The sequence below is a fragment of the Struthio camelus genome, chromosome 3, assembly GCF_040807025.1.
Source record: "Struthio camelus isolate bStrCam1 chromosome 3, bStrCam1.hap1, whole genome shotgun sequence".
In the NCBI taxonomy this organism is placed as follows: domain Eukaryota; kingdom Metazoa; phylum Chordata; class Aves; order Struthioniformes; family Struthionidae; genus Struthio; species Struthio camelus.
In genome coordinates, this window is record NC_090944.1 from 124667431 (window position 1) to 124789326 (window position 121896).

The 121896-nt window shown below is 50.9% G+C and overlaps 1 protein-coding gene across 5 annotated transcripts; it reads right to left on the reverse strand.

Annotated features, from left to right (window-relative positions):
- Positions 1-55867: 55867 nt before the first annotated feature.
- On the reverse strand, positions 55868-121262 carry CAPN13 (calpain 13). 5 transcript variants are annotated; one of them, XM_009686140.2, is made up of 22 exons: positions 119970-121262; positions 110270-110518; positions 99779-99848; positions 98770-98888; positions 94877-95010; positions 92874-93048; positions 91940-92008; positions 89941-90026; positions 88405-88479; positions 87361-87527; positions 85701-85846; positions 82432-82592; positions 80536-80572; positions 79002-79064; positions 77894-77951; positions 76689-76756; positions 74928-74996; positions 73566-73644; positions 70335-70451; positions 68086-68141; positions 66946-66998; positions 55868-64084 (listed from the first exon to the last, which is right to left on the reverse strand). In XM_009686140.2, the coding sequence occupies exons 1-21, from the start codon at positions 119994-119996 to the stop codon at positions 66972-66974; spliced, it is 2052 nt and encodes a 683-aa protein (XP_009684435.2). In that variant the 5' UTR covers positions 119997-121262; the 3' UTR covers positions 55868-64084; positions 66946-66971. The 5 variants fall into 5 exon arrangements, with proteins under 5 accessions (XP_009684435.2, XP_068796210.1, XP_009684451.2 ...); XM_068940109.1 differs by having other exon boundaries at positions 85701-85849; positions 119970-121261; XM_009686156.2 differs by lacking the exon at positions 119970-121262 and adding an exon at positions 115124-115164 and having other exon boundaries at positions 85701-85849.
- Positions 121263-121896: the final 634 nt, after the last annotated feature.

Consider the following 121896-nt stretch of genomic DNA (forward strand, 5'->3'; position numbering starts at 1 on the left):
CAGTCTGCGGTGCATAGCAAGGGCACAAGCGGTGGAAGAAGGAGAACTGTAGGTGCCCGTGGCCGGCGAGAATTAAGGGGGCCTAAGAGTGGGGATTGTTGTGGATGCTTAGCCATGACGGTGGCTACATGCATGCCCTGCAACAGGTAAGGCGATGGAGGGCACAGGATGGCTGTCCAGCTGGAGAGGAAAGGGTGGGTATTGTTGGGGATGGAGGGCTCTGGAGGTTGTTGCGTAGCCAGCGGTGTGGCAATGGAGACTGCTCGAGGCGCGGCGTAACGGAGCGGGGTCAGTGGTGAGAGTGGGTGGTGCCTGGCCAAAGTGCTGCGAGAGCGCAAGCTAGGGAGGCCAGGCGAGATCCAGCGGAATCGGTGCCTATCGATAGGCATCGATATCGATAGGTATCGATATCGATGCCAATCGATAGGTGTGGGATTGGAGAGGCATCGATGGCGCGCCATATGGAGAGCTGTGCGTGTGGGTGGGGGCCGATGCCTCGCCCACAGGCAAGGCTGGCTGAGAGGAAAAGGTGTGGATGCCAGCGGAGACGGAGACGAGCGGAGAGGTATGGAGAGGCATCGATGGCTCTAGATGTCCTTCCCTGGTGCTATGCGTGCCTCTGGATGCTGAGGGAAGGCTGCCGATTTGGAGAACGGTCAATGTCGACAGTGTGCGGTGCATAGCAAGGGCACAAGCGGTGGAAGAAGGAGAACTGTAGGTGCCCGTGGCCGGCGAGAATTAAGGGGGCCTAAGAGTGGGGATTGTTGTGGATGCTTAGCCGTGACGGTGGCTACATGCATGCCCTGCAACAGGTAAGGCAATGGAGGGCACAGGATGGCTGTCCAGCTGGAGAGGAAAGGGTGGGTATTGTTGGGGATGGATGGCTCTGGAGGTTGTTGCGTAGCCAACGGTGTGGCAATGGAGACTGCTCGAGGCGTGGCGTAACGGAGCGGGGTCAGTGGTGAGAGTGGGTGGTGCCTGGCCAAAGTGCTGCGAGAGCGCAAGCTAGGGAGGCCAGGCGAGATCCAGCGGAATCGGTGCCTATCGATAGGCATCAATATCGATAGGTATCGATATCGATGCCAATCGATAGGTGTGGGATTGGAGAGGCATCGATGGCGCGCCATATGGAGAGCTGTGCGTGTCGGTGGGGGCCGATGCGTCGCCCACAGGCAAGGCTGGCCGAGAGGAAAAGGTGTGGATGCCAGCGGAGACGGAGACGAGCGGAGAGGTATGGAGAGGCATCGATGGCTCTAGATGTCCTTCCCTGGTGCTATGCGTGCCTCTGGATGCTGAGGGAAGGCTGCCGATTTGGAGAACGGTCAATGTCGACAGTGTGCGGTGCATAGCAAGGGCACAAGCGGTGGAAGAAGGAGAACTGTAGGTGCCCGTGGCCGGCGAGAATTAAGGGGGCCTAAGAGTGGGGATTGTTGTGGATGCTTAGCCGTGACGGTGGCTACATGCATGCCCTGCAACAGGTAAGGCGATGGAGGGCACAGGATGGCTGTCCAGCTGGAGAGGAAAGGGTGGGTATTGTTGGGGATGGAGGGCTCTGGAGGTTGTTGCGTAGCCAGCGGTGTGGCAATGGAGACTGCTCGAGGCGCGGCGTAACGGAGCGGGGTCAGTGGTGAGAGTGGGTGGTGCCTGGCCAAAGTGCTGCGAGAGCGCAAGCTAGGGAGGCCAGGCGAGATCCAGCGGAATCGGTGCCTATCGATAGGCATCGATATCGATAGGTATCGATATCGATGCCAATCGATAGGTGTGGGATTGGAGAGGCATCGATGGCGCGCCATATGGAGAGCTGTGCGTGTGGGTGGGGGCCGATGCGTCGCCCACCGGCAAGGCTGGCCGAGAGGAAAAGGTGTGGATGCCAGCGGAGACGGAGACGAGCGGAGAGGTATGGAGAGGCGTCGATGGCTCTAGATGTCCTTCCCTGGTGCTATGTGTGCCTCTGGATGCTGAGGGAAGGCTGCCGATTTGGAGAACGGTCAATGTCGACAGTGTGCGGTGCATAGCAAGGGCACAAGCGGTGGAAGAAGGAGAACTGTAGGTGCCCGTGGCCGGCGAGAATTAAGGGGGCCTAAGAGTGGGGATTGCTGTGGATGCTTAGCCGTGACGGTGGCTCCATGCATGCCCTGCGATAGGTAAGGCGATGGAGGGCACAGGATGGCTGTCCAGCTGGAGAGGAAAGGGTGGGTATTGTTGGGGATGGAGGGCTCTGGAGGTTGTTGCGTAGCCAGCGGTCTGGAAATCGAGACTGCTCGAGGCGCGGCGTAACGGAGCGGGGTCAGTGGTGAGAGTGGGTGGTGCCTGGCCAAAGTGCTGCGAGAGCGCAAGCTAGGGAGGCCAGGCGAGATCCAGCGGAATCGGTGCCTATCGATAGGCATCGATATCGATAGGTATCGATATCGATGCCAATCGATAGGTGTGGGATTGGAGAGGCATCGATGGCGCGCCATATGGAGAGCTGTGCGTGTGGGTGGGGGCCGATGCGTCGCCCACAGGCAAGGCTGGCTGAGAGGAAAAGGTGTGGATGCCAGCGGAGACGGAGACGAGCGGAGAGGTATGGAGAGGCATCGATGGCTCTAGATGTCCTTCCCTGGTGCTATGCGTGCCTCTGGATGCTGAGGGAAGGCTGCCGATTTGGAGAACGGTCAATGTCGACAGTCTGCGGTGCATAGCAAGGGTACAAGCGGTGGAAGAAGGAGAACTGTAGGTGCCCGTGGCCGGCGAGAATTAAGGGGGCCTAAGAGTGGGGATTGTTGTGGATGCTTAGCCGTGACGGTGGCTACATGCATGCCCTGCAACAGGTAAGGCGATGGAGGGCACAGGATGGCTGTCCAGCTGGAGAGGAAAGGGTGGGTATTGTTGGGGATGGAGGGCTCTGGAGGTTGTTGCATAGCCAGCGGTGTGGCAATGGAGACTGCTCGAGGCGCGGCGTAACGGAGCGGGGTCAGTGGTGAGAGTGGGTGGTGCCTGGCCAAAGTGCTGCGAGAGCGCAAGCTAGGGAGGCCAGGCGAGATCCAGCGGAATCGGTGCCTATCGATAGGCATCGATATCGATAGGTATCGATATCGATGCCAATCGATAGGTGTGGGATTGGAGAGGCATCGATGGCGCGCCATATGGAGAGCTGTGCGTGTGGGTGGGGGCCGATGCGTCGCCCACCGGCAAGGCTGGCTGAGAGGAAAAGGTGTGGATGCCAGCGGAGACGGAGACGAGCGGAGAGGTATGGAGAGGCATCGATGGCTCTAGATGTCCTTCCCTGGTGCTATGCGTGCCTCTGGATGCTGAGGGAAGGCTGCCGATTTGGAGAACGGTCAATGTCGACAGTGTGCGGTGCATAGCAAGGGCACAAGCGGTGGAAGAAGGAGAACTGTAGGTGCCCGTGGCCGGCGAGAATTAAGGGGGCCTAAGAGTGGGGATTGTTGTGGATGCTTGGCCGTGACGGTGGCTGCATGCATGCCCTGCGATAGGTAAGGCGATGGAGGGCACAGGATGGCTGTCCAGCTGGAGAGGAAAGGGTGGGTATTGTTGGGGATGGAGGGCTCTGGAGGTTGTTGCGTAGCCAGCGGTGTGGCAATCGTGTCTGCTCGAGGCGTGGCGTAACGGAGCGGGGTCAGTGGTGAGAGTGGGTGGTGCCTGGCCAAAGTGCTGCGAGAGCGCAAGCTAGGGAGGCCAGGCGAGATCCAGCGGAATCGGTGCCTATCGATAGGCATCGATATCGATAGGTATCGATATCGATGCCAATCGATAGGTGTGGGATTGGAGAGGCATCGATGGCGCGCCATATGGAGAGCTGTGCGTGTGGGTGGGGGCCGATGCGTCGCCCACAGGCAAGGCTGGCCGAGAGGAAAAGGTGTGGATGCCAGCGGAGACGGAGACGAGCGGAGAGGTATGGAGAGGCATCGATGGCTCTAGATGTCCTTCCCTGGTGCTATGCGTGCCTCTGGATGCTGAGGGAAGGCTGCCGATTTGGAGAACGGTCAATGTCGACAGTGTGCGGTGCATAGCAAGGGCACAAGCGGTGGAAGAAGGAGAACTGTAGGTGCCCGTGGCCGGCGAGAATTAAGGGGGCCTAAGAGTGGGGATTGTTGTGGATGCTTAGCCGTGACGGTGGCTCCATGCATGCCCTGCAACAGGTAAGGCGATGGAGGGCACAGGATGGCTGTCCAGCTGGAGAGGAAAGGGTGGGTATTGTTGGGGATGGAGGGCTCTGGAGGTTGTTGCGTAGCCAGCGGTGTGGCAATGGAGACTGCTCGAGGCGCGGCGTAACGGAGCGGGGTCAGTGGTGAGAGTGGGTGGTGCCTGGCCAAAGTGCTGCGAGAGCGCAAGCTAGGGAGGCCAGGCGAGATCCAGCGGAATCGGTGCCTATCGATAGGCATCGATATCGATAGGTATCGATATCGATGCCAATCGATAGGTGTGGGATTGGAGAGGCATCGATGGCGCGCCATATGGAGAGCTGTGCGTGTCAGTGGGGGCCGATGCGTCGCCCACAGGCAAGGCTGGCCGAGAGGAAAAGGTGTGGATGCCAGCGGAGACGGAGACGAGTGGAGAGGTATGGAGAGGCGTCGATGGCTCTAGATGTCCTTCCCTGGTGCTATGTGTGCCTCTGGATGCTGAGGGAAGGCTGCCGATTTGGAGAACGGTCAATGTCGACAGTGTGCGGTGCATAGCAAGGGCACAAGCGGTGGAAGAAGGAGAACTGTAGGTGCCCGTGGCCGGCGAGAATTAAGGGGGCCTAAGAGTGGGGATTGTTGTGGATGCTTAGCCGTGACGGTGGCTCCATGCATGCCCTGCGATAGGTAAGGCGATGGAGGGCACAGGATGGCTGTCCAGCTGGAGAGGAAAGGGTGGGTATTGTTGGGGATGGAGGGCTCTGGAGGTTGTTGCGTAGCCAGCGGTGTGGCAATGGAGACTGCTCGAGGCGCGGCGTAAAGGAGCGGGGTCAGTGGTGAGAGTGGGTGGTGCCTGGCCAAAGTGCTGCGAGAGCGCAAGCTAGGGAGGCCAGGCGAGATCCAGCGGAATCGGTGCCTATCGATAGGCATCGATATCGATAGGTATCGATATCGATGCCAATCGATAGGTGTGGGATTGGAGAGGCATCGATGGCGCGCCATATGGAGAGCTGTGCGTGTCGGTGGGGGCCGATGCGTCGCCCACAGGCAAGGCTGGCTGAGAGGAAAAGGTGTGGATGCCAGCGGAGACGGAGACGAGCGGAGAGGTATGGAGAGGCATCGATGGCTCTAGATGTCCTTCCCTGGTGCTATGCGTGCCTCTGGATGCTGAGGGAAGGCTGCCGATTTGGAGAACGGTCAATGTCGACAGTGTGCGGTGCATAGCAAGGGCACAAGCGGTGGAAGAAGGAGAACTGTAGGTGCCCGTGGCCGGCGAGAATTAAGGGGGCCTAAGAGTGGGGATTGCTGTGGATGCTTAGCCGTGACGGTGGCTACATGCATGCCCTGCAACAGGTAAGGCGATGGAGGGCACAGGATGGCTGTCCAGCTGGAGAGGAAAGGGTGGGTATTGTTGGGGATGGAGGGCTCTGGAGGTTGTTGCGTAGCCAGCGGTGTGGCAATGGAGACTGCTCGAGGCGCGGCGTAACGGAGCGGGGTCAGTGGTGAGAGTGGGTGGTGCCTGGCCAAAGTGCTGCGAGAGCGCAAGCTAGGGAGGCCAGGCGAGATCCAGCGGAATCGGTGCCTATCGATAGGCATCGATATCGATAGGTATCGATATCGATGCCAATCGATAGGTGTGGGATTGGAGAGGCATCGATGGCGCGCCATATGGAGAGCTGTGCGTGTGGGTGGGGGCCGATGCGTCGCCCACAGGCAAGGCTGGCCGAGAGGAAAAGGTGTGGATGCCAGCGGAGACGGAGACGAGCGGAGAGGTATGGAGAGGCATCGATGGCTCTAGATGTCCTTCCCTGGTGCTATGCGTGCCTCTGGATGCTGAGGGAAGGCTGCCGATTTGGAGAACGGTCAATGTCGACAGTGTGCGGTGCATAGCAAGGGCACAAGCGGTGGAAGAAGGAGAACTGTAGGTGCCCGTGGCCGGCGAGAATTAAGGGGGCCTAAGAGTGGGGATTGTTGTGGATGCTTAGCCATGACGGTGGCTCCATGCATGCCCTGCGATAGGTAAGGCGATGGAGGGCACAGGATGGCTCTCTGGCTCGAGCGGAAAGGGTGGGTATTGTTGGGGATGGAGGGCTCTGGAGGTTGTTGCGTAGCCAGCGGTGTGGCAATGGAGACTGTTCGAGGCGTGGCGTAACGGAGCGGGGTCAGTGGTGAGAGTGGGTGGTGCCTGGCCAAAGTGCTGCGAGAGCGCAAGCTAGGGAGGCCAGGCGAGATCCAGCGGAATCGGTGCCTATCGATAGGCATCGATATCGATAGGTATCGATATCGATGCCAATCGATAGGTGTGGGATTGGAGAGGCATCGATGGTGCGCCATATGGAGAGCTGTGCGTGTGGGTGGGGGCCGATGCGTCGCCCACAGGCAAGGCTGGCCGAGAGGAAAAGCTGTGGATGCCAGCGGAGACGGAGACGAGCGGAGAGGTATGGAGAGGCATCGATGGCTCTAGATGTCCTTCCCTGGTGCTATGCGTGCCTCTGGATGCTGAGGGAAGGCTGCCGATTTGGAGAACGGTCAATGTCGACAGTGTGCGGTGCATAGCAAGGGCACAAGCGGTGGAAGAAGGAGAACTGTAGGTGCCCGTGGCCGGCGAGAATTAAGGGGGCCTAAGAGTGGGGATTGTTGTGGATGCTTAGCCGTGACGGTGGCTACATGCATGCCCTGCGATAGGTAAGGCGATGGAGGGCACAGGATGGCTCTCTGGCTCGAGCGGAAAGGGTGGGTATTGTTGGGGATGGAGGGCTCTGGAGGTTGTTGCGTAGCCAGCGGTGTGGCAATGGAGACTGTTCGAGGCGTGGCGTAACGGAGTGGGGTCAGTGGTGAGAGTGGGTGGTGCCTGGCCAAAGTGCTGCGAGAGCGCAAGCTAGGGAGGCCAGGCGAGATCCAGCGGAATCGGTGCCTATCGATAGGCATCGATATCGATAGGTATCGATATCGATGCCAATCGATAGGTGTGGGATTGGAGAGGCATCGATGGTGCGCCATATGGAGAGCTGTGCGTGTGGGTGGGGGCCGATGCGTCGCCCACAGGCAAGGCTGGCCGAGAGGAAAAGGTGTGGATGCCAGCGGAGACGGAGACGAGCGGAGAGGTATGGAGAGGCATCGATGGCTCTAGATGTCCTTCCCTGGTGCTATGCGTGCCTCTGGATGCTGAGGGAAGGCTGCCGATTTGGAGAACGGTCAATGTCGACAGTGTGCGGTGCATAGCAAGGGCACAAGCGGTGGAAGAAGGAGAACTGTAGGTGCCCGTGGCCGGCGAGAATTAAGGGGGCCTAAGAGTGGGGATTGCTGTGGATGCTTAGCCGTGACGGTGGCTCCATGCATGCCCTGCAACAGGTAAGGCGATGGAGGGCACAGGATGGCTGTCCAGCTGGAGAGGAAAGGGTGGGTATTGTTGGGGATGGAGGGCTCTGGAGGTTGTTGCGTAGCCAGCGGTGTGGCAATGGAGACTGCTCGAGGCGCGGCGTAACGGAGCGGGGTCAGTGGTGAGAGTGGGTGGTGCCTGGCCAAAGTGCTGCGAGAGCGCAAGCTAGGGAGGCCAGGCGAGATCCAGCGGAATCGGTGCCTATCGATAGGCATCGATATCGATAGGTATCGATATCGATGCCAATCGATAGGTGTGGGATTGGAGAGGCATCGATGGCGCGCCATATGGAGAGCTGTGCGTGTGGGTGGGGGCCGATGCGTCGCCCACAGGCAAGGCTGGCTGAGAGGAAAAGGTGTGGATGCCAGCGGAGACGGAGACGAGCGGAGAGGTATGGAGAGGCATCGATGGCTCTAGATGTCCTTCCCTGGTGCTATGCGTGCCTCTGGATGCTGAGGGAAGGCTGCCGATTTGGAGAACGGTCAATGTCGACAGTGTGCGGTGCATAGCAAGGGCACAAGCGGTGGAAGAAGGAGAACTGTAGGTGCCCGTGGCCGGCGAGAATTAAGGGGGCCTAAGAGTGGGGATTGCTGTGGATGCTTAGCCGTGACGGTGGCTACATGCATGCCCTGCGATAGGTAAGGCGATGGAGGGCACAGGATGGCTGTCCAGCTGGAGAGGAAAGGGTGGGTATTGTTGGGGATGGAGGGCTCTGGAGGTTGTTGCGTAGCCAGCGGTGTGGCAATGGAGTCTGCTCGAGGCGCGGCGTAACGGAGCGCGGTCAGTGGTGAGAGTGGGTGGTGCCTGGCCAAAGTGCTGCGAGAGCGCAAGCTAGGGAGGCCAGGCGAGATCCAGCGGAATCGGTGCCTATCGATAGGCATCGATATCGATAGGTATCGATATCGATGCCAATCGATAGGTGTGGGATTGGAGAGGCATCGATGGTGCGCCATATGGAGAGCTGTGCGTGTCGGTGGGGGCCGATGCCTCGCCCACAGGCAAGGCTGGCCGAGAGGAAAAGGTGTGGATGCCAGCGGAGACGGAGACGAGTGGAGAGGTATGGAGAGGCATCGATGGCTCTAGATGTCCTTCCCTGGTGCTATGCGTGCCTCTGGATGCTGAGGGAAGGCTGCCGATTTGGAGAACGGTCAATGTCGACAGTGTGCGGTGCATAGCAAGGGCACAAGCGGTGGAAGAAGGAGAACTGTAGGTGCCCGTGGCCGGCGAGAATTAAGGGGGCCTAAGAGTGGGGATTGCTGTGGATGCTTAGCCGTGACGGTGGCTCCATGCATGCCCTGCAACAGGTAAGGCGATGGAGGGCACAGGATGGCTGTCCAGCTGGAGAGGAAAGGGTGGGTATTGTTGGGGATGGAGGGCTCTGGAGGTTGTTGCGTAGCCAGCGGTGTGGCAATGGAGTCTGCTCGAGGCGCGGCGTAACGGAGCGCGGTCAGTGGTGAGAGTGGGTGGTGCCTGGCCAAAGTGCTGCGAGAGCGCAAGCTAGGGAGGCCAGGCGAGATCCAGCGGAATCGGTGCCTATCGATAGGCATCGATATCGATAGGTATCGATATCGATGCCAATCGATAGGTGTGGGATTGGAGAGGCATCGATGGTGCGCCATATGGAGAGCTGTGCGTGTGGGTGGGGGCCGATGCCTCGCCCACAGGCAAGGCTGGCCGAGAGGAAAAGGTGTGGATGCCAGCGGAGACGGAGACGAGCGGAGAGGTATGGAGAGGCATCGATGGCTCTAGATGTCCTTCCCTGGTGCTATGCGTGCCTCTGGATGCTGAGGGAAGGCTGCCGATTTGGAGAACGGTCAATGTCGACAGTGTGCGGTGCATAGCAAGGGCACAAGCGGTGGAAGAAGGAGAACTGTAGGTGCCCGTGGCCGGCGAGAATTAAGGGGGCCTAAGAGTGGGGATTGCTGTGGATGCTTAGCCGTGACGGTGGCTACATGCATGCCCTGCAACAGGTAAGGCGATGGAGGGCACAGGATGGCTGTCCAGCTGGAGAGGAAAGGGTGGGTATTGTTGGGGATGGAGGGCTCTGGAGGTTGTTGCGTAGCCAGCGGTGTGGCAATGGAGACTGCTCGAGGCGCGGCGTAACGGAGCGGGGTCAGTGGTGAGAGTGGGTGGTGCCTGGCCAAAGTGCTGCGAGAGCGCAAGCTAGGGAGGCCAGGCGAGATCCAGCGGAATCGGTGCCTATCGATAGGCATCGATATCGATAGGTATCGATATCGATGCCAATCGATAGGTGTGGGATTGGAGAGGCATCGATGGTGCGCCATATGGAGAGCTGTGCGTGTGGGTGGGGGCCGATGCGTCGCCCACAGGCAAGGCTGGCCGAGAGGAAAAGCTGTGGATGCCAGCGGAGACGGAGACGAGCGGAGAGGTATGGAGAGGCATCGATGGCTCTAGATGTCCTTCCCTGGTGCTATGCGTGCCTCTGGATGCTGAGGGAAGGCTGCCGATTTGGAGAACGGTCAATGTCGACAGTGTGCGGTGCATAGCAAGGGCACAAGCGGTGGAAGAAGGAGAACTGTAGGTGCCCGTGGCCGGCGAGAATTAAGGGGGCCTAAGAGTGGGGATTGTTGTGGATGCTTAGCCGTGACGGTGGCTCCATGCATGCCCTGCAACAGGTAAGGCGATGGAGGGCACAGGATGGCTGTCCAGCTGGAGAGGAAAGGGTGGGTATTGTTGGGGATGGAGGGCTCTGGAGGTTGTTGCGTAGCCAGCGGTGTGGCAATGGAGACTGCTCGAGGCGCGGCGTAACGGAGCGGGGTCAGTGGTGAGAGTGGGTGGTGCCTGGCCAAAGTGCTGCGAGAGCGCAAGCTAGGGAGGCCAGGCGAGATCCAGCGGAATCGGTGCCTATCGATAGGCATCGATATCGATAGGTATCGATATCGATGCCAATCGATAGGTGTGGGATTGGAGAGGCATCGATGGCGCGCCATATGGAGAGCTGTGCGTGTCGGTGGGGGCCGATGCATCGCCCACAGGCAAGGCTGGCCGAGAGGAAAAGGTGTGGATGCCAGCGGAGACGGAGACGAGCGGAGAGGTATGGAGAGGCATCGATGGCTCTAGATGTCCTTCCCTGGTGCTATGCGTGCCTCTGGATGCTGAGGGAAGGCTGCCGATTTGGAGAACGGTCAATGTCGACAGTGTGCGGTGCATAGCAAGGGCACAAGCGGTGGAAGAAGGAGAACTGTAGGTGCCCGTGGCCGGCGAGAATTAAGGGGGCCTAAGAGTGGGGATTGTTGTGGATACTTAGCCATGACGGTGGCTACATGCATGCCCTGCGATAGGTAAGGCGATGGAGGGCACAGGATGGCTGTCCAGCTGGAGAGGAAAGGGTGGGTATTGTTGGGGATGGAGGGCTCTGGAGGTTGTTGCGTAGCCAGCGGTGTGGCAATGGAGACTGCTCGAGGCGCGGCGTAACGGAGCGGGGTCAGTGGTGTGAGTGGGTGGTGCCTGGCCAAAGTGCTGCGAGAGCGCAAGCTAGGGAGGCCAGGCGAGATCCAGCGGAATCGGTGCCTATCGATAGGCATCGATATCGATAGGTATCGATATCGATGCCAATCGATAGGTGTGGGATTGGAGAGGCATCGATGGTGCGCCATATGGAGAGCTGTGCGTGTGGGTGGGGGCCGATGCGTCGCCCACAGGCAAGGCTGGCCGAGAGGAAAAGGTGTGGATGCCAGCGGAGACGGAGACGAGCGGAGAGGTATGGAGAGGCATCGATGGCTCTAGATGTCCTTCCCTGGTGCTATGCGTGCCTCTGGATGCTGAGGGAAGGCTGCCGATTTGGAGAACGGTCAATGTCGACAGTGTGCGGTGCATAGCAAGGGCACAAGCGGTGGAAGAAGGAGAACTGTAGGTGCCCGTGGCCGGCGAGAATTAAGGGGGCCTAAGAGTGGGGATTGCTGTGGATGCTTAGCCGTGACGGTGGCTACATGCATGCCCTGCAACAGGTAAGGCGATGGAGGGCACAGGATGGCTGTCCAGCTGGAGAGGAAAGGGTGGGTATTGTTGGGGATGGAGGGCTCCGGAGGTTGTTGCGTAGCCAGCGGTGTGGCAATGGAGACTGCTCGAGGCGCGGCGTAACGGAGCGCGGTCAGTGGTGAGAGTGGGTGGTGCCTGGCCAAAGTGCTGCGAGAGCGCAAGCTAGGGAGGCCAGGCGAGATCCAGCGGAATCGGTGCCTATCGATAGGCATCGATATCGATAGGTATCGATATCGATGCCAATCGATAGGTGTGGGATTGGAGAGGCATCGATGGCGCGCCATATGGAGAGCTGTGCGTGTGGGTGGGGGCCGATGCGTCGCCCACAGGCAAGGCTGGCTGAGAGGAAAAGGTGTGGATGCCAGCGGAGACGGAGACGAGCGGAGAGGTATGGAGAGGCATCGATGGCTCTAGATGTCCTTCCCTGGTGCTATGCGTGCCTCTGGATGCTGAGGGAAGGCTGCCGATTTGGAGAACGGTCAATGTCGACAGTGTGCGGTGCATAGCAAGGGCACAAGCGGTGGAAGAAGGAGAACTGTAGGTGCCCGTGGCCGGCGAGAATTAAGGGGGCCTAAGAGTGGGGATTGTTGTGGATGCTTAGCCGTGACGGTGGCTCCATGCATGCCCTGCAACAGGTAAGGCGATGGAGGGCACAGGATGGCTGTCCAGCTGGAGAGGAAAGGGTGGGTATTGTTGGGGATGGAGGGCTCTGGAGGTTGTTGCGTAGCCAGCGGTGTGGCAATGGAGACTGCTCGAGGCGCGGCGTAACGGAGCGCGGTCAGTGGTGAGAGTGGGTGGTGCCTGGCCAAAGTGCTGCGAGAGCGCAAGCTAGGGAGGCCAGGCGAGATCCAGCGGAATCGGTGCCTATCGATAGGCATCGATATCGATAGGTATCGATATCGATGCCAATCGATAGGTGTGGGATTGGAGAGGCATCGATGGTGCGCCATATGGAGAGCTGTGCGAGTCGGTGGGGGCCGATGCGTCACCCACAGGCAAGGCTGGCCGAGAGGAAAAGGTGTGGATGCCAGCGGAGACGGAGACGAGCGGAGAGGTATGGAGAGGCATCGATGGCTCTAGATGTCCTTCCCTGGTGCTATGCGTGCCTCTGGATGCTGAGGGAAGGCTGCCGATTTGGAGAACGGTCAATGTCGACAGTGTGCGGTGCATAGCAAGGGCACAAGCGGTGGAAGAAGGAGAACTGTAGGTGCCCGTGGCCGGCGAGAATTAAGGGGGCCTAAGAGTGGGGATTGTTGTGGATGCTTAGCCGTGACGGTGGCTCCATGCATGCCCTGCAACAGGTAAGGCGATGGAGGGCACAGGATGGCTGTCCAGCTGGAGAGGAAAGGGTGGGTATTGTTGGGGATGGAGGGCTCTGGAGGTTGTTGCGTAGCCAGCGGTGTGGCAATGGAGACTGCTCGAGGCGCGGCGTAACGAAGCAGGGTCAGTGGTGAGAGTGGGTGGTGCCTGGCCAAAGTGCTGCGAGAGCGCAAGCTAGGGAGGCCAGGCGAGATCCAGCGGAATCGGTGCCTATCGATAGGCATCGATATCGATAGGTATCGATATCGATGCCAATCGATAGGTGTGGGATTGGAGAGGCATCGATGGTGCGCCATATGGAGAGCTGTGCGTGTGGGTGGGGGCCGATGCGTCGCCCACAGGCAAGGCTGGCTGAGAGGAAAAGGTGTGGCTGCCAGCGGAGACGGAGACGAGCGGAGAGGTATGGAGAGGCGTCGATGGCTCTAGATGTCCTTCCCTGGTGCTATGCGTGCCTCTGGATGCTGAGGGAAGGCTGCCGATTTGGAGAACGGTCAATGTCGACAGTGTGTGGTGCATAGCAAGGGCACAAGTGGTGGAAGAAGGAGAACTGTAGGTGCCCGTGGCCGGCGAGAATTAAGGGGGCCTAAGAGTGGGGATTGTTGTGGATGCTTAGCCGTGACGGTGGCTCCATGCATGCCCTGCGATAGGTAAGGCGATGGAGGGCACAGGATGGCTGTCCAGCTGGAGAGGAAAGGGTGGGTATTGTTGGGGATGGAGGGCTCTGGAGGTTGTTGCGTAGCCAGCGGTGTGGCAATGGAGACTGCTCGAGGCGTGGCGTAACGGAGCGCGGTCAGTGGTGAGAGTGGGTGGTGCCTGGCCAAAGTGCTGCGAGAGCGCAAGCTAGGGAGGCCAGGCGAGATCCAGCGGAATCGGTGCCTATCGATAGGCATCGATATCGATAGGTATCGATATCGATGCCAATCGATAGGTGTGGGATTGGAGAGGCATCGATGGTGCGCCATATGGAGAGCTGTGCGTGTGGGTGGGGGCCGATGCGTCGCCCACAGGCAAGGCTGGCCGAGAGGAAAAGGTGTGGATGCCAGCGGAGACGGAGACGAGCGGAGAGGTATGGAGAGGCATCGATGGCTCTAGATGTCCTTCCCTGGTGCTATGCGTGCCTCTGGATGCTGAGGGAAGGCTGCCGATTTGGAGAACGGTCAATGTCGACAGTGTGCGGTGCATAGCAAGGGCACAAGCGGTGGAAGAAGGAGAACTGTAGGTGCCCGTGGCCGGCGAGAATTAAGGGGGCCTAAGAGTGGGGATTGCTGTGGATGCTTAGCCGTGACGGTGGCTACATGCATGCCCTGCAACAGGTAAGGCGATGGAGGGCACAGGATGGCTGTCCAGCTGGAGAGGAAAGGGTGGGTATTGTTGGGGATGGAGGGCTCTGGAGGTTGTTGCGTAGCCAGCGGTGTGGCAATGGAGACTGCTCGAGGCGCGGCGTAACGGAGCGGGGTCAGTGGTGAGAGTGGGTGGTGCCTGGCCAAAGTGCTGCGAGAGCGCAAGCTAGGGAGGCCAGGCGAGATCCAGCGGAATCGGTGCCTATCGATAGGCATCGATATCGATAGGTATCGATATCGATGCCAATCGATAGGTGTGGGATTGGAGAGGCATCGATGGCGCGCCATATGGAGAGCTGTGCGTGTGGGTGGGGGCCGATGCGTCGCCCACCGGCAAGGCTGGCCGAGAGGAAAAGGTGTGGATGCCAGCGGAGACGGAGACGAGCGGAGAGGTATGGAGAGGCATCGATGGCTCTAGATGTCCTTCCCTGGTGCTATGCGTGCCTCTGGATGCTGAGGGAAGGCTGCCGATTTGGAGAACGGTCAATGTCGACAGTGTGCGGTGCATAGCAAGGGCACAAGCGGTGGAAGAAGGAGAACTGTAGGTGCCCGTGGCCGGCGAGAATTAAGGGGGCCTAAGAGTGGGGATTGTTGTGGATGCTTAGCCGTGACGGTGGCTACATGCATGCCCTGCAACAGGTAAGGCGATGGAGGGCACAGGATGGCTGTCCAGCTGGAGAGGAAAGGGTGGGTATTGTTGGGGATGGAGGGCTCTGGAGGTTGTTGCGTAGCCAGCGGTGTGGCAATGGAGACTGCTCGAGGCGCGGCGTAACGGAGCGGGGTCAGTGGTGAGAGTGGGTGGTGCCTGGCCAAAGTGCTGCGAGAGCGCAAGCTAGGGAGGCCAGGCGAGATCCAGCGGAATCGGTGCCTATCGATAGGCATCGATATCGATAGGTATCGATATCGATGCCAATCGATAGGTGTGGGATTGGAGAGGCATCGATGGTGCGCCATATGGAGAGCTGTGCGTGTGGGTGGGGGCCGATGCGTCGCCCACAGGCAAGGCTGGCCGAGAGGAAAAGCTGTGGATGCCAGCGGAGACGGAGACGAGCGGAGAGGTATGGAGAGGCATCGATGGCTCTAGATGTCCTTCCCTGGTGCTATGCGTGCCTCTGGATGCTGAGGGAAGGCTGCCGATTTGGAGAACGGTCAATGTCGACAGTGTGCGGTGCATAGCAAGGGCACAAGCGGTGGAAGAAGGAGAACTGTAGGTGCCCGTGGCCGGCGAGAATTAAGGGGGCCTAAGAGTGGGGATTGTTGTGGATGCTTAGCCATGACGGTGGCTACATGCATGCCCTGCGATAGGTAAGGCGATGGAGGGCACAGGATGGCTGTCCAGCTGGAGAGGAAAGGGTGGGTATTGTTGGGGATGGAGGGCTCTGGAGGTTGTTGCGTAGCCAGCGGTGTGGAAATGGAGACTGCTCGAGGCGCGGCGTAACGGAGCGGGGTCAGTGGTGAGAGTGGGTGGTGCCTGGCCAAAGTGCTGCGAGAGCGCAAGCTAGGGAGGCCAGGCGAGATCCAGCGGAATCGGTGCCTATCGATAGGCATCGATATCGATAGGTATCGATATCGATGCCAATCGATAGGTGTGGGATTGGAGAGGCATCGATGGCACGCCATATGGAGAGCTGTGCGTGTGGGTGGGGGCCGATGCGTCGCCCACAGGCAAGGCTGGCTGAGAGGAAAAGGTGTGGCTGCCAGCGGAGACGGAGACGAGCGGAGAGGTATGGAGAGGCGTCGATGGCTCTAGATGTCCTTCCCTGGTGCTATGCGTGCCTCTGGATGCTGAGGGAAGGCTGCCGATTTGGAGAACGGTCAATGTCGACAGTGTGCGGTGCATAGCAAGGGCACAAGCGGTGGAAGAAGGAGAACTGTAGGTGCCCGTGGCCGGCGAGAATTAAGGGGGCCTAAGAGTGGGGATTGTTGTGGATGCTTAGCCATGACGGTGGCTACATGCATGCCCTGCGATAGGTAAGGCGATGGAGGGCACAGGATGGCTCTCTGGCTCGAGCGGAAAGGGTGGGTATTGTTGGGGATGGAGGGCTCTGGAGGTTGTTGCGTAGCCAGCGGTGTGGCAATGGAGACTGCTCGAGGCGTGGCGTAACGGAGCGGGGTCAGTGGTGAGAGTGGGTGGTGCCTGGCCAAAGTGCTGCGAGAGCGCAAGCTAGGGAGGCCAGGCGAGATCCAGCGGAATCGGTGCCTATCGATAGGCATCGATATCGATAGGTATCGATATCGATGCCAATCGATAGGTGTGGGATTGGAGAGGCATCGATGGCGCGCCATATGGAGAGCTGTGCGTGTGGGTGGGGGCCGATGCGTCGCCCACAGGCAAGGCTGGCCGAGAGGAAAAGGTGTGGATGCCAGCGGAGACGGAGACGAGCGGAGAGGTATGGAGAGGCATCGATGGCTCTAGATGTCCTTCCCTGGTGCTATGCGTGCCTCTGGATGCTGAGGGAAGGCTGCCGATTTGGAGAACGGTCAATGTCGACAGTGTGCGGTGCATAGCAAGGGCACAAGCGGTGGAAGAAGGAGAACTGTAGGTGCCCGTGGCCGGCGAGAATTAAGGGGGCCTAAGAGTGGGGATTGTTGTGGATGCTTAGCCGTGACGGTGGCTCCATGCATGCCCTGCAACAGGTAAGGCGATGGAGGGCACAGGATGGCTGTCCAGCTGGAGAGGAAAGGGTGGGTATTGTTGGGGATGGAGGGCTCTGGAGGTTGTTGCGTAGCCAGCGGTGTGGCAATGGAGACTGCTCGAGGCGCGGCGTAACGGAGCGGGGTCAGTGGTGAGAGTGGGTGGTGCCTGGCCAAAGTGCTGCGAGAGCGCAAGCTAGGGAGGCCAGGCGAGATCCAGCGGAATCGGTGCCTATCGATAGGCATCGATATCGATAGGTATCGATATCGATGCCAATCGATAGGTGTGGGATTGGAGAGGCATCGATGGTGCGCCATATGGAGAGCTGTGCATGTCGGTGGGGGCCGATGCATCGCCCACAGGCAAGGCTGGCCGAGAGGAAAAGGTGTGGATGCCAGCGGAGACGGAGACGAGTGGAGAGGTATGGAGAGGCGTCGATGGCTCTAGATGTCCTTCCCTGGTGCTATGCGTGCCTCTGGATGCTGAGGGAAGGCTGCCGATTTGGAGAACGGTCAATGTCGACAGTGTGCGGTGCATAGCAAGGGCACAAGCGGTGGAAGAAGGAGAACTGTAGGTGCCCGTGGCCGGCGAGAATTAAGGGGGCCTAAGAGTGGGGATTGTTGTGGATGCTTAGCCATGACGGTGGCTACATGCATGCCCTGCGATAGGTAAGGCGATGGAGGGCACAGGATGGCTGTCCAGCTGGAGAGGAAAGGGTGGGTATTGTTGGGGATGGAGGGCTCTGGAGGTTGTTGCGTAGCCAGCGGTGTGGCAATGGAGACTGCTCGAGGCGCGGCGTAAAGGAGCGGGGTCAGTGGTGAGAGTGGGTGGTGCCTGGCCAAAGTGCTGCGAGAGCGCAAGCTAGGGAGGCCAGGCGAGATCCAGCGGAATCGGTGCCTATCGATAGGCATCGATATCGATAGGTATCGATATCGATGCCAATCGATAGGTGTGGGATTGGAGAGGCATCGATGGTGCGCCATATGGAGAGCTGTGCGTGTGGGTGGGGGCCGATGCATCGCCCACAGGCAAGGCTGGCCGAGAGGAAAAGGTGTGGATGCCAGCGGAGACGGAGACGAGCGGAGAGGTATGGAGAGGCATCGATGGCTCTAGATGTCCTTCCCTGGTGCTATGCGTGCCTCTGGATGCTGAGGGAAGGCTGCCGATTTGGAGAACGGTCAATGTCGACAGTGTGCGGTGCATAGCAAGGGCACAAGCGGTGGAAGAAGGAGAACTGTAGGTGCCCGTGGCCGGCGAGAATTAAGGGGGCCTAAGAGTGGGGATTGCTGTGGATGCTTAGCCGTGACGGTGGCTACATGCATGCCCTGCAACAGGTAAGGCGATGGAGGGCACAGGATGGCTGTCCAGCTGGAGAGGAAAGGGTGGGTATTGTTGGGGATGGAGGGCTCCGGAGGTTGTTGCGTAGCCAGCGGTGTGGCAATGGAGACTGCTCGAGGCGCGGCGTAACGAAGCAGGGTCAGTGGTGAGAGTGGGTGGTGCCTGGCCAAAGTGCTGCGAGAGCGCAAGCTAGGGAGGCCAGGCGAGATCCAGCGGAATCGGTGCCTATCGATAGGCATCGATATCGATAGGTATCGATATCGATGCCAATCGATAGGTGTGGGATTGGAGAGGCATCGATGGTGCGCCATATGGAGAGCTGTGCGTGTGGGTGGGGGCCGATGCGTCGCCCACAGGCAAGGCTGGCTGAGAGGAAAAGGTGTGGCTGCCAGCGGAGACGGAGACGAGCGGAGAGGTATGGAGAGGCGTCGATGGCTCTAGATGTCCTTCCCTGGTGCTATGCGTGCCTCTGGATTCTGAGGGAAGGCTGCCGATTTGGAGAACGGTCAATGTCGACAGTGTGCGGTGCATAGCAAGGGCACAAGCGGTGGAAGAAGGAGAACTGTAGGTGCCCGTGGCCGGCGAGAATTAAGGGGGCCTAAGAGTGGGGATTGTTGTGGATGCTTAGCCGTGACGGTGGCTCCATGCATGCCCTGCGATAGGTAAGGCGATGGAGGGCACAGGATGGCTGTCCAGCTGGAGAGGAAAGGGTGGGTATTGTTGGGGATGGAGGGCTCTGGAGGTTGTTGCGTAGCCAGCGGTGTGGCAATGGAGACTGCTCGAGGCGCGGCGTAACGGAGCGGGGTCAGTGGTGAGAGTGGGTGGTGCCTGGCCAAAGTGCTGCGAGAGCGCAAGCTAGGGAGGCCAGGCGAGATCCAGCGGAATCGGTGCCTATCGATAGGCATCGATATCGATAGGTATCGATATCGATGCCAATCGATAGGTGTGGGATTGGAGAGGCATCGATGGTGCGCCATATGGAGAGCTGTGCGTGTGGGTGGGGGCCGATGCGTCGCCCACAGGCAAGGCTGGCCGAGAGGAAAAGGTGTGGATGCCAGCGGAGACGGAGACGAGCGGAGAGGTATGGAGAGGCATCGATGGCTCTAGATGTCCTTCCCTGGTGCTATGCGTGCCTCTGGATGCTGAGGGAAGGCTGCCGATTTGGAGAACGGTCAATGTCGACAGTGTGCGGTGCATAGCAAGGGCACAAGCGGTGGAAGAAGGAGAACTGTAGGTGCCCGTGGCCGGCGAGAATTAAGGGGGCCTAAGAGTGGGGATTGCTGTGGATGCTTAGCCATGACGGTGGCTACATGCATGCCCTGCAACAGGTAAGGCGATGGAGGGCACAGGATGGCTGTCCAGCTGGAGAGGAAAGGGTGGGTATTGTTGGGGATGGAGGGCTCTGGAGGTTGTTGCGTAGCCAGCGGTGTGGCAATGGAGACTGCTCGAGGCGCGGCGTAACGGAGCGGGGTCAGTGGTGAGAGTGGGTGGTGCCTGGCCAAAGTGCTGCGAGAGCGCAAGCTAGGGAGGCCAGGCGAGATCCAGCGGAATCGGTGCCTATCGATAGGCATCGATATCGATAGGTATCGATATCGATGCCAATCGATAGGTGTGGGATTGGAGAGGCATCGATGGTGCGCCATATGGAGAGCTGTGCGTGTGGGTGGGGGCCGATGCGTCGCCCACAGGCAAGGCTGGCCGAGAGGAAAAGGTGTGGATGCCAGCGGAGACGGAGACGAGCGGAGAGGTATGGAGAGGCATCGATGGCTCTAGATGTCCTTCCCTGGTGCTATGCGTGCCTCTGGATGCTGAGGGAAGGCTGCCGATTTGGAGAACGGTCAATGTCGACAGTGTGCGGTGCATAGCAAGGGCACAAGCGGTGGAAGAAGGAGAACTGTAGGTGCCCGTGGCCGGCGAGAATTAAGGGGGCCTAAGAGTGGGGATTGTTGTGGATGCTTAGCCATGACGGTGGCTCCATGCATGCCCTGCAACAGGTAAGGCGATGGAGGGCACAGGATGGCTGTCCAGCTGGAGAGGAAAGGGTGGGTATTGTTGGGGATGGAGGGCTCTGGAGGTTGTTGCGTAGCCAGCGGTGTGGCAATGGAGACTGCTCGAGGCGCGGCGTAACGGAGCGGGGTCAGTGGTGAGAGTGGGTGGTGCCTGGCCAAAGTGCTGCGAGAGCGCAAGCTAGGGAGGCCAGGCGAGATCCAGCGGAATCGGTGCCTATCGATAGGCATCGATATCGATAGGTATCGATATCGATGCCAATCGATAGGTGTGGGATTGGAGAGGCATCGATGGCGCGCCATATGGAGAGCTGTGCGTGTCAGTGGGGGCCGATGCGTCGCCCACAGGCAAGGCTGGCCGAGAGGAAAAGGTGTGGATGCCAGCGGAGACGGAGACGAGCGGAGAGGTATGGAGAGGCATCGATGGCTCTAGATGTCCTTCCCTGGTGCTATGCGTGCCTCTGGATGCTGAGGGAAGGCTGCCGATTTGGAGAACGGTCAATGTCGACAGTGTGCGGTGCATAGCAAGGGCACAAGCGGTGGAAGAAGGAGAACTGTAGGTGCCCGTGGCCGGCGAGAATTAAGGGGGCCTAAGAGTGGGGATTGTTGTGGATGCTTAGCCATGACGGTGGCTACATGCATGCCCTGCGATAGGTAAGGCGATGGAGGGCACAGGATGGCTCTCTGGCTCGAGCGGAAAGGGTGGGTATTGTTGGGGATGGAGGGCTCTGGAGGTTGTTGCGTAGCCAGCGGTGTGGCAATCGTGTCTGCTCGAGGCGTGGCGTAACGGAGCGGGGTCAGTGGTGAGAGTGGGTGGTGCCTGGCCAAAGTGCTGCGAGAGCGCAAGCTAGGGAGGCCAGGCGAGATCCAGCGGAATCGGTGCCTATCGATAGGCATCGATATCGATAGGTATCGATATCGATGCCAATCGATAGGTGTGGGATTGGAGAGGCATCGATGGCGCGCCATATGGAGAGCTGTGCGTGTCGGTGGGGGCCGATGCGTCGCCCACAGGCAAGGCTGGCCGAGAGGAAAAGGTGTGGATGCCAGCGGAGACGGAGACGAGCGGAGAGGTATGGAGAGGCATCGATGGCTCTAGATGTCCTTCCCTGGTGCTATGCGTGCCTCTGGATGCTGAGGGAAGGCTGCCGATTTGGAGAACGGTCAATGTCGACAGTGTGCGGTGCATAGCAAGGGCACAAGCGGTGGAAGAAGGAGAACTGTAGGTGCCCGTGGCCGGCGAGAATTAAGGGGGCCTAAGAGTGGGGATTGCTGTGGATGCTTAGCCGTGACGGTGGCTACATGCATGCCCTGCAACAGGTAAGGCGATGGAGGGCACAGGATGGCTGTCCAGCTGGAGAGGAAAGGGTGGGTATTGTTGGGGATGGAGGGCTCCGGAGGTTGTTGCGTAGCCAGCGGTGTGGCAATGGAGACTGCTCGAGGCGCGGCGTAACGGAGCGGGGTCAGTGGTGAGAGTGGGTGGTGCCTGGCCAAAGTGCTGCGAGAGCGCAAGCTAGGGAGGCCAGGCGAGATCCAGCGGAATCGGTGCCTATCGATAGGCATCGATATCGATAGGTATCGATATCGATGCCAATCGATAGGTGTGGGATTGGAGAGGCATCGATGGCGCGCCATATGGAGAGCTGTGCGTGTGGGTGGGGGCCGATGCGTCGCCCACAGGCAAGGCTGGCTGAGAGGAAAAGGTGTGGATGCCAGCGGAGACGGAGACGAGCGGAGAGGTATGGAGAGGCATCGATGGCTCTAGATGTCCTTCCCTGGTGCTATGCGTGCCTCTGGATGCTGAGGGAAGGCTGCCGATTTGGAGAACGGTCAATGTCGACAGTGTGCGGTGCATAGCAAGGGCACAAGCGGTGGAAGAAGGAGAACTGTAGGTGCCCGTGGCCGGCGAGAATTAAGGGGGCCTAAGAGTGGGGATTGTTGTGGATGCTTAGCCGTGACGGTGGCTCCATGCATGCCCTGCAACAGGTAAGGCGATGGAGGGCACAGGATGGCTGTCCAGCTGGAGAGGAAAGGGTGGGTATTGTTGGGGATGGAGGGCTCTGGAGGTTGTTGCGTAGCCAGCGGTGTGGCAATGGAGACTGCTCGAGGCGCGGCGTAACGGAGCGGGGTCAGTGGTGAGAGTGGGTGGTGCCTGGCCAAAGTGCTGCGAGAGCGCAAGCTAGGGAGGCCAGGCGAGATCCAGCGGAATCGGTGCCTATCGATAGGCATCGATATCGATAGGTATCGATATCGATGCCAATCGATAGGTGTGGGATTGGAGAGGCATCGATGGTGCGCCATATGGAGAGCTGTGCGAGTCGGTGGGGGCCGATGCGTCACCCACAGGCAAGGCTGGCCGAGAGGAAAAGGTGTGGATGCCAGCGGAGACGGAGACGAGCGGAGAGGTATGGAGAGGCATCGATGGCTCTAGATGTCCTTCCCTGGTGCTATGCGTGCCTCTGGATGCTGAGGGAAGGCTGCCGATTTGGAGAACGGTCAATGTCGACAGTGTGCGGTGCATAGCAAGGGCACAAGCGGTGGAAGAAGGAGAACTGTAGGTGCCCGTGGCCGGCGAGAATTAAGGGGGCCTAAGAGTGGGGATTGTTGTGGATGCTTAGCCGTGACGGTGGCTCCATGCATGCCCTGCAACAGGTAAGGCGATGGAGGGCACAGGATGGCTGTCCAGCTGGAGAGGAAAGGGTGGGTATTGTTGGGGATGGAGGGCTCTGGAGGTTGTTGCGTAGCCAGCGGTGTGGCAATGGAGACTGCTCGAGGCGCGGCGTAACGAAGCAGGGTCAGTGGTGAGAGTGGGTGGTGCCTGGCCAAAGTGCTGCGAGAGCGCAAGCTAGGGAGGCCAGGCGAGATCCAGCGGAATCGGTGCCTATCGATAGGCATCGATATCGATAGGTATCGATATCGATGCCAATCGATAGGTGTGGGATTGGAGAGGCATCGATGGTGCGCCATATGGAGAGCTGTGCGTGTGGGTGGGGGCCGATGCGTCGCCCACAGGCAAGGCTGGCTGAGAGGAAAAGGTGTGGATGCCAGCGGAGACGGAGACGAGCGGAGAGGTATGGAGAGGCGTCGATGGCTCTAGATGTCCTTCCCTGGTGCTATGCGTGCCTCTGGATGCTGAGGGAAGGCTGCCGATTTGGAGAACGGTCAATGTCGACAGTGTGCGGTGCATAGCAAGGGCACAAGCGGTGGAAGAAGGAGAACTGTAGGTGCCCGTGGCCGGCGAGAATTAAGGGGGCCTAAGAGTGGGGATTGTTGTGGATGCTTAGCCATGACGGTGGCTCCATGCATGCCCTGCAACAGGTAAGGCGATGGAGGGCACAGGATGGCTGTCCAGCTGGAGAGGAAAGGGTGGGTATTGTTGGGGATGGAGGGCTCTGGAGGTTGTTGCGTAGCCAGCGGTGTGGCAATGGAGACTGCTCGAGGCGCGGCGTAACGGAGCGGGGTCAGTGGTGAGAGTGGGTGGTGCCTGGCCAAAGTGCTGCGAGAGCGCAAGCTAGGGAGGCCAGGCGAGATCCAGCGGAATCGGTGCCTATCGATAGGCATCGATATCGATAGGTATCGATATCGATGCCAATCGATAGGTGTGGGATTGGAGAGGCATCGATGGCGCGCCATATGGAGAGCTGTGCGTGTCGGTGGGGGCCGATGCGTCGCCCACCGGCAAGGCTGGCCGAGAGGAAAAGGTGTGGATGCCAGCGGAGACGGAGACGAGCGGAGAGGTATGGAGAGGCATCGATGGCTCTAGATGTCCTTCCCTGGTGCTATGCGTGCCTCTGGATGCTGAGGGAAGGCTGCCGATTTGGAGAACGGTCAATGTCGACAGTGTGCGGTGCATAGCAAGGGCACAAGCGGTGGAAGAAGGAGAACTGTAGGTGCCCGTGGCCGGCGAGAATTAAGGGGGCCTAAGAGTGGGGATTGTTGTGGATGCTTAGCCATGACGGTGGCTACATGCATGCCCTGCAACAGGTAAGGCGATGGAGGGCACAGGATGGCTCTCTGGCTCGAGCGGAAAGGGTGGGTATTGTTGGGGATGGAGGGCTCTGGAGGTTGTTGCGTAGCCAGCGGTGTGGCAATGGAGACTGCTCGAGGCGTGGCGTAACGGAGCGGGGTCAGTGGTGAGAGTGGGTGGTGCCTGGCCAAAGTGCTGCGAGAGCGCAAGCTAGGGAGGCCAGGCGAGGTCCAGCGGAATCGGTGCCTATCGATAGGCATCGATATCGATAGGTATCGATATCGATGCCAATCGATAGGTGTGGGATTGGAGAGGCATCGATGGTGCGCCATATGGAGAGCTGTGCGTGTCGGTGGGGGCCGATGCGTCGCCCACAGGCAAGGCTGGCCGAGAGGAAAAGGTGTGGATGCCAGCGGAGACGGAGACGAGCGGAGAGGTATGGAGAGGCATCGATGGCTCTAGATGTCCTTCCCTGGTGCTATGCGTGCCTCTGGATGCTGAGGGAAGGCTGCCGATTTGGAGAACGGTCAATGTCGACAGTGTGCGGTGCATAGCAAGGGCACAAGCGGTGGAAGAAGGAGAACTGTAGGTGCCCGTGGCCGGCGAGAATTAAGGGGGCCTAAGAGTGGGGATTGTTGTGGATGCTTAGCCGTGACGGTGGCTCCATGCATGCCCTGCGATAGGTAAGGCGATGGAGGGCACAGGATGGCTGTCCAGCTGGAGAGGAAAGGGTGGGTATTGTTGGGGATGGAGGGCTCCGGAGGTTGTTGCGTAGCCAGCGGTGTGGCAATGGAGACTGCTCGAGGCGCGGCGTAACGGAGCGGGGTCAGTGGTGAGAGTGGGTGGTGCCTGGCCAAAGTGCTGCGAGAGCGCAAGCTAGGGAGGCCAGGCGAGATCCAGCGGAATCGGTGCCTATCGATAGGCATCGATATCGATAGGTATCGATATCGATGCCAATCGATAGGTGTGGGATTGGAGAGGCATCGATGGCGCGCCATATGGAGAGCTGTGCCTGTGGGTGGGGGCCGATGCGTCGCCCACAGGCAAGGCTGGCCGAGAGGAAAAGGTGTGGATGCCAGCGGAGACGGAGACGAGCGGAGAGGTATGGAGAGGCATCGATGGCTCTAGATGTCCTTCCCTGGTGCTATGCGTGCGTCTGGATGCTGAGGGAAGGCTGCCGATTTGGAGAACGGTCAATGTCGACAGTGTGCGGTGCATAGCAAGGGCACAAGCGGTGGAAGAAGGAGAACTGTAGGTGCCCGTGGCCGGCGAGAATTAAGGGGGCCTAAGAGTGGGGATTGTTGTGGATGCTTAGCCATGACGGTGGCTACATGCATGCCCTGCGATAGGTAAGGCGATGGAGGGCACAGGATGGCTGTCCAGCTGGAGAGGAAAGGGTGGGTATTGTTGGGGATGGAGGGCTCTGGAGGTTGTTGCGTAGCCAGCGGTGTGGCAATCGTGTCTGCTCGAGGCGTGGCGTAACGGAGCGGGGTCAGTGGTGAGAGTGGGTGGTGCCTGGCCAAAGTGCTGCGAGAGCGCAAGCTAGGGAGGCCAGGCGAGATCCAGCGGAATCGGTGCCTATCGATAGGCATCGATATCGATAGGTATCGATATCGATGCCAATCGATAGGTGTGGGATTGGAGAGGCATCGATGGCGCGCCATATGGAGAGCTGTGCGTGTGGGTGGGGGCCGATGCCTCGCCCACAGGCAAGGCTGGCTGAGAGGAAAAGGTGTGGATGCCAGCGGAGACGGAGACGAGCGGAGAGGTATGGAGAGGCATCGATGGCTCTAGATGTCCTTCCCTGGTGCTATGCGTGCCTCTGGATGCTGAGGGAAGGCTGCCGATTTGGAGAACGGTCAATGTCGACAGTGTGCGGTGCATAGCAAGGGCACAAGCGGTGGAAGAAGGAGAACTGTAGGTGCCCGTGGCCGGCGAGAATTAAGGGGGCCTAAGAGTGGGGATTGTTGTGGATGCTTAGCCGTGACGGTGGCTCCATGCATGCCCTGCAACAGGTAAGGCGATGGAGGGCACAGGATGGCTGTCCAGCTGGAGAGGAAAGGGTGGGTATTGTTGGGGATGGAGGGCTCTGGAGGTTGTTGCGTAGCCAGCGGTGTGGCAATGGAGACTGCTCGAGGCGCGGCGTAACGGAGCGGGGTCAGTGGTGAGAGTGGGTGGTGCCTGGCCAAAGTGCTGCGAGAGCGCAAGCTAGGGAGGCCAGGCGAGATCCAGCGGAATCGGTGCCTATCGATAGGCATCGATATCGATAGGTATCGATATCGATGCCAATCGATAGGTGTGGGATTGGAGAGGCATCGATGGCGCGCCATATGGAGAGCTGTGCGTGTCAGTGGGGGCCGATGCGTCGCCCACAGGCAAGGCTGGCTGAGAGGAAAAGGTGTGGATGCCAGCGGAGACGGAGACGAGTGGAGAGGTATGGAGAGGCGTCGATGGCTCTAGATGTCCTTCCCTGGTGCTATGCGTGCCTCTGGATGCTGAGGGAAGGCTGCCGATTTGGAGAACGGTCAATGTCGACAGTGTGCGGTGCATAGCAAGGGCACAAGCGGTGGAAGAAGGAGAACTGTAGGTGCCCGTGGCCGGCGAGAATTAAGGGGGCCTAAGAGTGGGGATTGTTGTGGATGCTTAGCCGTGACGGTGGCTCCATGCATACCCTGCGATAGGTAAGGCGATGGAGGGCACAGGATGGCTGTCCAGCTGGAGAGGAAAGGGTGGGTATTGTTGGGGATGGAGGGCTCCGGAGGTTGTTGCGTAGCCAGCGGTGTGGCAATGGAGACTGCTCGAGGCGCGGCGTAACGGAGCGCGGTCAGTGGTGAGAGTGGGTGGTGCCTGGCCAAAGTGCTGCGAGAGCGCAAGCTAGGGAGGCCAGGCGAGATCCAGCGGAATCGGTGCCTATCGATAGGCATCGATATCGATAGGTATCGATATCGATGCCAATCGATAGGTGTGGGATTGGAGAGGCATCGATGGCGCGCCATATGGAGAGCTGTGCGTGTCGGTGGGGGCCGATGCCTCGCCCACAGGCAAGGCTGGCCGAGAGGAAAAGGTGTGGATGCCAGCGGAGACGGAGACGAGCGGAGAGGTATGGAGAGGCATCGATGGCTCTAGATGTCCTTCCCTGGTGCTATGCGTGCCTCTGGATGCTGAGGGAAGGCTGCCGATTTGGAGAACGGTCAATGTCGACAGTGTGCGGTGCATAGCAAGGGCACAAGCGGTGGAAGAAGGAGAACTGTAGGTGCCCGTGGCCGGCGAGAATTAAGGGGGCCTAAGAGTGGGGATTGCTGTGGATGCTTAGCCATGACGGTGGCTACATGCATGCCCTGCAACAGGTAAGGCGATGGAGGGCACAGGATGGCTGTCCAGCTGGAGAGGAAAGGGTGGGTATTGTTGGGGATGGAGGGCTCTGGAGGTTGTTGCGTAGCCAGCGGTGTGGCAATGGAGACTGCTCGAGGCGCGGCGTAACGGAGCGGGGTCAGTGGTGAGAGTGGGTGGTGCCTGGCCAAAGTGCTGCGAGAGCGCAAGCTAGGGAGGCCAGGCGAGATCCAGCGGAATCGGTGCCTATCGATAGGCATCGATATCGATAGGTATCGATATCGATGCCAATCGATAGGTGTGGGATTGGAGAGGCATCGATGGCGCGCCATATGGAGAGCTGTGCGTGTGGGTGGGGGCCGATGCGTCGCCCACAGGCAAGGCTGGCCGAGAGGAAAAGGTGTGGATGCCAGCGGAGACGGAGACGAGCGGAGAGGTATGGAGAGGCATCGATGGCTCTAGATGTCCTTCCCTGGTGCTATGCGTGCCTCTGGATGCTGAGGGAAGGCTGCCGATTTGGAGAACGGTCAATGTCGACAGTGTGCGGTGCATAGCAAGGGCACAAGCGGTGGAAGAAGGAGAACTGTAGGTGCCCGTGGCCGGCGAGAATTAAGGGGGCCTAAGAGTGGGGATTGTTGTGGATGCTTAGCCATGACGGTGGCTACATGCATGCCCTGCGATAGGTAAGGCGATGGAGGGCACAGGATGGCTCTCTGGCTCGAGCGGAAAGGGTGGGTATTGTTGGGGATGGAGGGCTCTGGAGGTTGTTGCGTAGCCAGCGGTGTGGCAATGGAGACTGCTCGAGGCGTGGCGTAACGGAGCGGGGTCAGTGGTGAGAGTGGGTGGTGCCTGGCCAAAGTGCTGCGAGAGCGCAAGCTAGGGAGGCCAGGCGAGGTCCAGCGGAATCGGTGCCTATCGATAGGCATCGATATCGATAGGTATCGATATCGATGCCAATCGATAGGTGTGGGATTGGAGAGGCATCGATGGTGCGCCATATGGAGAGCTGTGCGTGTCGGTGGGGGCCGATGCGTCGCCCACAGGCAAGGCTGGCCGAGAGGAAAAGCTGTGGATGCCAGCGGAGACGGAGACGAGCGGAGAGGTATGGAGAGGCATCGATGGCTCTAGATGTCCTTCCCTGGTGCTATGCGTGCCTCTGGATGCTGAGGGAAGGCTGCCGATTTGGAGAACGGTCAATGTCGACAGTGTGCGGTGCATAGCAAGGGCACAAGCGGTGGAAGAAGGAGAACTGTAGGTGCCCGTGGCCGGCGAGAATTAAGGGGGCCTAAGAGTGGGGATTGTTGTGGATGCTTAGCCATGACGGTGGCTACATGCATGCCCTGCGATAGGTAAGGCGATGGAGGGCACAGGATGGCTCTCTGGCTCGAGCGGAAAGGGTGGGTATTGTTGGGGATGGAGGGCTCTGGAGGTTGTTGCGTAGCCAGCGGTGTGGCAATGGAGACTGCTCGAGGCGTGGCGTAACGGAGCGGGGTCAGTGGTGAGAGTGGGTGGTGCCTGGCCAAAGTGCTGCGAGAGCGCAAGCTAGGGAGGCCAGGCGAGGTCCAGCGGAATCGGTGCCTATCGATAGGCATCGATATCGATAGGTATCGATATCGATGCCAATCGATAGGTGTGGGATTGGAGAGGCATCGATGGTGCGCCATATGGAGAGCTGTGCGTGTCGGTGGGGGCCGATGCGTCGCCCACAGGCAAGGCTGGCCGAGAGGAAAAGGTGTGGATGCCAGCGGAGACGGAGACGAGCGGAGAGGTATGGAGAGGCATCGATGGCTCTAGATGTCCTTCCCTGGTGCTATGTGTGCCTCTGGATGCTGAGGGAAGGCTGCCGATTTGGAGAACGGTCAATGTCGACAGTGTGCGGTGCATAGCAAGGGCACAAGCGGTGGAAGAAGGAGAACTGTAGGTGCCCGTGGCCGGCGAGAATTAAGGGGGCCTAAGAGTGGGGATTGTTGTGGATGCTTAGCCATGACGGTGGCTACATGCATGCCCTGCAACAGGTAAGGCGATGGAGGGCACAGGATGGCTGTCCAGCTGGAGAGGAAAGGGTGGGTATTGTTGGGGATGGAGGGCTCTGGAGGTTGTTGCGTAGCCAGCGGTGTGGCAATGGAGACTGCTCGAGGCGCGGCGTAACGGAGCGGGGTCAGTGGTGAGAGTGGGTGGTGCCTGGCCAAAGTGCTGCGAGAGCGCAAGCTAGGGAGGCCAGGCGAGATCCAGCGGAATCGGTGCCTATCGATAGGCATCGATATCGATAGGTATCGATATCGATGCCAATCGATAGGTGTGGGATTGGAGAGGCATCGATGGCGCGCCATATGGAGAGCTGTGCGTGTGGGTGGGGGCCGATGCGTCGCCCACAGGCAAGGCTGGCTGAGAGGAAAAGGTGTGGATGCCAGCGGAGACGGAGACGAGCGGAGAGGTATGGAGAGGCGTCGATGGCTCTAGATGTCCTTCCCTGGTGCTATGCGTGCCTCTGGATGCTGAGGGAAGGCTGCCGATTTGGAGAACGGTCAATGTCGACAGTGTGCGGTGCATAGCAAGGGCACAAGCGGTGGAAGAAGGAGAACTGTAGGTGCCCGTGGCCGGCGAGAATTAAGGGGGCCTAAGAGTGGGGATTGTTGTGGATGCTTAGCCGTGACGGTGGCTCCATGCATGCCCTGCAACAGGTAAGGCGATGGAGGGCACAGGATGGCTGTCCAGCTGGAGAGGAAAGGGTGGGTATTGTTGGGGATGGAGGGCTCTGGAGGTTGTTGCGTAGCCAGCGGTGTGGCAATGGAGACTGCTCGAGGCGCGGCGTAACGGAGCGGGGTCAGTGGTGAGAGTGGGTGGTGCCTGGCCAAAGTGCTGCGAGAGCGCAAGCTAGGGAGGCCAGGCGAGATCCAGCGGAATCGGTGCCTATCGATAGGCATCGATATCGATAGGTATCGATATCGATGCCAATCGATAGGTGTGGGATTGGAGAGGCATCGATGGCGCGCCATATGGAGAGCTGTGCGTGTCAGTGGGGGCCGATGCGTCGCCCACAGGCAAGGCTGGCTGAGAGGAAAAGGTGTGGATGCCAGCGGAGACGGAGACGAGTGGAGAGGTATGGAGAGGCGTCGATGGCTCTAGATGTCCTTCCCTGGTGCTATGCGTGCCTCTGGATGCTGAGGGAAGGCTGCCGATTTGGAGAACGGTCAATGTCGACAGTGTGCGGTGCATAGCAAGGGCACAAGCGGTGGAAGAAGGAGAACTGTAGGTGCCCGTGGCCGGCGAGAATTAAGGGGGCCTAAGAGTGGGGATTGTTGTGGATGCTTAGCCGTGACGGTGGCTCCATGCATACCCTGCGATAGGTAAGGCGATGGAGGGCACAGGATGGCTGTCCAGCTGGAGAGGAAAGGGTGGGTATTGTTGGGGATGGAGGGCTCCGGAGGTTGTTGCGTAGCCAGCGGTGTGGCAATGGAGACTGCTCGAGGCGCGGCGTAACGGAGCGCGGTCAGTGGTGAGAGTGGGTGGTGCCTGGCCAAAGTGCTGCGAGAGCGCAAGCTAGGGAGGCCAGGCGAGATCCAGCGGAATCGGTGCCTATCGATAGGCATCGATATCGATAGGTATCGATATCGATGCCAATCGATAGGTGTGGGATTGGAGAGGCATCGATGGCGCGCCATATGGAGAGCTGTGCGTGTCGGTGGGGGCCGATGCCTCGCCCACAGGCAAGGCTGGCCGAGAGGAAAAGGTGTGGATGCCAGCGGAGACGGAGACGAGCGGAGAGGTATGGAGAGGCATCGATGGCTCTAGATGTCCTTCCCTGGTGCTATGCGTGCCTCTGGATGCTGAGGGAAGGCTGCCGATTTGGAGAACGGTCAATGTCGACAGTGTGCGGTGCATAGCAAGGGCACAAGCGGTGGAAGAAGGAGAACTGTAGGTGCCCGTGGCCGGCGAGAATTAAGGGGGCCTAAGAGTGGGGATTGCTGTGGATGCTTAGCCATGACGGTGGCTACATGCATGCCCTGCAACAGGTAAGGCGATGGAGGGCACAGGATGGCTGTCCAGCTGGAGAGGAAAGGGTGGGTATTGTTGGGGATGGAGGGCTCTGGAGGTTGTTGCGTAGCCAGCGGTGTGGCAATGGAGACTGCTCGAGGCGCGGCGTAACGGAGCGGGGTCAGTGGTGAGAGTGGGTGGTGCCTGGCCAAAGTGCTGCGAGAGCGCAAGCTAGGGAGGCCAGGCGAGATCCAGCGGAATCGGTGCCTATCGATAGGCATCGATATCGATAGGTATCGATATCGATGCCAATCGATAGGTGTGGGATTGGAGAGGCATCGATGGCGCGCCATATGGAGAGCTGTGCGTGTGGGTGGGGGCCGATGCGTCGCCCACAGGCAAGGCTGGCCGAGAGGAAAAGGTGTGGATGCCAGCGGAGACGGAGACGAGCGGAGAGGTATGGAGAGGCATCGATGGCTCTAGATGTCCTTCCCTGGTGCTATGCGTGCCTCTGGATGCTGAGGGAAGGCTGCCGATTTGGAGAACGGTCAATGTCGACAGTGTGCGGTGCATAGCAAGGGCACAAGCGGTGGAAGAAGGAGAACTGTAGGTGCCCGTGGCCGGCGAGAATTAAGGGGGCCTAAGAGTGGGGATTGTTGTGGATGCTTAGCCATGACGGTGGCTACATGCATGCCCTGCGATAGGTAAGGCGATGGAGGGCACAGGATGGCTCTCTGGCTCGAGCGGAAAGGGTGGGTATTGTTGGGGATGGAGGGCTCTGGAGGTTGTTGCGTAGCCAGCGGTGTGGCAATGGAGACTGCTCGAGGCGTGGCGTAACGGAGCGGGGTCAGTGGTGAGAGTGGGTGGTGCCTGGCCAAAGTGCTGCGAGAGCGCAAGCTAGGGAGGCCAGGCGAGGTCCAGCGGAATCGGTGCCTATCGATAGGCATCGATATCGATAGGTATCGATATCGATGCCAATCGATAGGTGTGGGATTGGAGAGGCATCGATGGTGCGCCATATGGAGAGCTGTGCGTGTCGGTGGGGGCCGATGCGTCGCCCACAGGCAAGGCTGGCCGAGAGGAAAAGCTGTGGATGCCAGCGGAGACGGAGACGAGCGGAGAGGTATGGAGAGGCATCGATGGCTCTAGATGTCCTTCCCTGGTGCTATGCGTGCCTCTGGATGCTGAGGGAAGGCTGCCGATTTGGAGAACGGTCAATGTCGACAGTGTGCGGTGCATAGCAAGGGCACAAGCGGTGGAAGAAGGAGAACTGTAGGTGCCCGTGGCCGGCGAGAATTAAGGGGGCCTAAGAGTGGGGATTGTTGTGGATGCTTAGCCATGACGGTGGCTACATGCATGCCCTGCGATAGGTAAGGCGATGGAGGGCACAGGATGGCTCTCTGGCTCGAGCGGAAAGGGTGGGTATTGTTGGGGATGGAGGGCTCTGGAGGTTGTTGCGTAGCCAGCGGTGTGGCAATGGAGACTGCTCGAGGCGTGGCGTAACGGAGCGGGGTCAGTGGTGAGAGTGGGTGGTGCCTGGCCAAAGTGCTGCGAGAGCGCAAGCTAGGGAGGCCAGGCGAGGTCCAGCGGAATCGGTGCCTATCGATAGGCATCGATATCGATAGGTATCGATATCGATGCCAATCGATAGGTGTGGGATTGGAGAGGCATCGATGGTGCGCCATATGGAGAGCTGTGCGTGTCGGTGGGGGCCGATGCGTCGCCCACAGGCAAGGCTGGCCGAGAGGAAAAGGTGTGGATGCCAGCGGAGACGGAGACGAGCGGAGAGGTATGGAGAGGCATCGATGGCTCTAGATGTCCTTCCCTGGTGCTATGTGTGCCTCTGGATGCTGAGGGAAGGCTGCCGATTTGGAGAACGGTCAATGTCGACAGTGTGCGGTGCATAGCAAGGGCACAAGCGGTGGAAGAAGGAGAACTGTAGGTGCCCGTGGCCGGCGAGAATTAAGGGGGCCTAAGAGTGGGGATTGTTGTGGATGCTTAGCCATGACGGTGGCTACATGCATGCCCTGCAACAGGTAAGGCGATGGAGGGCACAGGATGGCTGTCCAGCTGGAGAGGAAAGGGTGGGTATTGTTGGGGATGGAGGGCTCTGGAGGTTGTTGCGTAGCCAGCGGTGTGGCAATGGAGACTGCTCGAGGCGCGGCGTAACGGAGCGGGGTCAGTGGTGAGAGTGGGTGGTGCCTGGCCAAAGTGCTGCGAGAGCGCAAGCTAGGGAGGCCAGGCGAGATCCAGCGGAATCGGTGCCTATCGATAGGCATCGATATCGATAGGTATCGATATCGATGCCAATCGATAGGTGTGGGATTGGAGAGGCATCGATGGCGCGCCATATGGAGAGCTGTGCGTGTGGGTGGGGGCCGATGCGTCGCCCACAGGCAAGGCTGGCTGAGAGGAAAAGGTGTGGATGCCAGCGGAGACGGAGACGAGCGGAGAGGTATGGAGAGGCGTCGATGGCTCTAGATGTCCTTCCCTGGTGCTATGCGTGCCTCTGGATGCTGAGGGAAGGCTGCCGATTTGGAGAACGGTCAATGTCGACAGTGTGCGGTGCATAGCAAGGGCACAAGCGGTGGAAGAAGGAGAACTGTAGGTGCCCGTGGCCGGCGAGAATTAAGGGGGCCTAAGAGTGGGGATTGCTGTGGATGCTTAGCCATGACGGTGGCTCCATGCATGCCCTGCGATAGGTAAGGCGATGGAGGGCACAGGATGGCTGTCCAGCTGGAGAGGAAAGGGTGGGTATTGTTGGGGATGGAGGGCTCTGGAGGTTGTTGCGTAGCCAGCGGTGTGGCAATGGAGACTGCTCGAGGCGCGGCGTAACGGAGCGCGGTCAGTGGTGAGAGTGGGTGGTGCCTGGCCAAAGTGCTGCGAGAGCGCAAGCTAGGGAGGCCAGGCGAGATCCAGCGGAATCGGTGCCTATCGATAGGCATCGATATCGATAGGTATCGATATCGATGCCAATCGATAGGTGTGGGATTGGAGAGGCATCGATGGCGCGCCATATGGAGAGCTGTGCGTGTGGGTGGGGGCCGATGCGTCGCCCACAGGCAAGGCTGGCCGAGAGGAAAAGCTGTGGATGCCAGCGGAGACGGAGACGAGCGGAGAGGTATGGAGAGGCATCGATGGCTCTAGATGTCCTTCCCTGGTGCTATGCGTGCCTCTGGATGCTGAGGGAAGGCTGCCGATTTGGAGAACGGTCAATGTCGACAGTGTGCGGTGCATAGCAAGGGCACAAGCGGTGGAAGAAGGAGAACTGTAGGTGCCCGTGGCCGGCGAGAATTAAGGGGGCCTAAGAGTGGGGATTGTTGTGGATGCTTAGCCATGACGGTGGCTACATGCATGCCCTGCGATAGGTAAGGCGATGGAGGGCACAGGATGGCTCTCTGGCTCGAGCGGAAAGGGTGGGTATTGTTGGGGATGGAGGGCTCTGGAGGTTGTTGCGTAGCCAGCGGTGTGGCAATGGAGACTGCTCGAGGCGTGGCGTAACGGAGCGGGGTCAGTGGTGAGAGTGGGTGGTGCCTGGCCAAAGTGCTGCGAGAGCGCAAGCTAGGGAGGCCAGGCGAGGTCCAGCGGAATCGGTGCCTATCGATAGGCATCGATATCGATAGGTATCGATATCGATGCCAATCGATAGGTGTGGGATTGGAGAGGCATCGATGGTGCGCCATATGGAGAGCTGTGCGTGTGGGTGGGGGCCGATGCGTCGCCCACAGGCAAGGCTGGCCGAGAGGAAAAGGTGTGGATGCCAGCGGAGACGGAGACGAGCGGAGAGGTATGGAGAGGCATCGATGGCTCTAGATGTCCTTCCCTGGTGCTATGCGTGCCTCTGGATGCTGAGGGAAGGCTGCCGATTTGGAGAACGGTCAATGTCGACAGTGTGCGGTGCATAGCAAGGGCACAAGCGGTGGAAGAAGGAGAACTGTAGGTGCCCGTGGCCGGCGAGAATTAAGGGGGCCTAAGAGTGGGGATTGTTGTGGATGCTTAGCCATGACGGTGGCTACATGCATGCCCTGCAACAGGTAAGGCGATGGAGGGCACAGGATGGCTGTCCAGCTGGAGAGGAAAGGGTGGGTATTGTTGGGGATGGAGGGCTCTGGAGGTTGTTGCGTAGCCAGCGGTGTGGCAATGGAGACTGCTCGAGGCGCGGCGTAACGGAGCGGGGTCAGTGGTGAGAGTGGGTGGTGCCTGGCCAAAGTGCTGCGAGAGCGCAAGCTAGGGAGGCCAGGCGAGATCCAGCGGAATCGGTGCCTATCGATAGGCATCGATATCGATAGGTATCGATATCGATGCCAATCGATAGGTGTGGGATTGGAGAGGCATCGATGGCGCGCCATATGGAGAGCTGTGCATGTCAGTGGGGGCCGATGCGTCGCCCACAGGCAAGGCTGGCTGAGAGGAAAAGGTGTGGATGCCAGCGGAGACGGAGACGAGCGGAGAGGTATGGAGAGGCGTCGATGGCTCTAGATGTCCTTCCCTGGTGCTATGCGTGCCTCTGGATGCTGAGGGAAGGCTGCCGATTTGGAGAACGGTCAATGTCGACAGTGTGCGGTGCATAGCAAGGGCACAAGCGGTGGAAGAAGGAGAACTGTAGGTGCCCGTGGCCGGCGAGAATTAAGGGGGCCTAAGAGTGGGGATTGTTGTGGATGCTTAGCCGTGACGGTGGCTCCATGCATGCCCTGCGATAGGTAAGGCGATGGAGGGCACAGGATGGCTGTCCAGCTGGAGAGGAAAGGGTGGGTATTGTTGGGGATGGAGGGCTCTGGAGGTTGTTGCGTAGCCAGCGGTGTGGCAATGGAGACTGCTCGAGGCGCGGCGTAAAGGAGCGGGGTCAGTGGTGAGAGTGGGTGGTGCCTGGCCAAAGTGCTGCGAGAGCGCAAGCTAGGGAGGCCAGGCGAGATCCAGCGGAATCGGTGCCTATCGATAGGCATCGATATCGATAGGTATCGATATCGATGCCAATCGATAGGTGTGGGATTGGAGAGGCATCGATGGTGCGCCATATGGAGAGCTGTGCGTGTCGGTGGGGGCCGATGCCTCGCCCACAGGCAAGGCTGGCCGAGAGGAAAAGGTGTGGATGCCAGCGGAGACGGAGACGAGCGGAGAGGTATGGAGAGGCATCGATGGCTCTAGATGTCCTTCCCTGGTGCTATGCGTGCCTCTGGATGCTGAGGGAAGGCTGCCGATTTGGAGAACGGTCAATGTCGACAGTGTGCGATGCATAGCAAGGGCACAAGCGGTGGAAGAAGGAGAACTGTAGGTGCCCGTGGCCGGCGAGAATTAAGGGGGCCTAAGAGTGGGGATTGTTGTGGATGCTTAGCCATGACGGTGGCTCCATGCATGCCCTGCGATAGGTAAGGCGATGGAGGGCACAGGATGGCTGTCCAGCTGGAGAGGAAAGGGTGGGTATTGTTGGGGATGGAGGGCTCTGGAGGTTGTTGCGTAGCCAGCGGTGTGGCAATGGAGACTGCTCGAGGCGTGGCGTAACGGAGCGGGGTCAGTGGTGAGAGTGGGTGGTGCCTGGCCAAAGTGCTGCGAGAGCGCAAGCTAGGGAGGCCAGGCGAGATCCAGCGGAATCGGTGCCTATCGATAGGCATCGATATCGATAGGTATCGATATCGATGCCAATCGATAGGTGTGGGATTGGAGAGGCATCGATGGCGCGCCATATGGAGAGCTGTGCATGTCGGTGGGGGCCGATGCGTCGCCCACAGGCAAGGCTGGCCGAGAGGAAAAGGTGTGGATGCCAGCGGAGACGGAGACGAGCGGAGAGGTATGGAGAGGCATCGATGGCTCTAGATGTCCTTCCCTGGTGCTATGCGTGCCTCTGGATGCTGAGGGAAGGCTGCCGATTTGGAGAACGGTCAATGTCGACAGTGTGCGGTGCATAGCAAGGGCACAAGCGGTGGAAGAAGGAGAACAGTAGGTGCCCGTGGCCGGCGAGAATTAAGGGGGCCTAAGAGTGGGGATTGTTGTGGATGCTTAGCCATGACGGTGGCTACATGCATGCCCTGCGATAGGTAAGGCGATGGAGGGCACAGGATGGCTCTCTGGCTCGAGCGGAAAGGGTGGGTATTGTTGGGGATGGAGGGCTCTGGAGGTTGTTGCGTAGCCAGCGGTGTGGCAATGGAGACTGCTCGAGGCGCGGCGTAAAGGAGCGGGGTCAGTGGTGAGAGTGGGTGGTGCCTGGCCAAAGTGCTGCGAGAGCGCAAGCTAGGGAGGCCAGGCGAGATCCAGCGGAATCGGTGCCTATCGATAGGCATCGATATCGATAGGTATCGATATCGATGCCAATCGATAGGTGTGGGATTGGAGAGGCATCGATGGCGCGCCATATGGAGAGCTGTGCGTGTCGGTAGGGGCCGATGCGTCACCCACAGGCAAGGCTGGCCGAGAGGAAAAGGTGTGGATGCCAGCGGAGACGGAGACGAGCGGAGAGGTATGGAGAGGCATCGATGGCTCTAGATGTCCTTCCCTGGTGCTATGCGTGCCTCTGGATGCTGAGGGAAGGCTGCCGATTTGGAGAACGGTCAATGTCGACAGTGTGCGGTGCATAGCAAGGGCACAAGCGGTGGAAGAAGGAGAACTGTAGGTGCCCGTGGCCGGCGAGAATTAAGGGGGCCTAAGAGTGGGGATTGTTGTGGATGCTTAGCCATGACGGTGGCTCCATGCATGCCCTGCGATAGGTAAGGCGATGGAGGGCACAGGATGGCTGTCCAGCTGGAGAGGAAAGGGTGGGTATTGTTGGGGATGGAGGGCTCTGGAGGTTGTTGCGTAGCCAGCGGTGTGGCAATCGTGTCTGCTCGAGGCGTGGCGTAACGGAGCGGGGTCAGTGGTGAGAGTGGGTGGTGCCTGGCCAAAGTGCTGCGAGAGCGCAAGCCAGGGAGGCCAGGCGAGATCCAGCGGAATCGGTGCCTATCGATAGGCATCGATATCGATAGGTATCGATATCGATGCCAATCGATAGGTGTGGGATTGGAGAGGCATCGATGGCGCGCCATATGGAGAGCTGTGCGTGTCGGTGGGGGCCGATGCATCGCCCACAGGCAAGGCTGGCCGAGAGGAAAAGGTGTGGATGCCAGCGGAGACGGAGACGAGCGGAGAGGTATGGAGAGGCATCGATGGCTCTAGATGTCCTTCCCTGGTGCTATGCGTGCCTCTGGATGCTGAGGGAAGGCTGCCGATTTGGAGAACGGTCAATGTCGACAGTGTGCGGTGCATAGCAAGGGCACAAGCGGTGGAAGAAGGAGAACTGTAGGTGCCCGTGGCCGGCGAGAATTAAGGGGGCCTAAGAGTGGGGATTGCTGTGGATGCTTAGCCGTGACGGTGGCTACATGCATGCCCTGCAACAGGTAAGGCGATGGAGGGCACAGGATGGCTGTCCAGCTGGAGAGGAAAGGGTGGGTATTGTTGGGGATGGAGGGCTCTGGAGGTTGTTGCGTAGCCAGCGGTGTGGCAATGGAGACTGCTCGAGGCGCGGCGTAACGGAGCGGGGTCAGTGGTGAGAGTGGGTGGTGCCTGGCCAAAGTGCTGCGAGAGCGCAAGCTAGGGAGGCCAGGCGAGATCCAGCGGAATCGGTGCCTATTGATAGGCATCGATATCGATAGGTATCGATATCGATGCCAATCGATAGGTGTGGGATTGGAGAGGCATCGATGGCGCGCCATATGGAGAGCTGTGCATGTCGGTGGGGGCCGATGCGTCGCCCACAGGCAAGGCTGGCCGAGAGGAAAAGGTGTGGATGCCAGCGGAGACGGAGACGAGCGGAGAGGTATGGAGAGGCATCGATGGCTCTAGATGTCCTTCCCTGGTGCTATGCGTGCCTCTGGATGCTGAGGGAAGGCTGCCGATTTGGAGAACGGTCAATGTCGACAGTGTGCGGTGCATAGCAAGGGCACAAGCGGTGGAAGAAGGAGAACAGTAGGTGCCCGTGGCCGGCGAGAATTAAGGGGGCCTAAGAGTGGGGATTGTTGTGGATGCTTAGCCATGACGGTGGCTACATGCATGCCCTGCGATAGGTAAGGCGATGGAGGGCACAGGATGGCTCTCTGGCTCGAGCGGAAAGGGTGGGTATTGTTGGGGATGGAGGGCTCTGGAGGTTGTTGCGTAGCCAGCGGTGTGGCAATGGAGACTGCTCGAGGCGCGGCGTAAAGGAGCGGGGTCAGTGGTGAGAGTGGGTGGTGCCTGGCCAAAGTGCTGCGAGAGCGCAAGCTAGGGAGGCCAGGCGAGATCCAGCGGAATCGGTGCCTATCGATAGGCATCGATATCGATAGGTATCGATATCGATGCCAATCGATAGGTGTGGGATTGGAGAGGCATCGATGGCGCGCCATATGGAGAGCTGTGCGTGTCGGTAGGGGCCGATGCGTCACCCACAGGCAAGGCTGGCCGAGAGGAAAAGGTGTGGATGCCAGCGGAGACGGAGACGAGCGGAGAGGTATGGAGAGGCATCGATGGCTCTAGATGTCCTTCCCTGGTGCTATGCGTGCCTCTGGATGCTGAGGGAAGGCTGCCGATTTGGAGAACGGTCAATGTCGACAGTGTGCGGTGCATAGCAAGGGCACAAGCGGTGGAAGAAGGAGAACTGTAGGTGCCCGTGGCCGGCGAGAATTAAGGGGGCCTAAGAGTGGGGATTGTTGTGGATGCTTAGCCATGACGGTGGCTCCATGCATGCCCTGCGATAGGTAAGGCGATGGAGGGCACAGGATGGCTGTCCAGCTGGAGAGGAAAGGGTGGGTATTGTTGGGGATGGAGGGCTCTGGAGGTTGTTGCGTAGCCAGCGGTGTGGCAATCGTGTCTGCTCGAGGCGTGGCGTAACGGAGCGGGGTCAGTGGTGAGAGTGGGTGGTGCCTGGCCAAAGTGCTGCGAGAGCGCAAGCCAGGGAGGCCAGGCGAGATCCAGCGGAATCGGTGCCTATCGATAGGCATCGATATCGATAGGTATCGATATCGATGCCAATCGATAGGTGTGGGATTGGAGAGGCATCGATGGCGCGCCATATGGAGTGCTGTGCGTGTCGGTGGGGGCCGATGCATCGCCCACAGGCAAGGCTGGCCGAGAGGAAAAGGTGTGGATGCCAGCGGAGACGGAGACGAGCGGAGAGGTATGGAGAGGCATCGATGGCTCTAGATGTCCTTCCCTGGTGCTATGCGTGCCTCTGGATGCTGAGGGAAGGCTGCCGATTTGGAGAACGGTCAATGTCGACAGTGTGCGGTGCATAGCAAGGGCACAAGCGGTGGAAGAAGGAGAACTGTAGGTGCCCGTGGCCGGCGAGAATTAAGGGGGCCTAAGAGTGGGGATTGCTGTGGATGCTTAGCCGTGACGGTGGCTACATGCATGCCCTGCAACAGGTAAGGCGATGGAGGGCACAGGATGGCTGTCCAGCTGGAGAGGAAAGGGTGGGTATTGTTGGGGATGGAGGGCTCTGGAGGTTGTTGCGTAGCCAGCGGTGTGGCAATGGAGACTGCTCGAGGCGCGGCGTAACGGAGCGGGGTCAGTGGTGAGAGTGGGTGGTGCCTGGCCAAAGTGCTGCGAGAGCGCAAGCTAGGGAGGGCAGGCGAGATCCAGCGGAATCGGTGCCTATCGATAGGCATCGATATCGATAGGTATCGATATCGATGCCAATCGATAGGTGTGGGATTGGAGAGGCATCGATGGCGCGCCATATGGAGAGCTGTGCGTGTGGGTGGGGGCCGATGCGTCGCCCACAGGCAAGGCTGGCTGAGAGGAAAAGGTGTGGATGCCAGCGGAGACGGAGACGAGCGGAGAGGTATGGAGAGGCATCGATGGCTCTAGATGTCCTTCCCTGGTGCTATGCGTGCATCTGGATGCTGAGGGAAGGCTGCCGATTTGGAGAACGGTCAATGTCGACAGTGTGCGGTGCATAGCAAGGGCACAAGCGGTGGAAGAAGGAGAACTGTAGGTGCCCGTGGCCGGCGAGAATTAAGGGGGCCTAAGAGTGGGGATTGTTGTGGATGCTTAGCCATGACGGTGGCTCCATGCATGCCCTGCGATAGGTAAGGCGATGGAGGGCACAGGATGGCTCTCTGGCTCGAGCGGAAAGGGTGGGTATTGTTGGGGATGGAGGGCTCTGGAGGTTGTTGCGTAGCCAGCGGTGTGGCAATGGAGACTGCTCGAGGCGCGGCGTAAAGGAGCGGGGTCAGTGGTGAGAGTGGGTGGTGCCTGGCCAAAGTGCTGCGAGAGCGCAAGCTAGGGAGGCCAGGCGAGATCCAGCGGAATCGGTGCCTATCGATAGGCATCGATATCGATAGGTATCGATATCGATGCCAATCGATAGGTGTGGGATTGGAGAGGCATCGATGGCGCGCCATATGGAGAGCTGTGCGTGTCGGTAGGGGCCGATGCGTCGCCCACAGGCAAGGCTGGCCGAGAGGAAAAGGTGTGGATGCCAGCGGAGACGGAGACGAGCGGAGAGGTATGGAGAGGCATCGATGGCTCTAGATGTCCTTCCCTGGTGCTATGCGTGCCTCTGGATGCTGAGGGAAGGCTGCCGATTTGGAGAACGGTCAATGTCGACAGTGTGCGGTGCATAGCAAGGGCACAAGCGGTGGAAGAAGGAGAACTGTAGGTGCCCGTGGCCGGCGAGAATTAAGGGGGCCTAAGAGTGGGGATTGTTGTGGATGCTTAGCCATGACGGTGGCTCCATGCATGCCCTGCGATAGGTAAGGCGATGGAGGGCACAGGATGGCTGTCCAGCTGGAGAGGAAAGGGTGGGTATTGTTGGGGATGGAGGGCTCTGGAGGTTGTTGCGTAGCCAGCGGTGTGGCAATCGTGTCTGCTCGAGGCGTGGCGTAACGGAGCGGGGTCAGTGGTGAGAGTGGGTGGTGCCTGGCCAAAGTGCTGCGAGAGCGCAAGCCAGGGAGGCCAGGCGAGATCCAGCGGAATCGGTGCCTATCGATAGGCATCGATATCGATAGGTATCGATATCGATGCCAATCGATAGGTGTGGGATTGGAGAGGCATCGATGGCGCGCCATATGGAGAGCTGTGCGTGTCGGTGGGGGCCGATGCATCGCCCACAGGCAAGGCTGGCCGAGAGGAAAAGGTGTGGATGCCAGCGGAGACGGAGACGAGCGGAGAGGTATGGAGAGGCATCGATGGCTCTAGATGTCCTTCCCTGGTGCTATGCGTGCCTCTGGATGCTGAGGGAAGGCTGCCGATTTGGAGAACGGTCAATGTCGACAGTGTGCGGTGCATAGCAAGGGCACAAGCGGTGGAAGAAGGAGAACTGTAGGTGCCCGTGGCCGGCGAGAATTAAGGGAGCCTAAGAGTGGGGATTGTTGTGGATGCTTAGCCGTGACGGTGGCTCCATGCATGCCCTGCGATAGGTAAGGCGATGGAGGGCACAGGATGGCTGTCCAGCTGGAGAGGAAAGGGTGGGTATTGTTGGGGATGGAGGGCTCTGGAGGTTGTTGCGTAGCCAGCGGTGTGGCAATCGTGTCTGCTCGAGGCGTGGCGTAACGGAGCGGGGTCAGTGGTGAGAGTGGGTGGTGCCTGGCCAAAGTGCTGCGAGAGCGCAAGCTAGGGAGGCCAGGCGAGATCCAGCGGAATCGGTGCCTATCGATAGGCATCGATATCGATAGGTATCGATATCGATGCCAATCGATAGGTGTGGGATTGGAGAGGCATCGATGGCGCGCCATATGGAGAGCTGTGCGTGTGGGTGGGGGCCGATGCGTCGCCCACAGGCAAGGCTGGCCGAGAGGAAAAGGTGTGGATGCCAGCGGAGACGGAGACGAGCGGAGAGGTATGGAGAGGCATCGATGGCTCTAGATGTCCTTCCCTGGTGCTATGCGTGCCTCTGGATGCTGAGGGAAGGCTGCCGATTTGGAGAACGGTCAATGTCGACAGTGTGCGGTGCATAGCAAGGGCACAAGCGGTGGAAGAAGGAGAACAGTAGGTGCCCGTGGCCGGCGAGAATTAAGGGGGCCTAAGAGTGGGGATTGTTGTGGATGCTTAGCCGTGACGGTGGCTACATGCATGCCCTGCAACAGGTAAGGCGATGGAGGGCACAGGATGGCTCTCTGGCTCGAGCGGAAAGGGTGGGTATTGTTGGGGATGGAGGGCTCTGGAGGTTGTTGCGTAGCCAGCGGTGTGGCAATGGAGACTGCTCGAGGCGCGGCGTAACGGAGCGGGGTCAGTGGTGAGAGTGGGTGGTGCCTGGCCAAAGTGCTGCGAGAGCGCAAGCTAGGGAGGGCAGGCGAGATCCAGCGGAATCGGTGCCTATCGATAGGCATCGATATCGATAGGTATCGATATCGATGCCAATCGATAGGTGTGGGATTGGAGAGGCATCGATGGCGCGCCATATGGAGAGCTGTGCGTGTCAGTGGGGGCCGATGCGTCGCCCACAGGCAAGGCTGGCTGAGAGGAAAAGGTGTGGATGCCAGCGGAGACGGAGACGAGCGGAGAGGTATGGAGAGGCGTCGATGGCTCTAGATGTCCTTCCCTGGTGCTATGCGTGCCTCTGGATGCTGAGGGAAGGCTGCCGATTTGGAGAACGGTCAATGTCGACAGTGTGCGGTGCATAGCAAGGGCACAAGCGGTGGAAGAAGAACTGTAGGTGCCCGTGGCCGGCGAGAATTAAGGAGGCCTAAGAGTGGGGATTGTTGTGGATGCTTAGCCGTGACGGTGGCGCCATGCATGCCCTGCGATAGGTAAGGCGATGGAGGGCACAGGATGGCTGTCCAGCTGGAGAGGAAAGGGTGGGTATTGTTGGGGATGGAGGGCTCTGGAGGTTGTTGCATAGCCAGCGGTGTGGCAATGGAGACTGCTCGAGGCGCGGCGTAACGGAGCGGGGTCAGTGGTGAGAGTGGGTGGTGCCTGGCCAAAGTGCTGCGAGAGCGCAAGCTAGGGAGGCCAGGCGAGATCCAGCGGAATCGGTGCCTATCGATAGGCATCGATATCGATAGGTATCGATATCGATGCCAATCGATAGGTGTGGGATTGGAGAGGCATCGATGGCGCGCCATATGGAGAGCTGTGCGTGTGGGTGGGGGCCGATGCGTCGCCCACAGGCAAGGCTGGCCGAGAGGAAAAGGTGTGGATGCCAGCGGAGACGGAGACGAGCGGAGAGGTATGGAGAGGCATCGATGGCTCTAGATGTCCTTCCCTGGTGCTATGCGTGCCTCTGGATGCTGAGGGAAGGCTGCCGATTTGGAGAACGGTCAATGTCGACAGTGTGCGGTGCATAGCAAGGGCACAAGCGGTGGAAGAAGGAGAACTGTAGGTGCCCGTGGCCGGCGAGAATTAAGGGGGCCTAAGAGTGGGGATTGCTGTGGATGCTTAGCCGTGACGGTGGCTACATGCATGCCCTGCAACAGGTAAGGCGATGGAGGGCACAGGATGGCTGTCCAGCTGGAGAGGAAAGGGTGGGTATTGTTGGGGATGGAGGGCTCTGGAGGTTGTTGCGTAGCCAGCGGTGTGGCAATGGAGACTGCTCGAGGCGCGGCGTAACGGAGCGGGGTCAGTGGTGAGAGTGGGTGGTGCCTGGCCAAAGTGCTGCGAGAGCGCAAGCTAGGGAGGCCAGGCGAGATCCAGCGGAATCGGTGCCTATCGATAGGCATCGATATCGATAGGTATCGATATCGATGCCAATCGATAGGTGTGGGATTGGAGAGGCATCGATGGCGCGCCATATGGAGAGCTGTGCGTGTCGGTGGGGGCCGATGCGTCGCCCACAGGCAAGGCTGGCCGAGAGGAAAAGGTGTGGATGCCAGCGGAGACGGAGACGAGCGGAGAGGTATGGAGAGGCATCGATGGCTCTAGATGTCCTTCCCTGGTGCTATGCGTGCCTCTGGATGCTGAGGGAAGGCTGCCGATTTGGAGAACGGTCAATGTCGACAGTGTGCGGTGCATAGCAAGGGCACAAGCGGTGGAAGAAGGAGAACTGTAGGTGCCCGTGGCCGGCGAGAATTAAGGGGGCCTAAGAGTGGGGATTGTTGTGGATGCTTAGCCGTGACGGTGGCTACATGCATACCCTGCGATAGGTAAGGCGATGGAGGGCACAGGATGGCTGTCCAGCTGGAGAGGAAAGGGTGGGTATTGTTGGGGATGGAGGGCTCTGGAGGTTGTTGCGTAGCCAGCGGTGTGGCAATGGAGACTGCTCGAGGCGTGGCGTAACGAAGCGGGGTCAGTGGTGAGAGTGGGTGGTGCCTGGCCAAAGTGCTGCGAGAGCGCAAGCTAGGGAGGCCAGGCGAGATCCAGCGGAATCGGTGCCTATCGATAGGCATCGATATCGATAGGTATCGATATCGATGCCAATCGATAGGTGTGGGATTGGAGAGGCATCGATGGCGCGCCATATGGAGAGCTGTGCGTGTGGGTGGGGGCCGATGCGTCGCCCACAGGCAAGGCTGGCCGAGAGGAAAAGGTGTGGATGCCAGCGGAGACGGAGACGAGCGGAGAGGTATGGAGAGGCATCGATGGCTCTAGATGTCCTTCCCTGGTGCTATGCGTGCCTCTGGATGCTGAGGGAAGGCTGCCGATTTGGAGAACGGTCAATGTCGACAGTGTGCGGTGCATAGCAAGGGCACAAGCGGTGGAAGAAGGAGAACTGTAGGTGCCCGTGGCCGGCGAGAATTAAGGGGGCCTAAGAGTGGGGATTGTTGTGGATGCTTAGCCGTGACGGTGGCTCCATGCATGCCCTGCAACAGGTAAGGCGATGGAGGGCACAGGATGGCTGTCCAGCTGGAGAGGAAAGGGTGGGTATTGTTGGGGATGGAGGGCTCTGGAGGTTGTTGCGTAGCCAGCGGTGTGGCAATGGAGACTGCTCGAGGCGCGGCGTAACGGAGCGCGGTCAGTGGTGAGAGTGGGTGGTGCCTGGCCAAAGTGCTGCGAGAGCGCAAGCTAGGGAGGCCAGGCGAGATCCAGCGGAATCGGTGCCTATCGATAGGCATCGATATCGATAGGTATCGATATCGATGCCAATCGATAGGTGTGGGATTGGAGAGGCATCGATGGCGCGCCATATGGAGAGCTGTGCGTGTCGGTGGGGGCCGATGCCTCGCCCACAGGCAAGGCTGGCCGAGAGGAAAAGGTGTGGATGCCAGCGGAGACGGAGACGAGCGGAGAGGTATGGAGAGGCATCGATGGCTCTAGATGTCCTTCCCTGGTGCTATGCGTGCCTCTGGATGCTGAGGGAAGGCTGCCGATTTGGAGAACGGTCAATGTCGACAGTGTGCGGTGCATAGCAAGGGCACAAGCGGTGGAAGAAGGAGAACTGTAGGTGCCCGTGGCCGGCGAGAATTAAGGAGGCCTAAGAGTGGGGATTGTTGTGGATGCTTAGCCGTGACGGTGGCTCCATCCATGCCCTGCAACAGGTAAGGCGATGGAGGGCACAGGATGGCTGTCCAGCTGGAGAGGAAAGGGTGGGTATTGTTGGGGATGGAGGGCTCTGGAGGTTGTTGCGTAGCCAGCGGTGTGGCAATGGAGACTGCTCGAGGCGCGGCGTAACGGAGCGCGGTCAGTGGTGAGAGTGGGTGGTGCCTGGCCAAAGTGCTGCGAGAGCGCAAGCTAGGGAGGCCAGGCGAGATCCAGCGGAATCGGTGCCTATCGATAGGCATCGATATCGATAGGTATCGATATCGATGCCAATCGATAGGTGTGGGATTGGAGAGGCATCGATGGCGCGCCATATGGAGAGCTGTGCGTGTCGGTGGGGGCCGATGCATCGCCCACAGGCAAGGCTGGCCGAGAGGAAAAGGTGTGGATGCCAGCGGAGACGGAGACGAGCGGAGAGGTATGGAGAGGCATCGATGGCTCTAGATGTCCTTCCCTGGTGCTATGCGTGCCTCTGGATGCTGAGGGAAGGCTGCCGATTTGGAGAACGGTCAATGTCGACAGTGTGCGGTGCATAGCAAGGGCACAAGCGGTGGAAGAAGGAGAACTGTAGGTGCCCGTGGCCGGCGAGAATTAAGGGGGCCTAAGAGTGGGGATTGTTGTGGATGCTTAGCCATGACGGTGGCTACATGCATGCCCTGCGATAGGTAAGGCAATGGAGGGCACAGGATGGCTCTCTGGCTCGAGCGGAAAGGGTGGGTATTGTTGGGGATGGAGGGCTCTGGAGGTTGTTGCATAGCCAGCGGTGTGGCAATGGAGACTGCTCGAGGCGTGGCGTAACGGAGCGGGGTCAGTGGTGAGAGTGGGTGGTGCCTGGCCAAAGTGCTGCGAGAGCGCAAGCTAGGGAGGCCAGGCGAGATCCAGCGGAATCGGTGCCTATCGATAGGCATGGCTATCTGTGATTCGGGCCTCACCTCTCTAACTGGCACTCTCGGAGCAATGTTGCTCTTGGCAGGCCCCAGAGTCTCTACCCGTTTACCGTGCTGGGCTTGGCGAGGCCTCGATTAGCAGCCTTTGCCAGACTTTTAGCTAGGCCACCACGTCCAGAGCTTTCCATCCCCTTCAACACACATCGATTCCTCTCAATGGGCACAGGGGTCACGTGCTCTCTGTTTCCTGCGCTGTGGCTCGGATGGATCTTGATGGGTATCAACAGTCATGGCTAAGCATGAAAAACTATCCCTACTCGGAGGCGTTCCGAATTCGGGCTGTGGCCGGGCATGTCAGGTTGTGGTTGTGGGAGCTCTGGTGGCCTTGGTACGCATCAGAGACTCTCGCCATTAACCGTTGTGGAGATGGGCAGGCCTGGATGAGTCTCGCAAGGGATGCATGTGGGCAGGGAAGGAAACGTAGAGCTGTCGATGCCTCTGCATAGGTATGGAGCGGTGTCAGCGTCGGCTGCCTTCCGGAGCTGTCCTTGTCGGGTGGGTTTTGCTGTGAGCGAGGCATTAGCCCCCACCATCAGGCTGAGCTCTCGATATGGGGCGGCATTGATGCCTCTCAAATCCCAGACCTATCGATAGGTGCAGTGGCCTTTGCTTCCAGTAGTATTTCAGGTTGTGGCAGCTGGGAATGAAGACTACACTATCATAAAAGAAAAAAAAAGCCTGCACGAGGAAAAAAAGCCTTTAAGCTCTGCTTGAAATAAAATAAGTAGAGCTGACAAATGCTACTGTGTGCTTTCTGCATTTAGAAGGGGACAACAGAAAGAAGTTGGGAGAACTGACTCCCAGTGAAGCGCTGATCTTCTGCAGGGCACAGGAGAGGCCAACTTGTTTGTGGAGATAACTGATCTCTAAGGTTTGCTGAGTTGAATCAAACAAGCAGAAAAAATGCTGCAACCTTAGCCAAATCTTCCAGCTTCACACAGCAGTGCATTGGGAATGGCATTACAATTTTTCATGATATTTCAGTAGTGTTGTTTCAGTCCTGGCCAGAGCCCAGATGAGGACAATAAGCATAATGAAAAGGTTGAACTTGATGGTAGTGGCAGGTTGCTTCAGTACTGATTTGATCCAAACCAAGTGTTTTCCATTACTCTTATCATTTTTGGAGCAGAGATGCCATTACTTTCATAGGCAAAGCTTCAGGGATGTAAAGGTATAGTAAATAAGCAGTAGCACAAAAGCATATGTGCTGGGGAGTCTATCTCCTTGCTCCTTTCTCTGGGAAGTGATGCGCACTGGTCGTCTAGGACTCACAGTTTGATATCTGAGCAGAGCCGGATAGATTTTTTTTCTGAGAATCTTAAAATTTTGGTTTGGAAGTAGATGACAAATAGGAATGTAGTCTCAGTCCAGAGTAGACCAAGGTTAATGAAAACCTGAAAGACTGGTCTGCTGTGCAGGACCAAAACTCCTGAGAACAGCGCAGAGCTGAAGTCCAACCCTGACTGCTGTGTTTGGCATCCACATGCACCTTCTCATTCCCGCTTTAATTAGTACCTAACATGTGCCCTCCTACAGAGGCAAATGGGAGATGGACTTCAACCCCCTTGTGATTCAGTGTGAAAGGGTGTGCTTTATATTATAAGTAACGTCTGTCAGCTAACCGATTGAGAAACCCTGGTTGAGTTTGGGCGCTGTAATTTTTTTGAGATATAAGATGCAGATGTCTTCTCTAAACATTGTAGTCACACTTTTCAAGTGTAAGAAGTCTTTCATGTTTATTATCTATTGCCTTAACCTTTTTCCCATTGTGCTTAGTTTTCAGGGAAGATCAATAAAGAAGTTAAGCTAACCAACTCTCAGGGTAGCTATAATATCAGCTCCGCCTGTGCCTTGGTCTTGTTAGAGTGTCTTAATCAAGTGAAAGCTGCTTAAAGTGATACTTATTGTTTAGAGTGCGTTAGGAACCAAATTGTGAGACAGGAAGGCAAAGTAGTTCTTGCAGTGGACAATCTAAATTATGTGAACCTCAGCCAAGAGGCACAGCACTGTTCCAAGCTGGAAATACTGCCAGTCAGATCGTGAGAGCGTCTCAGGTGTGAGTAAAGTAGCCTGTGAGTGGGCAATAAGTAAGTTAGTCTAGATCCTGTGGTCCAAAGGAATGAGACTACTGTAGCTTTTAGGGGACAAGTGTACATGGTAGCAGAAGAAAGAGAGATGGGACTCGGGTTTGTTGGGTTGAAGATGCCAGGAGGGAGTTAGCACTGTCTTCTAAACTCTGCTTTTTCTTTCTCCCTACTCAGTGATGAAGTGAGACATTGCAAAGGTGTATAATTCAGCTCCTTTAGGTGAAAAAGGGGTAACACATAGCTATAGCACGTTGTATACGTAAAGCAATGAAATGTGTCTCATGGCAGCCACGTGAGCTTGAGGCCATGCCTACTGAGATGTATATCCATCTTTTTGCTATCCTACTTGCAGGCCAGGAGGGAGTTAAAACTGAAAGAGCTCATCTGATGCAGCGGGGCCAAGCTTTGCAGGTGAGCTGGTGGAAAGGGTTCTGTCCCTGCCTAACCCCTGGAAGTAGTGTTATTGCAAAGTAAGATTATGGGATCTTTCCTGGCAGTACCCTCTGAGTGTATACATCAAACTGGACCATAAAGCATTTAACCTTTCTTTGCTGTACAGATGGAAGAATGAGTTAATGTTAATTATGATGGTAATTTCAAGTTTTGGAAGTAGGTGAGCTAGAAAAATCTCTGACCCTCCCCCCCAACCCCTGTAAAAAAAGGGCCCTTCACCACCAGTTCCTATGGCAGCCACTCACTCTGCACTCCATATCTCTCCTCCTTCAAAAAGAGCTAAGCAAAGTATGGAAAGATGAGCTTCTAGAGAATTAAAGGAGTCAAAAATTTGTCTGTTCCTGTGTTAGAGCCTGAAAATATCGAAATTCCTCATTTAAAGAAACTTCATTTGAAAACTTTATGGCATCATCCAGCTTACTTTACTTTCATTTTGACTTTGATCTCTAATGCAGTCAAAAATGAACTTTAAAAAGGCATTTCAAATTCACAAGGGGAAACATTTACTTCTGAAAATGATGGCTTTTTTTCCTGTTTTTTTCCCCCTAAATGACTTTTGTGATCCAATTTTTCAGTGTTGACAGGCTGCTTATTTTAATGTTTCCATCAGACTTTGTACTGAGATTCACGCCTCCTCCATCATCTAGTTCCCCTGATTTTCATTTAAAAAAACAAACAAAAATAATTGTGAAGCAAACATTATATACTAGCACCTAGCCAAAGCCCCATCCCTACAGGATATTGTTCTTGCAAGCATTAGTTAATATCAGCCTTTCTGGCGTCTTTGCTCCGGGACTGATATGGCCGAAGATGGAGATAAAGAACAGGGTCAGATGCCTTATCCACTTTTCAGAGTGGAAGAAACAGCTAGTGTGGGAGGTGCAGAGTGTGGTGGCAGCAGAGGTCATTGCTGTTCTCTGCTGAGCATCAATTTGTGCAGGATCGCAAAGGGAAGAGCCAGAGATACCCAAGCCACATTTGCACCTCACCGCATTAAGACTTTCCTACTTACAGCGATGGAGGGGAACAGCTGTAACCTTGCCTGAAGGTGCAAGAAGTTCTGGCGATTTGGTCCTGCCAGTGCCATGGGGCTGGCCTTGGTGCAGTGCAATAGGGCAAGGCAAGGAAGCGGAGGCACTGTGGTCCAGGTCATGGCCAATCTCACCTCTTATCCGGTGGATTTCCCTCACCCGAGGATGCAGGGATAAAACATAGGACAGAGAAAGGCATTTGCTCCCGGCTCTTTTGAAGTAGAGCAGAAAACTCTGGCATACAACAGAGCTACCTAACTGCTTGGGATCTGAGCCACTGGAAAGCGGAGGAAGAGTGAAACTCTGGAGGTAGATGCGGACCAGGACAAGCAGCGCTAAGGGCTGTGTTTTTACCCACAGGCACGCATGCAGGTGCATATGCACACGTGTGTGCCTGGCTGCCCTGCTGCCCCCTCCATCCCCTCCCCCAACACACACGTGGCTGTGAATGGATTCCAGTGTGATTGTGAGAGATTTGGGGAAAGACAGATTAGAGAGCTAGCTGCAGGCAAATGCAATTATAAAAAAGTAGTTCAATAAATGGAATGATGCTGCCCCACCCCAGGAAAAGATTACACCCAGGCTTTGAGCAAATTTAGGATAAAGAGAAATCAGGCCTTGGACAAGGAGATTACAAAGGATCTGGAGAAAGACCGATGCATGCTGCAGATGGAAAAAATCCTGGCCTCCTTGACCCCATCATTCAGCATGCTGACATGGACTCCACATACGGCCAGGCCGTCCCTTTTCCAGTGTGGAAAGCCAAGACCAGGGTTCAGATGGAGCATGAATTAGACCTGTTGTTCTTTCTGGCTATTCAATAACCATGTGACTTTTTCTTATTTAGCTACAGGACAAAATGTGATGAACAGCTTATTCGGTCATCATAACTTTACTGAGCCTAAGTGATCCAAAATATACATGGATATTAATTTTCCCATAGTGATTAACTAGCAAACAATAGTCATTTTTACCTTAATAGGCCCTTTCTTTGGACAGTCAAAAACAGTAGTGCCAAATTATCTTTCAGTATATTACATAAGCATTTGCTCCATTTCCCTTCTAATGGCATTTTTGTGATTAGGCATCACTGCATTTTTGCTATATATGAATTATATTCCCAAGGAAATATGGATACACCATTATATTCAAAGGCTAGGCCCAGCTTCTCATCTCTCAGGACTTCAGACTCACCCTTTGCACAAGCTGAAGAATTTCAGTTCATTTCCAGTTAATGAATGCCCGTTTTGCCTTGTGCCAAAGGGATCCCCTTCACTGCATGTCTTCAGAAATAACAAGTGCCACTTTCAGGTTTTTCAAGTTCAAGTGCTAAGACATGCCCTTCTGCTAACAGAAGAGTTGCAGTTTTACCTGCAAAGTCCATGTAGACAGCATGGTCTTAAACAAATATCATCCCTGCATTATTCTTACCTGAAACTTTAAACAACTCTTTGCTCATATTTGTGCCTGGCCAGTATTCAGACACATCAAACCCAGTAACTTTGTGACACTGGGATGGTATCTGTAGCCAAGAACACAAGCCCCCATATCAAACCAGATCAGCCAGCAAGCCAAAGCCCAAGCATCAAGTCCACAGAAATAACTTAAGAGGATCTTTAGCTAATGCCAAAAATCCAGTGGACCTGACTAATTGATGATCAGCATTTCATATTATCCATTTGCTAACACCAGGGCATCAGCATTTTGGAAAAAAACTCTATGTTACTAACTAGCCAACCATGCGCTTCCCAGGCAAAGCACAGTGGTGAGATGCTGTGGTTCCTCCTCTGTAGGCTTTAGCTTTAGCTTTAGCTTTAGCAGCAGCTGCTGCAGCTGCAGCTGCTGCTGCTGCTGCTGCTGCTGCTGCTGCTGCTGCCATCATCCTGCTGTGCTGACAGCTGAGCAGTGATTGCTGCTTAAACAAGGGATGGGAAGTCTGGTGCTGCCAAGGAAGGGCTACAAATAAGGGCCCTTCCCATCTTGCCAATTAAGCCTAATTAAAAAGATAAAAGAGTTGCTTTTCCTCAAAAGGAAAATAGATTTTGAGAAAGGTGCTAACACACATGTCTTAAGTCCAGAGGGGCACCTGCTGGGTGGTCAGACTCACCAGGTTGGTCTGCTTTCTGGTTGGTCTGGTTTCTTATGCACCTGCTCTGCCCTATCATTTTTCTCATCTTCCCTGTAGTCATCTCTTTTTGAGGCTAAGGAATCTTAATGTATTTAGTCAGTCCTCAACCAGAAGCTATCCAGAACCTTTGATTTTTGTGGCTGCCTTTCTCTGTACCTTTGACAGATGTTCTGTGGGTGGAGGCAGGAGGTCACAGTACCCCCAGCACAATCCCAGGGCTTGCAGTGCTGGCTGTGAGCCTGCTTGAGGAGAAACAGAAGCTATTTTGCAAAAGGAGTTGAAAAACTCCAAAGCAAACTGTGTGTTGACATTATTTCACAGGTCACTCTTACAGGATGCTGCGTGTGTCTTTGTCTCCTTGTTGAAAGTTTTCTGTTTGCTGATTTTGAGAGCAAATGAGTTCTGGGGTTCAAAATTAGTTTGCAGTTCAATCCTGCCATCTGCAGAGCATGTCTGAAACTGCTGGAGGTTTCTTCTACTGCATAAACAAGCTATTATTTGGAGATTGGTAGACAGCCACTTATTTAAACGATCTTTTCAACTGAAGCTTCTGTGTTGAAATTTTCCAGAGGAGAAAGCAGGAGAAACAGCATTTTAGCAGGAATATACAATATAATGAGATAAAGTCTTTTCACTGGCAATTGAGTAGTTAAAATGCACATCTAAATCATAAGTTAAAACAAGATTAATCTCATGGGAGCATTTCCATGTAAGCAATGTAGGAGTCTTATATCTGTGTTATTTGTCAGTTATTATCAAATCTGCCCATTTTACAAGTGAAGGGGAAAAAAAAACATTTGTTCAGATATTTTAGCCTAGGAAAGTCAAACTTGCCAAAGTTGTGTATGCCTTCATTTTTTTCGGTAGAAAGAAGGTCTGCCCTGTTTCTCCAAAGAGTGAACACAACTGGATTGTGAAAAGCAGTTTATAAACATTTATTTGAATACATAAACAAATCAACACTGACCTTGTCAGCAAGCAGCCCTTGGCCAGCTTAGTACTAGGATGCCGTGATCGCTACCATACTGTCAGTGTATCCTTCCCCACCTAGGCGAACCGTGCCTAGAGAGGGCTGCACCCTTCCCCCGGAGACTGCCGCCATGCAGGTAGCTATTATCATCACCCATCAAGATTTCACAGATTCATAACCGCACACCAGAAGAGAACATTGTGCTCAGGGAGTCTGAACTCCTGTATTATGCATGACATGCCATGTCCCCGGATTAATGAAAGCCTTATCTAATCAGAGCGTATCTTGTCAAGAAAAGGAATCTGCTCCTGACCCAAAAGTTTCTGCTACTGACTTCCTACCACTAGGTACCACTTGACCTTCAGGTCTTTCTAAAGACTTTCAAGTTGCTCTGTTAAAACTACTAGGGAGTTTTGGAAATCTTGGCCCTAATTTTAATCTTGCTTGCTGTGCTAATGACTTTTTGGGTGAAAAGAGAAGGAAACAACTCTTTTACGCCTCAGTTTTCCCATCTGTGCAGCAGAAGCAATTAATCTGTAAAGTGCCTTGAAAGCCATAAATATCAGTATAAAAGCTTCATGCCAGTTATTTTTTGTCAATGGTATACTAGAAGTGTGTTATTATATTGAAATAGCCAAAGTTTCTTGCTTAGCATCTCACAGGAAAAGAAAACTGTGATCTCAGTAACAGCAGTCTGTTCATTAGAGAAATGTTTTTTTTTTTAATGTGTGACTCACGAATCCCTCTGATGTAGGTCATTGGGAATATGTGCCCATCTTCTGCAGGCCCAGCAGCACGGAGAGCACATCCTGGAGGCGCAGTGGTGATGGATCTGCAGGGACATCCAAGAGTTTCCTGAACCTCTCACTAACTTTTGCAAACAGGTTCACTAACTTTTGCAAACAGGTTTGGCTGTTGTCTTTCACAATGGGGCACTTCAAGCTCAGCAGAGCAATGCTGTTTGCTGAACAGGTTACCTCTTGGATGTGACTCATGTCCAGCAGCATGCCTTGACACCATCCCAGCCTTGGGGAGGAGCTGAATAACAACACCTCCAAATGAAATTGCACCAAGGTGAAAAACAGAAATGATTTTTACAAATGTGCTGTTTAATGGATACAGAAGTCCTCTATCCCACGCTCTGAACTTTGGTTTTAAAAACCATCTACCTTCAATGAAAAAGTGCCCAAAATATCATGCCTTCATGTCTGAGCAGCAAAAATGAATGATAACAGATGTCTGCCCTTTCTAGGACTTGTTTGCATTGAATAGACATTAAATAGGAGGACTGAATCTGTGGCCTGCTGAAAGAGCTAAGCAGAAAATGGTGTTTCCCAGCACTCGTTAGCATAAAGTTGTCAGGTAAGTTCTATTAGTGTATGGAGAGAGATGGAGTTTCTTAAATTCGCCATCATACTAGCTCCACTAACCTCTAGAGCAAAGACAGAGCTTGTAGGAAACACAGTTTCCGGTGGATAGGGTGACTCAGGTTTGTATTAGTGGTGTCGTTACCTAATGGTGAGTTACCACTCCTGATGTCTTGCACAGATGCTGGGTGTTTTGAAGGAGGTCACGGCAGTATTTTTGGTGGTCCCAATAAGAATAATACTGATTTTATTTGGAGCAGGCCACGAACTGTGCATTTCTAGGAGCCATGGTTCTCCTCTTGTTTTACTGGTGCTGGGAGATGCTCCAACAAAGCCAACTGGTGCTGGCAAGGAGTGAGTGCTGGGCTGGCCCCCGCTGAGCCCAGCCCCAGGATGTATGCCAGCTGCCTACCCCTTCCCTGCTTGAACATCCCTCATCATGCTCACAGGCAAGTCCTCCCTCCCACTGTGCTAAAGGCCTGAGATCCTTCCTAGGCAAAATGCTGGCAAACGTTCATCCATGATCTCATAGCTCCCCTGTGCTTGTCTGACATGAAGTGTGCAAAGAGACCATCCCAGGTGCCTGTGTTGCCTCGTTGCAAACGTGCCCAATCCTTTATACAAGCCGCCATGTAGAGTGGCCTCCTGCCCCACCAAAGTGCAGGGAAAGTTTCTAATGCCACTTTCTGGGAATATAAAATAACATCGTTCCTCCCCGCTGCCCAGATTCAACACCCTAAATGAGCTATTTGAAATGCCGAATGTTACAAAAAACACTTAAAAGCCCAGATTCCGCTGTACTGCCTTTAATGAGTAATCAAATAATAGATAATACAGAAGCAATAATGCTCAGTATCAGATTTTGTCTGACCTTTCCATGGAGGCTCGTATAATGTTTTATAAATAGACATAATTTAACTTTCAAGCACCTTCCTTCACCACCTGTGGGGACCCACGTATTCTTACTGTACCTGTTGCAAATCAGAAGCTGAAATCACAGGTCTGATGCAAAGCCCCACAGCTGCTGTTGACTTAAGCTGGTATCATGAAGGCTCAGTGTTTCTAAAAGATCAAGATTTCAACACGGCTTTCTTGAGGTCATACATACGACAACTGGTGTTGCCCAGAAATCCCACCCTGTAGGCTGCATGCTGCCTGGCTTCCTAGCGCTCTTCCAGCTGGCTTGGCAGATATTAGCCAAGGGAAACCAATGACATCTGTGGCCTTCAGGCTAGGTCTCCAAGTTGTCCTCTAACTTTGACTTCCAGGGAGCACAGCACAACATTGTGCTGGTAATTGCTGAAGTTGTTCTTCATTTTTAAAATATTACTTTTTGCTCTATAAGCTTGAAACTGTTTAGTTTTTTCCAATGGGGGGAAAAAAATCCCTTCATTTTCATTAGTTATAATAAGGAAAATGGAACGTTTTGTGACAGTTCCTAAGAGAGAGAGAGAAAAAAAGGACTTTCAGTGCGAAGAAGAAAAACCTGAATGCTTTCTGATCAGCACTCACATTATTTTCCTTTAATCCTACTTCTTGACGTCCTGCTGTAAAATCAAGACAAGCTAAGAATTCCTCCCCACATTTACTGTCACCTCTGAGGTCCAGGGGGTGCACGGTGCTAATCTGGGAGAAAAACCAACAATAGCAGCTCTATAGATTAAAGACCGCTTTTACATCTGGTGATCATACAGACTGCTAGCAAATTAAGCACCTTCCCACTCCAGGGCTGGTGGTGTAACTTCTGCCCCCGAGAGATAAATGGAAGATTTCTCTGGGCTGTGAAACGTGAGGATGCTGCAGAAGGCTCACCTCAGCCACGGTAGCACATGCCTTTAATCTGTGCGTTGTTCTCTGCACGGCGGCTAGGAGCTATCATTACAGCCTAATTTCTCTCCTTCAGTCAAACAAAATGAACAAGCAGAAGCTAGGGGGATATAAAACACCGTGGCAGGCAGGGGAGGGAGAGTGTGCTGAAACCTCTGGCAGTGATGGCTCTCCTCTCTCACCACCTCTTCCCGGGAGGACTTTGGCTCCCTTTATACTTCAGCACTTGGACAAGCTTCCCTTAATCGCGAGTGTGCCCAGGAGACTGCCTTCGTCATGGCAATAAGGCTGGAACGCGTGTAGCAGCCCTTGCCGCCTGCCCGGCTCCTGGCCCTGGCACAGCTGTGGCCAGGAGGGCGGCTTGGTCCTCCAGCCCCACCTGCCACAGCTGCTTCCCTTCAAATGTGAATTTAGCATCCCTGAGAGATGCAGGTCTCACAGTCCTGGAGCCAGCTGCTCCCGCCTAGAGAAACCACAGGGGGTGGAAGAAGTAGTGATGGGGAGGTCTAGGGACAAGCTCTCTGTGTTCCCTCGTCCCCACTAGATCCTTCAAGGCCACCTTTACAGCTGCTTATCCTCCCCCCCTCCACCCCCCCCCCCAAGCAGTTATTCATCCTGTGATAGTGGTACCAAACATGGGCGGCAGGTTGGGATGCTTGAATGCTTTTGTTATGGATATAAACTTTTTTGGTTTTTTGGTTCACATTCATCTGCAGGGCTTGGATTGAGAGCCCCTAATCTCAGCTCTAACAGGCAGTAAGATACCTTCAGCCTTTCCAAGGCACCGCGAGGGACTGTGCTGGTCAGAGGGATGGATGTGGCAGGTGTGTACGTCACCATGCCTCAGTGCTGCTCCTGCATTGCCTTGCTCTCCGTCTGGCTGCTCTCAGCCTCTTGAGAGCTCCCATCACTTTGGCCTCCCAGGGAACCATTTTGTTATCCAGAGATTTTAGATCTCAGGGAAGGCTTGATCTTTTCTCTTGGATGCTTCCAAGTGTAAGGTGTCTGACAGGATAGGCAAGAGCCGGTCCTGCTCTTCACCATGATCTTCTCACAGATTTCATGCCATGGGAGGGCTCCACTGCATTAGGCTGCTCCTACTCTGCTTTCAGGCTGGAAGATTATTTGCAATCTGCTAGGCTTACTCGCAAAGCCTAAGGTATGTGACCTAAGGAATATATGTTCTTTCGAGTACCCCCGCCATGTGGGCAATAATGTCTTCTGTTTCTCTCTGCATGGTAGGCAGCTAAAACTTGAGGAATGCTTTGGGAGATGCATGCATCAACTAGTTGAGTTATTTAGGCTGTCGAGCTGACATATTTACTCTCTGTCTTGAAGGCATTGTTTTTAAATATATAAGAATACTGGTTGTACAATATTTTTTCATCTTGCACTACAAACCTTGTTACAGAGCTGTTTCAGTGGCAGTGTTAGGTCTGGTGCTGGGTGGCACTGAATCTATTATATGGTATATAAAGCAAAGAATTAATATTTCCTTGACTGAAAAGCTGTATGTGTGTGTTGTTTAATTAGTATCAGCTCATGAGGATATTTGTCTCCAGGGGAATGACCATGGGTTGGTTCCCTGCTATCTTTGAGTTCCCTGAGGCAATATAATTTCCTTGAGGTGCTACAACAAGGCTCCTTTCATGGTGGTAAGAGGAAGGCAGGCTTTAATTTATATCTCAGAATAATTTGACCTTAGGTTCCGAACAAACAGCACAGTCAGGCCATAGGGCTACAGAAAAGCCCTGCGGCACGTGCATTTGGCAGGCCAACTGGGCCTTGGGCTTCATAGAGGTTTCCTGAGGGGCAGGTCTCTGATTGCCAGGCACTTCCACCAGGATGTGAACTGAGCGAGAGACAGGACGAGGCCCAGAGAGCCTCTAAATGTCACTGCCAGGCAGTGGAAACTGGACCCAGAGCCCTAGCCGGCTGGGGATGCCTGGCCCAGGGCTGGTGGCATAGCTGTCCACGCAGCTGGCAGCCGGCACCCAGGGCAGGCAGGGGCCCTCCCTGCCAGATATAAGTGGAGGACGTTGGTAAATCTGCTCTGAAGAGTTTGGTGCCTTCCCTGTCTACCAAGGCACCTGCCCCTCTCCAGGGCTGAAGAAGAACAGCTCTTGCAGGGTGGAACTAACTGGAGGAGCAACCAAGGATTGCAGCATAAGGTATTTAAGGTAAGGAACTGCCAGGTAACAGTACTGTGTTTCAGTTCCAGCACAGCAGCAAAAAGATCCTAAAGAGAAGTGGTAAGGCCAGGTAGAGATAATTTGAAACACAGCTGGTCCCCGCAACGCTAGAAAAATGCCAAGCTGGCCCACATTTGCTTGTGCTTCTGCATGGCCTAGGTACCTGAATATGGGGGGTCATTCTTGACTAACTTGCACCTGCCTTCCTGAGTTTGGGGTACTAGGAGAAGGAGAGCAAAAAGGTTACCACTGCAAGCAGCAGCAAGAGCTGAGAGTTTATTGGGCTCACATGTATCCCTCTGGGCTGCTCACACACACACACACAAACACATATCAGTCCAATACTGTTACTCCCTTGCCTGAGAGATACCTGTGACCAAGTAGCCCATGATTAGGGCATTTGCTGTTGGAGTGGACTGGCTGGTCCCTGCTTCAAGACTACATTACGTTAAAAAAAAAAAAATAGTGCCTGCCATGTGGTGCTTCAAGATTGCTGTGGTTCTTTTATTGTTTAAAACAAAAAACAGCATTAGCATTAATAATTAGTTCACATTTTAAAGGCTTGCTTCACTTTATAACAAAACAGTGGAAATATCTGGGCTGTTATCCATCATCTTGGACATGCTGTGACAACCCCATGGGATCTAGCAAAACCAGGCTGACTGAAGTGACCTGGATAAAGTTGCCCATTACAGGGTGGATCCTGGAAAGCGGCTGGAGGCAGGAAATGATCTGCAAGCAGCAGCCCCTGGTTAACAGCCAGGGAGGAACCCCCTCTTCCCTCCTCTCAGCTGAGAAGGAAGTTTGGAATAACGTACTCTCTTTTTGTCTGGAAAAGTGAATCTATATAAATTGTAATAGTTTCACTGTGAGACATCTAGAGCACTGCTCCTTTGAGTAACCTGTAGGGACACCCAAAGGTGGTGGTGGCAGGGACAAATCCTCTGGTGCCTCTGCCTTCTGGGAAAGCCTGCACGCAGGCCACCCGCTCCTACAACACGCATAGGATCAGGCCCTGTAGGCAAGACAAGTGGAGGGGCTCCTTCTCTGTCTGCTCTGAGATGACTTAGGCATGGTTTCTGCTGGGCGGCTCCAGATATCAGACCTCCAGGACCCAGGCAGGGAACACCAGGATTTCAGGATCTGCATTCAAAGGTAGGTGCTTGCAGGGTTAGCTGTGGACACTTAGGCACCAAAGCCCCTTTGACACTAATGGTTTCCTTGGATCCCACCTAATTTCACCAGCTATTTTTCGCATCTCCAACCCTAACGAGTTCAGCTCCACTAGTCTCATCTACTTCAGTATAATCTTACCCTCTTGAGGTTCTTAACCTCATGAAGATTTCAAAATAAAGCATTTGTTTGAAGTCCCTTTCTCTGATTTCCACTAGGGGACATTCTTAGGCCTTCTCAAACTTGTGTCCCCAAGGACTAGAAGCTGTTTTTCATTAAAAAAAATAGAGCAGATATTATCATAATTCTTAGAGATAATATCCAAAAATGTCAGAAACCTAACAGGGGCTGCACTAAAATTTCAGAGTTAACAAACACAGATGAAGGTACGTAGAGATTTTAAAAGGGTGACCATAAAGCTGGCCTTCACAGCTTAATCACATAAAGTTATCTGAGGCATGGAAGTTTTCTCTCTTTATGTACCACACAGTTGATCTGAGCTGCCTTTATTTTTAATATTGGCTGCTGTGTTTGCAAACTGTATTAAACTTGTTGTTGCTTTTGGAAATAATAGTCACATTTGGCCAGTATTATGGCCAAATCATTGTTTTTCTCCCTATTGACCTCTTTTTTTTTCAGGCTACTAAACACCCTTGACTTTGCTTGTGGGATAGTTAATCAACAAGTCTGTCACAATGATGGATTCCTCCTGAATTGTTGCTTAATTAGCTTGGCTGGAAGTATAAATCAAGTGGAATACCAATTCTTCTAAAGCTACAGACAGGCAGCCATGCTCGGCTTGACAACAGTGAGTTATTACTTTCTGCCACAGTGCAATATCAGCATGCAGGCTCCAACCCACAAACCCAAAGGGACTGCGGGTTCATCCTGAAGACCCCTGGCTACAGAGACCAAAGTCCACACATAGTACCAAGCATAAGAGCCAGCCTTACATTAATGGCAGTGCAAGGGCATGAAGGTCAGCTTGATGCAGCCCAGAGATGGACCCTGGCGAGCAGCATCCACAGCTGCAATGTTTCAAAATCCCAGTTGTTCCCATCTTCATATTAAGTATCTAAATGTCTTTGAAAATCTGGGAGATAGGTTTATGGAAGCTACGATAAACTACTTTTTTAAACATGTGTAGGCTGATTTGGAAATTTCAGCCCTGTACATCAGTGATGTTTCTCACATGGGATGTGTGGTGTCTGCTGCTGGATTTTTTAATAAAGTAGAAATATGTCAGCCCGTGGCAAGACCAAGTTATCAGAGGCAAGGATCTTTGTCTCATGACAGGCAGAATTACCTTCCATAGAAATGCAATTATGCATGATAACAAAAGGAAAAGTAATATATTGTGTGCAAATTAGGATCTTTAAGACAGATCTTAATGCACTCATCTTAAGATTCAACAGCTTGCTTACTATTGTTATAGATAGGACTTTCAAGCAACAAAAACGTGTTTAGGCTTGTTGACTTGAACTGAATTACACAACTTACCTGGCAGGGTAAGAACCCATGGTGAATTCTGTGTAGCTGCAAATAGCTTGTTCCCAGCAGCTTTAAGCCAGCTTGAGCATCCCTGTACTGCATGACAGTACGTTGTACAAAAGTAGTTTCACATTTCTACCTACACTTTTTGAAATCCTAGGCTAAATTAAACAAGCATACTTCTCTGAAACAAATTTGCTAATATGCCTTTTTAGCAAAGCATATTTATTTTTCCATGACCGCCTGTTTTAATTGTCTTTTTTCTTTATCAACTGTTTTTTATTTTCAGACACCTTTCTTAACATTTTGGATTTCAGTTGGATTGCATAAGTCACACTTTGGAAAAAGAATTGGTTTGCTTAGAAATGACTGAAAACTATTGAAATTGTCTGATTTTGCTGATTTTTCCCTTTCCGCCTTCCCCACGTTTTCTGTTAAAGTTTGAAATTACAGCTTATGTAAGACCTCCTTATGTGAGTAATGTTCTGCAAGCTGCAGCACGTGGACACTGCATCTGACTGATCATAGCCTAACAGAGAGGCAGGGCCCTTCTTTGTCTTCTAACAGAGCTGTTGATCCAGCATGTAATGTCTCACTGCCAAATGAGCAAATCTGTTGCTTATATGTGGAAGGCATGATGGAAACTTGTGCTGTAGGTTGTGGAATGAATGATATTTCCATGACAACCCTGAATGGCTTTCATCCATTGACATTTGCATCCTTCTCTTTGGCATTTTTCACAAATAGTTTTCAGGGATTTTTTTTCTTAGTAGTTGAGTGGAATAAATCACTAGGTTTGTTTTTATCATCATGATAAAAGTATGAAAGCAGAGTTTGTGTATGGGCTACAAAAAGGTTATAGTTATTTAGCAGATTTAAGTTAAACAAGAAATATATCTGAAGAAGCGCTACAGCTTTAAAGACATCAGGACAGAGAAAGAGAATACAGTTCTGATAAATAAGAACTGACTGGGAAGAGACAAGTTTATCTGCTGGAAATCAAAAAAAGCCTAATTAACAATCCATTCTGCATGTCTAATACTCCTCTTCATTGCCATGGCAAATGAAATGTAATCTCTGCAGCTGATAAACTTTAAATATGGACAAGATACTTTTCTAATAAAAAGCAACAGACATTGCAAAGCCCTGGTGTTATTTAAGATCGCTGATTAATTTCTTCAATCTTTTTCTAGCATTTAGAAATGGGGCTATGTCATAATTTTTTTGTTACCTGAGCAATAGACACTCTTTACAAATAAAAGGCCGGATTCTGTTCTTACTTGCAACAGAGTTAGTGGAGCTGTTCCTGGCTTCCATGCGTTAGCCAGGAGAATCTGCCATATTCTTTACATGAGGATGAGAGAAGGAGCTGACAGTTAGCATTTCCAGCCTGCCTGAACCCATTAAGTACAGTTAGGTACTCCTAGTTTTCCCATGGATCTATTTCTTTGTCTCCATCCTCTCTCTCTAGATCGATTCCCGTTTGCCTGAGATGCAATCCCTATCCAGACATCTGAATACCGTCAAGTATAAGCAAATGTCCACAAGAAAATCCAGTTCACCCCTTCACAGTGTTTGTTTTTTCGAGATCCCCATTGATGGCTCTTGAATGGAACAGCCTTGGGCTGCGTCCTGCCGAGAAGGACAAAGGCACCTAAAACAGACACAAGGAGTCGCTCAGAACATAGATAGCTAGAGGTCAACCTTCAGAAATCATTAATGAGAAAAAATTCTTTCTAACAGAACTTAGGCCCTGCTAAACACTGCTGTTGTTGCCTCCTATTTCCCGTATTATGGCTAGAGAGCAGGCCCTCTGGGAAAACAAACATGCAACATCCTAAGGACTTTTTCTCTGTGCTGGCACTACGGAAAGGCCATCCCACACCACCCTGGGTTGAATGACTGTGAAGCTGCTTGTCCCTGCCTGCTAGCACAGTAGGTATTGTATGCTCCCAGGTACACCAGAGCACCAGCCTTTCCCAAGGAGTCAGATTGACTCGCTGTGATCTTCATGCCATCGTGAGAATTTCAAGAAGTTGGGAAGCCAAAGAAATGTTTGAAAGCTCCAAACGTTTGATGAGTGTTAACTCCCGCTGTGCTTTCCCACATCATTCATGATTTGTTAGGCTCCAATTTAAAGAGTTTCAATTCTCTGAGGGACATGTACTGTAACTGCCCAGTCACTGGCTGAAAGCAACTGGTGAATTGCTCAAGTGAGCTGCTTATGAACACCCTACAGGCAGAATTTCATTCAAAACTGTTAAGTGAAAATTATGATTAATGATATATTTGCAGAAGTTATGATCAGTTTATGAATGATTCATGAAAGGAAAAAGGCAATCAGACTATGAATATCATTTGCAAGCAATAATTGAAAGCAACTTCATCCCCCAAGACAAGGTCCTTCTAGTCTTATATTTATCTAATGATATACTGTGATGCAAAGGGCTGGGGCTGTGTTGTCAATAACTGCTTTCTATACAACATCAACACATCAAAATACAGGTAAAGCGAAGGTCCACTATCCAAGGCTCACTTCCTGGGAATGTAAAGGGTGGACTTTTGAACAAGGAGCATGCTCATGACAGTGATGAGTGATGAAGCCCAGCTCCTGCTAGAGACAGGCATAATGATTCCACCAGCAGCCAGGCAAGGGATGAGGCTTCCCAGCTCTCATTCAGTGCTGCAGAGACTGACAGACTCACAATCAGGTGTGAGCGGCCGGAGGTGCAGCAGCCCAGCATCACAGCAAGCAGCTGGGCGTTAGTATTGTCCCTGAACCAGAGGGGGAGAGGCAAAGAGCCATCCTTGCCTTGGGTCTGAATCCACGGTGCTTTCTCCTAGGAGGAGTGTAATTTACACCTTCACTCTGTATTTTAGCTGGTGTCCAATGTTATCTGCCTTCAGAAACAGGATGTGTGGTACCAGAGACCCTAAATTTTATTTATTATTATAATTCCTATCTATAGAAAAGCTTATCTGGATGCAGCCCCTGGGTTTTAGTGAAGCTCTTGGGACTTTTTGTTTTTCACTCACTTTTCCAGCCTGGTTAATAAGAAAGCACATGACTTTTCCCCAAGGGCATTCAGTGAGTTAGTAGGGGTCAACCACCACATGACTCCAGGAGACTTCTGGTTCTTCACTGCACCTTTTTTTCCAAAGAGTTGCGTCCTTCCCTGTTTTCTCTTTGGTACCCACTAGCTGTGGCAAGGGCTCTTGCTTTATCGTTGCCGCTGCGAACATCCGTCTCCCAGGGGTTAGAGGAAGCACAATGGCTGAGATGGCTTAAGGGTATATAAACAGGGCAACGTTTGTAAGAATGGATAGAGTCATTTGTTAGAACTGTTAAAGTTGTAGAGTCCAGGGAAGCATTGGGTCACACAAGTCCTTATCGAGGTCTGACCCAGAAGTACCAAACATCAAACCAAGCACACACTAGGGACTTAAACTAAAGTTGAACTAAATTATTTATTTAAACAATATGAAATCAGACTGACTGAACAAGAAATCTCAGAGACTTCACATACCACACTGACCCTACCTTTAAGATTACTGCTGCTATGTAAGACATGCAGGAGTACTTCTGTCCCTCAGCGGCAGAATAAAGTGACAGAAAAATGACAAGAGATACTCACTGCCCACTTTCCTTTGCAGCTACCCTCCAGCTGAACCTCTAACCTTCCCCATTCTCCAAATCCTAACCCTGAAAATTACTTTTACCTCTGCCGGAACCCTCACCAAAGAGATACCACTATGGTCCCAGTAATAACATCTTCAAAGACGAGGTCTCTTAGAGTCCTCGCTTCCCTTTGGCACCCCCTGTCCAAATGCATTTCTAGCATTGGCCTTTCTCATCCTCCCAACCCAAACCCTAATCCTACCCCAAACCCTAACCCAAACCAGAGCAGCAACCTCTGTCTGAGCCTCAACAAGGCCCACAAGCCATTCTCCCAGTAAAGAGAGGCTCACAGACCAGATCTCTTGACAGCCTTCACCTCCTCTTGGCAGCTCATCTAGCCTTCCTCTTTCCCCCAGCCCTTACCTTAATCCCTGAATTCAATTTTTAGATGTATATGAAATTTCACTGAGGGACACCAGCCATATTTCAAATATATAGTTGTCACAGCCCTCCCTGCCCTTTGGCAGCCTCTGTTCTCCACACTCTAAGGAGTGCTCTAGCTTTTTTTTTTTTTTTTCTTCTTCTTTTTCCTTATCCTGAATCTCTAATTAAAATCCTTAAAAATAATGGTAGCTTCATCGTTAGCATTGCTAAAGGATCCCCATCCATTGTCCAGATGGAAAGCTTCTCATAGCCTGTTTCTGTTTTTTGTCCTCACTTATCTTTGGCAGCCCTCATCCATCCCCACTCCATGTGCAGTGCCAGGCTTCCTCTTTCTCTTAAAAATAACCACCATCCCAGGGTGAGCCTTCTGTATAGCCCCTCAGCCAGGTTCATTGTTGCTGCTGTGCAGAAAACCCTCTGTGCTAAGCGTGCATAGTAGTAAGATTTCTTACCAGCCTTGTTGAGCCTTGGCATTCCTTTAGGAGTACATGACAAGAGTCAGCCACTACAAAAAGGAGAAGAAAGGGTGCACGTGACATTACAGTGATGCTTTAGGTATGTATCTCAGTACCTTCAGGCTGAGACACAGTACTGTGGTATTGTGGTTCTGCACAGGATGAGTAAGGGGTTCTGAAACTGCTTTCCTCACTACAATTCAGACCCAAAAAACATTTTCCATATGTTACATCCGAAGATATGTTATTACAGTAGCTGGAACAAGAGCAGGCACTGGAAAAGGAGACCGTCTGCACGCTTATGAACGGAAGGGATGGCAGACCCTGGGAATGTGATTATCCTACAGACTACCCCATAAAACAGGTTCAGAGTCTCTGCATGGAAAGCGTCCTCGGCTCTTGGTGCATCAAAGTAGTAATGAATGCAGAGCCACACTGCTGAACTAAACACAGTCTAAACAGCAGCTAGCAAAACTGTAGAAGTTTTTTTTAAAAAAAAAACCCTTATTTTTAAATATTGTGTTGTCTAGGCTGATAAAATGCAGCACTTGGGAATATTACTATGGTGCACAGCAGGATTTTTGTTTCAGACTAGCAGACAGAAAGCTTGATGTATCCTCATTCTGCTAGCTATCCTTCAGGCTGTGCTTTTAAGACAAACAGCAGCAGCAATCGTTTGTCTGCTATTTCTTTCTTTTAAAACCAAGATGTTCCACAATCCTAAATTAACAGATGGGCAGTAAGAAACGAGGGTATTGAACTGTTTTGTCAGTTCCTTAAAGTCGCTGGAACCACAGCAATAAGAAGGTTGCCACAGGTGAGAGAAGGCTTTATGCTTTAGACACAGATAGGCACAGTCCCTGGCCACTGCCAAGTTGTATGCACTCCAGTGAGTCCTTGTGATGTGGACTGGGAGGTCCCAGGGAGAGACCTCCCCTCTGCCCATTGTGCACTTCCAGCCAGATGAAACCCTGGCCGCTGTCGGTGTCAGTGGCCATTCCCCCAGCAACATCCCTGGTACTAGCACTTCACTGCTCCCACTAACCTCCTCGGTCATCCTGCTTTGGATCTGGAGAGAGGAAAGAAGCAGCCAAGTAGACAGGTGAGAAGAGACACTGAAGGAAGGAGCATCCTTACCTCCACTGCGGTCATCGAAAGCTGTGGTCCACCCTCTGCTAGGTTTTGAAATGCATCTAGGGGTAGAGCAAAGAAAAGCCTATGTCATTAGGAGGAAGCAAGGATGTAACACCCACATGAAGCTGCTGCTGCCTGGGAGCGGAGCGGCTGCCCCTGCAGTGTGGAGCCAGGAGGCTCTGCAGAGCTTGGGTGTTCACATACGCTGTCTAACCACATCCCATTTCTGTGCTGGGGTAGCCCCTACCCCTCTCTGCCTTTGCCCTGGGATCACAGCCTGGAAAGGTGCCATGGGACCGTGGCAAGGCATCCCAGTTGCAGGGCCAGGATCCGAGCACGCCACAAAACTTCCCTTCCCCACGCTTTAGCCAATGCAACCAGTTGCATCCACTCTCATAATTTGTTGCAATAGTTCCTCATGCCTGAAGAGCGACAGGAGAAAGGAAAATTAATGAAACACGTTTTCCCCACAGGGAAGCTTTCTGTTGGTCCTTTTCCATCCTCCCTGGCAGTGAGAGAGCACAGTGTGCCCTAAAGAGAGTGGTGCTCTTGAAATCATTAGTATGTCTTGCAAGCTTCTACTAGGGAATACGAATGCAGATGCTGCTGTTATTCATCTAGACTTTGAAATTATCATTGTTGAAAGTTTTCTGACAGACTGTTTCACAGTCAGAAAATTCAAATCCATTCAAATACTGATATTCTATGAGCACATTTCTATTTCAGTTTGTCTAGGAGAAGTGTTCAAATTCAAGTGTTTGGATAAAGTTGAAACACAATGTTTTGAGTTCTTTTTATTTGTTTTGAAATTACTTTTCTCTTGGAAATGTGCTGTTATAAACAGTAATAAAAAGTAGAACCAAATTGCAGTCTCTCTATCCTAGAATGAAACATTTCTGCGGGCTCATCAGGCTCCTCTCCAGGATCCTGTTTCCCGCTCTGAATGGAAAAGGCATTGTAAGATCATGAACATTTCAACACTTGCTTGGCTCTAAACAAAAGTGCAATGCTGGCTGGAAGGTGTCAGGCCAGAATACCACAGCCCACTACTCATTGGGCCCTTAGGACAAGAAAGTTTCCTGTGCTCACAGTCAATAGAGCTACATATGTAAATAAAAAATAAAAAAAAAAGCAGAGCTGAAAGGAGGTAGGGAAAGGCAAGCGTCCCTTTACTACTTCATTTCCTCCAGTTGAATAGGCTCTGCAAAGAAGCTGCTGCTTTTGGCTGAGGACTCATCTCTGGCTATCTTGAAAGGATAAGCAATGATTTAATAGGACAGATTTTATCTTCACTGCTGCATTCACATCATTATAAAGGCGGACTGTCCTTTATTCCCATTTGGCACAGTTATCCTCTCCTGTAAAAATCCTATTCACAATGATTAGAAAAGTTTGAAGAAAAAAAAAAAAAACGTATTCCACATTAAACTCCCTGTAAAGTGATAACTGAAAGACTTGAGAACAATTTTAGGTACTCATTACAGACGGCGATGAAACTTTTAGTGATTCCTTTCCAAATGAATTTAAAGGAATTGTCTTTATACTGGCACTTAGCATGCAAGAGGATTTTTTTAATATGAGGGGGAAAAAAAGTTACTGCTATAAGACTGCTTTAGCTGTAGGAATTTCCATCTGCAGCAAGTGGCATACATAATCGTGGAAATGTGTGTGTTTAAAAGCTGTCTTTTTTAATGAAAAAAGTATTAAAATCAGAAAACATGCTGGCTTTCTCAGCTGCCTCTGCTGCACTGCCTTAAAACACAGTTTTAGAGTAGCGTCACTCACACTGACCCATTGACCATCGATGGCCCATAACACATCGGAGGTTAAAAGGAAAAAAAAAAAAAAACGAACACACTGACAAAAAATGAATGCTCATTTCAATGCACTGCTAAAACCCAGCTCGTTCCAAAGACGAGCTGGGTACCTGGGTCTCAGCTGCTGGTTTCATTTCACTGTCCGTATTTCGCAGGTAAGGTTGACTGGAAGGGCATCGATACAGAGGCAGGCGCAGCTTGTTTTCAGAGAACGAGTCTTAACGCACAGCTGCTCTCAGCACAAGGCTGCAGAAGCCGGGCTAAGCGCACCTTGGGCGGGTTAGCTGTTTCCGAGCGACTTTTGGACATGCATCACCACGTCCAGCAGCGAGCGAGCCCCTTGCGCCTGGGCAGAGCAGCCCACCCCCGCTCCCAGCCTGGCCACCGCGGTCCCCTCGCCTCCCCCGGACCCCAGGCCCCGGCAGCAAGGCTCACAGGTCATGGTCTCCAGGCGGAGCATGCAGCAGGCAAAGTCGGAGAAGCCGATTCTCCTGGTGGCATCACCGTACCGCAGGGCTATCAGCCGGAGGAGATGCTCGTTGATGGTCAGGCCTGCAGGTGAGACATGGAAGAGAGGGGAGCAATAACACGGGGGACGACAGAGGAGCGCACCCTAGAAAGAAGCTGTTCCTCCTGTGACCTCCTGTCTCCAGCCCGGTCTGCAGCATGTTCCCCCCCACCGGCCTGGGCACAGGAGCCTGGGGAGGGCCATGCAACACCAAAGTGCTTCCAGTGACCTCTTTCAACTGCAGCTTAGGTCAGCAAGCAAGAAATGTTGAATTAAATAATGCTTTGCATTTTTACCTTTTATTTTCTAGAAGAAAGGGTGATTTTCTTTGGCTCATAACCATTAAAGTTTGAGCATAGCATTTACAATACCACCAGTGCTTTCTGCTAAGCAGGGAGATATCGTGTGCTCAGGCTATTATGCAGTATTGCATGCCCACGATTCTTAATTTTTACGTTTTCCTCTTACATTAGAAAACAGCGAAGGGTGCATTTCTTTTTTATTAGCTAATTATTTAGTTTTTGTGTCACACTCCATTTGGATGGAAATTTGTATTCAATTGAATGAACAAAAATTGCCTTTTCGAACGATTCTTTTATTAGTTAAATAAAACTCCCCTAAATGTGCTGGCTAAATTTAAAAAAAAAAAAAAAAAGGGAGGGGGGATTTAAATATATTTTGCACTTAAAGCTGATTTACCAAACAAAAGAGAAGTTTGCTGCAGAGTGCTGGACTGAGGACTTCAAGTTAATGCATTTTCTGGACTTCAGAAGAAGGCAGTCTCATTTGCTCACCCCTAGCTTTTAGTGGCTCAGCCAGAAAAGGAAAAGTAGCTTTCTAGCTTTTTCAACCAATTGTGAACTTCTCAATTCTAAATGCACTCATCATGGAGCCAAATTAGGTGAATAATCAGGAGAAAGGAAAAAAAAAAAAAAGAAGGTGGGGGTAATGGTTTCTAGTGGAGGTGATATCACTGGTCATCAGGTCATATCACTGATGGAGGTGGATTAGCATGCCCACAAAATCTGGTTGCAGCCCCTGAGACGGAAAGGTCTCCAGCAAAGTTGCTTTAATTTCCTAAAAATTTTGTAAGCAGACATACAACGCTGAATATTGAAATAATGAAAATACATTTAGGCTTAAGATACATTTCAAATTGAGGCAAACCCAATTTAGATTTTTTTTTATTATTATTTAGGGGGAAAAGATAGTAATTACAAAATCCGATTAATGAAATTTCTTCTTTGATTCTGGTTTCACAATTTTAAACCACTGTCAAGAACCACTGTAGCAGCGAGCAACAATTCCTTTTCAACACTTTAAAGACCATGGAAATATACTAAGCTCTATCTAAAGAGCGGATTCCAGCAAAGAGCTGCTTAAGAGATGCTACACTCACACCTCACACTAGCAAAACAGTGATGATTTGGCATGGTGAGGCCTAGGATATGCCTGCTCTGAATTTTATTCACCTAGCCACATTTCTCAATTAACCTCTTTAGCAAGAGCGAGGTGCAAGTCCTCTCAGCTGCCAAAATATGTTTCAGTTACCCGCTGTTGCTTATTTCTTGCCTTGCTCCCCATACCTTTTGTCCGTTGGTTTCCTTGTTCCGGTTTTAGTTAAGCTTTACGATACTGGCTATACATTTCCCTTTTCAAATAATTATTATTTTGATGCATTTAACATTGCCAGTGAGGTGTTCATAAGTACCCTAGGGCAGATGCTGGTGCCTTTCAGGGCAGCACTGATAGCAGTGCAGGCACCCTGCTTTACTCTGGCTGAAGATGCGACCCATTACTATTGCCCTTCGAAGCATTAAGACAACAACGAAATGTAAGCACCCATTTCAGTGTTTTGCTGAGGAGGGATGGCCACCAAACTCTTCAGGGCACAGCTGGTTGAGAGCTATATTTAGATATATTAGTAGCTTTTCTCAGAGGTAGCACCAGCCTCACAAGCTCTTTCTGGGGCCACCTGCTCTTTCTCATTTAAAAGCCTGGGTCATCCAAATGCAAAGCCAGATCCGTCTGGCTCAGGAGCAGGCAAGAATGGGCTTATAATTTTATTTTTCCCCCCACACTTATAACCGCTTATAGCATAACATGTATTGAATTAGCCAGTTAATAGTTTTTTATTTTTTTGTTTTTAAAGCCCTTCAAATATCTGCACTGTTTTGGCTGCCAGAACTTCTCACAGTGCAATTTTCCTCCCAGTTTTACATTTTAGCACCTTTCTTACAGAATCAGCCTTGCAGCTTCCTTTGTTATCCGGCACATTAGTGCTGCTCTTCTCACGCCAATGCTTTCTGGCTGCCACCGCATCCCAGGATGCGGCACGAATGCCACCGCTCTGTTCACCTCTTAGGAAGAGGAAAATTACACATATATCCCCGTGGTTAGTGGCTTCTGCTGATAACCTTTTTGCATTGGGTTCCTCCTAGGAACGATACAACTGAAAGCTCCAGGTAGCCAAATGGGAACTTCTCTGCAGCAAGTTTACAGGTGAGTTGCCGTCTCCGAGACATACTTCACGCACAAAGCCTCTGGAGAGATGGCCCAGCTTGAACTAGCACGAAGAGGACTGATGTACTCGCTGGAAGTTTCAGCCTTAGTGTAGCCAACAGAGGTCAGTACAAACTAAATAAGAGTCTGTCACTGTAGCTTTCCTTCACAGACTTATTCACTGCCCTGGAGAGAGACTGCATGAATTCCAGTTTGCACCAAAAGGTGCAGAAATTGTCTGCCCCTTGCTCCTTTCCCCACTGTATTTTCTGTCCACGACCTACAGTGACTAAGGACAATCCAGTCTCCAGGCTCACGCTGACCCTAGGGTCTCTGTGCAGCTCTGCTAGCTTCCCTTCTGCAGTGCCAAACCTGGGTGCCACCGCACTGGTCAGTGCTCCTCCGCATCCCGCGCAGCAGGACCACACAGCAAGGAGAAGGCTTTGCACCAGAACTAACTTTCCATCTTGACTTACAGCAAAAAAACTGATCCTTTTGAGACAGGCAGCTCTGAACAGAGAGGTTATCTAACTGGCTTCTCTACACAGTCCAAGTCACTTCTTTCTTAAAGCTCTTTCTTCTTCCCTCTCTCCCTTTTCAGCCTTTCCTACACTGCCACAGGGAAGAAGAGAGCTGCTCAGCGCATCCAGACATACCTGCTGTCAGGATCGCACTCTTCAGTTCAGACACATCAAGAAATCCAGAGTGATTTCTGTCTTCCCTCTTGAAAATATCCTGTAAAACAGCACAAACATAGATTTCAAGCCTACATCTGCATTCCCCAAATTTAATACTACATCTAATCATGTAGGTTATTTTCCCTCCTTAATAAACAGACCATCCCAAAGCAGATTTGTTTCCAGAAGGAGCAGTAAATACACCCCAGCTCTTTGCAATACTGACCCACTGCTAGACACACATCCTAGGAAGTTTGTTCTCAGCCCTCCACCACTAATACTTTCCAGCAGTAAAGGCAACATCCTGTGCTAATAGATAGAAAGAAAGGGGTAAGGAAAAAGCAGAAGTTAAAAACAATTAGTCATCTCACTGCCCTTCTAACCTTTTTTTAGCATTAGCACATAAGAAATCCCACAATTTTAGGTGGATAGAAGCCTTTTGTTTTGCTCCTGCCCACAGGTTTATGCATGCAGAGAGCAAGAGAAATACCCACACCTTCGCTGACAGAGAGATACCATCCATAAAACATCAAGTAAGCCAGGAATCATCAAGCCTCAGAAGGGTGTGCAGCCATCTTCCCAGCACACCCCTGACCAAACCCCCTACAAGCCACACCTGCAGCCACTCTCAGTGGGAAGAGCACCTTCACTAGATGGGGAACGAGCACCACATGTGCCACATAGCCTCAGACCACCTCAGGTGGGATGAAATGAGCTTGAGTGGAATACCAAATTTCTTCCAGCCCACGCAGCTTTGAGGATTCAGGAAATCTTCCCCTCCTGAAGCAAGCCCGGAGGGAGAAGAACCTGACTCCGAGAAGCCATCTGAACTTAGGTGGGGCCCTAAACACCAAGCTATCATCCTCACTGCTTCCAGGCCTAATGCTTCTCCTGGAGCGGAGATGTCCCTGAAACCAGAGACAGTTTCATCAGACCCCATGCACTAAAAACTGCAGTGGTGATGAAGTGATGTTTTTCAGATGACTGCTTCTGAGAACTCATTTCAGCTCAGAAAGCTTTTAAAAAACTTCACGTGGTGGCACACAAACACAGAGAGTTCCATCACAGTCTGGGCCTAATGGGGCTTACAAGCTTTTCCCGCTTATTCCTCAATATTCTCCGCTTAAAATGCCTCAGCTGCTCATTGTGAGCGCTTTACACACCCCACCTAGTACAGTTGTCAGCCTTTGCATCAGAAGACAGAAATTGGACCAGCTAAGCTGCCCAACCCTTGCAATATGTTTTCCCACAGTTTTTTGATATCACAGAGTGCCTGCACCCTGCTCATGAAAAGCCCAAGAGTACAGTATTGGCAGAGAACAGAGGGCAGCCCACATGTACCGTGTACTTAGCAAGATGTCTCCAGAGGCTCCCAAACTCCTGCAGCGTGAGTCTTCCGTTAGAGTTGAGCTATGCATTTAGTTAAGAATCAAACAGATAACGAGAGCTGAACCTGACTATCTTCATTCCCCAGGATCTACCTACGACACAGCTTCATTCACAAAAAGAAAGAGAAGAGATGCAGTCTCTGCTGCTTGTTACTTTGTGTGTGCCAAGAACTTTTCTGCTCTCAATTATATTTAGAATTAGACTCACCTTTTTTGGCACATTGTACAGCTGCTCATAAACAGCAGTCGATTTGTATTTATATGGTGCCTTTAACCACAAAGGATCCTGCAGTGATTGATCTGGTTTACATTTAGGCACTGAACACGGCAACCTTTGGGAAGGAACGAGACCCAGTGCTCCAGGCTGATGTAGCTTGCGCATTTTGCAGTGTCTCTGTGCGCAGGGCAGTGTAGCATCAACCTTGGCTAGATCCTCCAAGCTGAGCATGCACAGAAGGAGAGCATGAGAGGCTGATCCTCACCCCTGCTATCAGTAGTTACTGGTAGCCCTTCAGCTGTACATATGCTGTAAGCAAGGAAACACATCCTCGCCATGGGCTGGTGTCAACAGACATCTTTCTGGGATGCTCTGAGGAATACATTAGGGGACTTCCTCACCTCTGTACATCGTCTAGATGTCCTATGCAGACATGCAACACTTCACTTAATGCAACGGGGATGGCAAAAGCTCTCTGAAAGCAAAACTCATCTCCAGTGAAATACAGGCAGACAAGTGCTACTGCCGTGAAACTTGGCTGAAAAAGGTTGTTCCTGTCTTTGCAGGCCAGGATAGGTCACACTGTATATGGGTTGTATGCAGCCCAGAGACGGACAAATCCATCTTGAATTAAAGCAGAGCAGTAGCTTTGCCAGCTCCTTGCACGTGCCATGCATTCACAGCATCCTCTTAGACTAGGAGGGCTTTGTAAAGAGGGAGAAATCTCTTTGGCTGGGTAGATGTAGCAAGCTGGTAAGAGAGAGGCACTGCCGATCATTTTTACTCATTCCTCAGTAGTTTGTAAAGGTCTGAAAATGTCTCAAACTTATTCCAAGGCATGGAAGAAAAGAGACAGCAAGTAAGCAAGCGAGAGAAAACACACCAGGGAGAATTTATGTTTTCATCAAGAAGCCCTCTTGTTCTACAACGGCCAGCAATGTATTTCCAATGTTGTCTTGTTAACAGTAAAAAGACTGCACGATCCATCTAAATAGGGAAGGTACACGCCAAAGGATGAACAGCCTTCCAGGCACACGCCTGTGATTCAGCAGTGACAGTGCCTTCCCCCTAACACCAGCTTTTGCTGGAGATGCTGGGAGAGCTAGCGCTTGGCTGCTGCCTTCAGAGGCAGGTGTGGGTGCAGCCATGGTGGGAGAGCCGAGCCGTGTCTGGGTTCTGTGCTGCCTCCTCACCCCAAGCTCAGCCTGGGACCCCAAGCCTGAGGGTGAACGCCCACAGAGGGGAAAATCAGAGGGACAATGTCTACTGGTAGCAGTAGCTTTCAAATTGGAGGCTGAGCTCTGTCTTTCAACAGAGATGCTCTCAGAGCCGGGGCACGCATGGCAAAGTCCTGCATAGACTCTGGAACAGTTATCTATTGAGGCTTGTGGCTAATATTTACTTGCAGGTTCTCACACTGGGATGCTCAGCTCAGCCATAACTCAAGGCAAGGATGGGCAATGCTGGGGAAGTTTATTGCTTCTGCTGAAAGGATACATCCATCAGAGCTAAAATGCCTCTACACGAATCGAAGCTGAATCTTCCTCCCAGGCTGGCCATTTCATCTGCAAGGATTGACAAAACAGAAGAAATCAGAGGGAGTGAGGGGGGTGGGAGAGGCACCATTCCCTTGCTGGCTGAGCACCCTACCTCCAGGTCACTGTTCAGAGGGAAGGGGGACATCAATCTGCAGGACCATGTTCCTGGAAAACCCCAGGACCTGGCTCAGGCTCTGAATCAGCAGAGAGGGCAACAAGTCAGGCGTAGATCCATGAAAGGAGCCTGACACATCTCAGACCTCAGCAATGCTCCCAGCCCCAAGGAAAGCTGCCCAGCTTAGACTCACAGTTACTCTGCACATCCTGCATCCACCTGCCTCCCTGATGGAAACTATTCCCTGCGGGAATATGGACCGATGAAATAGCAGTGATAAGAAAGGCTACTTATGCTGAATTAGCGAGCCAGAGAGCACTCTGAGCTTTGTGCATGACTGAACTGGTTTGAGCTCTCAGGCTGTGCCTGTCACATGCTGTATTTGGAGTGGGCAGGTCAGGAAGCGTGGGAAGTGCTGAGAGTCAGCCCTACGCATCAGCAGAGGAGCACTGCAGACCACAGTGGATCTGAGGGGGATCGGGATGCAGCAAGGAGAGCGGGGGACACAGCTGCCCAGTGCTGCGCTCGGTGCTGCAGCCCTGCCAGGGACCGAGCTCCTGCTGGAATTAGAGGGGCTGAAGCTGGTCGGGGAGGCTAGCAAGGGGCTGTGGGGTGTCTAGGAGAAGGTCATCATCGCAGCATGGGGCAGGGTAGGCACGATGTCACGGGGCAGAGGCCACCATGGCACTGCTCACAGACCATAGGGCAGAGCCAGGGGGAGAAGGTGCAATTCAGCAGTTGTGCAGGCACAAACACATGACTTTGCTGGCAGCCATGCACTAAAGAGTCTGTTGGCAGCTGGGCTGGGTTGCATCGCCCTCTTCATGTGAGTGATAGTATCTCTTTTTTTCTGGAAAAAACCAAACTGTTGTGAGTATAAAGGAGCCATGGTGGAGGCACTCCTCGTTCTTCAGGCTCCAACAGTGCAATAAGCCACACTGAGGATTTTTTGAGGAACATCAGGATACGGCTAAATCCTCTATCTAATTTACACTAGAAGAACGATAGGGAAATGTCAAAAGACATTAGCTGGGTTGTAAAAGCTTTACCTTGCAGGACCTCTTCATTAAGGAGTTGTTGCAGCTGTGAGGCATCAATTGTTGAGCCCTAATGCAGAATAAAACAGAAAGAGAGGTCTGTGACCATAAGGTTTTCTCCTGCTTCACTTTTGCCTCAAACTTCTTCACTCATGCACTGTGGTAGCTCAGAAGGAGCTCTGCTCATGTCAGAGGAGCTGCAAACCAAGCCCTCCATGCCGTGGGGCCACCTGCCATTCTCTACTGCCAGGGTCTGGAGGGAAGTTACAAGCCCTCCCATCACCACAGGATTGCATCTCTGCTGTCAGTGGTGATGGCAACGCTTGCCTACTTTCAATGGCATCCTTTTCACTGGCCTCAAGCCGGGGAGCTGCTGCTCCACACATACATCCGGGTACCTGAGTAAGTGAGCTGAGAAGACGGGCACTATCGCCTTCCAGCTGCCCGGTCCACCGTTGTACGAAAGTCTCCCTCCCCGTGCAAGACATTTCCAGTGCATTCTGCGTGACAGCCTGTGCCATTTTCACCTTAATGCATTGATATAACTAGTAACTACAAGAAGTCTATTGTGCAAAGACTTTTGGCGGTGATTTTTTTCCTCTTGACTAAGTCAAGGAGTTCTTTATAACAGTTTATTAAACCATTAAAAGCATCTCTGTGAACACAAACAGTTTGGCTCAGAAAGAGCAGGAATCAATTACTCAAACATTGCCTGATGTCTGGCTTCCAAATGCCGTAAAGACAAATGGAAAATGATGCTGATGAGAGGAGGGAATAGATGAAGCTTTCTAACTGCTTTTTTGTAAAGAAACAAACCAAAGACAAAAAAAAATACACACATGCAATCCCACCACCAGCACCACCACAGATCTCCACTCCTCTTCTGATATATGGGGCTAGCCAGTCTCTTCCAGCTCAATGTCCCATTTTTCTGGGGATTTTGGCACAGGAATTAATACTGTTTCGAGGGTATACACTTGAGGATAAACACACATTTCCAAAAAAATATTTTTCTAAGTGGATGGGTATGAATAATGATTAGGGTTTTTTTTTTTTTTTTTTACAAATCCACATGCCTTTTGTGTTTTTATTTTTCATCAAGATGTTGCAGATAAGGTACCTGATTAGCGTATCTTAGGAAGATAGTCTTATAGAGGCTGTCTTGGTTGAGTCTCAGTTCATCCTGGATCAAAGAAAAGGTACGCACGTGAGTAATTCAATTATTCAGGGAGCAGCTCAAGATCTGAGGAGCATGACAGAAAACAGGTGGGATGGAGTTCAGCAAGTAAATAAATGAGAATAGACATACGAGGCCTGATCTTGACTGACAGCCATCAGTTGAGACCCCTGGCTCAAGGCCCAGGAAGATGCACCAAGAAAGGTATAATGAGGTGAACAAACAAATACAGCAGCTGTGGATTTTTCCCTTCTCTAGTCCCTTTTAAGCACCCTTCTAAGGCAGGCTTGACTGCACCTGAGTGATGCTGGGGAGTCTGGGACAGCCAGGTGACGGGGGGACACTTGGTGGAAGTGGTAGAAAGCAAGTAGGATGCTCAGGTCCCAGCCCTGTAATCCTTTCTCAGACAGGTGTATTCCTTCAGCTCTGTGCGAGATAATTCACACCACTGAGGCCCACTTGCTTGATCAGGAGCGGAAACAATGGGTGCTGTATTTGTCAAAGGTAAAACGTTGGTTAATGACACCGGGCAAATAAACTGACAGCTTTTCAGTGGAAAGGATAATAAACCACCATTTACACTGCCTCACTAATGGGCCTTAATTGCAGGCTGGAAAATGAATCAAAAGAAAAGGACCCAATTTTCCCTTCTCTTGAAGCAGTTTTACATCTTTGGCTTCAAGGACCTGCACTCAGGTTGCATTACTATAAATAACAGCCCACGCAGAGGCACAGTTTTGCAAGCAACCCTAGCTTCAAGCGTCAGGAAGACAGCAGCACAGCATAGACTCAGGCTCTATTGAACAGACTCAGGCTCACCCAGTTTTCAGGTGCAATTTCCCTTAGGTCTGTAAAGATATCCTGGTGAAAAATCAGAAGAAATCTGCTTTGGGCCTAGCCTGTGTGATCTCCTGTGCTTAATAAGGTGCAAGCTTGAAATGAAGTCGTTCCTACAGGGAGAACATGTATGCCCTCCATCTCAGGTGTGGCTTCTTTTTAAAAAGGGTCAAACTCACGCTGTGACTCTTCCATCAGTTTCCCCCTCTCTTCTCCCTGGATACCCATTTTACAGGCCCTGGAAGAATTTAATGTCTTTGAAATACTCTTCCCCCCTGCCACATTTGGTTGATCAATAGGTTGTAAGGCAGGAGGGACAGACTGACAGGCTGGCAGAATGACCGTATACACTTTGTTTCCTTAAGAAACCAGGTTATGAAAGAGGAAAATGTGAAGAGGAAGGGCTTCGGTCTGAATCCCAGAGAGGCATCTCAGCTTGGCCACCCTCTCTCACAGAAAGGTAAGGGTGCCAAAGCTGGACTCAGGACAGGTACCAGGCAGTGAAAGGAGACAAGCACAGAGCAGTGGCTGTTGTACAGGGAAGGGAAGGAGAGAAAGTTTCACTAGAACCTGGCCATGGTAGCTCCCTGGGAACCATTCACCACCACCAGTATCTAGATCAGTTTTCACAGCCTCTTACCTGTGGCAGCACTGGGCTGAGTGGGAAGTCTGGCTCCCTAGAAAAGAGTTACAAGAGTCACACTGGGAAAGAATGGCTTTTTTGGAGCGCTGCTTTGTAGATGCGGTGGGAGGCAGGCACAGACAAGGACCGCTTCCCCTGGTCCATGGTCCAGCCAGGTGCCCAGCACTCAAGCCTCCCAGGCTGTCATAGTTCAGTCACACCTGTAATACCTCTCCCAGGTTTCCCTGTGCAACCACACATGAGCAGGTCTGAGTCTCTGACCTCTCTGGCACCATTACCTTCCCTGAGCTGCCCCTGGCAGGGGCCAGCAGCAGAGAACGGGTGACTGGTCACACCATTGAGCACGCCAGGACTAATCTTGCCAAGCAGAAGCAAGGATTGCTTTACCTTGAGCCACACAAAAAAGTCACTTGTTTTCCCTTTACCTAGTTCAACAGTCATGACAATAAAATTGAACACTTCCTTGAATAAGAGCATGCAGGCTATGAAAACGCAACATGTTTTAAATGTTTGCAGATTACATAAAATTAAGCCAGGGGCATCATTCCTACAGCTGCTACTAAGGCTGACTCAGTAGCAGCCTTCAGCCTTTGAGGTTTGCTTTCAGTGAAGAAATTAGGCCAGCCAGAGATCTGTGAGCTTCCCTGAGCTCCCTGTAAGGTGCCAGCCTCCAGACAGTGAACATAGTGCCACACATGGTAGCCTACACAGCACCCTCTCAGCGTGTAGTGCTCGCCCTCCCTTCTCCTTAGTACGAGCCATGGTGCCATAACTACGAGTAGTAGTTGCGCCTACCTGCTTAGGGGACTCTCGCAGTCCCCCAAGACAGTGTGAAGAGCAAGGCCCAGACTCCCGATGCTTTCTGAGTGCTAAGCATCCACTGAGACCAGTGGGAAGGGGATGCAGTCTCCTTAGGGCTGCCCTGGAGCTTGCCCATGAATGTGTGTAAGGGTTGGAGACTTCCCTGGAAAAAGCTACCTCCCAGAGCTGAGCTGTCCTATGCACGAATCATCACACTGAAGTCAGTCTAGCCCAAAGGACAGTCTTCTCATATTTATTTTCCAAAACTAAGCAGTTGCCATAGTTGATTCTGTGATATTTTTGTCAGAGGCCAATGCCCAGGAAACAATCTCGTTATTAAGATTAGGCCTATCAGGTAAGCTCTGTTATCACCTCCACTATAAAACTTGCTTGAAAGCAAGCCACTGTGTATCTGACACGTGAAGCTGTGTGGTAACGCTGAGCGCTGCAGTTTCCTCCTTTAGATAAAGCATAACCAAATGTTTACACAAAAATCTGGTAGAAGCTGTTTACTAGTATAACACTCTTCCATCAGACTTACCCTTTAAGGCACCTCTCGTACACCAGTCCTACCAGCCAGTCTGTGTAATGACTTTACCCAAAGTAACTGGGTCACAGGATCACAGCCTTTCACTGGTCTTTGCTTCTCCACCACCCTGAGGAGAGTGGGGATCTGATCCTTACGGGGTCCAGCTGGCACAACAGTTATGACACTACTTAATGACTGTTAGGAAAAGCAAGCTCTCAGTCCTCCTTTCCTTAAAGAGAGATTTCACTATGAGCTGGCAGGACATATCTCACAACTATTGCTCACTTGTGCGCCCTAGGAAGTGTGGCTGTTTGTACTGAAGATGAGACCCCTGATGACTGCAGATGAGCTATTACTCTGTTCTGCGGTGGCCACCCCTACACATCTGATTGTGTACATCTGATTCCCCTCAACAGGGCACTTAACGCTCAGCTTTGTCTTCCCAATGCACTTCTAGAGAATGCTAAAAGCAAATTGCCACATTAGTTATCTTGACATTCAATTGTTAAATCCTGGTACGCTGTAAGTCCGGGGCCTATAAGGAGTACTTATCATCATCTTACCCATTGTAGTCTTGATTCTTCAGGAAAATTCGTAAGAGAAATTCAAATTCTTGGTCTTCTGATGCAACAGGAATGACAGCATACGTTCCTGGGCTCAGGATAAAGTAGTTGGTCACATCTCGGGCCAGGGCAAAATCTTGTTTCAGAACCTTGGAATTCTCCTGAAACAAAAATATAGCTGGCAATCCACCCCTCCATGTCAGGAACCAAAGTAAATCAGTAAGTGTACTCACAGCAGTCTTACATTCCAACAAATCTCTGAATCTACACTGGATCTAAGATGCCTTATCCTCCCTAGTGGCAGGCAAAACCTGCCTAGGATACAGCCTCTACCCCAGGATGCATCAAAACTGCGCAAGGGTGGAAGAAGTGAAAGAAATAGAAGGCAAAATAGGAATGAGTCGATTTGGAATCAACTTCAATTAACACGCAGCAGACTGGAGTTCATCAAGGAACCGAGGACGAATACAAAACTTCCTTTGAGAAACAGTATGACCCAGACTGGTCAGAAACTTCACAAAGCATCTCACCCAGATGTCAAAGCTTCAAGAATCTCAACCCAAATCTTCTACAAAGCGTTGTAAGAAAGTAGTATAGCCTCATCTTTCTTCTGTTATTCCAGTGTTTTTGCTGAGATGAAACGAATACAGTGTAGCAGCTATTACTATGATGACATGTAAAGATAGCATAATAAAAAACCCTTACTAAACATATTCCCCAAAATATATCAGGGTGTATAAATTCCATTTAGAATGGTTATACACCGTGGCAGAGTTATTTATGAGCCATGCCTTTGGGAGAAAATAACATAAAAATGCTATTCTGGGAGAAAAAAAGATGACTACTGTTACAGAGGGGTTGGGAGGTGTATAGACTGCCAAGCACTATGGGTTAGATCTTCAGCTGATAGAAACGGGTGGTGTTGCAAAGGAATAAATGGCACAAAATCCTTTTTTACTTTTGGGTTTCATTCCACATTCCTTCTGGTAAAAAGCAGAAGCAGATTAATATCTCAGTGAAGTCAAAACTGGTGAGAGATAAGAAATAGGCTCTCTACATTGCTCAGCTCTATCACACAACATTAAACTTCCCTCACAGCCATGTATTAGTGTTTCATGTCTATATTTAATCAAAGGCTTCCTAGAGGTATCAGATACGTCCATTCAGTTTTGCATCCTTGCCTGCACTGTATTCCCCTCTCAACCTGCCAAGGGATAATATCCATTTTGCTTCGCCGAAAAGATTTGATGCATCTCAAAAGGTATTGAGTGATAAATAACGCCGCTGATGAATAACAGCGGTAAAAGCTGCTGAGAGAGGAAGATTTGGGCCACATGAATCTTAGCACTTGCACGCTCCTTGTGCAAAGAAAACCCGTGTAAACTTCTGTGCAAAGATACCACCGCTGGTTGCCCTCAGGCACTGATGCAAGAAGTTGGAAAATAAACCAAGCGAATATACCACCATACACCTACTCCGGATGAAGCTTTACTGCTCTCAGGGGCAGTATGCTGGACAGGCTAATAGGAGCTGGTATTACAGCTCTCATGTTAAAATGCTTAGGCTTTATCTAGGTGGGAATATTTTCTGTATAATCGGCTGTGTGGATTTGTACCAATATCATTACATTACTAAAACCTATAGCGTGGTCAGTTTTGTGATAGAGCAGCACGACAATCCACTTCCTTCATTAACCAGGCACCCCACAATAGTCCTGGTGCCCTTGTTAATGGCGCGTTCTGGCCTTGCCATTCAGCTCTCACACGTCCTGCAATATTGCATATTTATGAGGGGAATCAGAAGCTTGACTTGAGCCTGAGCTGAGCCATGGGCTGACCTCCCATGGAGGACATGACAGGCAGAGCTGACATACTCGCTGTATTTCACCCATCCTGGGGAATATACTAAGAGAGAGAAAAAATTAAATGAACACACCTAAGGATCAATTTGAGGGGAATAAAGAAGAAGAATAAGTTTTAAATACAAAACAAGAGCAGAACAAAATTGTCCTCTATTCTGCCTCCCTGATTAGGCAACTACCTCTTTCTGAAGGAACCGAGAACTTTGCCATCAGCTCCCACGAGTGGGTCATTTCTTTCAAAATGGGTGACTAACCAAGGTGGACATGCACCATGGTAGAGCACAGAGGGATCTCGGTATCTGGTGACTCTTGGGGGACTAGTGGTGAGGATCCTGGAAGGAGTGATTTCCCCATTTACCAGGAGCAGGAGCCATTCCCTGGCAGGCAAAGTCAGCCCCTTGCCATCCTGCAGGGCTAATACCTGCCCCAGGCAAAAGATCTCCTTGCACAGAGACAGGTTACTCCACTCACTGGAGGGATGCTCTTTTTATTATACCTTTTACTTCCCATGAGAGAACACTGCCACTGTTTTTTACGAGCTACAAAGCTATAGCTGTTAGAGTTATGGCATCAATTATTCAAAGTCTGGGATTAGGGCAAACCTCTCCTGTGATCAGGAGAACGTGAAGTTAGGATCACACCAGTCTCTGCTTCCTTTTTATTCTTTAGGTTTAGTCCTCCCCCACCCCGCAGCTGACAACAAAAACACTTTGGAAAAGGCTAGCATCCATCTGCACTGGCAATTGCACTTGCAAGCCTGGCAACGCTCTGACGATAACTGTCCTTGCAGTGGCACATCTCTGTATGGTCACCAAGTAAAAACCCCAGACAAGTTGTGGTGGAGGTGCTGGGTAAGGCGTGGTTTGGCTCTGCAGTGAACGGGGGTAAAGCCTTCCCATAGGTGTTGTGAAGGGAGCTGTTGAGTTTCCAACGTACCCAGTGTGCTCAGCTTTGCACAGCGTTTGTTTGACAGAAAAAGGCAGGACAAGTAAGACAGGCCCATTCTGGGGGAGCAAGAGGCAGTTCTTGCCCCTGCTTGGCCTGGAGCACTGCGGTTTGTGCTGGGTTGTCATGCCTTGCGCTGCACCAGCAAGGCATCTCACCAGGGCTGCAGGGCACAAAGGACATTGTCCTGGCATCTGCTGTAACCTGGCAGTTCTCTGAGTTTCCCGGGGCTATTTTGGGATGCTACAGAGATCAAAACTCAAGAAATGTTAAGATGAGATATGAAGAGATGAGATCGCCTAACCTCACCTTCCCTTTGGCATCCTAACATAGAAAGCATCCAGAAATTCTCTCAAAATACCGACCGCTCTCCTTTTACAGCCTAAGAGGCAATTTACTCCTTCATCTCTGTTTATAGGTAAAATAAGCCACATGGAAAACAACTGTGTCCATGATGCCTTACCCTGAAGATCAAAAAGCCAGTCTTCAATTTCTGTGCATCCAGTGTATTAGCAGCATGTTTTTGTATGAGTGAAATGACCACATTATAGGTTTTTGGGTCATAATCTGTCACTTTGAAGAAATACCGAGACTTCCTCAAAAGCGTACCTGCTAAGAAAGTGTTATTATGTTAGTAATGGTCACATAATAGTGCTTAGGTGTCCCCTTAGTAGTCTATTGTGTTAGATCTTGCTTATATACACCCAGAGGAAGAGGCAGTTCCTTTTCCAAGATGCTTTTGATAGAACAGAGCACTGCAGTCTCTGCATTATCAGTGGGAAGTTGAGGCATCTGGAGTTAAACTAACTGGCCATTAATCATTCTGGAAACCTCTGGCAAAGTCATAAATATCACGGAGATTTCCCAAACCCTCACCATGTGTTTCACCTCCATGGTATACCTTCCTCGAGGCAGCAGAGAGTGGCTTTCAACCCCTGGGCAGACCCAGTGGCTGAGCAGAAAAGGACCTTGGCTTGAAAATCACAGGCACATAGAAGACAAAAATAAAATGGGCCACACTACCCTCCCCCTCCTTCTGTTAGTTTTTGTCATGGAAAAGAGAGAGTGTTGAGGGCCAGAAGGAAACAGCTTCTTCTTGGTTAACAGGAAGCGTCACTGATAAATAGCAGCAAAATGCCCAAACTGGGGGCAAAGGAATGAGGTGGCAACATCTGCTTAAACCAGTCTAGACTTTAAGCCAGTAGCCATGCTGGCTAGCTTTGAAAGCTGCATTTTAGCCCGAGACTGTTTCTAGACATCAACTCAACTAGAGGGTTAGTGGCAAAACACATTTCTGAGGATAATGACTCCCCTCCCCATGCTCTCAGTTCAGCACCTCCACCTCCTCACCCAGCCAGGGCTCTGCTGGGTCCCTGTGTCTTCAGTGCACAGCATCACATGCACTGTTTTATTATCATCCCCTGAGATGGTGGTCAGGGTTATGAGAAGACTGAAACCTGTAAGCATAAACCTGTCTGCTGCTGAGTCAGAGATCAATACTGCAGACTAAAGCAGCCCCTTCATTGACCAAATGCCACCATCTTAGATTAAAATCACAAAGCACCTAAAGCAATGCAGCAGCAATAAGAGTAAAATTAAACAAAATGATAACAATAGCAACTATAATAAGAATAATAATAATAATCAGAGCTTGTAATGCCAAAATAGTCCTGGCACAGGCAGCAAAACCAAGAGTCTTATCTGCCCAAAGGATTTGCTGTGTTCCAAAACAGAGGCTTGGAGCAGAATTCTTTCATTTCATATCAAATTCATTTCAGAATATTACTTGCTCTGCGAGACCAGCCACATATGTTGCCAGATCAGACTTTCTAATGAGGTCCCCAGCAGCACCTACTGTAATTGACTGAAAAAAGACAGACAAGCACATTTTAATTTAAAGAGTTTAGGTTTTCTAAATCACAGCTCTTCTATTTTAACTCAGCAGCCAGTGCTGCTGCTTTGTTTCTGCCTCTTTAGCTGATAGGTGCTGTAATGGGAAAGAGCAGGCATTAATAACTGGCAATCAATATTTCTGCAGAGTGGGAATCAAAGTGAGTGTTTCAGTGTAAGCACTGGAGGAAGAGATGAGAGAGGACAGGGTAATTGCAGTGGGCATTTATTACCAGGGGAATAGTTGTTCCTGCCTGCGGTGAGCGCTGGACTCTGCTGGGATATGTGCCTGTCCACAGTCCATGTTGTGCGGTTCTGATCTCCAAAGTCCAAAAACGTTGGGGTACTGTTGCATATATACAGCCAGGAAAAGTGCTCCTGGAAGTTTTCACAGGACATCCTGCAAAGAAGCAGAAGGGCTCACCTTTCAGTCTGAGATGCCAGCTAGATACTCATGTTCACCCTCAACGTCCTCCGAAGGGGTTACGTAGCAGACCCTGCAGGCTGTAACCAAGCTGGCTGACGCCCTGCAGAAGAGCTGAGCTTTCAGCGCATTCAGGCCCCCCTAAAGCCTCAGTGCAGTTACTGGGCATGTTTAATAGCGCTAGGTGGAGCCCTACTGTCTCCGGTGCATCTCTGCCACAGTGCCTTGCTTTCTCCATTCACTGTGTCTCGCTCCACATCCAAGCTTGATTCAAGCCTGCAGCATCGATCTTGCACTGGCCTGCTGTTCCCCCTGCTGCCCTCAGAGCCTCACTGGGCAAGTGTATACGTTCTGATGACTAATAATTTTTAGAAAGGAGGGCTCTCACCCATGGGTGAATTGCATCTGAGAGTAACCAGAGGTTGTGAAAGGCCACAATCATCTTCAGAGCAGTCAAGCATGTAAGCTCAGATGTCTATCCCCTCCAAATAGCAACTAATCTGAGACTCAAGCTTGTCGCTTTACTGGGAAGAACAGCATGACACAACAGCTAGGCGTCAGGCAGCTGAATTTTCAGTTCTTTCTCTTTTTTACCAGCCTGCTGCTTAATCTTGGACAACTCCATTTCTATTCCATAGGTCCAGACTCCATAGGTCTATTTCCTTTCCTGCCTTCTGTCAGACTTTGAGACCATGGGGCCTGGAAAACCTTCACTTTTCTGTTCGCATAGGGCTAACACAGTGGTGTCCTGGAACCATCACTAAGAGCAGAGAAAATTAATGCCTAGCAGACCCTGTTCCATAACGAATGCCAACAGAAAACCTGGTAGACGAAAGCATCAACAGGAAAATACCAGAATTCTCCATCGTTTTTTTCTCTGTAGAGGGCTTCTTTGTATTTAGGCTCAACATGATCCCACTCGGGAGACCTGCAAACCGAAACAAATCAACCAGTAGTTTTGAGAGGCACAAGTTTCCGTCTCCCTGGCCTACCCATTCATCTACCCAGCTTGTCAAGTTGTGAGGGATCAGGAGGGATAGGCGAACTGCATGTTGGGAACAGGACAGCGCTCACTACCTTTTTAGCCAAAGCCAGAAAACCAAGTGCTGGTCCTTTGCTATAATTGCCCTTGAGTCACCCACCCACGGATGGGGAGTCCTGCCTCTGCCCTCTGCATCCTCATCACCCGCCCTCAAACCTGAGAGGTTAGCAAGGTACTGAGGCTTAGCACTCCTAAGTGCTGATATTATACTGCCATGCAGAGAGAGCATTAGCTAGTCAGTTGTGTTATTTCCAGACAGCAGGTTTATAATTAAGAGATAATTGTACTCTCTGCAGAGTAGAAGATAAATAAACAGAGCATGAATCAATAATTTATTGATTTACGTAGTTTACCTGTGAATGCACTCTACCGACATTTCAATTACAGTTAGGATTACACTTCACCCTTCCAAAAAACGGGAGGATACTGTCTGAGCAGATAGCTATTATCCCAGTCTTAAACATGTCTGCATCACCCACTGGCCCATCCAGATGTTACATGCTAGCCCGACTTTTTTCTCAGCAGAGGACTTATAAGCGCTCGTAGTACCAGGGGGAGGTGGTATTCTTGCTATTAAATCACATAAGGGTGACACCTGTACATCTCTCTGATCAGCAAAACACTTGATACAGTTCCACTGGGCAACCAGCACTGATTTTGAAAAAAAAAAAAAAAAGAAAAAGAAAAAAACTATTGCAATCTTTCCTCTGTATCATTGTCGTCTTCTGGGAAGAGATGTTAGTATGCACAGGCAAGAGCAAAGTAGTCCTTGCCTCTCCAATGCTGCATGCAGGAACCATGAGATCAGTTCGATTCAACCAGTGGTACTTTGTTTTTGCAATAACCGAGGGCCCTTTTTATCTCTCTGTGTCCAATACGGCATAAAAATCCTGCCCTACTCTGGGGCACACTGCTAACTTATCAGCCTCCCCAGATTCAGACTCATGGGAGAGGAGGGAGAGCAGGAAGGCAGATATACGATTGCAGCAGGCTCCCTAGTATCAGCCAGCCAGTGCTGGGGGCATGTCCAGAGCTTACTTCAGGTGGTAACAATTCTCTCATCCATGACTTATCCGGAATTATCAACTGCGACAACCGTACGCTTAGACAAAAAGGGATACCTGAACAAGGCCTAGTGAGGAGCACATATAAAATCAATGCTGCATTAATATTCCTAGGCCTGAATTGGATTTCTGTAGGCAGTGGCTTTGCAGATGGAAGTAGGGCTTATAAATGAATTGATTTAGAACTGTCTGCTTCATTATCATGGGTCCTAGGCAGAGCTCCTTTATAATAAGCCTATAAAAGACTAACTCTCCTTATGAGATTAAAGCTTTAAAGCCATACTCATCACTCCAGGGGCCCTTCCATTCCCCATGCCCCCAAGGATTCCAGATCCTGATGATATACACCCAGCCATTCTTGTAGCGTATCTGTAAAGAGGAAAGAACAAACACAGTCACAGCTTTCCATGACCATGGTATTCAGGGAAGGGATATGTAATATAATGCAATTTCTATACCTTGGAGGACTGGTTTAACTTCTGTCTCATTTGGCTGCAACTGAAAACCAATGTCGTTTGCTGCATTGTAATGGAATGATGTGTGGGAGAAAACTACACCCTTTTTTATTTCTTGAGGACAACGAACAGCAGGCTGACACGGGAGGAAGCTGCAACATGCCTGTCACGCCACATGGCTTCAAAAACCCTGGGAAAATCCAGTTGCTATTTCTGCACAGTTCATGCTGTGAGCCGGCAGTTAGAGACTTTGGAGAACTAGGCCACCAAACTGAGGAGTGTATAAACGCTGATAGCTGACATGGAGAGACGTTGCTAAAAGCAATCTGTGTTTCTGTGTCTGTGGTATTCCCAAGAGTGCATCACTCCAACCTCTGACTTCCGGTTTCAATTTCTTTACACAGTGTTTTCTGCTAAAGAACTGGGGCTTGTGGTTTGCAGCAGCTGGAGTTTCTGCGTGTTTTAAGCCAGAAGCAGCTCACTTTGGCCAGTGGAGCCGCATGGTGGAAGTGGAGAGGAGGAGCAGACCTTTTGCAATGTTTGGGGCTCTCTCAACTACACAGGCAGTGCTGGAGACAAATGCTGTAGCAGACTCTTCCCAGACAAAAAGGCACGGCCTTCTGGCCAGCCTCAAATCATTTCCACGTTCGATGCCCCCAGGGTGCCTTGGCATTCTTATGAGGTGGGGCAGAGCCTATTTCTCCTCTCTGCACACATCGTGAGCAAAAGAAAGCTAAAATACCCTGCTCCTCTCTCCGACAAGATTTGGGATCCTTGCTATCCTCTCCATGGGGAGGGCCAGCTAGGACCCTCCTCGGAGCCTGGCAACCCCAGCCCTATCGTTTCTTAGCCTCTTGGCTATAAGCAAGTGTGGTCAGGGAAGAAATACACTGACTATGACACCAAGCATCGGAGGGCCTGAGGCTCATAACCAAACGAGCCGAACCTCATGAACCAAAGCCAGGCTCATATTGCAAACTACCAAAGAAAGAGGGAGAAGTGAGAAAACAATTTATGGAAAACGATGTCCCCTTTCTGAAGCACTTTAAGTTCCTGGATTAAAAGGCATTATAACTACCTTGACAGCTTGGTCGTTGTTTGGTTTCCTTCTTTGTCTTGCTCGCTATAGCACTCCCCATGTGCACTGCAGCTTGTTGGGGCAAGCTGTGTTGCCACTTTTGGCTGTAAGAAACTTTTGTTTCTTTTATCTTCTCTATGATAAATTGGTCCTTTTTCCAGACAGAGAATATTAATATTTGGCCAGCAGAGATTCTGCATGAGTAGAACAGCTTTAAAAGATGGAGAAATGCTGTTCTAGAACTAGCAGGTTCTTAACTTTTCACATAGCAATTTTTGGCTGCTTGTGATTGATCTGAACAAATGTAGATTTGCAACCCGTGACAAATCCCAGAATTTCAGCTAATGCTTCCATTCTCTTCTATATTGAAAACAGAAGAGTGAAATTTTTAAGTGTCAATGTGGAATGAGAATCCCCAGAAATACTTATTGGCTCTCCGTTTTGCTCTAGCTTGTTGAAAGAGTCTGAAAAAAACCCCGATTTTTGAATTTAAATTGCATTGTCCCATTAAGAAATATTGTATTTTAGGATCCTGACATCCTTCTTCTTCCCACTGAGCCAAAATCTCTCCATCTCCTGCAAGCCTCTCTGGGATATACTGGAATTCCAACCAAATGCTTAAAACACTCCCTCCTAAGTGTACAGTTAATTAAAATAAACCTGACTGGTACAGCAGTGTGACTGCCCTTCACATTGCAGTGGTGGTTGTGATAAGAGACTACTGGACAGGAACAGGTTCCCGATCTTACCTTCGTAGCTCCTGTGACAGTGTAGGCGTGACCCTGCACAATCCCATTTCTCAGCTCTATGTTCCTCAACTGCAGAAGGGAGAAAGCACAACCCTTAGCTCTCCACCACACTGCAAAGGTATGACGATCAACTCCCAGAACTGGCATTTGACATGGCACGAAAGGAGACTTGTGTTTGTCTACGTCAGTATCTCAGCTATACTGGATCCTGAGGGATATGATAGTTGTTCCCACTGTAGCCATAAAAAAGTATAGTAAATTTAACAAAACTACATGTCTTGATATATTTTCAAACTGTTTAACAGTCCACAGCTGGTGCAACTGCATAATGACTTCGGCTGGTTCACTGCCCCAGAGTTTCCCTGCAGCCTAAAGTCCAGCATCAGCCACCTGATTTGAGGGACTAGTCCTTGCCTCACTCGCAATCGCAGAGCATTGTGTTCTGATGAACCACGTACTACAGGAGCAACGCCACATGCTTTGTAGTCTTCCCTTACATCCCGTGTAAACCCTTGGCAAGCTTTCACCAAGACACTTGCTAAACATCACAACGCCTTTTGCAACTTTCCAGCGTTATACCAGTAGCCTATAAATCACTATCATAGCATCCCCTTGCAGAAGAGAGGTGCATTTTGGCCTTTCTAGAAATTGATTGCAAAGGCATGAGGCCAAAATGAGTCCTACTTCAGGAGGATACCACTCTGTTGCAAAGGAATTAGCCAGGAGAGCATCCACAAGACCGTTTCTGACTGGCTAGTTCTATATCTACCTTATCCTCTTTATGTTCTTTATTGCAGAGCCTTATTTCCTTTCTACTTCTAAGATCTCTCCAGGCATCCATAAGCTGTAACTATTATACAGAGAGAATATGCATGACTTGTTCCTTTCAAAATAGCAACCTTTATGTAAATATGCTCCTCGCCTTCTGATTTACCTGTCCTGAGGTGCTACACCCCATCAGACACTGTGATCTGTCAGCTGCTTTCAGTATCTTCTGCAGATCAGAAGGAGGGTCCTTTAATGAAAACTGTACTTGGACTCCACCTGTGAAGTCAACTAAAGCATTGGAAATGTATCCTCCGTGCAAGTTCTGGTAGGAGCCCCACAATCTGAATAAAAGAGAAGTTAATTAGTCCTTACATTGTATTTTAATAAGCAATGCACCATGACAGTGTCCCTAATGGACACGCAGTGAGGTGGTGAGCATAGGGGACGCCTAGGGTGTGTAGACTTTGGGGCCAGGTAATGAAAGGAAACACAACCGAAATACATGCCCGGACACAATACATCCCCTGTGGAATGAATCAGGCAAAGAGGCAGTTTTTCCTCTGTATTTATCCACATTGGAGACAGCTGTCTAGAGTCATTTATGAAAATAATTAGGTTCATCTCATGCCTGCATAGACATTTAAGGGAGATGAGCTGAATCTCACCCTGAAATATCCAGTTTTTCTCTTTTGAACAGAAAAGGAGCCAAGGGTGACTAGCTCAAACGGAAGTTTTCAGGGCTGGTGAGCTAAATTGTTAGTTCCTATATTACACTTTGTCACGACTCTATAAAGATGACCAGTACTCCTTTTGCAAATGGGAAATAGGAAGAAATGAGAGGCAAAGGTATTTGCCTATACTCCCAAAACAAGATAGAAACAAGTTTACAGCTCTGCTCCCAATTCACTCTGCTAGAATGCAATAATATGGCAATAATTTAATATTGCCAACACAGTCCTTGAGCTCTTATCATGTGCTTTTTATTGAGGCAGCAAATAAGCTAGAACGTGCCATACTTAAAGCAGCATACTTAGAGCATGCTGTTAAACCCCACCATATACACTGTATTTAATGGACGCAATCAAATGAAGTCTGTGGCTAATTGTATTTTGAAGGGTCGTCCTTCTCCTATGTTGATGAAAGGAATTTGTCACGGACACTAGGGAAAAACTTCTCAAATGGGAATCTCATAAACAGCATCTTTTGCAACTTTAATTTAATAGAGTTTTGGTTCGCTTTGTAATTACAATCGTATGCGGCAAATTGATACTGACTCCTGAGTCAACTTTCCTGAGGTATCTCAGGGCAAAACACATTCTGTCCCCCAAGCCGCTCAAACCCTGGGTTTAATGTTTGATTACTCCTGACTAAATCTGCCAAATTAACTAGCTCTTTTGTCCAGCCCCTCCTTACTGCTTTGCATGTGTTATACGTGCTTGATTGATGTAGGGTACGTCTTCAAAGTACCCCTTTGTACCTCCCCCCAGCACAGGAATTTCACTTCAGCTCATTTAATAGTGGACAGTGCTATGGATGCTACGAGACCACATTCTGATCCTCTCACTTCCCAGAAAACTTTTTTATTAACCATTATTTCTTTACTAATCATCATTAACCCTGCAGTACTCTGGGGACCTCAGCTAAGAGCTGGAGCTGTCTGTGCTAGATGAGGGCTGACTGGAGACTCAGAGCTGTGCATGTATTGTGCTTGGGCGCGTTCCTCAGTCAGGATTCCTTTCATTGTCTGGTCCCAACATCTATGTAGTCCTTGATTAGCGACTGAAAACAGAGGTAATCCCTGCTCATAATCTCTAGCTTTAAACAAACAGACACATGGGAGGGAAAAAAGAGGTAAAGAAATTTGCTTGATGTAAGGAGGGGAGGCCCAGCCCTCCTGTGTTACCAAGTATTACCCTGGTCGTTTTAATTTTCAGACATTGACAGCCCAGAGTTGGGCGGGAGACGTTTATATCTTCAGTCCAAGACCTACACCTCCAGGTTATGCCGGTCCTGTGTTTGTGTACAGCCACAGGCCCTTACACAAGCGCAGCACAACATACACAACTGCAGGCCTGAGCTCCTCCTTGTATGTTTTGGGTAAAACAAACAGTGAAAAAAAGCATATAAAGCAGTCAATGTTGGGTGGAAGAATAGACTGGGTATATTTACTTGGCATATGCTTTTTCCAGCAAGGATGGCCAGAATTCGTTTGATGTTCGAGGATGTACAGACAGGTATCTCCCATTTAGCAAAGGCAGCCGGTCATCTATCACTACATCCACCCAGTCTCCAAAATGCCAGAACTGCAAAAGAGAGAGAGATAGAAAAGAATGAGCCTCTTTTAAGAGCAAATATTCATGCCAAACAACAGCCTCCTGAAATAGCCCAGGAAAGAATCTAAAACAGAGATCTATGCAAGTTCTCTTCTGAGCTGTTTCAGCCTAATGTTCTACATTGCTAAACAAGCTACCAAGTGGCCAGATTTTTCAGTGGCACAGGAAGCCGTCTGGGAATATAAGCAGTTCTGCAATCAATGGGAGGAAAGATACAAGAGAAACTAATGCTAATGTTACTGGGCATTAGCAAGACTTCAGGATGATAAATAACAATCATGCAGACAATTTAGTAAGCCTCTTTCCTCAGCTGCACTTGGATTTTTCCCTGCAGCACATCTTTTGGCCAGAAAGCGTCTGCCATGATCCGGTCTTGAGATTTTCTTTTCTCTGTGTTTCAGTTAAGACTCTGACACACACTGTCAAAGACAGGGACAGTGTAGTGAATAAATACTACTTTTGAGGTGTTATCCTTGATAGATAAGGAGGATGCAGGTAGTCTCTCCACCATGCGGACAGAACAGGTGTTCTTCCAGCTGATCCAGCTGATGCAGCCTTTCAAGGGAGAAGCCAGGGAAGGAAATCTGTGGGGATGAACTAAAGAAGCCATTTCCAGACTCGTTAGCAGATTAATGTAGCTTAGCATGATTTGCAAACATAAGAGGCCAAGCTCTTATTTGAAGTAATGCTGAGGACCCCAGTGGAATTATGCCAGCAATAGATTTAGTCTATCTTGATTTTATTTCCATGGCTTTGGTCAATGAAAAGCCCCAGAATAAGCTGTTCTGTTAGAAAAGCACAAGACCTGATCTGCCAGGAAGAGCAAAGCAGCTTCCAGTTTGCTCAAGGGAAAGTGGGTTTGGTCATGCTAGTGTTCCTGCCTCACTCTGACCTCTCACTTTCTGCCTTGGCAGTGGAAGGTGGTGGCAGAGCTGGGGCTCTGAACCCAATTGCAAGATGGGTCTGAGTTCTGCCCGACTTTGGGAGGGTGGGGCTGGAGGAAAAGCCTGTCATCAGGCTGCCTGCATTGGAAAAAGAGACATGCAAGGACTGGAAAGATCTGATCTTATATCTTTCCAAAAGGAGCTGTCCTTTTGGTTACCTGAGGTGCCTCCCAGTCACCAGTCAACACCTGGCAGCAAGTCTGTATGGAGAAAAGGTGTGACATCCAGCCACACCTTCATGTAGTGCTTCAAGAGAAAACATGATGGTCAAACACCTGCAGAGAACAATAGGGAGCTGGCTCTGGGGATTAGTGCAGTCTGAATCCCCTGAATGGCGTTTTTCTAAAAGCCAGATTCCTTGGTGATCTTCAGCAGGGAGTCCAAGCTTGGAGGCCTTTTGATCGTGGCCTTCTGATTTGTTTTTTTTTTTTTTTTGGCTGAATAAACAGAGTTGCTTCGCCCCAGCTACCACAAACCTTCAGGCCATTATCTCATCTGAACTTGCAAGGTCAGGAGAGGCCAGAAAGCAAATGTCTTTCCTCATAGAAGGTCCTACAATGCCTCTGGGACTGAGAGAGTGATATAGGAGGAGCCATTCTGCAGTGGCTCCTCACGAAATTCCTCTTCATGAAATTTCTGCCTTAATACCCTCAGGATTTCAGGTACTGCATCGGGGAACATGGGAGTATATTGAACAAAGAAGCCCCATTTAGGCAGGCTGCAAAGAGGGAAGTTCTTCACTTCCACCTATGTAGTGATCCTTTTAAATCAGGACTTTATTTTCTTGTTTTTAGAAGAGGAAGAAAAAGAAATGGAGAGATGCAAGATGACAACACCATAGGGTGCTGCTGGTCAGAGGGGGAGCATTTTGTTGGTATTTTATCTCTTTTTTTTCCCCTCTTCCTTCACAGGGCTCTTAAAGAAACCAAGTTCCAGAAGCAAGCAAGGTGAAAATATCATGTCGTTCAATTACCCTCTTCTGCAGAAGAAAACTGACAGTATGGTGTTAGGGGGTGCCTTTTGGACGAATCCTGAAACTGAGGTCTTGACCACTTGTGGTCTTTAAAGATTTCCTCAATTTCTTCCTGAGAGCAGGGACATCTACGCTAGGGACAGGTCACCCCCATTTTGAGCAGACGCACTCTGCCATAACTCCCTACAGTTCCTGAGGAATATTTCCATTTGTTTCGAAGGCCGAGCTGCTGCTGCTCATTGTCAAAATCCCTGGCACTTTCTGTCTTGGAGATGTCAGAGTTTTTGCACTAGATAAAGTGATTTCTGTGCAAACACAGGACTGAATTAATTCCTCGTGAAATAATGTCACTGTAATTATTCCCCAGACAAAAATGTCACCTTCTTAAATACCATTGCTGAAGTGCTTAACACCCTTAACTCTTCCAGCTGAGTAGCCGGGGTTACGTAGGAAGCCCAGAGCAGCTCTTCATGTTGTTGAGAGACACTGTGCTCCAGACGCAAAAAGGTGAGAAAAAGTTGTAAGCTAAAATGTTTATATTAGCATATGATATGCCTTGTTTGTGATTCTTCACTGAACTGAGGACTGCCGGCTTAGCCTGTGGATGGCAGTAAAATATCTTTGATGGAATAATTGAAAGGCATTGCCGAGAAGGCATTTCCATTCAGAGTAGCTTTCTCAGGGGTTTATTGCTTGAGGAAAGCCAGAAACAGTTGCATTGATTTGCAGATGAGATGACAGGGAAAACATTTTCAAATACTGTAAAGTATTTATACCGCTTAAGATTTAAGAAGAGTTCCTAACCTTTTCAAAGCTCTAATGGAAGAAAATCTAGCTTGCATCCTTTTAATGTGTTTTAAGCAGGACTGGTGTCCCTTCAGCTGGTTCATTTTACACAGTCCACCTCTGCATGCTGGAAATGTGCCAAGCGAGAAACATCTGGTATTCCAAGGAGCGGAGGAGCACAGCAATATTTAGATCGACTGTGAGATAATCCTCCTGAGATGCTACATGAGAACTCCAGCGGGTCAAAGAAGCGTCGCTGCTAGAGCTCTTTGCTTAGTTCTGAACTGCACGTAACGAAACAGATTTGTGAAAAAAGGGGATAATGAATGGCCAAAGGACTCTCTCTGCCTCCAACTTAGCTTCCTTTCCTGGGCTTAATAATACTGCATGTTCTTCAAATCCCATATGATATTTGGTTCTCTCAGAAACAAGCGAGCAGGGCCTGCCAGTTAGTACCCCAGTCGCCCACCTGAATGATTCAGAAAATTTGAAGAACTGGTAGAAAGTGAGATTTACTAAAGAGCTTTGCTGGTCTGTCCAAATCAAATCTATTTTTGAAATGTCAAAAGCCAATTCCTCTGATCTGCCTCAAAGGGCTTGTAATTTCAAGCAAGTTCCACCAGCTGAAAGTGCAAGGTCAAGTATATGGAGAAATAGAAAATGAGTCCAAATAGATAAAGAACTCAGATGCGCTGACAGACATAACAGCCCAAATTAAATCAGGTGTCAGAAAGCCATCTCAAATGTGTATGGACACAAATCCATCTGAATAGCTGGAACGTGTACCTCTGCAGCTGGTCATCTGTCATAACTTTTGGAAAAGGGCTTCGAATTCCCTAAAGTTTGACAATGCGTGGAGCACTGGGGCCCATTATCAAATGTGAGTTTCAGAAAATTCTGACCTGGGAGTCAGCACTGAAGGAACAAAACATTGAAAGATGTTGACATCTGGGACTGCAACTTGGACTCTCTGTATAATCCAGCCAGACAAGTCAGAGCAGTCCTGCTACAGCACAGAATACATACCCGGAAATGAAAAATACCAGCATAATCATCCTGGAATCCTTGATCCTTTGGTAAAACGTTTTCCAAAAATCGCTTCTGCAGCGTCAGGGAGCCCAGGGCAGCCAGCATCCAGCAGTTACCTGGAGGTAGAGAAGAATCAAATATATTCAGTCAGTTATTCATTGCCCCACTGTTATGGTCCATGAATAACTTTTTAAAAGACAGGGTTTCAACATCTAAGACATCCAAGAACCAGTTTGTTAAAAGAAACCAGCTTTCTTCTGTGCTCTATTCTCTCCTACCAAAACACTGAACCACCACCCAACATTCAGCAGCAATGTCCCTTGGAACTATACTGCTACATAGTCATCCATTTCTGCTTTTATGCTCCTCCAACCTTACATTGTCATGTTGGGACCTGCAGGTTTCAAAAGAGGCTTCACAAACCTCTCACTGGAGTGAGAAATGGAAAGACAATGAATTGTTGGAGCACAGCTGCTCCCAAAGACAAGCAAGGTAATGGGCTGGGAGAGAAAGATGGAACCAGTACAGGAGGGCAGACAAATATCAGGCATAAGTATCAGAGAAGATGGGCAGAAACATCCATAAAAGTGAAGAGTTTTGAAAGAAAACACTGAGAATCACCAGATGAAGACAGTGGGATAAAAAGATAAAATTCAGTCCTGCACATGTTGGAGCTGTACCTGCTTATTCAGAACTGCATTTGACCTTTGTGTGACCTTCTGCCTGATCTTAGCTGGGCCTCCCTTTCTATGCTTGTCCTTATATACAGAGAGGGCAGGTGGCATATAACTAAAGCAACAGGGATTAGAGCTGCTGAATTTGGGAATCTTGTTAAACATCTACAATAAATTCTGTATGGACTTGTCAGGTCTGGAGCGACCTGCACTAATTGTTTATTTACTGCAGCCACCATGATCTACAGCTTTCCACTAAACACTCAGGACGTAGCAAAGCAACAAGTCATTGCTCTGTGCTGATCTTTTGCAAAACAGGAATATGACCGTACCTATTTCTCCTTGCATTATGTCAAATCTGCTCACTCCATCCATGATCAATTGCGGATTTCTCTGAAGCTCCTGAAAAAAAGAAAGAAAATGCAAAGAGCGTGGTGGGTGCCCAGCCCTTACAAGCAACATGTTCCTGCCCTTGAAGACTGCTTGCCTCACCTGCCAGTCCCTGCCCTGGCCATCAAGTCCTCTGGCACCAGCACAATACTGGTGCGGTAGTTTGCAAATCCTGATGGATAAGCTGCAAAAAGTCATGAACTCTTCTTCACACGGGCACCCAGAACGCCAGCCGCTGTCACAGTCAGGTATCTCAGAGGAATTTGTTAAGGTTACTACAATGCCTTGAAAGTGGAAGACACCCTACGGTTATTAGCGGTGTTACTGTGACTTTTTAATCCCCTTTCCCCCGAGGAAAACCATTTCTCTTGAGCCCTGCTACTTTGGTGCAGCCAACAATGAAGTGAGAGGAGATACTCAGACATCTCTTCCTTAGTCCGTTCAACTGTTCCCAGCGATGGGGACTTAGGGCTGGGCACTCACTGGGTTTTCATCTGGGTTTCTCTAATGCTACTGACACCTTTCCGCAGGGGGCTCTAAGCAGGGCTGCCAAAACATGCAGTTTCCTGGGGGACAGGAGGGCAGAGACATAGAGAGCTTTCCAAATAAAGTGGAGCAGGGGCTCTGCTTCAGCTTAGCACTGAGTCGGTGAATGTTTTGCTCTCTGAGCCTTTTGTGTTTCATGCACAGCTAATACAGATCTGCCTGGGCTGCTTTTCATCACTTTTGGTGAGGAAGCTATAGAAAGAGGGCTTAATCTCTGGCTGCAAAATCCCACAGCCCTGGCTGACTTTTATTTTTAATTTAGGGAGAATTTTCCTTGCATTCAGAGAGTTTTGCTTGAGCAGCGAAGGAGGAAACACGTCAGAGCTTGGCCTTGCACACAGAAATTCAAGTCATTCTCCCTGCATTAGCTGTTGGCCTGGGATATCTGAGTGCTCAGGTAGGGAGGACCTGAGCATCCCCTATGAGTAACCCTTGGCACTTATCTCGCTGGATAAGGATTTGTTTTGAAAGAGCAATCAGCCCTAAGTAGGAAAGCCACTGCACACCTAAGGAAATGACGAGAGGGAGAAAAAACATCTGAATAAGAAAATAATACAGCAGCTCTTTCTTAAGCAGGCCCTGGCATTTCTTCTCCCCAGCCGAACTGACACGCTGCACAAACACGAGACCAGCACACAACGTGACTCACACAGTTGCATGAGCTCAGCATCAGCAAACACTGTCAGTTTTCTGAAATGGCTTCGCAGCGATCAAACCACTCTAAGAAGCTCCTCCAGCAGAAGAAGGTGCAGTGCAAGGCAGCCGTTCCAGGCTGGTGGATGGATCATGCTCCTGCAGCAGAGCTGATGCCAGGGAACAACAGCCTGGGCAGGCATCTTCCTTGACAGAATGCCTGCACGTGACTTTCACATAGCCATGCACATGTACCCTGGGAGCTGGGGGCTTGCGATGAAACGTCTTGCTCCCATAGGGTGAGAGCAGACCTAAGAGGTGGTAGTCAGCAGCCATAGTGGTTGGGGGAGCAACAGCTGCCAGCCTATCTCCTTGCCCCTCCACGTCGGTCCTGGTTTTCTCCTCTCTGTGCCTCTGTTTCCCCATCAGCAATTTGCCCCTCTCATCTGGGCTGGTTATCCCAGAAAAAATAGCAGCATAAAGTAGTATTTTTCCTCTACCACTGCTGAAGTCTGAGGCCACTGAAGTCTGAGTTGCACCAAACCGGATGGCTGGGATGAGATGGATAAGCTACAGCACACAGCTGCCATACGTGTGCGCACCACAGAGAAACACAGATCCAAAACTAATGAGAAAGCTGCTGCATCTTTTATGGTATTACCAAGGAAAGGGTTGATTCCCTACTGAAAACGCTCTTAACTCTCATACTCTTAAGGGCACTGAGGATCCTGCTAGCAAGTTACGGAGACTAGTTGAAAAGTCAGAGCTCAGCAGATACCCCACTACCCTCCAAGACATTCAACTCCCTAGCAAGCAAATGCGGATACGCCGAGTCCAGTAAGAAGGCTCCTTCCTCAGAAAAAAAAAAGTCTGAAAAGTGAAAAGACATTATCGGAAGTCAGCCTATCAACCCATTCACTGCACACGGACAAGTTGGTGGCTATCACACAGGGAAAAGAAAATCTGAAGTCAAATACTCTCACTACAGCCTCCACCCACAACATGCTAGGCTCTGCTTCCAATGGGGCATACTCCCCACAGACTTAGGGGTCAACTACTACAAAGCAACACAGGGTGTGAGATTAGCTGTGGAAAAGCGGCTGCTCAGCATCTGTCCCTCTGCAGAAACTGTGCAGCAAACACAAGGTAAGGTCCCAAGGTCACTTGAAACAAGTGTTTCTGGCTGAAATGACAGCAGTTTTCATTGCTTTGTGCGCCGCAGTCAGAAATGGCAGGGCAAAAATGGCAATGACAATAGAATTTGTGCTTCCGAGATTAGCTCTGTGGGCTCAAGGGAAATAGGCAGCATCGGCTCACTTCAAAAGGATGGACTGTGCAGACAGTGGGCTCTTTCAGTGAAGGGAGTGGGAAGCCATTGGATCTGAGCCAAGGAAGGGCAGGAGACAAGCAGAAGCAGAACCAAAGGCAGGAGGGGTGACAGCGCTAAATTGCAAGATCAGATATTCAGAAGAGTTCAAAAAGAGTGTGATCCACCGAAGTTGATGGTGGAACAGCTATCCCGTTGAAAGATGCTATATCGAGCCCAAAGTAAGCGCAGAGAATTTCTGAACGCATACCTGTGATAGGTACAGTGCTTTGGAAATCTGGGCCTTCTCAACAAGAAGGAGTGAAGGAAGGAAGGGAGGGAGGGAGGAAGGCAGGCAGGCAGGCAGGCAGGCTCCAACTAACTCATCTTCCTTCAAAGGCAAGCGTACAGCAGATATAAAACACCGGAAACTATAGTCTATTATCACATAACACTGCAAAGTACATAGCTACCCCTACACAAAATGTCAAGGCCTCACAATTCACTAGCACTCAAATTGCATAACAAATGCAGAAACTACAGATTTAGCTTGAGGTCTGTCCAGAAAGAGTGCCCTGTTCGTTTACAATGAGGCTTTGTGGAATTTTCTCCAAGACTTTTCAGTTTTATTCGGAGGGGGAAAAAAAGAGGGAACTCAAAGAGGCAGGTAGTCTTTTCTTGGAATATTTAAGAGGCCAGTAATTAAGGCAATCATATGGGCTGTAAGTCCTTGCTCTGTGTGCTCAACACATCCTGAACTTATCCCCCTAGGACTAACCTATCATCACTTGCTTTCCCTGGCCCAGTGAAAACTTCATTATGTATTTAAAATAAAGAGAAAACGTTCCAGACAAATCAGTCCATCCTCTAGTGGACCATGGTCTTACCGTGGAAGCATTGCTTATCGAAAGGTCAGGATGGAGGATTAATTTGGGGGCTGGAAGGGGAGAGCCCCATATGTACACTTTTCTCTCTCATTTTCCTTTTATAATTGCTTGGCTTCTTTAAGGAAAAGCAAGTTCTCAGCAAACACTCAGAAGTTTAGGGTGAGTAGCGTAGATGTAGGTCTCATGCAGACATATGCAAAGGACTTGGTGGAACATTTTTGTGGAAAATTGGAGGCCCAGGATAAGATTTCATGGGGAGCAGAAACTGGTCTGACTGTAGGCTGCTGCTCAATAGGGTGGTCTGCCTTTGGCTTCTTTCCCACCAATTTCCTCACTAATCCAGCCTATTGCACAGTCTTGTGTACAAGTACAAGGCTAGCAGGGGTTAGGATGCAGAAGATGAATGAGCTAGTGCCCTATCAGACCAGCGTAACCCTACGGTGAAATCACAGCCTAGCTTCTGTTTCCATCAGCTCCTGCCACAGCTCTGTGTCATTCCCTTTGACTGCACTTGTGTTACTGCTTCCTACCCCAGGCCCACCTTCCCAACACATCCTGTTGTCATGAGCCATACAGCTACCTGTTCAGTGGCACGCCAATTAAAATAACAAAAAAGTTGCTGCTGACTGAAAGGCAAACTCTGTTCTCAGCTGGACAAATCTTAATTCAGAATAATTGCTGTGTCTTTTAATAGTGTTGCTCTGGATTAAGAGGTAAACGTGATACTGCAGTTGCCAAGGCTAACAGCATTGTCTAGCAGTATGCTGAGAAAACATCAGGCATGACAATGATGTCATACCTCCAGTAACAACAGGAAACCTCCACAGACTAACTAACACAGAAATAGGCCTCTTGGAGCAACTAGAGAAGATAGAACAAAGGAGCAGCCATGCAGGGTCAGACCAAATGTCTAGCTATTCCCGTACCTTGTCTCTGGCAGCGTGGTGAGGGAACAGAACAAACAGAAACTAACACATCTTCCACATACCTCCTCCTACCTTCCCTCGCTTGGTGGCTAGATGCGCTGGAGGCTTTCTCTTCATTTTTATGTTTAAAAGTCCTTGAGGGAATCTCTTCCTTGAATCTCCCTAATCATCTTACCTTTTTACTCGTGTTCTGCTTTTCTTTGACATTTCATTAGAGGGGAAAAAACAGGCTGAGCTTGAGGGGTTTGCTTGCACCATCAGAACTCAATTTTCTGCTTTGTGGCAGAATAGCTGTGTTCCTAACCTACCGTTCTCAAAACAGCAAATTCCTCAGTTCCTGCCAATGGAAGGAACCCAGGTGCCCACGAGTATGATAATAGGGTTCTGCTGGAGAAGGAACTACTGTCCAAAAAACCACCAGAAGAGAAAGCCAGCTCAGATTTCACTGGCAACCTCCCCTTGTTTAGTGCAGTTCAATGCTAAAACACAATGAAAATTGCATCAAAGAAGGTAAATACAGGGCTATCTTGAGCCTTTCAGAGAACAGTTCTTCAGAAGTCTTGAAACCTATGCTTGAGCTGGCTGTGGGAACTGTGCTCACAAATCATACCCCTATATCATAAGCAGGGAGGTCAATAAAAGGCGTAACTAACAACGAGATGGCAGTGACAGAATCACGGAATTGCAAAACGGTTGAGGTTGGAAGGGACCTCTGGAGATCATCTAGTCCAACCTCCCTGCTCAAGCAGGGTCCTCTAGAGCACACTGCACAGGATCGCGTCCAGGCGGGTTTTGAATATCTCCAGGGAAGGAGACTCCACTACCCCTCTGGGCAACCTGTTCCAGTGCTCTGTCACCCTCACAGGAAAGACGTTTTTCCTCATGTTCAGATGGAACTTCCTGTGGTTCAGTTTCTGCCCGTTGCCTCTTGTCCTGTTGCTGGGCACCACGGAGAAGAGGCTGGCCCCATCCTCTTGACACTCCCCCTTCAGATACTTATGCACATTGATCAGATTCCCCCTCAGCCTTCTCTGCTCCAGGCTAAACAGGCCCAGTTCCCTCAGGCTTTCCTCATAGGAGAGATGCTCCAGTCCCCTCATCATCTTGGTAGCCCTCCGCTGGACTCTCTCCAGTAGCGCCATGTCTCTCTTGTCCTGGGGAGCCCAGAACTGGACACAGTACTCCAGGCGTGGGCTCACCAGGGCTGAGGAGAGGGGCAGGATCACTTCCCTCCACCTGCTGGCAACACTCTGCCTAATACACCCCAGGATCCCATTGGCCTTCCTGGCCACAAGGGCACATTGCTGGCTCATGCTCTTAACTTCTTTTCCCCCAGGACTCCCAGGTCCTTCTCTGCAGAGCTGCTTTCCAGCAGGTCAGTCCCCAGCCTGTACCGCTGCATGGGGTTACGCCTCCGTAGGTGCAGGACCCTGCACTTGCCTTTGCTGAACTTCACGAGGTTCCTCTCCGTCCAGCTCTCCAGCCTGTCCAGGTCCCTCTGAAGGGCAGCACAGCCTTCTGGTGTGTCAGCCACTCCCCCCAGTTTTGTATCGTCAGTAAACTTGCTGAGAGTACTCTCTGTCCCTTCCTCCAGGTCGTTGATGAATACATTGAACAAAACTGGACCCAGGACTGACCTCTGGGGGACACTGCTAGCTACAGGCCTCCACCTAGACTCCGCACCACTGACCACAGCCCTCTCAGCTCTGCCGCCTAGCCAGGTCTCAATCCATGCTTCAGCTTTGTCTGGCTTCAAGTCAGAGTGGTCTTTTCAGTCTCTCACTGTTCCTCTTAACCATTCTCTTTTCCAGTCCAGGTTAATTTGGTTCAGGGAAGCAAAGGGAGAACAAGGCACTGAAAACTGCAGCTTCTAATCTCTCGCTTGGTATGAACCCGGAGTGTGCCTCAAGTAGGAATCGTGTGCTCTGCCAGGGTGTCTGCCTGTACGACGCAGGGATATCTTCCAGGGCTATCTGGATCGCTGTTGCAGCAGCAGGCGTCCCAAAGCCGAGGTCCTTCAGCGCTGCCCATGTTAGAAGGGCTGATATTTTCCAGTCTTGCCTTATACTGGACGATGTCCCTCCACACAGCTTTTCTCCGCTTCCTCCTAATCAGGAAACCTCCAGGAAACACAGCAGAGGCTGAGATAGTGTTAGTTTGTTATTTTTACACCCCTAGGTAGACAAGCAGGTAGCCAGTACTGTGGGCTACATAGCACACAAGATTATTACCTGTTCAGCCTTGCTGCTCGGAGGGACCAAGGCTAATGCTCAGGAGGAATTTGGTACTAGCTGAAGTTTTCAAAGTGGCACAGTGCTACCAGCCATTCCCCACATCTCCAGAGCCGTATAATCCTGCTACCTGACTGGGGAAGTGCGGGAGTGAGCAGGAGGACACACGTGCTACTTTCCCCTCAAACAGGGATGTGAACATTCCCCCAACAACAAGCCCCTTCCAAAAGTAGCAGAGCCTGGAGGTTTTATGTAAATAAATCTTCCTTGTTTAAAGTCAGTGCAGAGAGACAGATATAATAAGAGGTGATGCACTGCAGTTTCCTCGGCTGGCAGATATTAGCTCTGAAGTTGAGGTCAGATTCAATCAGCTGAGTAGGCAAAGGCGGAAACAACAGCGGGCTGGAAACGCTGCTTTCATTCAATTACGCTGATTGCACACACACACACACACAAATAAGGTGAATTGCTTTTGATTTTTATCAAGGAGAAATACTGAGTAGAATCCAAGGGCCACTGTACCCTTGCAGTCACTATGAAATATTAAAGCTCTGAACTGCCATCATTAACAGCTGGAAAGTGCCTTTGCCTCATACTGGAAAATGGCCCCATAGGGTGACAAAACTGCAGGTAGTGCAGGACAACACCATCTGTCATCACTGTCCATTTCCTATAACTTGCTTAAAGATATTCATGTGACAATCCAAATTTCTTCCCCCCACCCCCACCCCCGTTTTTTTTTTTTTAATAGTGCAGGGGAAAAATCTATGGAGTTAAGTTTTCAGGTTAACTTCAAACTGTCACCTGATTTCTTTCCTGAATAAAAGTTCTCCTTTTCCCTGATACACACATTGCTCCAGAATGAAAGTGAAACTTGCATTAGGAAGGCACAGAAGAGGAGAGGAAAAAAATGTGAGCGAACCCTTTTACACAATCACTGAATCAAATAATGAATCAATTTTCCCAGTAAACAAGCATTGTCTCAGACCGTATCATTTTGCCCAATACTTTTTAGCTGCTCAGGCATACCCTTTGCTCATGTTTACATTTAAGAAGTCTCTTTGTATAGCCCCTGTCCAGGAGACTTCTTTTAGACCCAAGTCAGGGGACTCTTCCCCTGACACCAGCTACGTGAGAGAGATATACGAGCTCTTACCTGGCGCTGCCTGACTCCATCAAGACCCCTGTTACAAACCATGGGGCTGCGTGCGGAGGAAGGCACCTGCTAGCACAAATACGTGCTGCCAAATTTGATTTTTGAGGCAGAGATTGCCGTTAGAGGGATGCAACAATGGTTGAGGCAACAAGCCTGATTCTGGTTATGGTGTCAAGCATCAGGCTCTCCAAGAGCCAAACGGGGAGCAGCTGCAGGAGCAGGAGGCTGTGCCCCGGGGAGACCATGCTTTGCTGCTTGCCTCTTTCACTGAACAGCTGCATATCCCCGAGAAACACCTTCAGCAACTTTACCCTTTGCCCAATTTTACCTTTTAAATCATAAACTCCACGGATCAGGGACTATCCTGACTAAAGAGTGTAATGGGCACCGTATCTAGCACACGGGGGGGTGGGAGGGCTACCTCTGTCGCAAGGCCCAGGCGCTGCCGTATAAATGGTAACCTTTCTCCCCACAAACATAGGTAGTTTGAAAATATAATTAACGTTATAAAATGAAACATTCAGAATTTAACACCACCACCCACAATCCACGTTATCTGGGCCATGCTAATTCAATTTCTTTCTACATCTGCATATGATGCATTATGATTAGAACAGAGTGAAACAGCTAAAACATTCGTTGACAAAAAAAAAAAATGGAGATTCAGCACCACTGAAACATTTGGTGACTTCCTCTGTTCCATTCCATTTCTTGCATGAAGGAAAAGCACCAAACAAAGAAAAAGATTGTTCCGAACATTTTTCAAAGGAACATCTCACTTTCTGACCAAACTTTTCAAGTAGAATTGCCTCTCTGACTGACCTTTAAAAGAGACCAGCGACAGAAAATACTTTTGTTTAGCCTAAAACAGCACTTCTCTTCCATTTTTCAAAATTACGGGTGAGTAAAAAGACCTCTTAACTGCAGAGCTGTTATGATATAACCTCTAATTGCATGATCACATAGTGGTTTGCCTACAAAGCTTCTGCCGTATTTGGTACTACTACCCCCACCTCTAGTAATGCCTGAAGTTCTACAGGCAAAATCTCAGTTACAAATTGCATTACGTGTTTCAATGGACATAAAATGAGGTCCTGGGGTTGAAAACATGGCCTGTAGCAGTTCACATCTAATGGGAAATTGCAACGACTGCACAGTTTTAGGTAATTAGGAAGAGCGATACTTAAAATGCTGTCTTGGTATTCCTGATCTGTTTCCTCCTGCAGGCACTCCCTATCAAATTGGCTCACTTTACAAGTCAAAACAAGTTGTTTCTGACTGTCACCACTGAGTACTGCTATCTGCTTTATACATTACCACCACATATGAAGACTCCAAACTCTGAACGTAATTGGTAATTCTCTTGACAACGTACAAGGTAAAATAGAAGCAGCATGTTGCTCAACTGCTGTGTTGGATCTGGAACAACAACAGCAGTTGTAATTGCTGTCTGCCATTTGAGTAACCAGATACTAGATGACTCGGAAGATAGAAGCTCAGCAATTAATAGGACTAAGTTGCCATTTTTGTCACAGGTACATTTCTAGCCAAATTTTTTATCGTCAGAGGGATCCAGTGGTGGTTAGTGAGAAGACTATGGACATAGGTTAAATTGGTCAGACTCTGTAAGCAGGATGTACCTTCACTTGCTTTCTGGGAAACATATTCTGGTATGAAACAGTCTTCCCTAGGGAAATTACAGGTAACTTTTCACCTAGGTAGACAAACCCCTCTAAAACAGACTGTAAAGACAATCTTGCAATTGGCATGGCAGCAGAGTGCATAGTAAGTTGGATCTATTCCTAGTGTCACTAGTTCTGTGGGACAAACCCAGAGGTGGTGAACGTCTGAGACCCTTTCCCGGCAACACAGGCTCTTTCACACCTCTGTGGGTTGAACTCAGATGGATATGAGGAAAACTAAATGCAAAGACTAGGTCAGAGCGCTAGAGAAGGATCGAGCATAGCTACCTGCCTTATACAGAGATTTTGAGCCCATGACCCAGTGGAACTGTACCCAGACCTGGACTCTAGAGCTTTAGTAAACTAACAGACTCAGGAGCTGACAGACCAACGGGCTCGCTACGTCTAATAAAAGAGAATGCATCAGTCATAGCCAATGCAAACCCATATAGACCTACAGCCATGGGTAAAGCCACATGAGTCGCCATAGTGGAAGGCCAGAATCTGCATGTTTACCAAAAGCAAGAAAGAAAACCTCAGCATAGTTGATTTAGGTCACTGCTTGCTTCAGACAAACCAAAATTGAGGAATGTATTCATTTTCAGAGCAGAGGAGAGGCAGGGAACTGATTTAAAGGGACAGTTTGTGAGCCCCAGGACTCAGAGAGAAAAATGTGGAATAAAAAGGCTCTGCAAAGGTCCAGAGTTTGGTTAGCTCCTGCCCAAGAGTTCGAGGCGTGCAGTAAACGGTGGCTTTCTCCCACGAGCTGCTTGTAAACCTCACGGCCTCCTGAAGCATTTTACAGCACCGCCCTCCCTTCTGCCCTGGCCTGCAATGGGGAATCGATCCAGAACACATGGAGGGAAGCGCTGTAAAGAGATTTTCTTCCCTCCATGTATCTCCTCGCAAGAGTCCCTCCTTGCAGTGTCGTGCTTCCAAGTGCTTGAGCTCTACTTCCCTACTTCAACCCAGGTCCCATCCCCAGAGGCAAAGGCTTTTACAACCTGAAAGTCAGCACTCCCCTTCAGAGGCAGCACTATGAAACACCATAGCTGGCATAACTCACAGTTGGCCTCTTCCACTGTATACGCCACAGCTTGTCCTCTGGGAGTAGGTTGGGACCAATGGAGCTGACATGAGCTGGGAAGGTGGCATCCTCAAACAGCAGGCCTTGGCTCAGACACGAGGCTCGCAGGAGGCTGAAGTCCTGATTATTAAATTTCTTCAGATTCTGGAGGCTTCCAGCTGCCCCCGTTGTTTGCCAGTCTTGCCCTAACCTCCTAGAAGATTTGGGGGAGAGCATTGTGCCCCTTTTCTGCGAAGGAGAGAAGACAGGGACTGCCGTTAATTACCAGCTCCGAGGCAGCACGCTGGGAACGCATGGAGAAAGCAGACACCCCCCCCCTCCCCGAGCAGGCTCTGCTGCAGCAGCATGCAAGGCTGAGGCCAGTAACAGTGACAAAATCCTTATTAGCTGGAAATGCCTGGGGAAAATGGAATAGTCAAATCCCAACTGGTTTATCTTAAACCAGTGCTGTCACTGCTACAAATTCAATTTTGAGTCTTCCCTGAGGACAGAGAGAACAAAGCTGTTAGAGAGACAAGATGCTGCTGTTGAGGGACATATGCGATGTAACAGAGCATGGGCTGTGGGATGGAGCGGGAGCTGCAAACACAAGGGAGGGGAGGAAGATGGTACCAGCACGTAGGCTGCCCACGTGTACTGATGATTCTTCTGCCCGTGGACTGCACTTGTGCCTAGGGAGTTATCTTTGGAGTTATTTACTGTATTCTGCTTGCCCAGGCAACAAGTGAGCACTTGCCAGTCACTCCCTGTGAGAACTGCACAAGTCAGAGACCAGCCTGCTGTTGTCTTTCCTCCAGACCTGCTCCAAAGGCCCTGGACACATTTGTGGGTGGGCACCTGCCAGCATGAACCAGACTTGCTAGGAGCTACAGGGCTGAGATGGAACTAAGCTGTAACACCCAGGCATATATCTGATGTGCACTGCTCGCAGACGTGAGTGTGCTCCAGAATCTAGGCTTTTTGGACTCGGTAGTTCAGCTGGGGCCAATATTTAAACAGATCTGAATTGTAGGCATATCTAAACTGGGGAGATATTGTCTGGCATCTGTAGGAATTCCAGTCTGGAGCGTGTTTGGTCCCACCTTTGTTAGATGTGTTTGTTTAAAGGCAAGAGGAGACTCGCATAGGAAAAATGAACATTTCATATACAAACAGTGAAAATCTGGTCTGGTCAGATGTACTGATACAGCTACGGGCACAGCTAGGGAAAAATCTGAGTGATAACATCTCCTGTTTTGGACTTTCTCCCTTTACAGTCACCAAAGACCGCAGCAGGACTCTTGCCATAAAAGATCTGCTTTCTTTCCAAAGGGAGGCAATGCATTTCAAATGGAGATACTGAACTGTGGGGTGGGAGAGCTTTGGGGACAGAGTGAGAGAAGGGCACAGGTAGGGGTAGGCAAAAAAGACTTGCACATTCAAGGGTCAGGGGAGCCAGGGTTTTTAAAGAGCAATTTGTTCTGTCTGTACAAAATACAGGTTTTGACATGCACTCATCTTGTGCCCTTCCCAGAGCTGCATGGCTCAACAGAGACAGACACACATATGTGCTCCGTCTCCTGGGGATCGTCCTTTAGCTAAAAACACTGCTGTAGATTTCAGAATTTAGAGAAGTACCATCAGGGGTTGATCTGCCTCTGGGTTCCTCCAGCACATCTGGCCATGCAAAATGACACAGTCCCCTGGGTACATCCCTCTCAAAAATAAAAAGACAACTGTCCTGACCTTTAATTCCAGTCTTGTCCCTTTCTGTAAGGAAGCCCTTGGTAGAGTCTTGCGTTAGCAGATTTTTAAGGTCAAAAGGGAACACTGTGATCCCTCCTCTGGCTTCCAGCTTGGCATAAGCCACTGCGCTAGATCCAGCAATTCATGCATCTAGCTCCTGGCTTCCACTTAAGCTGTATCTTATCAGCTTGCAGTGGAAAATCCACCGCATGCCTTGGGTAAGCCATTCCTACAGCTAGGTACCTTCACTGTGTTAATTCTAACCTGAACTTACTCAGTTTCAGCTTCAAGCCACTGGATACCATCTTTTTTTTAGTAGGTGAATGGGTTCTTTACTACCAAGCAAACATATCTGTGCACCTGACATATTCCTGGTGCTGTATAAAGAGAGCAAGCAATTCCAATAAGAGCTACACCTCAGATTTTTGCTGTGAACCTTTCACACATGTGTGAAAAACACAGGCTTGGCCTCACTGAAGCAGTGATACAGCTCCCTCATTTTTTACTTAGAGTCATTGCGTTTCCCGGTCCTTGAAGTCACTTGGCCTTTTGGCACTGTCCTCTCAGGACTGGTAACAACAGCCTGGAAAGACAAGGAGTTTTGTGTCTTACTGTTTTAATTAAAAGCCCCACAAAAAATCAGAAGTCACCCTCGGCCAACAAGAAGACAGAACATTCCCTTTGGGCTTGCGTTTTTTAATACAATGGAAATAAATCTTATGTAATGTACCATAACACGACAAGGGAATGGCTTCTTCTTAACAAATACTCAGTTGAAACTGTGCCCAGGCCCCATGCATGCTAAGATCTATTTCCTGCAACAGTGTTCCAGTAAAACTGATTACTAATTCCACAACTCAAATTAAAACTAACAGAGCTTGAAGGCTGGGGCTGACACGCGTTCCCTCTCTTCTGACAGAGAACAAGAGTTTTTAGCATGTGTGTGTGCGTGTTTAATTACGTTGTATAATATATCCGGAATAATTTAGCAACCAGAGTGAAGAAAATAATACACTTAACTACTTTTCCCTTGCAGGAATAACTTTATCAGCATTGCAGGCGCCGTATCTGGGCGCGCACATGCACGGATGCACAAGCTTTATCTCTATCTGTAGTCACCGAGCTCACGGAGCAGCGCACACCAGGTTCACCCCAGCTGGACCCGGCACAGTCTGCAGGCCCTCTCCTTTTGGGGCAGCATCCTGAACTCTGGCCACAGCTCTCCTCTGCTTTGCTCTGGTGGATGCATTAGCAACAGCAAAGATCACAACACCTTACAGCGCAGAATATTGCCTGCCTGACTCAGGAGCATCTTACAGTTACCAAATTCTGAGGCAGAAAGAGTGCTTCAAGGGACAAAGTTATAACGGATCGGGTCTCAGACCTTGGACTGATCCCCACCACAGGACATGAGGGAAGAGGGAGGGATTTCAAACACTTAGAAAAGCTAGTTCAGACACATTGCGAAACACTGGCAAAAAACAAGAGTCTGGGCCCCTTCTCCTAAGGAGGGAAATTATTTTTCAGAAGGGGTTGAACACACATTTACTTAATACTGGGAGCTCCTCCAAGATATTTCCTTATCTGCAATTTAAACATGAATCATGCCCAAGTTTGCATCTACTTCCCTCTTCTTTTTGTTTTTTTTGGTCCTTCTCTTCCTTTTCAGAGAACTGCTTGTCACTGCCTCTCAGAGAGGGTCAAACGGCAAAGGGTAAGAGAGGGAAGTGGGTCAAAGAAAAAAAAGAAAAAGAGGTCAGGTGTGACAGCCGGAAGAGACAGACAGGAAGGGTGAGTATCTGAGGATACGGGAGCAGAAAAGTTGGTGAACACCACAGAAACTAGCCTAGGAACCTAGGAACTCACCATTTTCTCCAGTCATAAACAGCTTAAAACCCACTGGCAAAGGGTGCACCTCAGCTCCCTTCAGCATTCATTCACAAAACATGTCACACTGCTATTGCAGTCAGGTACTCAATGATAGTAAATACTGCTAGCTAATCATACTTTGCCTAAAGATTTATGTCAGAGTATAGGCATCATTTCCTTCAATGGCATCTTCTGCTATTTTCCACTGAATACTAGAATGGAAATTAGACAATTAGAAACATTTCCTATTTCATAGCTCAACTGTCCACCTTCTTTTCCACTCCACCAATTTTTCCAAAACATTTCCGTTGTATGCTGGCTCAGTTGTACTTTAGGGAGAACAGTTGAACCTGCCTCAGACACTATGAAGAACTCCGGAAGCGCAGCAGCCGTCCTTTCTCTCTTCCTTCTCAAACACTCAAAAATATCCATGTACATTTAATTTCGTCCAGAATATTCAATACGTGCTACAGTAATGCAAGCCATCTTTCCCTCTAAGACTCTGTCATTTACACTTTCGGAGCATTGTATAAACTTTGAGGGGGTTGGTTTCAGGATGCTCTTATCAGGATTAAGGTTTGAGTTTGTTAACTCTTATTGTAGCCAGAGAAAAACACAAACGACAGCACGCTGTTTTTCAGCAGCTTGCCCACAGCAATAACGTACTGCAGAGACAAAGCAGAAAACTGAACTCAGATGCCCTTAATTCTCTCTCTGGCAGAGGGACAGCAGCATACCTACAATGCCCGAAAGGCTTGAGCCCCTCAGAAAATCAAAACCAAAGCCAGGCACTCTGGCAACCCTCTGAGAGACTACTTTCCAGTGGCATCTAATATGACCTTCTGCTCCAAATAGTCTATAAAGTACTTCCTTCTGGTTGTTTATTAGGGTGATTTCCCCCTCCTTTTTATACACAGCATAGGATAGTTCCACCTACCTTTTTTCTGCCTCATTTAACAGCAGTGCACAGTAACTGTAGAGTCCTCCCCTTCCAGAATCTCCACTCCCACTTGATCCAATTACTTCTGACAACTTACCGTTTTACTGTAAGGTTCTTTTTAGGATGGCAAATTCATCTTTTCTTTTCCTCCAGGTAATATTAAGGATGGGGAACTCTAATTTATTCTATCTCCCCAAGTCAAATCCCTCTCAATGTGTCCACGGTGCTTTTCCAGCACTATTACTTGTATTTCGCCTGCTTTACCTTGTACTAAGTAAAACAGCAAAGTGATGTTTTACCTGCAACACCTCCGGTGGAACTATCCAGCCAAAACCAATAGACTGACAGAAGTGATAGCATTATCCCGTGTTCCTTTATAGAGCAGCTTTTGCCCCTCCTTTAGTAAACGTAGCCAGGTTGAACTCAAGTTCAAGGCCAAAAAATAAACAATATGACTCAGTCATAGTTTCATGCGGATACTATAGCATATATCATATCTATATGTATATAAACTACTTCTATTATCTGTCTAAGTAAGTTAGTAATTAGTCTCCTGTAGGCTACTGTGGCTTCAGATGGTTGTTCTTATAGGAAAAGCAGGATTTGTTTGTAGCTCCTAAACTTTCACGTTATCTGCTTTCCTCCTCGCAGCTCCAGGAAACGCAAAAATGATACTGGGACCAGGCACAGGCTGGCAGTACTCACCGTGAAGCAAGCAGCTATCAGAGCTGTGTATCATTCTTTCTGCAGCAGCATAGGTAGTAGGTATTTTCAGGCCAACATTTCTTGTTATTTACACTGGGCTCTTATACCAGAACTTGAATTCTGTATCAGTTTACTCACTTGGGTAGGTAGGACTGGCTGAAGAGGCAAGGGTTATCCCTATAATTAGGACATCTAGGAACTGGACCCCATTATCCTAAAGACCAAAGTTAAGGATCTTGCAATTGTGTGGGAAGGGGAGAAGGTTATTTTTTGGGAGGCCAAACTGAGATAGCCTAAAGAAGTGCAATTTCCAGGAGAATGGTATGCAGCACATTCTCTGAGGCACATTCCCTAGAAGCATCTCTAAGTGTATTCCTATATTCTGTGAATGTATACGTGAAGAAAAGGATCTAGTTGTCCCGGTGGACAACAAGCTGAACACAAGCCAGCCATGCACCCTTGCAACAAAGACAGCCAACAGCATCCTGCCCGCAAGAGCTGGAGTGTAGCCAGCAGGTCGAGGGAGGGGATCCTTCCCCTCCACACAGCACTTCTGAGATCACATCTGCTGTACGGTGTCCAGTTTTGGGCTCCCCAGTGTAACAGAGACACTGAGCCTGGAGCACATGGCGTAAGAGGAGAGGCTGAGAGAGCTCTCTGTTCAGCCTGGAGAATGAGGTCTAACTGCAGTTTTCCACTACCTAAAAGGTACAGAGAAAGTGGGGCCATATTCTTCTCAAAGGTGCACAGCAAAAGGGCAAGAGGCAACAGGTACAAGCGGCAGCGAGGCAAATTCCAAGTGGGTGGAGGGAAAAAAATTGTTCTAGGTGGTTCGGCTCTGGGAGGTGGGGGCATTTCCACCCTTGGAGATATTCAGCTGGACAAGACCATGAGCAACCTCACCTAAGTCTGAAATCCTGATGTAAGCATGGGTGGAACTCAATGACCCTTCTAAGGTCCCTTCTCAGAAATTTCTCCATAATTCTGTTTCTGGAGCTGCAGTTCATGCAGCTGCGTCCAGGCTGGCTTTTGGCCACCTGGTCAGCCTACAAACAGGACACAGCGGTAGCAGCACAGAAGTTCAAACTGATTGCAAAGGCAATCACCTGAGGGCCTATATTGTTAGTGCAACCTAAGCACCACGCCACCAAGGTGCCACTGCTGTAAATACGCAAGTTAGTGAGGGTGAATCTAGCTCAGGCTATGGCTGCATAAGCACAGCAGGTGAGGTATTTATCCCAAGAAATGACCCTCTCTTTTTCAAGATACCACAATTTATTCATCAGCAGAAAAGTTGCTCCACAGTGAACGTACATGAAGTTTAGCTTGGGGCTTAACACAGAAAATAGAACCATTGCCTACTTCTTTCATTACCCAAAATGACTATCACCTGGGATCAGAAATGTCTTCAGAACCATACTTTGTACTTGGACTGCAATTTCTTTGAGGTGCGATGCTAGCGCTTTCCAGAGCAGCTGGTCCCCAGGAGCTTGAGGAGAGGAGAACATAAAAATGTTCAGGAAAAAGACAGTTCAGCTTCTTCACCAATGTTTAATTCAGGTCTGCGGGACTCCAGACCTGAATCTTTAAAAGCTGTGCACTGTATCTTGCCTGCTCACGTTTTAGGTTTCTCACTTCCACATGAGAACTCAACATTTAGCAAGCTCCAGTGGGAAATGCATCTGCGTAAATTAGAGTAAAACCTGCCCCAGAGAGCAAAACAGGTGCAGTTTTCCTTTAAGAGCTGTTTTTCACTACTGCTACATAAATAAAAGCTGATTGCACCAGAAGCAGGGAGCAAAGATTTCCTTCATTGCAGGAGAGGAGCTCTGGGGTGATAAATGCTGGTGCTGCTAGCTCATCTGACAGCACGTGTGCTGTTAATCGCCTCCTCTCTGGGGAAACGGCAGGTATATTCCCCTCCAGGTATGGTGATTCATTGTCTGGAACTGATATCTCTGCTTAAATGGTGGATTAACATGATTTAAGAAATATTCATTGCAAAGTTGATTAGAAAGCGTCATCACCAACCTGGCAGGAGATTTCAGTTATTGCAGCATGACACCATTTTGTGATTGTCAGCTTTTCTGCAGAAGGCTATACTGATGTGTCCATTTTCACAGTGGCTCCAGAGAACGAAAGCCAGAAAGCAGAGGGATTTACTCACGGTAATGAGCCTTTGGAGTATTTGCTCTCCCCTAAGTGTTTGTGGCACCCCACAAAAGAGGAGGGATATTCGGCTGAAAAGCACAGCGCTTTGCTCTGGCAGAACGGAGTTGTTTTCTGCTCATGGCACCCGGCGAGACTCTGGCAGATGCAACGTTGCCCTGACTCAAGGTCTGCTTTTGAAGAGCAGGGACACGAATCTACGTTTGGGGTAGCTGTGCAGCTTAATCCACTCATGAGCAAAAGATGCTGAGAGATCACTGGAAACCCAGAACTACCTCTACGGTGTCAAATACCACCTCGGGGCTGTTAAATACACAAATAAAAGAGGGCCCCTACACTCACGACCAACAGCAGCTGTGCAATTCTTCCTGCTGTCTAATTCACACCGACACCAAAGGGTAAATAATTTGCTGGGAACCCTTGTTTTCTGAGAAGTTAGCATGACTTTCAAGGTCTCAGCTGGCACCACAGAACTTAACATATTCTGGAATTTAATCCACCCTTGTTCCTCTCCTCCGTGGAATAAAAGTAAACTACACAAAACCAGAGCTTCTTTTAAAATAGATTTTAAAAGAAATATATTTATCTTCCTGATGCCCATCAGCTGTCCCAAGGGCAGAATGCTGTTCCATGAAGCCAACAGCCTCTCCGAAGCAGCAAGTTTTATGTCATCTTTTGGAGGGGGAAAAAGAACAGCGTAACTTTGCCTAAATAATTCTGGAAGCTTTAGCCTTAAGAAAGGCAGCTCTCCTCACTCCACCCATACAGTTTATGTGCTGATGACTGTTACCTTTTTGCAAGATTTCACACATATGCCTAAATTTCTTATTTCCACTGCTTTCTGCCCTTGTAAGGATCCCATTCTTTTAGCAGAGATAGTCCTAATTTACACCGTGGTAAATAAGAGAAATAGGCTGGGAATTTCTCCAGGGTAGTGAACACAGCTACTTTTTGTGTAAAGGAGGAATCTTCCTTCAATAGCCTTCACATTTGCTGCAGTCACTTTGACTGGGTATCCCACTGCTTTTGTATTCTGGCACTAATGGAAAAATGCTATTAAGCCATTTCATTTACTCTTTCATAATTTTCTGTATCGGCCACATGCTGCCATTTATTTGCCTCTCTTAGTCAAGATGCAGGAAGGCTATGAATAATCTTACTCCCAGACAAGCCACTACCTCCTTTGCTCTGATTTCATGAGCTCATGTTTCTGGCAGGACCCACCTTTCTAAAGCACAAACTTTTATGAGCATTTGAACTATTAGGCAAATACCAAAGTCCTACTTCCATATCTGTTTTTACCCAGCCTATGCCCACAAGCCGCCCCTTAGTGCAGATTAACCCAGGGGTTCATCACTTGACCCCGTTCACATGTGAATCGTTTTGCTCATAAATGAGGTACCACTGTTTCTGGAGTGAAATGTGGCAGCTGCTTAACAACACATAATGAATCCACACAGCTAGATCCCATGGCCACCTGAGGGAGGGGGGATTTGGTATGAAAAATATTTCTCTTTGGGGCCATATTTTTTAGGAGAAATATCCACTGGCTTCAGAACTACAGAGAGGATTCTTAAAAACAACGCCAAAACACAGGCAGCGAACACTCATATTAGCACTAGAATTGGTCAGAAATTTCCCAGTGGAATATTTTTGCTTCAGAAAACACCCCTCTATCAAACATGAAAGCCACTAGCGATGAATTTCAACTAAGAGGAGGACACAGCATATATCAATATTGTCACTATATTCCGTTTTGATTTTGGAACGGCCTCATTTTTTTTTGCTTATGAAAAATCCATCGCTCCTGGATCCTCTCCGTGTTTTCCAAAAGGTTTAATGTGTTGCAACGTTTTAAAAAAAAAAAAGATTCCAATGTTATTGCAGTAGCTTACTGTGTTCAACCTGACATTATTTTTCAGAACTTGATTTCATGGGAAATTTTGGACTTTGGGTTTCACTTGAGTGAGGAACAGAATATGAAAGTACGTTGTACTGAAATGTCCACAAAACTGAAAGCTTGGTTTCGCTCTGTGGTAGGTAGCACTGAAATTCTCCACGAAAACAAGCCCATTTCATCATCACGAGTAACACCGAAACTTTTTTTAAAAACAAAAACAAAATAAAAAACAAAAAAAGCAGAGCTGTCACGACATTATCCTTACAAGTAATATGGTCATGGCACTGCTGTTTCGCATTACCAAACTTTGCTAGTAAATATTTAGTAACCAGGACTATGAAGGAGCGCTTTGATATCCTTGCTCTTCTCACCTTGGTGTCCCTCCTCTCCCTCTTCATACAGGGGCATTGAAGATTGTTTCAATGAAACATGGCAAGGGGTGCTTTGTTACAGCCAGTCTTCCGTGGAAGGAATATCAAAATGAAGTTCTTGCTTTCATCAGTCTGTTTGCCCTTGTTTAGCAATTCTGCATCCAGCACTTGTTGAAGCTCTGTTGGCACAAAATAATTTATTCCACGCTTCTTTGTTTTGCCTTTGGCTTGGTGTGAACAGTTTGCAGCAGTCTCACCCTTGTTCGTTTCTCTGAATCATTTCTGCAACCCTTTAACGAAGAATTCATGACCTACAGACCGGTAGCTTACGGGAAACGTTTGCAGTTCCCAGACCTCTCCTGAGCCTTTGCTGACAAAGTGCACGGTGCAGCTCCTGCTTCCTCGGCATCGGGTCGTTTGTAACATGCCAGCCAGGACGGGCTGCCAGTCTCCCACTCAGACAGCTAGCTGGTGGTCCTCCTTGCCCGCTCGCCCAGATGACTCACCCAAACACGCTGTCAAGGCACCGCATAGGCTGGTGGCTACCCAGGGCCAGCGTCAGTGAGGGCTGCCCACGGCAGCAGGCCAGGGCCTCACAGCCAGGGCCTGTCACGCCACCCTACAAAGGGTGTACGAAACCCTAATGACACTAACAAACACGTCAGCGCGTGTCAACACGGCAAAGAGCAAAGGCGCATGTATTTGCTCTCCTGGCGGCACGCCAGGCTCGCCCAGCTGGCGCGCCGGTGCCCCGCACAAGCCCGCTGCTGCAGCCTCCGTCCTCCTTTCAGAGCCGGTGAGGTTTCTCAGGTTACACACGTGAGCGGGTTCAGATCAGCTCAAATGCTGAATGCTTTTGTCAGGATGAAAGTCTCCTCTTAGAGCTGCATGGCACATTTTAATAATGCCAGTCTGCTCTCCTGGCTCTACTCTGTCAGTACGTGGGAGCAACAAGGATCAGCACTCTATCTGAGGTATTAATTAAATGCCTTAAATAGCTAGATAAGGCATTCACCTAGGGCTCAGTGCGTGTAAGGAGAGCAGGATACCAGTATGGAGAACACCATATGGCCCCTACTGAACATTTCTGATGCCTTTTATAGACGCTTCAACTAACTCTCTTGCCTGCTTACCTATATTTTACAATGGAAAAAGGAAATTCATCACCAATTAACTTTACCAGCCTAACTGTACTATATTTCTCAGCACCTACATCCTCCTCAGGGATGAAGGGGTGGGGACCAAACCCTGTAAAACTTCTGTGATGAAGCACAGGAGGCTATATGTAACAGTCACGAACCAGCATAGAAAAAAGATCAAAATATAAAACAGGAATGTAAAGAGATGAGCAAGTTCTCAGGTGTTTTTACAGAGGATCACTTCTGTCAAAATAATTTCATCCAGTAAAAGAGTGAAAAATGAAAGACAATGCCAAAACATCTGAAGGCGAAGGGAAACATGGCAGGAGAGGACAAGGCCCAGCAGGACTGGCCCCAGGGTACAACATGCTCAGAAATGGTTGTTCTGGGTTGAGACAAGCAAAACCATTGCTGTTCCATGTGGGGAAGCACACAGGAGAGTGAAGAGAGTCTGGAAAATAACGTGATAGTGCCTAATTTGTGTTGCATTTTTAGCTCTAATTTTTTTTGAAATATAAAATGTTAATTTTAATTTGATGAGCTTATTAGAAACCCCTAGACCAAATCACTAACCTCGCTAGACCAGCACAGAGATGAAAGAAGGTTTAAGATGGAGCAAGAGCTAGATGAGAAGCTGTCATATCCCCTACAGCCCACCTGATGAGAAAACTCGTGTCTCTCTGGCTGTCATTTAATTTCCTCCAACTACTCTGATGCTAGTGAGCCATGAAGAGATGAAGAAAGGAAGTGAGCATTGAACAGAGCTCAGCTGAGCAGCGGTCCCTTTT

Coding starts and splice junctions, on each gene's coding strand:
- CAPN13 (XM_068940109.1), bottom strand. CDS start 119,996: ATGAAGAGGGAGAGGAGGGACACCAAG. Junction 74,997..76,688: donor GCATTTTAGCTCTGATGGAT/GTATCCTTTCAG, acceptor CTAAATGCATAG/CTCAACTCTAACGGAAGACT. Junction 66,999..68,085: donor TTTCGATGACCGCAGTGGAG/GTAAGGATGCTC, acceptor TCCTTTTTGTAG/TGGCTGACTCTTGTCATGTA.